This window comes from Ixodes scapularis, unplaced genomic scaffold (genome assembly GCF_016920785.2).
Source record: "Ixodes scapularis isolate PalLabHiFi unplaced genomic scaffold, ASM1692078v2 PGA_scaffold12__126_contigs__length_90152505, whole genome shotgun sequence".
NCBI classification, from domain to species: Eukaryota; Metazoa; Arthropoda; class Arachnida; order Ixodida; family Ixodidae; genus Ixodes; species Ixodes scapularis.
In genome coordinates, this window is record NW_024609838.1 from 61,709,006 (window position 1) to 61,853,184 (window position 144,179).

A 144,179-nucleotide genomic window follows, 5' to 3' on the forward strand; every position below is an offset into this window, starting at 1 on the left:
GCCTTTACTGTGAAGCCAACAGTCTTAAAGGGATACTGAACCAAGGAATTTAGTGTCCATAAGTGGCCCACGTTCTTTTCACGAGCCAGCACCTGCGGGTGTGCGCGAGCACACGTATGTATGGGCTTCGGGAACGAGAATAAAGACAAGTTCTTCATTTACACAGTGGTGTCTGGTGTAAAAGGTAAGCGATTAATTGGTCTAACAAGCACGTAGCTTCCACTTGTGGAGATGAAAAGCCTGTATTTATTCTCCTTTGGCCCAAAGCCCATACATTTCACTGTCCTCTTAAGCGCGAACGGAGGTCTTTGACGTCATTTTCGTTGCGTGTGCTCGCGCACACCGGCAGCTGCTGGCTCGTGGAAAGAACGTGCGCCACTTATTATGGGCACTAAATTCTTTGGTTCAGTATCCCTGTAAGCTCCTGAATGAGAGAAATGAGGAGACTGCGTTAAACAGAAGACGTTATTGGAGTGTGCACAACAGTGTATGCGAGGAGCTAAACGCACCTCCTGGAAATTTCAGACAGCATAACAACCAAGGCTTTATCTGCAATGTTAGAGGTTCGTTCAACACCGTCATCTGTAAACCCATGGACAATGTCGTGTGCAGGGTCGTAAGTTAAATTCTTTTTTTAAAACAATCTCATCGAAAATCAACATGCACACACGCTCAAGTGCAGCCAGACAGCCCGGCAGAAACAACAGCGCGAGAAGCTCGAACCGATCGGCTCCACGAATTCACGCCGAGCATGCGAGCACGCGGGCGGTCATGCGTCCCCTTGATTGATGCAGACTCGACCGAACATGATGCAGCAGAAAGCACAGATGGACGGCACAGACGAACGACGCAGGGCGAGCAGAGGCCATGCAGAATGATGCAGAGGCGACGGCGTGCAGGCAGGCAGGCCATCATAGAGATCATACATACTAACTCTAGAGGAAAAGGTCCGCCATTTTCCCATACATTCTGGCTGCCGCAAGCGGCGGATCATGCAGGCAGACCCTCGGGGTCCCAAACACGGTTACATCATCAGAGCAGTTTCGTGAACTTCAACAATCCACGAACTTACCGGTGGAAAGATATTCGCGTTCCTTTCGAAGCTTTCTTTTTGCATAGCGCGCAGACGTACGGCCTCGCGTTAACGCTAAACTAAACCATATACCCGGCTTCGCCGGTGGGGCGGTGGGGCGCGGGCATAGAGTTATTATAATGTACGCTAGAGGTTCAACTGGCGCTAGTGTGCTGTTGCAAATTGAAGCAGACAGCAAGCAGTCCGAAATTGACTTCCGGTAATGCATTTCTACGGAAAAAAGCGAGTGCATTTCCTCTCTGCGCTCGATTATAAGAGCAAATATCACGAATAAATCGTACCTACTAGGCACATGGGAACATTTCCCAGACACGCAGGTAAAATAATTGGTCAGTTACGGCGTTTTTATTTTAAAATCGTGGCATGAAAAACGGTGCTAAAACCGCTTCGTACATGTATTTATGTGCACTGTCGGACACTGTTAGCGCGAACACGGCGTCGGCGCTTTCCAGTATGGGGGATATACGTGCCAAACGAACGAAGGACATGTGGAAAACGAAGAGCGACGGCAAGAACTACGCAGTAACACTGGATAAGTAACTCTGCTTGCAGACGATCACAACAAATTGAAAGTCACGCAATATAGTCCGATTTATAATAAATAAGTACTGCTTTATGCTTCCTGCTCGTGAATATGTGCGAAAATGCTTGATCTGTGTTCAAATCGATCATCACCCGCACGCTCCAAATATTTGCAAATAGGGGGAAGCCAGAGAACAGGCGCGCGATAAAAACTGCCCAACATAGGAAATAATAAGAAAACGCACCTTTCGTAGCCCACATACTTTATTCTTTACGTTTCGAACGTTTTTTTAACCACTCGTAAAGATGCGCACGACGGGGTCATTTTCATATAGTGAGAGGACAGGCATATATTAGCAATATATAAGCACAAACGGAATGCTGGCGAACCTTGAACACACTCTAGATTTCTTTCGATTGTTATTTTGCTTAGAATTGTCGCTCGTTTCTACATACCTGCCAGTGTTGCGGAATGGGCACCCCCATTCCATTCCAATTCCATTCCGGGGAATTAGAGTTTTCGATAATTCCATTCCTTTCAACTCCTAGGAATGGGGACACTGGGCCCATTCCCACTCCTGGAATGGCCGAGTCGCTCCATTCCATTCCTCCAATTCCTAAACGTTAAAAGTGTCACTTGACAACTGCATTACGTTGCAGGGTTGGGCAGAAATATTCAGAAATGTATTTGGAAATACAAATACTGGGATAGATGAAAATAGTTGCTGAGATACTGATACTCAAGTCTCAAATATATCCATCAAAATGTATCGTGATACGTATCGGAAATACATTTTAAAAAGAGGCAAAAAGTCTTTGGGAATACAAATGCAAGAATACATTTTAGGGAGGGCAGAAATATAAATACTGATAATGCAATACATTTTTTCAAAATTCTTTGAGACGCCAACTGAGATGAGGCTTTAAGTTTGAAGTGGAAGTTTCTTTTTTTTTTGGTCCCGAAATTACTTTTTCGCAGGCTTGGCACTTCGCCTTGAAGGTAGTGGTTCCGGACGAAGAGTCCTAAGTGGGTTTAAACAACGTTCCATCAAGGATTGACCGCGGTCCCTTTCCTGGCATCCTGTCTGACTGACCAGTAATGCGAAAAGACCGACCTCTAAAATAAATTCCATCAAAAATCACCACTTCCCTGTCTAATAAGGGTGCCCCTGTCAGCACTGCATGACGTCACGGTGGGATGAACCAGTATTCTTGAATCTGTAGGTGTTGCCTTGAACATGGAACTTTACCCACGCTGCTGTATGAAAGGACAATACATACTTTCTTTGTAGCTGACCTCGTTGAAGACCATGCAGGCAGTTGCATTTGGAATTTTCGAGAAAAGTGGACCACCTGAAGCATCCTGAAGCGCATGTATTATCTTCTGTTACGGTTGAAAAATCAATACGGTGGCATCCCTGTTGTGACGGTCCTTCCTGCTGACTCTCCGCCTCCAGCGCATGAATGGCAGTCTTCAAGTTTCGCCTAGCATCATTCAAACAGGGACCTCGTGTATTGCGACCTGAGATGGCCGGCACAGGTGCGAGCTCTTCGAGAAGCAGCGCGCTCGAGACGAGTCGAAAGTGTACGAAGTCTGGGTCCGCACAGCGAGGCCACGTCTGGCCTCCTTCCTGGGTATCGGATCACCAGAGCAGCAGGTCACGTTCACGTCGGCTGATGACGTACCAGCCGTGCAATATTACAGGAGCAGACGCATTCGGATATGTGTTGAACTTCACTGGTGAAAGGCGCCACCGCTGCCCCCGCCCCCCTCCCCCCTCCGTTCGTTGCTTTGACGCTTGTTTTTTGTATTGCATTTTTTTCTTTTGCGCATAAGTCTGCTAGGGCCTTACGCGGGTTTGCAGTTTCCCGCTCATTTTATTTCTGAACAACCAACTCCCTGACTGGCTCGGTATAGCAGAACGTAAAAAATAAATAAATAAAATATAAAGAACCTGGCCCCATTCCATTCCCATTCCATTCCGGGCAAAAGGCATCTAATTCCATTCCCATTCCATTCTCCTGAACGTTGCCGCCATTCCATTCCCATTCCATTCCGGGATCGCGAAAATGCGGAATGATTCCGGAATCATTCCAACTCCGGAGTGGCAATTCCGCAACACTGATACCTGCCATGGAATAGAGGTTTGCGCCTGAAATACAGCGAAGTTTAACATCGTTCAGTGGTAAAGAAAAAATGCTGTAACGAAAGCAATTACACTTTCACAGTATCAATAGAGGTACATCCTATCCGGTACAACCGAAATGACAAAAGTTATTAATGTTATTTTTCGGCGAAGAGACAAAATTCATGCGCGTTTTCCCATAGGAATACACAGGGAGGCTGGAAATCTAGACTGCATGCTGTCGGCTTCAATTTGCAACCGGAAGTCCCATAGACACTAGCGCCAGCTGAGCCTCTAGCGTTTATTGTAATAACTCTATGGGCGCGGGTGGGCGCGGTTGAGGAATACGAAACTGCGCAACCACCAGATTTCCGAGATTTCGACAGAAGGGAAGTTAATGCAGCATAATGACTTTATTGCTTTTTATAAGCGTTAGAATAGCTCAGAATTTAGTTTACAACGTTAAATTATCACTGTTTATATCGCTGAGAGTTTTCACTCTTCGCGACCATGGCAACGTTGCTTTTTTTCACTCGTGTTCTGTCGCTCTTTTGCGATCGTTCACTCGGGACCCCGGGTGTCGGCGCACGGGATTTGCCACTCCTCCTCACCCACCTTTACCCCCCTGCAGGCCATGGCAGGCGCCATTCATCACGTGGTTTTTGTGACGTATTTGATTTAAACTATTTAGTCGTTTTAAGTGCTTTAAACATTTTTAAAGCATTACTATTTAAAAAATACTTTTCACAAAAAGAGTTTTAATTAATCTTAACCAAATTGCAGAAAAGCGCCACGTAGCGGAGGGACTCGCAAAACACATCCACACGGCGTCGATTCTTGATCGGTATCCAAGCGCGCGAAGGCACAGAGACACGGCACTTTGGCGTGCCAAGGAAGCTTTGAACACGCCGCCAGACCCTTGCTTTCGACGAGTTGTGCCTTTTTCCTGCGACACTGCACTTTCGTAAAATTTTCCACGTGTTCACAACGGCAAGTCTCAACAATACACAGAGTCTCAAAAAACTTCCTCGGCGAATGACGACGAACGAGTAGAAAACGTGTCTACAGCACGCAGGAAAACCGCAGCAAAAGGCTAGCAAAACGGGAAATCGTATCCCAGCGCGGTTGCGTCCGGTGGCTTCACTTGCGGGAGCAGCAAGCGCGATCCAGCAATTGTCATTGAGATCAGTGGCTCTGGCTGGCACCACTGATCTCTATTGTAGTAGGCTGGATCGCGGACCGCGGCCTCGGCAGCTGGGGCCGAGTGTCGCCACCGGCGGCCATTGATTGACACCAGCCAATGCATGGGGCTCTATGGGAAGAACGAGAAAAAGTGACGTTTTCGCCCGTTTCTAAGCTGTTGTCGGCACTAAAACTTTTTGGATGCTTTTCGACAAGCCCTTCAAATAGCTTGCGTACAAACGTAAAAACTGACAGCCCTCGCAGTTCTTATGAATAAATATTTTATGGTCGAGAGTGACTCCGCTGTATAGCAGCTCAATGAGGCGAGAGTTACCTAGAGTTACCGCGGAGTCGGTGGCGGTTTCGTTGAGTTGGGTTTAGCAGACGACAAGCTCGAAGGCTTTCCTACGCGGAATTCGCTCACTCACGGAAAACCGCTGTCGAGATGGAACTTCTTTGTCATTCATCAACTTCTGGGCTTCCCTAAGGACGGTCTTATTGGCGGCAAGTTCCTTTGTTTACTCCACTACGAGAGCAAGCTTGCCAGCTCAGCCGTAGGTGCTTCGGTACGTTTGATTTTTGTATTCAGCGACCGGACGTTTGACAAATACCGATTCGTCTCCAAACACCCGACATAAGGACCAGAGCGCACCATAAAATACTCGCCTCCAAATACAGCGTACATGCTTCAATATGCTTACTTTTGTGTGTTTCTCCCATAGACTTGCGTGTATTGCCTGGTGTCAAGCAATGGCCGCCGGTGGCGACACCGACGGCGAGTTCGTTTCACACGCACTGGCACCGTTCGAGTTCTCTCCCAGAATGCATCGCACTTGTTGCACGGAAAACTGGACTCAAACGAACTCGCCCAATGCACCGAGTGCAGAAGACTGATGCTGCCGCCATCTACGTTGTAGAAAAGGTACCGACTTCAAACCGAAACTAGCGCCTTTCTGTTCCGAGTGATACGTGGGAATGCGAGAATGCAGTCGCTACCAACGTTTATCTACAAACGTTGGCAACTGCAACCTGTAGTTCATAGTTGCGATGTCTTCAAGCAGCTCGGCTGCCGTAGGGGTAGTTACAGACGGCGTAAATTTCCGCAACCAGCTGTCTGGTTGCGATCTTTCAATCCTTATAACCGTTTACACTAAAGAAAACTGATGATGCTGTCCGAGCAGAAGCTTGATCTGTTTGAGCATGGTATTATGCGTGAACCACTGAAAGGGTACGGCTTAAAACTAGCCTGTTGGAATATCCAGCAAAACTGGGACTTTCGATTTGGATCGTCATTATAGGTGGATTAGATATTAGCCTTGGTGAGGGCGTCGAGAACGAGAGCTTTCTCGAACAAAATACGACGGGGCAAGTTAGCTGCGTAGGTAAATGTTAAACATGATGATGTTGCCCAATCCTCGGGTAAAGTCACCATCTTAGTTTTCTCTGATGTTTATTGGGCAGTCAGAGGTTTCTGCTGGGGGAGTTTTATCGACAAATGTTAAATTCTTCACCCGCACACGGATGATGATCGACATCTCGGGGGCCGCTGTTGCGTTTGTTCTGAGCATTTCCTTACACACTGGTATATTACTATTATAATGCAAATAAATGCAAAGGTGCAAGCGAGCTGGACAGTAATGATGAAAATAAACCCTGGAGAAGGGGAACAAGAGGGACAAAGGACAAACACAAAACTCCAAACACAGCTAGGTGACTGGTGCGCGACCGAAAAAATCCGCCTGGTCCGGGTATCGAACCCGGGACCTCTCCATTACAGCGTTTGTACGGCAACAGAGCGATTTAAAACCTGCAAATAAATCATGGGTTGTCAATTGCTTCCTCCGTGAAATAGCAGACGCTCACAATTCAAGCTCGCGTTTGATTTCGTTTCCCGCGGGACGGGATTTCTATCAGAAAATCTACTTTTTTTTCCGTTCGGTTCTGCGACACATCGCAGCAACGAACCCTCGTCGTCTGCTCCCGCTCCGAATACGCCGGCGGCCCCGCCGGAGCGAGGCATGACGGGATTGCATTTTGGCGCACTCCCGATTTTCGCGGTGCAGCGAGCGCATGCACGCGTGGGGTGTCAGCGCTGAAACGAACTCGGAGAGTGCAACTACTCGTGGAGCGCCGGCCGAAACGAACCCGTTCCACGCTGCGTGTGGACACGCGTGGGCACGAGTGCCGTGAAACGAACTCGCTATAAAATAGAGATAAGTGGCTGGCACCGTTCGAGTTCTCTCTCAGAATGCATCGCACTGACGTTGCACGGAGAACTGGACTCAAACGAACACGCCAAATGCACCGAGCGCAAAAGACTGATGATGCCGCCATCTATGTTGCAGAAAAGGTACACACATAAAACCGAAACTAGCGGCTTTCTCTTCGGAGTGGTGGGTGGGAATGCGAGAGTGCAGTCGCTACCAACGTTTATCTACAAACCTTGGTCGCTGCAACCTGTAGTTTATATTTGCGATGACTTCAAGCAACTCGGCTGTCGTAGAGATAGTTACAGACGGCGTAAATTTCCGCAACCAACTGTCTAGAAAGCACCTGATTGCGATCTCTTATTCGAAAAAAAAAAAAACGGATGATGCTGTCCGAGCAGAAGCTTGATCCGTTTGAGCATGGTATTAAGCGTGAACCACTGAAAGAGTACGGCTTAAAACTAGTCTGTTGGAATATCCAGCAAAAATATTCGTGGGACTTTCGATCTCGATCATCATTACAGGTGGATCGCATATTAGCCTTGGTGAGGGCGCCTCGGGTAAAGTCACTATGTTTAGCTTTCTCTGATGCTTATTGGGCAGTCACAGGCTTCTGCTGGGGGAGTTTTGTCGACAAATGTTCCATTTTTCACCCGCTCACGGATGGTGATAAACGTCTCGGGGGCCGCTGATGCGTTTGCTCTGAGCATTTCTTTACACACTGGTATATTTCAGCGTCTGCACGGCAACAGAGCGACTTAAAACCTCCAAATAAAGCACGATTTGTCAATTGCTTCCTTCATGAAATAGCAGGTGCTCGCAATTCAAGCTCACGTTTGATTCCGTTACCCGCGGGACGCGATTTCTATCAGAAAATCTATTTTTTTCCCTCTCGTTTCCGCGACACATCGTAGCAGACGAACCCTCGTCGTCTGCTCCCGCTCCTCTCCGGAGGGAGGCATGACGGGATTGCATTTTGGCGCACCCCCGGTTTGTCGGTGCAGCGAGTGCATGCATGCGTGTGGTGCCAGCGCTGAAACGAACTCGGAGACTGCAAGCATTCGTGGAGTGCCGCCTGAAACGAACACTCTCCACGCTGCGACCTGCGAGTGGGCACGCATGGGCACGAGTGCCGTAAAACACGTGAAACAAACGTAGTTCCCAGAGTCAACTGCGTGACATTGCGCCGCGATGGGGCGCTTTCAGTTTTGGAAGAATTCCAACCTCGTTGAAGAATTCTCATAGCGAGTTCGTTTCACACGCACTGGCACCGTTCGAGTTCTCTCCCAGAATGCATCGCACTCTCAGAGTGTTGCACGGAAAACTGGACTCATAGCGAGTTCGTTTCACGGCACTCGTGCCCACGCGTGCCCACTCGCAGCGTGGAACGGGTTCGTTTCGGCCGGCACTCCACGAGTGGTTGCACTCTCCGAGTTCGTTTCAGCGCTGACACCCCACGCGTGCATGCACTCGCTGCACCGAGAAAATCGGGTGTGCGCCAAAATGCAATCCCGTCATGCCTCGCTCCGGCGGGGCCGGCGAGGAGCGGGAGCAGACGACGAGGGTTCGTCTGCTACGATGTGTCGCGGAACCGAACGGGAAAAAAAGTATATTTTCTGATAAAAATCGGGTCCCGCGGGCCACGAAATCAAACGCGAGCTTGAATTGTGAGCGTCTGCTATTTCCCGAAGAAGGCAATTGACAACCCGTGATTTATTTATTTGCAGGTTTTAAATCGCTCTGTTGCCGTACAAACGCTGAAATATACCAGTGTGTAAAGAAATGCTCAGAACAAACGCAACAGCGGCCCCCGAGATGTCTATCACCATCCGTGTGCGGGTGAAAAATTTAACATTTGTCGACAAAACTCCCCCAGCAGAAACCTCTGACTGCCAAATAAGCATCAGAGAAAGCTAAAGATGGAGACTTTACCCGAGGATGGGGCAACATCATCATGTTTAACATTTACCTACGTCAGCTAACTTGCACCGTCGTATTTTGTTCGAGAAAGCTCTCGTTCTCGACGACCTCACTAAGGCTAATATCTAATCCACCTATAATGCCGATCCAAATCGAAAGTCCCAGTTTTGCTGGATATTCCAACAGGCTAGTTTTAAGCCATACACTTTCAGTGGTTCACGCATAATACCATGCTCAAACGAATCAAGCTTCTGCTCGGACAGCATCATCAGTTTTCTTCAGTGTAAACGGTTATAAGAATTGAAAGATCGCAACCAGCTGCTTTGTAGCCAGCTGGTTGCGGAAATTTACGCCGTCTGTAATTATCTCTACGGCAGCCTAGCTGCTTGAAATCATCGCAACTATAAACTACACAGGTTGCAGCGACCAACGTTTGTAGATAAACGTTGGTAGCGACTGCATTCTCGCATTCCCCCGCCTCACTCCGAACAGAAAGGCGCTAGTTTCGGTTTGAAGTCGGTACCTTTTCTACAACATAGATGGCGGCAGCATCAGTCTTCTGCACTCGGTGCATTTGGCGAGTTCGTTTGAGTCCAGTTTTCCGTGCAACACTCTGCGAGTGCGCTGCATTCTGGGAGAGAACTCGAACGGTGCCAGTGCGTGTGAAACGAACCCGCTATCAAACGAACTCGCCAAATGCACCGAGTGCAGAAGACTGATGCTGCCGCCATCTATGTTGTAGAAAAGGTACCGACTTCAAACCGAAACTAGCGCCTTTCTGATCGGAGTGATGCGTGGGAATGCGAATGCAGTCGCTACCAACGTTTATCTACAAACGTTGGTCGCTGCAACCTGTAGTTTATAGTTGCGATGACTTCAAGCAGCTCGGCTGCCGTAGAGATAGTTACAGACGGCGTAAATTTCCGCAACCAGCTGTCTACAAAGCAGCTGGTTCCGATCTTTCAATTCTTGTAACCGTTTACACTGAAGAAAACTGATGATGCTGCCCGAGCACAAGCATGATCCGTTTGAGCATGGTATTATGCGTGAACCACTGAAAGGGTGCGGCTTAAAACTAGCCTGTTGGAATATCCAGTAAAACTGGGACTTTCGATTTGGATCGTCATTATAGCTGGATCAGATGATCCACCTATAATGCATCGGTGAGGGCGTCGAGAACGAGAGCATTCTCGAACAAAATACGACGGTGCAAGTTAGCTGACGTAGGTAAATGTTAAACATGATCATGTTGCCCAATCCTCGGGTAAAGTTACCATCTTTAGCTTTCTCTGATGCTTATTGGGCAGTCAGAGGTTTCTGCTGAGAGAGTTTTGTCGACAAATGTTAAATTTTTCACCCGCACACGGATGGTGATAGATATCTCGGGGGCCGCTTTTACGTTTGTTCTGAGCATTCCTTTACACATTGGTATATTTCAGCGTCTGTGCGGCAACAGAGCGATTTAAAACCTGCAAATAAATCACGGGTTGTCAATTGCTTCCTTCGGGAAATAGCAGACGCTCACAATTCAAGCTCGCGTTTGATTTCGTGGCCCGTAAGACGCGATTTCTATCAGAAAATCAACTTTTTTTCCGTTCGGTTCCGCGACACATCGTAGCAGACGAACCCTCGTCGTCTGCTCCCGCTCCTCGCCGGCCCCGTCGGAGCGAGGCATGACGGGATTGCATTTTGGCGCACTCCCGATTTTCTCGGTGCAGCGAGTGCATGCACGCGTGGGTGTCAGCGCTGAAACGAACTCGGAGAGTGCAACCACTCGTGGAGTGCCGGCCGAAACGAACCCGTTCCACGCTGCGAGTGGGCACGCGTGGGCACGAGTGCCGTGAAACGAACTCGCTATCACTTTCAGCATGATCTCTATGCTTTCAGCTGCCAGTTTATCGCTCTAAGCCTATCCGTCGTTGCATAAACCATAACACTGGTTCATTATAAAAAAAAAATCCACTTTAATTAACTTGGTATACTTTTACTGCGTTTACTTGGCGTTTTCTTATCGCCGTGACGCTTGCGACTGCAGACTTTCCGAACTGTGCACTCGAACGCACCCTGATTATCTAAGCAATCGTCATTTCCGGTTAGACGATACAATGGCAGCCGCCATGCCTGGCACGTCGTTAGGTCGCTTCTCGCACAACGTGTATTTTACCTTAGAAATTAGCCTATTACTATTATTCATAACAGCTGTACATTCCGTCGAAGTATCTAGGCCACGGGGCGTACCGTTGGCAAGTAAGTGGAAACCTTCCTACGTCGTAAACGCCGGTTTTTGACCGGCCCCAAACGCTCAGCTGCGAACCGGCCCATTTCCAGGTAGCGCTTACGAGAGATACGGGGAGGGGTCTACCTTTTCAAGGCTTCTTATCTGCACAAGTTCGGCTCACACTGGAGTTAATAGCGCTATTCCTCGGTTTGGCTTGCTTGAACAAGCAACTGTTCGCCCTAAACCAACCCGCAAGAACTAATAACCGATCTTCGTACCTTGTCACTATTCCCTGCACAGGTGCGTTTTTGTGACGACGTACGAAATTCAATAACTCGAACTCTGTGTGCATTTGAAAATTGAGGACTGCGACCGTGATGTTCGGTGACTCGGTGCTTTTTCATTTTTCGGGGCTTCATTTCCTTCGCTGCTTACGCACGTTGAGGCCCCGAGTTTTCGGCAATTGCCCGGCGCCATTCATAGGCAAACAGTTGTTACGCCTGTATTTTGCGAACGAAGGCCGAGCAAAATTACGGCGTGTTGCGACTGGAACGCTAAACTACCCCCGGCTGCTCGCTGTTACTGGCGAACGATATCGTCAAGTAAGCATCTCCAGAAATGGCGGACGGCCGCGTCTGCTACGACCACGCTTGCGCAGTGGCAGCCCCTGAAAAGGCCCATTCGAGATGCTCCAGCTCTAGGGGATAAATATGGGGATAAATATGGTCTTGGCAATTTCAGGGTGTTTAAGTCTGAAACGGTGTCACCGGTGGAGCCAACTGCACACTACTCTGGACTTAAAAGGCTGTTAAACTGGCCTACTAGTCACAGACTGTTTCTACCATTGTCAAGGTGGTCTATGGTCATTCGTGAATATTGATCTCGTTAATTCGTTTAAGTATATTATTGCAGATAGTAAAGTTATACATGTGCAAAAGCAGCCGACAGTATGAGCAAACGGGGCCAATCGGCCAATCAACCAGCAACATCACAGCAATCCCCGTCTTTCTGCGTGTTTGTTGTCGTAGGTTAAACTAATCGACCACAGTGAATGCTCCGTGACCTTGCTCTTTTAGCATGTGTGTCTGCACTTGCACACATTCTAGATGTTGGGAAAAATGGGAATGACAACTGATACTTTATTAATACAGACTTTTTAGGGAGAGGCTGGCTTTCTTCAAATGTGAACTCACCAAAGGTGCAGAATGTTTCTGAATCAGGGTTTTGGAGGGAAAGAGGGTGACTTCTCTCGCTCTTTTCCTCCGAGACCCCGATACAAAAATATTCCGCGATTGCAGCGTGTTCACAGTTTCAAGGAAGCGAGCCTCTTCCCACCGAAACCTTTGTGTTAATGAAACATCGGTTGTTATTAGCATTTATTTCGCCATGTATACTTTCTTGCTGAAAAACTTGAATTTTTTAGGTACATTCATGTATCCTAGCATTGACAACGTTCTGACTTGTGGTTAAACGGAGTATAGCCATTGCTTTTTGTGAGCTATCTTATTTTGGATGCTCGTTGAATGCGTGTGCCCTTTAAAACGTGTGTATTCTGTGATGCTCTGGGCTTTGTAACGACATCCCGGTCTCTCTGTGTCTTATCAGGAGCATCGCTTTACGACCCCGCCAAAAATTTCACCTGCTTTGATGGTAGCGCAAGCTTCGCTTTCCACCAGGTCAACGACGATTACTGCGACTGCAGGGATGGCTCGGACGAACCGGGTACGTCAAAAACACTGTTCGTTGCTCTGTTTTAAAAAGAAAAGTGCCAAATGCGTTAAAAAAAACTTTTTTTAAATGCTTTGTTAGAACATTTGCCTTACAAAATCAACTTTTCCTAAGAACAAACTTTCTTTTTTTATTTTTTAGTTTAATATTTGAACTGCGAGACTTGTCTTGAGTTTGGGAGCGATTCTTAAACATGCTCCTATCTTGAGCCGTCGACCTTTGAAATTGAAGCAAGTTTTTTCATCACTTCGAACGCAAAATGAGTCTCGCAACATTACTGTAAAATACTGTGCCTCTGCCCATTCCACAATCCAGCCCTATTTCGTAACATTCGGAAAATACACAAAAGGACATATCTTGTTTTTGACCTAAGGAGTGGCCATCCCCCAGTTTTACATTATTATCTCTAAATTACGAGTGGGTGCTTGCTCAGAATTTTACAATCATAAAGTGCTAAATCTTTTTTTTTTTTTTTTTAGCGAGTTTGTTTTTGTGATTTGTGCCTTATGCAAACTGTTACAAAATACTTTTTGGGGGGGTCAGTCTCCGTTTAAAAGTATCTAGCGTCCTAAACAAGCCGGTGCACTGCACGACCCAGTTAGTGCAAACACGACATAAACTTTTTTTAGCATTTTACTTCAACAGGTTATTGACAAGTACTGAATTTTACTCTTTATGTTGGTACCATGGGCATCACCATAAGCACGCGAGTAGTTTCTACGATAGTGTCTAAATTTTAAGAGAGAAAATAAAAATAAAATACCCAGGATCACTTGTTCGCGCCAACAGTGTCGTGCAGTGTACTTCTTCTAAATGCAAACAAAAAGACAAGTCAGCAACAATAAATGTGACAGAAGATAAAATATTTTATATCTTTCTTGCAGTGGAAATTTAATAGCACCGCAGTGTAAAAGAGCAAGCCGTTAGATGTAGAACCCGTGTCTTGTCTCAGAACTTCCTTATACATATTAAGGCTGGTTCACGACTGCGTAACGACCACTTGCAATGAGGAAACGCATTGGCACCGTCTGTTGGGTAGCGCTGGCCCACTCTCAGTCCGCAGACATTTCTTTAATTTTCAAGTATTCTTTTCCTACGAGCTTGAAATAATTCTGGCAATGTTATGAGCGATCATTCCTTACAGATGTTATGTACATTTCGTCTCCCGAATACTGCAAAAACCTTCAGTCTAGTTCAGGACAGGAAGCATTAGAGTGCCGTTTGTACGCCGCCACCACCTCGTTTCAATTCCCTGTGGCACGTTGCACTGGCACGCAAGCAGTCGGTAACGCAATCCAATGCATACATCTCAAGTGCATGTACCAGGTGTGGCCAGGCTGACCCGGCCTAAGAGCTGCAAAACGAAACCACAAAAACTTCCAAGAGCCGCATGGAAGAGGAAAGGCAGGAAAGGGGGGGGGGGGTGCAAACTTTTGTCCAGAGCAATGAACAAAATTTAAACTACTTTCAATCTATCCGAGTCAAAAGCAGTCCAACCGTACGTAAGGTAGCAGTAGCACAAGACTACCAAACTGCAACCTACCTTTCAATTTAAAACACGCTCCATTCTCTTCTTGGGGAAGAGCTCGTGTGACCGGGAGGGAGGCAGGGTAGGGGGGGGGGGGGGGTGTATTGAAGGGAGCCGCGAGCCGCACTTTAACGCACGAAAAGCCGCAGCTTGGCCACCCCTGGCATATACGCACGCGGACGTGCAAGAACTGGCGGGTTACACGAGCCGAGAAGGGGCTAGGTAACTGTTGTAGGCTTCTTACAAAAAGATGCGGTTTGTTTCGGTAAGCTAAGTTGCTCTGCCTCGCGGAAATGCGAAAACTGAAATTGCGGTGACGTTTTTGAAGCCCGCCCTTGTGGAATAATTGTGTTCATGGTGAGTTAGCAGTGTTTCCAGCACATTGCTAAGTTAAAGTGCAGCATTGCTTTAGTTGGTGCTTATGGTGCCTGGGGCATGTCTTCGACTGTTGTTTGGCGTCCTATCCCTTCCACACATCGAAGGGGGTCCCAGAGTGCCAACGAATAACGTTGTAGAAGCCGGAGTGTCATGCTTGGGATGTCTCGATCCTGGCAGTTAATGCTAGATGTCCCTGCAAAAAGTATGATTGAATGCATGTGTTGCTGTCCTCAATGTTTCCCCATTCCCCTATTGCTTGAGCTTTCATCGATGGTCAAGCTGGACTACGACCTGCGGCAAACAAGCAATTGCTGCTTCCACTTTTGCTGTTGTGCCGTCTCCAGGATCGGGGGAGGGGTTGGGGTTGGGGATTGAGGCAGAAAGAAAGCTCTCCTCTACAAGTCAGTTTTAAAACACAAGTTCCTTTTTTTTTTTTTTTTTGGTGTTATTGAAATGTTAAACGAGGCCAAATAGAGGCAAAGTCTTCTGCGTACACGACCGGTGTAGAAAAAAAATGTATTGGCAGATGGAGGCGGGAAAGACCTGAAAGTTGTGCAGTACGAGAGGTAACATTTCTTGTTACCTCTCGTAATGTGTTTATTCCTTAATATTATATTTGTTTTATTTTTGCCCGATAAAGTTTATCGGCTTTTTTTGGTGCATATAAAATAACCACCAACGGACACTGGATCAGATGATCCTTGTAGCTCTGATATTTGTGATCACTCAAAAACTAACGATACAAATACATAAAAAAGAAAAAAAAAATCAACACTTTATTTGGCAAATGTGTGCAACCTTAAAACAAACAAGAAAAACACAGTACAAACAAGTCAGATATGAAGCCAATGCCCAAAAAACATGTAGCTTCACCTTCTGTACGTCAGGATTACATGATCTTATTACAGTACACAACATGTATTTTCTCGGGTTCTCCTTGTTGATCCGCACCCTTTCTTTCCTGTTAATATGACCCTGAGCTTCGAGAATGCGCTCTGAACGCTAACACTGGACACTGGCAGGCTGAGGAGATGAAGCGCTGCCTGAGCCAAAATCGGCCTATCAACCAGTTGACCGCCAAAAGAGACGCGGTGCGACGTTTCGAAGCACGATACAACATGCAGAGCTCGCATTAAGTCAGTCTTGCTTACAAAGAGTTTGAAAACACGCTCATACATGGCGAAGTCATGGGGCATTTCAGACTTCATTTTCCGATCGATGATGCGCACATTAAACGAAAACGTCTTGATGGCATCAGTGTATCCCATACATTTTGACACGTTTCGATAGACACTGTTTCACTTTTTCGCCACGGCTCTGCGGTACGACTGGAAGGTCAATTAGGGATCTTTACTGGTTAAAACAGAATTTTAGAAAACGGATTCAACATACTTTTTCTGGTTTTTATCGGTTTAAATCGAAAATGCCGAACCTAAAAACTGACCTTTTTTCGGTTAAAACCAAATTTCTGAAAATGGATTCGGCATTCTTTTATTGGTTTTTATCAGTTTAAACCGAAAACTCCAAACCCTAGTTACAGTACAGGTTATGAAAGTAAGGTTATGTAAGGTTATATACAGGTTATTATTGTATTATGAAGGTAAGGTTATAGTACAGGTTAGGTAAGTAGTGCAGGCAAGACTGTTCATAGTTTCTTGGTTGATATGGTTTATGATGGTGCTGATGGGATCAACTGTGATGATGACTTGCATGCCTCTGCAGGCACTGCAGCGTGCAACAACGGCGTGTTCCACTGCAGCAACCTGGGGCACAGGGGCGAGAACATCCCGGCTTCGAGGGTCAATGACGGGATCTGCGGTGAGTTTTGACGGGCCTCTTCGGCTACGACGAACTTACGGCTGCGACAGTCTCTATTTTGCTTGGCAGTCTTAGGAAAGTTGAGTGCAAGTCCCTCGCTGGAGATAACATAGGTGAAGAGGAGGGGATGAAAATTGACTTTTGCAGGATAGTCTCATTGGCAATAATGCCAAAGCAGGCTTTTCTGGTGAAGTGTTTTTGTTCAAGGATTACCATGTTTTCCGCACTAAAGTCTGCACCAAATGCAAAGCCAATTTTTGATTAAAAAAAAAAAGTTCTTCCTTAGATGGTTTTCACCTTGTGCCCAGTCTGCACTTGAAAACTTATATGCAGCACACCTTGACAAATGACTGCTTTATGAGCTCACATAGAAGGTTGTATCACGCATAAATAATTATTAACATGCCCTTTCATTTGCAAAATTTGTCATGTGTCATAGTGAATGACCTAAAAAAAATCCTTGTCTACACCTTCTTAAAAAACTCTTTTAGGCCGCCGCCGTGTTGCTGTTGATGACTCAGCTAGTGCATTCCCTATCGGCTAGAAATTTTCTGCCACTTCCTTGGGCTGCTGAAACCTGCTCAGTGTGATTCTCCTATGTTTTGCAGTTTTGCGGCCCCTCATGGAAGTTTCCACTTTATTTTCCTTATGCACACTGCATACCCTTCTTTGTATTATCTTTCATTTTGATAAATGAGGCCGGTAAGTGCATGCCATTCAGGCGTTTCTGCTCGACGTTTGCGGGAAACGGATGAAAGCTGCAAGTCAAATGGCCCTCAACGCGTATTTTTGGGAACACTGACAACTCTGCTCCTCACTCCCAGAGATAAGCCTCGTAGAGTTCTTCTCAGTCATCGCCAAAGACGGCTGTTGGGGTGGGAAATGGTCAGTCACATCCAACTCTTCGCCTTGGGGCTGGTGTTGTGAAAAAAAGCTCTCCCCAAAATATGCTACAAAATGAGATCTCTTCGGTTCCATCCGATTGTCGAGGTGCGACCGTCATCGCCACCAAAGTGCTCTGTTATTTGAGATATTTCTCGAATACATTCTTTTCAGATAACGCTGCATCGTGTGGTCAGAGTTTTGTTGTGTACAGTGCTAATCGCAATATTGGTCCGTGGGTTCTCGAACTGTGTTCATAGAGACTCCGGGGCTTCCCCAAGAACACTTGGGAATTCCTGGAGCTTCCGAATTCCTTCGACCGTCCCTGCGCCTAAGTAAAGCGTTCTTTCAGTTTAAGCGCTATTTTAGAGGGTCTGAGCCACCCATTAATGCATCACGGCAAGACAAGCACTGCCGAGTATGTGCCTCACCGTTTACTAAGTCTGTAGCTGCTGCAGATGCAAAATTAGAAAGGGTTCCCTGGCCCATGAAGGATAGACCAAGGGATAGACTCAATTGTTTATCAGGGGATAGGCTTTCGTCGAGATCCGAAAGTTTCAGAACCCCCGCCTAGTCCGACCAGTTTCAAGTTTGGTCAAGGTGGTTACTGATTGGATGTGGCGCCACAGCTTGCGCATAATTAACCAATGAGGCATTTTTGACCTCTTTTTAAAACTGGGGCAAACTTTTGGTGAGGACGTCTCACTAACTGCTAAATGTCAAGAAATGTCTCGCAGCTTGTGGTGTGCTTGGCCTTAGTACTTCTTTATCCACTGGTCGATGTCAGCTTCTGTATGGCATCAGAAAAATTTAAGATTTGTAAAAGAAGGGCAAATTGTCAGTAGCTTCCTACGGAAGATAGCAGCCAATCACAATTTCGACCCGCATCCCATTTTCCTCTGCCACGGTGCTTCGTTCGTAGCAGACGGTCAGCTTTCTCCCCTGTCAGCAGACAACACACTTTTTTAAATTTTTTTTTTCTGTGTGTATGGCGCTTCGCAGCAGACGTGGAATTCTTTGCTCGCATTAGCAGACAAACCGCCTGCGAACAATACCTTCGCTCGCTTTGCGAGAGGCAAATTAGATCTCGCTCTCGCGGTTACCAAAATCAAACACCTGGAGTGCACTTGAGTCGTGCGTGATCCTGATTATATAGACGACTTCACGGGGGCAGAGTATACTCAGTGTTTTGCTGCTGGTTTAGACTAACTGAATTGTGTTTTATGTATCACAAAAAATGTTTTTGTTACATTACACTGATGTTCTGTCTGGTTTGTCCGATGTACAGTCTGTCAAGCGACAGAGGAATAGAATACACAACGCATTCTCAACAGTTATAGAAAGACTGTCGGTGCTTTTTTGTGCAATGTTTCTTCTCTTCCCCGATCTTGTTCACCTTCCCGCAAAGGGCAGAGAAACTCTGTGGAGCAGAAAAAAACAATTTCAACTTCTGGTCTTTTTCCTATTCTCTATAAATTGTGGAAAACATTGTGCAAGTACGGAATGACGGACACTTTTTTGTTACGGGTTTTTGGGCCTTCGTCGCTTGTTAAACACTTTTTCAAAATTTTTCAGCTATTTTTCGGCCGCTGAAGTTAAAATCTTCTGTGGGTAGCCAGCATTCGCAAGTCTGTCCACTTGTTTTAAGACGCTATTCGACATGCGGTTGTGACACGATTTAGAAAGAGCAGAATTAAAGCATGAATTCACAGTTCCTATCTTCACAATCTTGGAATGTGCTGAGCCAAACGAGAGGATCGGCTCGTTACTTCTGGGCTCAAGGGCCCAGCATACATGCCCGGCTAAAAAATACAGGCCTAGGTAAAAAAAAAACTGATTTTACAGATTTGTTTAAAAAAAAAAGCCGTGAAAGACACACTATTGCTGTCTGTGCAGACAAGTTTTGCGGCCAGGGGAACACGATACAAGAGACTAATAGCCACGAGAAGCTGGACAATTAACTAGAACTGAATCAACTAGAAACTTGCCAAGTGTCATCAAAAACTGCTAAGTCGTGGAATTCTAGTATGAATTAGAAAATGTTAAAAGCGTGGTGGAGCACTAAAGTCACCACTCGTGCGAGTGGCGACTTAGTGCTCCACCTTTAGCAAACCACCATGCTCCCCATCCACTCTAAATCCTTCTAAAATTGACCGATTGAATAGTCGTCAATAATGCCGAGCATGCTTGTAAATGGAACCGCACGTTTATCTTCACTAATTAGAAAGTAAATGCACAAGCCTTAGTTCAGTAGCCTACTTACCCCGATGATAAGCCCCCATTATTGTGTCTCTCTGAGTGTAACTCACCTGCAAAGACCGCATTAGTGTAACTTTTACGGCTTCTCTAAAACAGTTTGCAAAGCATAAAGAGAACACCCTGCATAGTGTGTGGCAGGAAACCGGGTAGGTTTTTCCCGCTTTGGGAATATGATGAAGCTGTTGGGGCTCTATCTTCTTTGCAGACTGCTGTGACGGAACCGACGAGTATGGGACGTCAGCCGAGTGCACCGACAACTGCCTGTGAGCCTCAGAGTTTGTTGTGCCCATTTTTCTGTCCGACATTGCAGGCACGGTTCTCGTACCGTAGCTACGAAGATGTGTTGCGAAAAGTGCAATGGGGTGGCAGCCCTCGTTGCAATATGTTTCTTTTTTTTATTAGTTTGTTTAATTACATTTTTTATATAAGGTAGCAAAACATGCCCACACAATGAAACGGACCTTACTTTTGCAACATACTACATTGCTTTCGGCATAAACGTTTCCATGTGAGAGGTGGTAGAACAACTGTGGCCCTCAAAGTTGCATCTTTGTGCATTTTGGAAAAGCGTTGTTCCACCTCCTCTCACGTGCAATTCTTTTTTACAGTAACAATGTAGTATCTTGCAAAAGTAAGGCTTGTTTTATTGTGTGAACATCTTTTGGTACCTCATACAAAAATTTGAATTGACAACTAAAAATAGGCATCACACCCCAGTGGCCGTCCTTATCAGAACACACTCTGCAGAATGACTATGGTTTAGGGAAGAGTTGGAAGGGAATTCTTTTACAGTGGAGCTGTTAAGGGCTGTTTTCTCCAGTATCTTGTCCGCGAACAAGCGGCGTGCCGACATAAAACTCCAGACAGCTACCGTCATCTATGAGCGACGGTGGCAACCAGACAACTGGCTTACCGGTTGTCTGGTTGTTGCCATTGCTCATAAATGGCAGCAACCTTTCCAGCCTTTCCACTTCGGTTTTCACCAGAGTGGAAAGGCTGAATTTTTCTAGGCGTCAACCTAGGAGTCGTTTTTGATCGTCCTAGACGTCGTCAGAGAGGTTGTCCTTGAGGTCTTCCTACAAGTCATCCTTGAGGTCGTCCTAGATGTTGTCCTCAAGGTCGTCCTAGAAGTCGTCCTAGACAATGTCCTTGAGGTCGTCCTAGCAGTCATCCTAGATGTCGTCCTCTAGGCATTACCGTTGAGGTCGTCCTAGACGTCGGTCTCTAGACATCGTCCTGAATGTTGTAAAGATAACAGTTTCACTGGTCCTCCATCTTGACATGAAGTGGAAGGGCTCTACATTTTTTCATTGCTATTCATCTTCATACGCCTCTCTCGGGAACTCTTAAATTTTCTAAGCACTGAATACAGGGAAAACTTGGAACTGTCAGTAAAGTTTTAGGGAACTGGAAAAATGTCATGGAACTTCAGGCAAAACATACCGTATTTCCAACGTATGAGGTTAAATTTTTTTTTAAATTTCTGTCAGTGCATTTGGTAGAACGATGCAACTCGTAGGAATTTTTGTTTCTACAAGCATGAATGTTAACCAATGACATTTGCCACGGGGGTTATCTTTCTCGTTCAATCTCTTGTTGAGAATATTGAACCTCGCTTGCGCATCAATTGCGATCCTAGTAGACAGACACGGGCTCTTCAATGCAGTTTCGCCGCACCAACTGTAAAAATGTATAGGCTCAACTTATACACCAGCTTCTTCTTATAAAAACAGCCGTTTATGGGCAGGTGCAACTTATGGACTGGAAAATACAGTAAGGGAAATTAAAGAAAGTTTTCCAAGCGAGGTGTGGGATTGCAGGGCCCCAACTTTCTTTAACATACTCAGTCTCGTCTTCAGGGGTGGCTAGAACCACCAAATAGACTACGCTTCAAAGCTGCAACACTTCAGTCATTGTGTTGCCTAAAATAATTGTTGCCGGTTATCTGAAACTTTGTTTGACATTGTAGGAAGCCCTTTTCCATTCTCCAGAAATGTTAAATGAGTCCGCAGCAGTGCAAAACAGCATCACCTCAGCTCTTCGACACTACCGAAGCTCGGGAAGTTTAGTTTTGAATTGTAGCTACACTTGTGCCGACTGTGCGTGAGGCAACAAAATGGTAATTACCTGCCAGATAATCGGGGAACAGTGTGTCTGTGCTCAAGGCGTAGGTTATTTAATCTATGACCATTTAGGAGGAGTAGTCTCCTCGTCTTTTTACGCTATTGCGCTCATATAGCAATGCCCGAAGACGAGGGAAATACCGTTTACGTTCGAGGCATAGTTTCAGTCATGGTTACCTGTGGCAGTTTGGCAGCTGATGGAACTTGCTTGTGTTTGCCTGGTGAGTGAGAAGGACCTGGCATCCTTATGACTGCTGTCATTCCTTTAGGCATCTGTGCACATATCTCTGGATGCCTCAAATGCAAATTAAGGTCTGTCTCGGTCTGAGAGCAGTCATGTCGACAACCTGTCAAAGACCAGTATTGTCATTATCATTGCTTCACCACTACGGCTTCTCTGACTGGAGTGTCAAACTCTGGGTCACGTATCGTGGTGCAGGTCATTTCTACATGACAGTAGAAAAAAACCATACATAAAAAAATCTCCCATATGTGTGTGAATGAGCATGCTTGGGGCGGCAGCCTGTGCCACCTTACCAGTAGCCACGTTGGCTCACGGTTCCCTAGCCAGCAGCAGCCAACAGCTTGCTCTACCCATTATTGAAGAGCTTATTTGCGTGCGTGCCTCCATTCTGCGCACTGTGTAGAAAGGTTGCAATATTTGTTAGGCATGCTGAAAATCACTTTTTTGGGCATACAGAATAAATTTTTGGTGATAACATTCTTAGAAACGAGGAGCAGTGCCGTGGGATGCAAGCTTGCCAGATCCATAATTTGTGGTTTCGGTTCTTGTGTAGTACAAGTTTATACAAGGCGCCCAGATGTGTGTTGCTCAGTTGCAATAAAGTTTATCTTTTGCATCCCAAAGGGTTGTCCCCCCCTTACCTGTTTTTTTTTTTGCTGTTCATCTCTTAATTTCAGATGGGTGTTCGTTAAGGATTGTACGGTAGTCCTTTTTTACCATGTCGTTAACAAACTGAAGAATTCTATTTGTCAGTCAGTCTTAGTTTGCTTTTCTCAATTAAGCATAACTGCTTCCAAATGTGCATGCTTCTGGAATTGTAGACGGGTTTGTACTTGGGCTGGTTGGCAATTCATTGTATAGGATAAAAGCGCTGAAAAGACGGACAAGTTAAAGGACGACGAACACCACGGAGCACTACTTGCAACTGAAGTTTAATAATAAAAAAACATATAACCTTGATCTCAAAAATACATGTAACCTACAGGCAAAGTGATGTAAAATGATGAAACACTTTGCCCAGTCACATGTCTCTGATATCCCGTTGTATGCATTTTTTCTATTAATAAACTTCAGTTGGCAAGTACCACTCTGTACTTGTCTGTCGTCTTTTTAGTGGTTTATCCAATACAATGCTTTAAAAAATGACTTTCTAATTTTGAAAAAAAGTTTTTATAGCTTAGGTTGCAGGAATGCCCATTTATCTTTGATCATGGTGTTAGAGAACCCAGACTAAATCAGCAGGAGCCATCTTCAGCATGATTGATGCTAAGGATTCTGAAAATGGTGTTTATATTGGTGAGATGATTATAGTGTAGTAAAATAGATGGCAGCAAGTTCTTTGGTTTTTAGCTTGCTGAAATCATTGGGATAGCCTCTTCTGCTGCAAACACCGGTGTCTTCTTTCGATAATGGTCGCGTGCTGGAGGTTTCTGCATTACAAGGAAATTTAGACACAAGGAACACCTTCTGTAAAGCGCCGTTCACACATTTACCACCCAATACGACCGAAAGAGACCAGACCGGTTTTTAAGCCTCTTACAACGTCTTAGTACCAGCTCCGCAGCAGCGCATCCGGTCCTAAAACGTCGCAAGAGGCTTAAAAATCGGTTTCGTCTCTCGGTCGTACTTGGTTACAGGTGTGTGAACAAAGCCTCCAGATGCTCATTTTAAAATATTGCATTATCTATAAATGGGCCATTATTTACATGCAGTAAAATTGGTGGAAGATGTTATCCTCTGTAGAGAGGTATTTGCCTTACTAGAAACTGTTGGGGTAAGGGGGTGATTCTGTATGGTTATCACCGATTGTCTAGTTGTCGGATCAACCACCAGAGAGTGTTGGAGTAAGGGGGTGATACTGTACATCATTACTGATTGTCAAATTTATCCAGATCAACCACCCCTTATATAATACGCTTGTTTTGTGAGCTGTGTTTTTCAAGTGGGCCATTATTTACGTGCAGGAACCTGGTTGAAGATTTCTGACTCATTGAAAAGGAGTTTGCAATAAAAGAAATGGGGAATGTAGAAATGCGTTTAGCGCCACGACACCAATTAGTTCTTTTCTCTCCAAACAGGGAGCTAGGGAAGTATGCCCGTGAAGAGGAAGAGCGTCGTCGTGAGCTGAGGGCCCAGGGACTGCAGATGCAGCAACAGATGAGCAGGGAAGGACGTCAGCACAAGGAGCAATGCAAGGTGGGTGGTTGCTGGTGCAAGGGGGATTCATGCAAGTTGTCTATTAGGTAAAACTAGGGAAAGGACGGAGAGCTGTCTATTGCAGAAACTAGGGAAAGAGGGGATCCTCATATGCCCCTTGGGTAACTAGGGAAAAATGGGGATCCATACAAGTTTTTCATTTGGGAAACAAGGGAAGGGTGGGGATCCATAAGAGTCGTCAGCTGGGGAAACTAGGGAAAGAATGGGGATCCAAGCCCACTACATGAATCATCCTGTAAGGAAATTGGCAACTCATTTGATTTACCTGCTCCAGCCTGCACTGATGCAGAAAAGTGTAGTACGGTGCAGAAGAATGCAGGGCAATGTTTGTTTTGTGAGATAGGCTGCTTTCATAGATCGAATACGGCAGTGTACTCTGAGTGCAGCTGGTGCACGAGGGGCAGGTAAACAAACACTGCAAGTGAAATCTTCTTCAAGGCAAGCTAATGGCTTCAAGGCAAGGTAATGGCCTACAGATCCCCAGTTATCGAGGTTGAATCCTGACCGGACCGAGGTGCTTGCAATCTGACGGACAAAGAATCCCAGGGCTCGTTTGACAGTCAGCTGGTTAACTTTAACCGTGGCAGAAAGTTAACCACATTTTCCAGTGAGGGGGAATTCTAGGTTACGTGACCGGCAGAGTAGCGACGGCAGGGAAACACAGTGGGTGCACCTCTCAGCAAACGTCGCTCGCTTTGAAAGTACAGTAAAACCTCGTTATAACAAAGTTGAAGGAGCGGTCGTAATTATTTCGTTATAACCATTAGTTTGTTATAGCCAATGTCCATTTCTTCCCACTATTAGCAAGCAAGGGGAATTATGATTGCTTTGTTATATCCATTAGTTTGTTATATCCCATTTTGTTATAACGAGGTTTTACTGTACTTCCGTAAAATACAGACTATGTGCCTCCCCTCGTGTAAGTGCTGCATCCCATTTTATGAAAATTTATTATTTTTGTGGCCGCCATCTTGAATATTAATCCCGAGTCGAGTAAACGCCCCCTCCCTATTTTAATTGCATAATCTAAAAATTTGAAAATAGCGCCTGCTTTTTTTTTTTTTTTTTGTCATAGTTGTTGCACTGTTGGGCACGTTTGTCAGCAATGAATGGTGCAAAAGGGCTAGCGCTTTTGCATGAGCAATGATCTCGCCCCATTTCTTAGATCATTTTTCGATTCTGGCCAGTCCTAAGCTTAAAGGGACGCGGTAATTGTCAACATGGCAACGTCTCCGGAATCCTAGTGGATTGTTTTGACTTGATCAGCTCGACATTGATGGCATTCAGAAGACCACATACCAATTTCCACTGGAGCCGAAGTACTCGATTTTCATTTTTGTGAAGAAGGTTTCATGTACAGTTCTTACATTCTGGCCAACCGTACTGCCATTGTGCTGGCCGCCTTTCAGTGCTCACTTCTTCCTCATCATTTCTAGCACTAAAGTTTGTTCTCTTTCGCACGAGAAAGGAAATTTCAACGACGTTTGTCTTTACTTCAGACAGCTGAAAAATTGCATAATTTGCCAGACACAGGTGGATTTGGTTTTACTTGAAGAGGCACTTAAGTCGATTCTAAGATCGTCCTTTTGTGGTGGCAACTCAATCCAGATTTTCTTCTGAGGGAAGTGGTCGACGAAGCGCGCTTGTCGGCGAGTTGCAAGCGATTGCTGTGTAGCAAATGTATACCTGTCGGACTCTCTTCAAAACGAGTTATAATAAAATCATTCAGAATCTGCCTGTATTTTAGGGCTTTCATTGGTCCACACAAAGTGGTCTGCGTAAAAAAAGAATCCATGTGTTTTACTCTTGCCCTGGGGTGAATGGGCGATATTTTTTAATATAGGACTTGGTATATGCGGTAACTAAGACCTCTTAAACAGTATAAGATCAAAAACGACTTTTTTGAAAAATGGCCTCAGTGCCCCTTTCAGGGGGGACACTACCCAAAAAGTGAATGTTTGAACCACTTGTCTGGTTTAAATGACATTTACAGGGCAGGTTTCTGTTGACGTTGAAAACATTTGTTCCGAATTTTGTTAACCTGGGTGAAATACAAAAAAAATTCCAAATGTTCAAAGATGAAAGTGGGCGTGTCTGCGTAGGAAAACTATTGTTTTGAAATTACTTATAAATTTGTCATTTTCACGTGTTATGTTGCTTTAGGACAGTTCAGAGCAGATAGCTATGGAGCTATATTTCTACATTATACCAACTTCCATGACAAAAAAGCCACATAAACACAAATAATGTTTTTTAGATTTCCATCCTTTGTCCAAGCTTTCAGTTCTTGAGCATGAAAAATGACAAAAATAAAAATACAAGCTCATAGCTATCTTCCCCTTATAATTTCAGCCTCGGAAAAACTCGTAAAAATGAATCCAAGTTACGTCATCTTTTATTTAATTTCAATTAATCAATTTTCTGGCTGTCAAGGAAAAAGAGCTAGTAACATAACATGGAAGGAGTTTTGCCAGATTTTTCCTTATGTGAAAAGCTACCGTATTTACTCGAATGTAACGCGACCATGATTGTAACGCAAAAAGTGGCTTTTCCAAGCGCAAAAAAAAAAAAGAAAAAGAAAAGAACATGAATGTAACGTGAGTTAAGTGAGGGGAAAAAAGTACCTTAAAAAGTACTACAACATGGTCAGCGGAAGCCTCTTCGGCCGGGTTCACAGTTGAAGAGCACTTCACGCTGGAGCCTCCACCCACGGATAGTCTATTCTGTCACATCTACCCGTCGAGCTGCGGAAGAGTTTCCGATTTCCTCAGCCATCATAATTGCACTTCTTTTAAAGCGGGCGTCGTACTGAGCTCGTTGCGTCGCCATTTGCTCGAGAGTCCAGTCGCGGAAGCACGTAGCACCAGCTCACAAAACACAGGCACATGGGTATGGTAACCCTAACGGAAAGAGAAAGCGTTGTGAAGGTAACCCGTAACCCTAACATGGGCGCAACGAGTCGCAAACAAGAATAGGATTGGATTGGCTGTTTCCAGCATGTATATGTTGCCAGCACAAGATTGAAAGATCGCGAGATTTGTCGTAGCCATTTTAAAGAGCCTGTGCTGCGACACCGCCAAGGCAAATTTTGAGGCGTTTCGATCATAACACAAACTTCCAAACTAGGTAAGGGAAATTTGAAAAAAAAAAACTTGCGTTACATTCGAGTAAATACGGTACTAATAATCCCTTCTGCAGAGTGTAAAAAAAAAAGTTTTTTTTTTTTATACCGAATGCTACTTTTCCGTCCAAATGTAGTCCTAGCGGTCTGCATCAGATGCCAAAGTTTCAGAACTGTTATCTCAGTCAAAAGTTGTCGCCGGTTTTCTGTAATTTTGAAGGGAAAAATGGAGCCCGTTTTCGGTAACTGGTGCCATTATCATCATCATTGTTGTTACCATTTTGCTTTGTTCATTCACCATTGCAGTCATGGACTTGCGCCTCTCATCTCAATCTCGTCTCGGTGAATCATGTTTTTGAGCTCGCTGGCGTGGACATCATTGGCCCATCTGCTCTTCCACCACCGCAATGTGTTGTTAAGAAGCTTGAAACTGAACATTCGAGAGAGATCTCTCTGGTTGGGAAACGCAATATTTAAAATATGGCAACCAACCAATTCCTAAACATGTAGGAGCCCTACGTTTCGAACCAAATTCCCTGAGAGAAGAAAAAAGAAGACCGAAAAACGCCGCTCCTCAATGGCCACAGTCGCCCCTGACGAAGGACCAAGTCGGTTCGAAACGTAGGGCTCCTACATGTTTAGGAATTGGTTGGTTGCCATATTTTCATTACTGTTGTTAAGAAGTGCAGAAAGTACTTGACCATAACACTAGAAAAGAAAGCAGCGATTCTCAAGTTAATAGAAAGTTTCCGAACGGAAATGGAGGCGTAACCTGAAGCAAAGCACTATTTACGGGTTTTTTAAGCTAGCTTAACGTAATAATTCGGATTGCTCTATTATTCGGACGTTCATTCGGCCCCTGTGAAGTTTGAAAAATCGGTCGACGACTGTATTTTAGTATTTTATTAACAACAAGGATAATAATTTGCATTTTTAGTATTTGTTGCTTTATGTTTCTGTTGTCATATACCTTTACCCCACTCCCCCTATGATGTCCTCGTGGCCCTGAGGGCATCTGAAATAAATAGAAATACTTATACAACTTAACTTTTGGGACTCAAATAATATTGCAACAAATGGATCGTGCAAGTATATTACCGTAGGGCAGTGGCCAGCAACCTTTTGGCGCAGTGGGCCGAGTCGCCGCGAAGCCAAGGCGGAATGGGCCGGACGGCAAGCAGCGGGGGGGGGTAAAATAGAAAAATGAAAGCCGTTTACAATTCCCTGTAACGCCAGATTATAGCGCAGCTCTTGAGGAGAAGGAGGGAAGGGTACTGAGGGATAGGTGACTCCTTGAGGTCACGTGACCTCGGGGGGGGGGGGGGGGGGGGGGGGCTGGGGGCTCATGTGACCTTGGGAGGGGGGGGGGGGGGGGTCATTTGACCTGGTGGGGTCGCGTGACCATTTATGGCGACGCCGACGCCGCTCAAGCCGGAAACGGGCCCCTAAGAGCTGCGCTCTAAAAAAAGCACTTGCACAAACTCAAATTGACGTACATAAATCGAAAATGAACAGTTTCTTTATTTAACGACGCACGGCCTGAGAATACATTTCCACGAAAACCTAGGACTCGTCTTAGTGAGACTTCAATGTTGAACTGCGCTCGCCAAACTACAGACGTCCACATTCAAGCTACTAACTGCGAGTTGCAAAACATTGTGGAGGTTCTCGTCAGTCATTCGTGAGCGCAAGTTGGATTTTATGCACTTCATACATGAAAAAAGTCTGCTTGCTGTCATAAGTGCTCCCGAACACTGTAATCATGGCGGCTGCGAGTTTTTTAAGATTCATGAACGTAGAATCTGCAAGGCCAGCGTATAATGTAGCAAGGTCGTTTGCTGCAAATGTGCTCCTCAAATTTTTATCTGTTTGCTGATCGGTCAGCTCTATCTGATAACACTCTCGAACCTGGCTAAGATCTGCATTCAATGGATTTCAAAATAAACAAATGTCGCTCAAATGCTTCGTAAAGCCCGCAAACCTAACTTCAAACTCACTTTTCAGTTTGCGCAAGATTTCGCAGAGTCTTTCCGTGGGAAGTGGCATTGTTGTCTTGCCTGCAAAAACCTTGCAGCAAAGAAAATTATAAAAATTAGACTGTCTAGCTTGGTTTCGGAAGAGACTGAGCTTCATCTCGAAAGCTTTTACGTCTGCGAGCATCCCGGACACGAGTTTCCCCTTTCCTTGTAATTTTACATTCATGTCATTCAGGTGCTAAGAAACGTCAGCCAGGAGTGCCAACTCCCACACCCAATCATGATCAGCAAGTTCTTTGAGAGGTTTCCCTTTCCCACGAAGAAACAATGCGATCCTCACGAAGATTAAAAAAAAAACGTTTGCGAAACTCTTCCTCTGCTGAGCCATCGAACTGCTGTGTGGTACAGGACATCCCCATACTCGGCCTCTGTTTCCGACAAGAACTGCTGAAATTGACGGTAGTTCAGGTAATGACTGCGAATAAAATTGATGGTAGGTACGACTACCTTCATCACGGACTCCTAGCACATCACTTTGTGACACAGTGATTGATGGTGGATAATACAATGAAGATGAATAGGAGCAATGACGCCCAGGCGTGTCGTTTCTGAGTTGATGTGTCCGACGACACCCGCTTCACAGCCAATCATATTTCTTGCGCCATCAGTCGTTACGCTTTTCAGGTTTTCCCATTTTAGCTGCAGCATATCCAGACACTCGCATAGCTTGTTAAAAATATCTTTTCCTGTTGTTATGCCCTTCAGGCTTTTTAGAGCAGCTAGCTCCTCCGTCACTTCAAACCTGGTGTTGATTACTTGCACAAAGATAAACAACTTAGCAGTATCAGAGACGTCATTGCTTTTGTCAAGCGCCAAAGAGAAGCACTGGAAAGCTTGGGCTCTATCTTTCAAAGTACTCAACGACTGTTCACCCATGTCTTCGATTCTCCTTGTGATAGTGCAAGCCGACGGAATAAGCTCCTTGAATGCATTCTTCTTATCTGGGCAAAGATTGTCAACCACTGTCAACAAACACCTTTTAACAAACTCCCGTCTGTAAAAGGTCACCCACTCTCTGCGATCAACTTGGAGATTGAGTAGCTGGCCTGAACCAGAGCCATCTTCTCCTGGACGTTCTTCTTGAAGATGTCTTGCTGCATGCCCAGGCACTTCTTTAAACTTTCGATCCTTGCGGCTCTGACATCAGAGAGTCGTACTTGTCGCGATGATGAGACTGGTAGTGTCGACGCAAGTTGTATTCTTTAAATACTGAGAGCGCTTCTTTACAGTCAAAGCGTAACGCTTCATCCTTATGTTGAACAAATAAATAATCATTTGTCCACTGATCATTGAATGTCCGGCATTCCAAATCTATTTTTTGCTTCTTGCCGCGTTTAGACAGTGACATGTTGCAAACAAACAGTCTGAAAAAAGTAAAAAAGATACACCCGTTTAAAGGCGAATTCTAGAAAACAAATTTATGTGAGTAACACATAATGTTGAAGCTTACCTTTCGAGTTGTCGATAGGGCCCTTGAGACGATCAAACTGCCCGAACAGACGCAAAGGAGTGACTGTTCTATTGAGTCCAAGCAAAGTGCGCACCATTTTGGCGTCTGTGGCTTTGTTCTGATTGGTCGTGTAGCAAGTATCCAATCAGAACGAGTTTCGCAAGTGACGGTCACAAAGAGCATTCTAATGCCAGCAGTTTCACTTCTGGACCAGTCAAGTTTGTATTGTATCCCACCTTTGTGCTAGGATATCCGTGAAGATATCTGCACAAGTGTAAGGACATTGAACTGGCCAACGGGTTGTGCTCTTTGTCCTTGTTGAACCTCAGTGAAGGTCAAAAGAGGCGTACAAAGAGAGAAAAAAAGTGTGGGGGAGGGGGAGGGGAAAAGACAGGCAACAGGCAGCAAATTAGTCAACTTTATCTTTGTTTTTCTTTTTTAGCCTATTGCGTTTGGGGGGGGGGGGCTGCATGATGCTGCTTCGCAGGCTGGATCCTGCCCGCGGGTCACTGGTTGCTGACCACTGCCGTAGGGTAATGAGTACAGAGCAAACCACTCCCAGTTGCGAAATGTTGTGCCCGTAAAATATTGCCCAAACCTGCAATACACAAATTTTGCACTGTTTCTTCCTTGAAAGGGGTCAATAGTATTTCTAAATAATAAAAAGAAAAAGTTGTTTGCAGTAAATAGGAAACTGAGCATTACCGTATCTTCCAGATTATATAGTCTGCGAACGATAAATGTTTAAAAGTTGAAATTCTATGTGGTGCAGACTACCTGCAAATGCAAAAAACTAAAAAAAAAAAATTCTTTTTTTTCTAGTTTGTTCACCGTGATAAGACGTAAAGTATTTTATGGATAACTGGGCATAATAATGTTGATTTATGTATGATACAAGCTGCTTTGTGAGCTAATACAGCAGACATTTGTCAAGGTGTGCTGTCTTTGATACTTTTTATGTTCGGATTAGATACTAAGTGCGGAATGTGCATGGTGTGAGGTCTGTCTAGTCAAAAACTTATTTTTGACCCCAAATTTGTTTTTGCGGACTATACACCGGGTGCAGACTGTAGTGCATAAAATTAGGTAATTACTTTTGTTAAACAAAAGTTTGAATGAGTAATTTGACGTGCGATGTGTGAGCGACCCTCGACTGCATTGCCTCGTCGTGTGCAGACGAAACTGGAGCAGCTGCGGCTGGACCTGGAGGAGGTGCGCAAGTCTCGGGAGGCCCTGGAAGCGGTCAAGAAGGAGGCCGAGGACAGGGAGAACCAGGCGCTCCAGAAGTACAGGGACATCGATGCCGGTGGGTGCCACCAGTGGGCAACGGGTGGGGCGCCAGCTTTCAGAAATGCTAGATTTAAGATAGATAGCAACCAAAGCCGTGGTGAACATTTGCAATCTAATGGTGGACGTCTTCTGCGGAAGATGCGTGCCGAAGTGAAAAACGGGCAAAAAGGCAGAGATGCTTACAGACGAAAACTGCTTTCGTCACCTCCTCATGGCTCGTACTGCAAGCGCAGCCCATAAACCAGGTGATCCCGAACAAGCAGTCGGAAACCTTCCGAAATATAGGCCCTCTACCAGCTTTGCCTTCCCCATTTCAAAGGGGCGATCGAACAATATTTACTGCTTTAAAGGGGCGATGCAACAATTGTACAGCGAAGCTGTTATACGCTAGGGTCTGGAAAAAAATGTGTCTTCACATGTCAACAGAAAACTCCCCATTGGTCGGGGCAAGTATGAATAAAGAAAAACAAAAAGGATAGAAGCCGTCCTAGAAGTCGTCCTAGACGTCGTCCTCGAGGTCATCCTAGAAGTCGTCCTAGATGTTCTCCTTGAGGTCATCCTCTAGGCGTCGTCCTTGGGGTCGTCCTAGACTTTGTCCTTGAGGTCGTCCTAGACGTTTCTAGGCATCGTTCTAGACATTGTAAAGATAACCGCTTCGCTGGTCCTCCATCTTCACGTGAAGTGAAAGGGCTCTACAATATTTTAATGTGAAAGCATTAACTGGGTCTCATAGAGTGGAGCCGGTGGTGTCTGTAACCGCAAACAATGCGAGGAGCCGGCGGCGTTTGTAACCGCAAGAAACGTGAAAGTCCCAGCTAAACGGCTCCTACGTAGCCATTGGCTATCTAGGAGCCGTTTTGCATAGTTTCAAGGAGCACAACCCCACAGATGAGCCTTCTTCCTGGCGCCGGAATTTTTGTACTCTGTGCAAATACCGCTTAGAACAAATTTATGATGTTAATGACCGGTGAAACACGTGTTAATTTTTCACCACACGCGTTGAAAGTCGCCGAAAAAAGAAAAAAAAAAGAAAAACGAGCAGTGTTCTTTTTAAATTTAAAATTTTTGTGAAAAAATTCATTTTTCAATTTTGAGGTTTTCATTTTTAGGAACTAATTATACACCCTTACACTAAATTTGATAACCGTATTTCGAATAGTTACCTTGATATAAAATATTTTCAACACATTGTGATGCAGTAACAAAGTAAAGGAAAAAATCGTGAGGGTGCAGGCAAGCTGGTGAATATTAACCATGTTAAATTAACCTGAGACTGAGGTAGACAAGAAACATCAAAACGTAGAAGGGACAGAAAATAGACAGGACAATGTCTCAAACTAAGCTAACTGGTTTATTTAGTCCACTTTCTTATACAGTCTCATTCTCAAGGTCATTTTCACCAACACAAAACACCAAAAGGACGAAAGCGCTTGAACTGTATAGATTTCGCCCTTTTGGTGTTTTGTTTTGGTGGAAATGACCTTGAGATTGAGACTGCATAAGAAAGTGGACTAAATAAACCAGTTAGCTGAGTTTGAGACATCGTCCTGTCTATTTTCTGTCCCTTCTACGTTTTGATGTTTCTTCTCTACCTCAGTCTCAGGTTATTTTAACATGGTTAAAGTAAAGGAGTTCAATGTTTGAATGCATTTTTTTCAGTTCCACTTTTTGCTGCAAATTTCATACAAAGGAATCTTGTTTGGAGGTAAAAATATTCTGATACCACAATCAAGATGTTTCTGAACTGAAATTTACTGGAGAATCGGGATATCTACTTTATTTTGTTTTAGTCCTCATTGAGAAAAGGCTATGTTTTCAAGCATTGACATAGGACAGATACGCGTCTCATATTTTGAGGTAATGACACTTTCTGAAGTATTTACATTAGAGTTATAAAAACTAGATAGCCCGAAGTCCCCCATCCCCCACATTACATTCAAGCAGTCAAAATGGTTCTTAATAGGTTCATTTGCTTATCATAGATTCCTTAAAAGAGAGTGACACATCTTCTTATGCAGGTATGTAAAGTTGTCCTAGAGAGCTGAAAGTTTGCACAGTGAATACCCCCATAGTCTGCATGATAAGATATTTTAACTTTTTGACATGTATAGTTTGGAAAATATGGTACAGACAATGATGTTCGTACTGTCGAGGCACAGAACGCGTAACAAGTTTATCTGCAACATCGCTGCGACTCGACGCACAATACTGTATTTATTCAAAAATAGCTCAACCTCTTTGCGAACAGACCGGTCTTTCTAAATTTCCGCAGAACCTGCGAAGACCAGTGATTACGACTCGCGAAAGAAGCCGGCGAATGGCGAAGCAGAGAACATTCACAACTCCGAAAAGAAATGCGATCCACACAGATCTCATGTCTGCACTGTGACGTTATTGGTGCCCTGTCATTCGCCGGGCCTCTTCCGTAAGTCTAAATCAAAAATTCGTCTTGAGCGTTGCAGAGAAACACACGCGCAGGTGTTGTCCATAAAGTGGTTGACCTATTTTTTTAACAAGTACGGTACATTCTTTGTTGCCACAGCCTCTGCGACAATACTGCGGTGATGGGGTGAATTTTCTTACTAGCTTTTGCGGAGAAACTTTTTTGCCGTGGTCACGTGCCACAGCTGCAGGCTACTTGCTTTCGTTCTCGTCTCTGCCTGTGCTTTCAACTGATGGATCAATCCGCGTGCAGAGAAGAAGAGGGAGCAGGAGGAGCTGGAGATGCGGAGGCACCAGGAGGAGGAGAAGGCCAATGCGGAGGAGGCCTTCAACGCCCTCGACCTCGACATGGACGGAGTGTGAGTCCCAGCACGTGCGTTTCCTAGAAGAAAGGCTTTTGAGGGCAGACGCTGGTCTTGACGAGTGAAAAATCACTGAAAAGGTTATCTTTCAAGTATTTTTTCTTAAACCATATAGGTAGGGTTTTGTGTTTTTGAATATATACTATAATATCCGAAAAACACTCGCCGGTGAAAATTTTCTTAAGGGGAGACTTAAAATGGTAAAAAAACGCGAAATTTCATGTTTTTCAAAATTCACATATTTGGATTAATTGTAGTCTAAGGTACCTGCCTGCAAAGTTTCAATGTCGAATTCAATGTCTAAGCATGAAAAAAATGATATTTACGATGTCCCCGCAGAGCCCTAACACAGCGAGTTCAATGAAAACAAGTGGAACTTCGCGCCCCGCGCGTTTCGCGATCGCTCGTCAGATCGCGACCATCTTGGTCTTGTTGGAAAGCCGCTTATTTTCCCCACACCCCATGCCATTCGTTATCGCGACAACATCGGGAAACGTCCGCATTCCGCAGGTTTCGAAGGCCCCAATTGCGATCGCTCATTGGCCGGCTAGCAAGGTGCCCGTACGTCAGAGCACGCGCGGTGCTTAGCGCCCCTGCTATTGGCCTAAACGCGCCCCTCCGCTCTTTTTCTCCTTTCCTCCTTTCCGTTCCCGCGCTGGCGAGAGGTGCGTCGTCTGCTCCTGGGCCCGTCTCCGCCCGTCTAGGCCTGTCTGCTTTGTTTCTTCCGTTATCGAGCGCACGTTTTAGTTCCCGTTTGCGCGCTTGCGTTGAACATTGTTGGTTCGCTTTCCTACGAAGTCGCGCGTGTTTTGTTTTGTTTCGCTTCGAGTTCTCGAGACCGCCGGACGACGCTCGGTTGAAATCGAGCACGCGGCAAGCGTTCGGAAGGAAGAGGAAGCGACCGTGGAACAAGAAGCCGAAGCTGTCTGCTGCAAGTGCGCCACCGTGATCGGCACCGCCGGATGCCTTGGATCCTCCGGAAACATCAGCCGGAGACATCGCGACTCCATGCAGCAGCGGCAGTTTGTCGAGCTTTGCGAGCGCGGTTCGTGTCGACACCGCATACTACTTCACGGCCGAGCAGGCGCAACGAGTCGCACGATTGGACGAATGCAAGCGTGCGCTGTCGGAAAAGTCGGCGACCCAGCGCAAATTCGACCTTCTCGGCATCACCACAGGAGGCCAGACGCGCGACGCTGGGACACAGTTCATTGTAGTGGACATGAAAGCTCTCAACGACCTCTTCGCGCAGGCGAAGTGCGGAAGCTGCGATGCGGGAACCCTGACACTTAGTAAGGCCACGGACAAAGAGTATGGCTTGGCAGTCAAGCTTCTGCTCGTCTGTGCCACATGCGAGTTCGAGAAGAAGCAGTTTTCTTCACCAAGAGTTGCCCGAACGGCGAAGATCACTCCTTTCGAAGTGAACATGAGGGCAATGAAGGGAATTCAGTCAATTGGGAAAGTAGTCACTGCCCTCGCAGACTTCTGTGCGTCCATGAACTTGTCACACCGCGGCCTGCATCACAAGACCTTCCAGGGACACCTGAAGACCCATGTGCAAGCCTGCGAAAAGTCAGCAAGCGCAAGTGAAGCTGCCAGCTTAGAAGTTGTCAAGAGACTGTATGCAGACTTCTTGAACCCTGTCGGCAACATCGACGTGATCTTTGACGGATCTTGGATGACGAGAGGACGCAGCTCCCACATTGGTGTGGGCTGCATTGTCGAGCTGTATTCCGGCCTAGTTCTTGACCATGTGGTGTACTCCAACTTTTGCCTTGGGTGTGCCCTGGGACCGGAGCCGGAGGAAGAGGGGTACGGCGACTGGTATGCAGCCCACGAGTGCCAGAGGAACATAGATTGCAATTCAGGTCGGATGGAAGTGGAGGCTGCATTGACCATGTTTCAAAGATCCCTGGCCAAGCACGGACTGAGGTACACCACAGTTCTCTCGGATGGAGATAGCCGAACCTTTCATGCGTTGACCGAGGCAAAAGTCTACGGCTTCGTCAAGGTCGAGAAAAAGGACTGCATCAATCATGTGCACAAGCGGATGGGGGCTGCGTTGCGTAACCTCCTTGAGAAAAAGAAGGCCCAGGGTGAAACACTCGGCAGAAAGGGCAGACTGACGCAGGACCGAATCAAGAAGATTCAAAACTACTACAGCTATGCCCTTAGGAGCAACAGTAACGATGTGCCAGGGATGAAGAGGGCAGTGGAAGCCACCCTCTTGCACATGACGTCTACAGACAGTGCCCCAGACCACAGCAAGTGCCCCGACGGAGCTGAGTCGTGGTGCAAATTCAACAGAGCCCTGGCAAATGGCGAGTGTCCACCTGCGCACAAGAACCCTCTTCCAGATTGTGTGCGGTCCGCCCTCGAGCCAGTGTTTGCAAGGCTCAGTGATGAAAACCTGCTGGCACGGTGCAGCGAAGGCAAGACGCAAAATGCCAGCGAGAGCCTGCATTCAGTCATCTGGACGCAAACCTCGAAGAACGCCAATGCCTCCCTGGACAGCGTCAAGAGGGCTGCTGCCGAAGCTGTTGCCGTCTACAATCAGGGCAGGCGGGCAATGAGCGAGTCCGTTGCTGCGAGCCTGGGCTATGCTGCCGGTGACTGCCTCGTACGCCGCAGCATGGAGAAGGACAATCTGCGTTTGCGTAAGGCCAACGCTGCCCACCAGAGCAGCAGCAATGCAAAACAGAGGTTCTCCAGGCAACACCGGACTGGAACAGCTGGGGACTACAGTCCTGGACAGCTGTGAGGGGGCTCCCCTTTCAAGTGCTACATGAACAAAGGCCCTTTTCAGGGCCAAACAAAATCTGCTTTTGGAACGTGCAACCCTTAGTGCCTCCTCCCGTTGTCCCTTATAGAGTCTACTCATTCTTTTATACCTTTATTTTACATTGCAGACATTATTTCTCAGTTTTATATTATTTTTTAAAGGTTCTTGTGAACGGATCGCAGAATTTTTCATCTCAATTTGTTCAGATAGAACTATGCTTCATATAGCTGAACATTATTGCATGGGATCCCTTACTCAATTTTATGCAATGAGTGTCAAAACTTCAACTGCAATTTTCTCAGCTTCGCATTTTTCGTCTACATGCCTAGCCTTACGGTTGTTTTCATGAGATTATTCTTCAAGGATTTCTATAAACTTTATACCGTTGGATTCAGAAAGAAGTGAACTGCAGGGTGATGCTATTTTTGTATGACAGTATGGGCCCGAAATTTTATTATTAGTGATAATGTGACCTCGTTAGGCTTTGTAAATAGTGTACTTGACCTAATTAGACTAGTTTTATACAATGATCTATCTTTACAAAAATATAAATAGCATCATCTTGCATGGCAGGTCTTTAGCTACAAATCCATATCACTTATGCAAAAAAATTTGTATTAGAAAGTTCCTTAATGAGTCGTAAGAAATGACCTAATTAGGCTTCATTATTTTCTTCGTAACTCAAAAAGTAATTGAGATATTGCAGAACTAATTGAATATTTGAAAAGAGGAAGCCAAAACATATATACACACTGATTTTCATTTTAATCCATTAATAAACAAAAAAGTCGATTTTAGAACCAGTGTCTTGCCTTAATTCACATTTATCCGATGAATTCAAAATATTAGTTTCGTGATGGTGAAAGGCAACAAAATAACATGGTATTCTACAGATAAGCTTGGTTAAAGCACAGGGTCAGTGGTCCCAAGGAGAAGCCTCTTCGGTTTCCTTTCGAATGTTGGACTATTGACAGGTGGGGGATCACTAGTTATTTCGTCAAAAATAACTGGTGATCCCCCCCTGAAAACTAAAAAACCACTGCTAGTTTTTTAGTTTTCTATAACAGTGCGAGGGGGCAGCTAAAGGTTACATCCGACCACATGTCCCCACGCAGCTGCAGGGTGGTGCAGTGGAATGGGACGGAAAAAAAATCAGTCTTCTGGTGTCAACGTAAAGAATTTGAGTGGTTTCAAAGTATCAACGTTTATTGAAGCAACGCTTATTTTCAAGTTCTGTTGTGGGACAGTTAGTATTATTAATGGCAAGGCAGCTGGAAAAATAATATTCAATACAGGTGAGCTCTTACGAGTTTAGGGCAGGCTTTTGTACGCGTGAGATTTGTTGTAGCGCGGGGTTGTTAAGGAACTCGTGTCACAGAAAAGCCTGCGTCGGTTGCGCGACAAGAAAATCACGGACGCGCAAATCCCGATTGGTCGATGGGGTCATGACATCACAACCACGTGACCTCGCGCAGGAATTTCAAACAACCCGCAACGCTCATGGGAAATGGGATGTTGCGCGTGGAATGGAAGTGATTAAAAAACATGGCGTGCAATGTGAATTAAAGGTCACCACCTGTCTCGAATGATTTCACTTTATAAAGTAATTCATTTGCCTTAAAAGAAAAATTCGAAGAATTTTAGGCGGGATTTGAACCCAGGACTTTTCAGTTGCAAGCCGGACACGCTGCTGAATAAGCCACCGTGTCTGCCGCATTTCCTGCTCACTGGCACGAAGAGCATGAGAAACAAATGAGGAGACTATGCGAAAGGTTCCCAATAACACTACAGTCGAACCTCGATATAACGAACTTCAATGTAACGAAATCCTCGATTTAACGAAGTATTTTATTTTTCATAATTTCTTGCCCATAGACCCCATGTATTTTTAGTCTCTATATAACGAAGTCTATTTTGCTCCTATTTCAATATAACGAAGCGCCATTGCCATAGAAGTCAATAAATAAATAGACTCTAAAGAACAACTTCGCAAAAAAATTGTGGTTAAAAAGAAAAAATTATGCGCAAACGCGAGCGCTTGATAGGTTACTTCACGGGGACAGGCCTTTCAACGTTCCTAGGCTGCCCGAGGATGCGGCGCCGGTAGCGCCGGCGAGGCATGCGGCAAAGCGCATTCCGCGGGGCTGGCCAGAGAATGCCGAGCAAAAAGTTAACACGGCATAACAGCATCACCACTGATCATCATAGTCCACTGTACCGCGGGTAGCGCGGGAGCCAACTTCAGCGGTGGAGCGACGTGAAGGCGCAACCGCACGGGCAGTGCCATCTAGGAGAAGACCGAGAAGACCGATTATCGTCTTGCGAGCGTGATGTAAAGCAAAGTGCGGGCAAGAGTGTTGTGTAGGTTGGAAACATTGGCACCGCCTAAACAGCTTTATTTTTCAACCGGGTGGTTCACTCACGTGCTTGCTGCCATGGGGAAACGTAAAGTTCTTTCTTTGGATGAGAAAGCAAACGTTTTGGACGCCATCTCCAAAGGTGAACGGAAGAAGGATGTCGCGGCTCGCTTTGGTATGCCGCAGAGTTCCCTTTCAACAATTCTAAAAGCAAAGGATTCTATTCTCGGCTCTCTGAAGAGTGGTACAAGCGGCCAACGAAAGCGACTGAAAGCTGCAACTTATGAACATGTGGATAAGGCAGTCTTCACTTGGTTCATGGACACTCGTGCGCAAAATATCCCACTGAGCGGGGCTGTCCTGCAGCAAAAGGCCAAGGACTTTGGATGTCTTCTGGATGAAGACAAATTCAAGGCGAGCAGTGGATGGCTGCACAGGTTCAAGGCCCGGCACGCAATTGTCGAAAAAATGACAAGTGGGGAATCGACGTCGGCCGATGCGCCCGAAGCTGCTGCTTGGGTCGAAAAGGAACTGCCGGGAATCATGATGCGCTACAAGCCAGCTGACATCTACAATGCAGATGAGACTGGGTTTTTTTTATAAGATGCTCCCAAATAGGACACTGGCCCTTAAAGGAGATCGATGCCACGGAGGGAAACAAAGCAAGGTGCGGGTCACGATTCTCCTTTGCGCGAATATGGACGCGAGTGACAAGCGGATGCTGTTCATAATTGGAAAAAGCAAAAGGCCGAGATGCTTCAAAGGTGCTCGGGACCTCGAGATCGAATACACGTCCAACATAAAGGCGTGGATGACCCGTGACGTCTTCCGCGGATGGCTCGGTGACTTCGACAAGGTGATGAAGAATGACAGCCGCAGTGTGTGTCTACTGTTCCGCGCACCACATACCAGACCTGGAGCTATCAAACGTGGAGCTGCAGTTCTTCCCACCGAATTGTACGTCCCTGATTCAGCCGCTCAACCAGGGCATTATCAACAGTTTGAAGTGTGCATATCGTAGGCGGCTGATCGATAAGCTCCTTCTCAACCTTCGCTTGAAACGCTCAACGAACGTGGACATTTTCCAAGCACTGGAGATGCTCTCCGCGTCTTGGAAAGCCACGACGGACGGAACCATTCAGAACTGTTTCCGGAAAGCTGGGTTTGAAACTCCTCCAGCGTCAACAGCCAGTGCTCTCGGGGAAGGAAGCGGAAGTGCTCCCACAGTATCGTCCTTTCCAAGTGAAGATGAGACGGAGTCAAACCAAGAGGCACTTCTGGGAGCATGGCAGTCCCTCCGTGGCGACGGTGTTGTCCCCGACGATGTCTCTCTGGACGACTACCTCTACGGGGACTCGTGCGTCGTTGCAACGGAAGAGGTCTCTGACGCTTCCATCGTGCAGGATGTGGTCGGGAACTCGACGGAGGACGACGACGATTCTGAGGCCGATGCTGAAGAAACTGCCGAGATCCCGAGCACTCGGGAAGTGCTCGATGCAATGGACGTACTGAGGAGGTACACGGCGTCGCATGGGCAGCAAGACGCCGTGCAAGCGCTCTGGGCGCTCGAACGCCGTATGACGCCGCTGCTACTGTCCAACAAGACGCAAGCAAAACTCGCGGACTACTTTGCCCCAAAATAAATGTAATTTTCGGTGAGTTTTCATACCCGTAAAATGTTTCGGAATTTTTTTTTGCATGCTAAAGCCAAATTTCGATTTAGCGAAATTTCAATGTAACGAAGTAAATTGCGAATTTTACCGACTTCGTTACATCGAGGTTCAACTGTATTACATTCCGCCCTTAAAGGTGAAGCTTTTTATATTAAGTTGAAAAGTTAGAAAAATTGGACAAACAGCACAATTAAGCTCTGAATTTCTGAGAATTGGGAATATATCATAAATAAACTCCTATAGACTTGTAATTTTCGGCCGAAAAAATACTGCGAATATGACAAGAAATCAACTCCGCAAACACAAAGCCTAAATATAGATCGCAGAATATATCTTTCCTGATTATTGCACTTGGAAAGTGCATGCTGATTAAGTAATGAATGAATTAATTTTGATATTCCTTTGGCCATTGTTCGAACTGTTTGGTGAAATTTCGACTCCCTCATCGCTACCCACACAGGAAAGTTTCCCCTGCAATGTACTTGCTTTTGAGTACTAACCGGGTGTAGTTCAGTGCTTGGGTGTTTGTGCGATGTCATCAAAGGGGTGTGCACACGGGGGAGAAACGCCTCCCTTTGCTCGTGTGGATTCCCATCACGTGGCAACATCAAGCCTCTGCGCGGGGCTGCGCTGACATACACATCACGGGAGGATGGGGAGCTTTTGCTTGAGCTGCACAAACTGTCCCCATCTTGGCACAAGAGCTCTTCGCAGTCGGTAATATTTTGTTTGCATGTCCAGCAACTTCAGAGATTTTGCTCGGCGGGGTACCGGCGGTGGCATCGAGATTGCCTAACTTGTTGTGGCTTGCGCCGTTGCGCACATCGACCGAAGTACCCGAGGAGGTCTTCGATGTTCATCAATGCTGTCCACAAGACGCTCGTCGTACGACTGGTTTTGGATACCAGATTCCGTGTGTTGCATCAACTGATTCAAGAAGCATCTTTTTTTTAGCAGGAAGCAGCTTGTCATCTTCTACATCTAAGAGCGCTGCTGCCATAATCGCACATCGTCGTTTTATGCACGCCTCCATTTTTTTGCTTGGCGGCGCGCGCCAAGCCCCGTTGTCGAGAGTGGGACACTGCTTAACGTGTCTGATAACATATGCATTTCAAGTTCAAATTCAAATTCTTGATTGATACCTGAATCAGAGAAAGGAGTCGGAGAATAAAAGCAACTGACGCACTTCTTGACTACCCTCTGCTTCTTGTAGCAGCCCAGGGAAAAACAAACACAGTCTAAGCTCATTCTAACAGACCTGGTTACAACAGACATTTTGATATAACATACCGATCTGTGCAGTTCGATTGGTTTTCCTCTATGTACCACTGACTCAACTTCACATCTGCACACAACATACTCCTTTTACAACAGACCAAAACCTTGGTTAAAATCAAGGTCTGTTGTAATGAGCTTAGACTGCATAAACATAGACACTAGCATTTGACATACATATTCATTATAGCGTGGGAAAGATGACAGAATTTAAATTGCTAAAAAGAAAAATGTAAACAAAAGGAAGAGAAAACAGAAACGAAAATGTACTATATGAAAAATAACAACACGCGTAAAACGCATACAATCGTGTTATACTAAACTTTTTTTTTATTTTACATGGGAGTTAGACAGAAAGTAAACATATTTGTTTGGCGGACATACTGAAGATATCTATATCAAGTTCATAAAAACGATTCAGAAGATGGGGGAGGGTTCATTTTAACATCCGATTCCCGTAGTTGGTTCTTGGATGTGGCGCTATCCATATCTCAGCATTATGAGTTGGATAATTTGCTTGTCTAAGTTCAAGTTGGGAAATTGATGGGTACATATTTTCATTCTGTCTAAAATACCTTTTGTAGGCAAGTGCAAGTTTATAACTACGGCTTTCCCGACTGCTCTCGTGTGCGTGTCGGGTATGGACCAACAGAGTCGGGAAACCTAACTAAAATATTTTACTCTTCAAGGAACCAGAGCTTGAGCATGGGCAGTCAGCCGGAACTTGCAGTGCGGTCTCTTCCCCGTCAGGCCGGTCGTTCTTCTATATCTCGCGCAGGGCTGCCTCGAGCCCGGTCCCTCGTCGTCCTTCTCTTTTTTTTGAAGAATGCAGACACTTCAGAGAAAGGTGTCTTGGTAGGCTCTGGTGGTCCTACAGGGACGCACCGCCATATAACTATAGTGATTTGGATATTGTACTATATTATGTTTATGAAGTAATGGCTTGGTATGACTATCATATGCTGCATGACATAAACCTTGAATTGCTTTTTCTTTTAAGATTATGTGTTAGTTTAAGATTTGAGGCAGTCGTGTTACCCCATACTAAAAAGCAATAGTTGTAGTATGTGTAAAGAATGGACCTGTATATAAGTACCATAACAGAGATGGGAATCATGTTTCGGTATTTAGTATATATAACCCCCACAACTTTCGATAGCTTATTACTTATCTGTTGCACAGTTTCGTCCCAACACAGGTATTCATTAAATATTATTCCTAGTACTTTTACATTTTCTACTATATCTATTTCATTTCCACCAAGTGAAAGGATAGTCGTGTAGGTACATTTTGTATTACGTTACTTGAATAGAAAGGCTTTAGTTTTATTCACTTTTATTTTTAAGGAATTTGATATCGTCCAAGCATTTAGTTTATCAAGATGTTGAATGGCCCTGTGTATAATTTGGTCAGCGTCGTTTCCTGAGAAAGAGAGAGGTGTCTGCATATATATTGTAACTAACGGTATCATCAATATTTACTATATCATTGATATATAAATCAAAAAGTGGCCCCTGTATGCTGCCTTGAGGCGCACCTCTGTTAATTTCCTGAGATATTGTCTATTTTTATTGATTTCTACACACTGTTAGCGGTTTTCTAAGGAACCTTTAATCATCTCTAGAGCGACACCGCGAACACCTAATATGCATGACTTCTCAATCAATGTTTCCTGATTGAGGCGATCGAATGCTTTCGAAAAATCTATAAACACTCCGAGTGTAACCAGTTTATTTTCAATATTATTTAAATTTCTGCTTTAACAGTGCCAGTTCAGTCGGCTCCTCAATGTTTTTGTGAAGCTGAAGTCAGGGAGCGAGTCTTGTTGGTTCTGCTGATCATCGACGTCACACACATCAGTCACCGAAGACGTCCCCTGTGTGAATACCCCTTAAGTGTGGGGAGCACTGTTCATTGAAGGGCAATGGTTCATTACCGGTACCCTTCAGTACTGGTATACGGCGCCTGGAATGCCTCTTTGACTGGTGCGCCTAGCGTCCTTACCTCTCATGCATCAAAAGCAGTCTTAAAGTGGCAACGAACGAGGTCACAGAAGCCAGCGTGTTGGGCTGTCAGACGTGGCAACACTGGCAGTGTTTCCAGTGCAAGTGTTGTCGTTGCCGCGGCATCCAAACTACCGGCTGCCAAAGCTTCCGTAGACTGTTGAACCGGAGAGTGACTTGCAGTAGAACAGGCGTCTGTTGCATCCACGTCTAAGGTTGCCGAATCCTGGGAAAGTAGTGCCATTGCCTTCCCTGCTTCTAGCTCAACCAAACAGAGGCAAACATATGGACGACCGAAACCTCGCTGGGCGATTGGTTGAATGATGCGTGTTGCCTTGCAATCATCATTTTGGTCCCCTGAAACCTTTGAAGCTTCGAGGGTCGTTTTGAACCGCCCGTGCCAAGATTGTGATGGCGCGTCGTTTTGCTGTGGAAGTATTCCTCGCAAATATGAGCGCCATTGGCACTATATGTGTAATCCACTCTCGCTTATCTCTGCAGATATATTGCAATAATATTGTGCTTCGTGCACTATTCACTACGGGAAAATTATTTGCCAGGCACCGATGCCACATGAAGCGGTAGTGCTCTTGTTTTACCTGTGTGTGGAGAACAAAATCTCGGTATACTAAAATATGCAAAGCAACCTGTTGCCGGGAGTTGGGATCAGCTGAGCAAGACTGGAGACGTCAAAAAGGAGTGGCTCGGACCAAAATGGCGATTGTACGGGGACCTTAGCGTTACTTTCTCAGGATCCAGTTGCTTTATTCACCCTCGCTACTGTGCCATGACCAGGATTGCAGCCCGCAACAGCGGGACTCTTTAATTACATCGTCTCGTAGAAATCGCAGGACCTCGTTTGATGACATGGTAGACATTTCATTCAGAGACGCGTTTGAGGCATCGTAGTACCTGGGGGGGAATCGGATTCCCGGTTGATATACTCTGTGTCTTGCGTCGGCTTACTTTCAGGCTTACTGCCAAGGAGCTCCAAGAGAACCCCATCTTTGACCAGAACCGGGACAATACCGTTTCACTCGAGGAGGCCAAGGTATTTATTTATTTATGGTACTTTTCCGGTGCCCTTAAATGTGTGTGCCGGCCGGTCTAACCCCTTAGCTGCCACTTGTTTTTACCAAAACTGCTTAAAAACTGCAAGCATTATTGAGCCTATATTGTTTCAAAGCATTTGTTTCTGATCAGAACTAGTGCTGGCAAGTCATATTTTAACTCCTTTTGCGACCTTGCAGTATAAACATTTTTATTGATATACAAAGCGTTTTTTTTCGACTTCAAAGGTTTGTTTTAAAAAAGCCACGAATGCCGCATTAGCTCGGTGAGTTGCACGGTCAGGGGAACATAATATAAGGGGCTAACATCGTGGTAAGTCGGATTATTAACGCAAATTGGTTAATGAACCTTATAAGCGAAACTAAACATGGTTCCATTTCAAAATTTGCCGTTGGTTGTCGTAAACTGCTAAAGGCTCCGTTTACTTAAAACCAAAAAGATTTTACTCGGAACGCTTGCATCACTCAAAGACCGTAGCCCCTATTAAAGCTCAAATAAATAGCTATAAACAATCTTTTTTGTGCATACAATTGATTTGTGGAACAGCCTTCCTGGTCATGTTGTCGATATTGATTCACTCTGTTCTTTCGAAAAAGCCGTAGATAATATTTTTCAGTGCTAAGATTGCTTTTATTGCTCTTATGAAATTATTTTTACTGTCTTTATTTTTTATTACTGCTGTTACATTTACTGCTATACTGTTATTGTTATTACTAGTATTACATTTGGTTACTGTATTGTTTCTCTTCTTTCGAATATGTCGTAGATATTATTTTTCGGTTCTAAGATTGCTTTTTGTTTAGAACTGTTGTGTTTATAATGTGCATGTGTGACACTGTATCACCCCACTCCTGCCTTGGCCCTATGTTGGGCTGCCAGTATTGATAAATAAAAAAAAATAAAAGGCTGGGTTAGACACTTGCGATGAGCGTGTTAGCTACGACCGCATCTGTTGTGACCGAAACAATTTCTGCATCGCGCGTACACACTCCTGCAACCACTGCAACAAGTGCTGCGGGTCATCAGCACGGTGGCCACTTCTGCGTCGCCGTCGGCTGTTTCCATGGTGCCTCTAAAAAGAAGGGGATGTGCCGCCACTCACTGGCGCAACAAAGAGTTGGACAGACAGTCTTCTATAGCCTCGAGCTTTATTAATTTTTATTTTTCCAGGATAGGCACACTGAGCTGTGTGAATGAAAAAAGAAGAGGATGCATTAAAACTTGTGTTTGGGCGAGTTGGCTCATACTGATTTAAAAGGTTAAAAAGCGCAACACAACAAGGACAATAAAGACAGGAAGACGACAGGACGGGCGCTAGCTCAAAACTGATTTTATTAGAAACAACGCTGTCACTTTTATACACAAGAACGTATGCCAAACCCACACTGCAACCAATCGCCACTCTCACAAGCAGCTATCTAGAAACATTACTTCTTTCTGAAGCAAAAAGAGAGAAGGCGTGCTAACGCATTTGTCATTTTTCTTTTTGATATAAAACGCCTCTATAATCTCTTTCTCGGTCTTATCTTTTGATTTCTTTAAAAACTTTGTTTCAGCCAAAAGAGCCTTACAGTCAGCACATCGCCTGCAGTGGTCTGCCAGGTGTCCCCCGCGTTGTTCTGCACAGAAAGATTATGCTCGCGTGCCCTATCGTTAAAACAGCGCCCGGTTTGTCCAATATAAACTTTTCCACATCTTAAGAATCTCATAGACAACATTGGTCACACATTCAGTGTACTGTACAGCGTGCTTTTTGAACAGAGTGCTTTTTTCTGCCGTGTAAGCATCAAACATATTTTTGAGAGCTTGCAAGGGGCTGAAATAACATTTACATCGTATCTACTAGCTATCTTTTTAATGTTGTGAGACACTTTATGCCAATAAGGAATCACATGTACACGTCTTTTAACTTTAATTTGTCTGGCCGCCTCCTTGTAAGTTAGTTTTTTTTATTTTTTGAAGTAAGCTCTCACAGCAGCTCGAAATTAGGTCAGATGGACATCAGTCTTGCTCAGCAAGTAAAAAGGCTAAAAAACGTAGGGTACCTACCTAACCTAATTTCGAGCTGCTGTGAGAGCTTACTTCAAAAAATAAAAAGAACTAACTTACAAGGGGGCGGCCAGACAAATAAAGTTAAAAGACGTGTACATGTGATTCCTTATTGGCATAAAGTGTCTCACAACATTAAAAAGATAGCTAGTAGATACGATGTAAATGTTATTTCAGCCCCTTGCAAGCTCTCAAAAATATGTTTGATGCTTACACGGCAGAAAAAAGCACTCTGTTCAAAAAAGCACGCTGTACAGTACACTGAATGTGTGACCAATGTTGTCTATGAGATTCCATTAAGATGTGGAAAAGTTTATATTGGACAAACCGGGCGCTGTTTTAACGATAGGGCACGCAAGCATAATCTTTCTGTGCAGAACAACGCGGGGGGCACCTGGCAGACCACTGCAGGCGATGTGCTGACTGTAAGCCTCTTTTGGCTGAAACAAAGTTTTTAAAGAAATCAAAAGATAAGACCGAGAGAGAGATTATAGAGGCGTTTTATATCAAAAAGAAAGATGACAAATGCGTTAGCACGCCTTCTCTCTTTTTGCTTCAGAAAGAAGTAATGTTTCTAGATAGCTGCTTGTGAGAGTGGCGATTGGTTGCAGTGTGGGTTTGGCATACGTTCTTGTATATAAAAGTGACAGCGTTGTTTCTAATAAAATCAGTTGTGAGTTAGCGCCCGTCCTGTCGTCTTCGTGTCTTTATTGCCCTTGTTGTGTTGCGCTTTTTAACCTTTTAAATCAAAAGGATGCAGTACGCCGTCTTGGACGATTACGACTTTAACGCATGATTTTACCGATAGTGCAAATCTCATCATACGGTTTTTCTACGATTACAGAAGACAATGTAATTTTAGCGGCGATATAGCAACGTAGAGTTGATTTCATGATCACATAGACGTTGCGAGCGTTAGGAATGTTAACGCTAATCACTTTTCTTGGGTGGTGATACTGTATGCACCCATAATGTCTTGAACTTGAGCCCGCACATAGAGCACGCAAAATAACAAATCCGGGCGGCAGTCGAGGACACAAACAATAAAGAAAGGACCCTCGAAGTCGAGGTAAACAGACTTGATGACGCAAACGTTTCTGCCGTCTCGAGGGTGCCACCACGACATCGCTGCGCGAGTAGACTGATCTTCCCTTTTATGACGTGCTGGTTTATCTTCGTGATGCACAATGAGAATTCACTGTCACGGATAGCACTCTATGCGAAACGACGTGCTTCCACCATGCTGACCACGTCAATTACCACAGATGCCACATTTATGAGCAGATGGCAGGAACCATAACCAGCGTGCAATGCGTGCCAGTTGGGGTCTCCTCTACCTACGATTGGTTGGCCATTGTGGTCACTCTGTTCATTTCTAAATGTAGTGAAAAAGTTTGGCATGACTCAACTCCTTGTGTTGTGAACAAACATGAACGAAACGGTCATTTGGCGCTTCGTTGCCGTGGCAGCTCGTCCTTCCAACAGGTTGCACTCGTTCGTTGACGTGTTCGCTCTTAAGGCAAGTCTGTGAACGAGCCTTAAATCGGTAAATTTTAGAAAGATGTTGAGCATGTCGGAACTGCAGCGGTACACCAGAGTGACCGCTCATGCAACAGGCTCATGGCTGGCAGTTCATTAGCAAACGTTTGTTGACTCATCGCGACTTTTAGCTCCCTATATTATCTCCCCTTGGTCATGTACCTCACCTGCACAGATTGCAGCAATGTACTTTTCACTTTCCCTTCAAATAAATCTATTTGAATTAAAATGAACCACCCTCTATATTAGGTGTTTCGCCGATTATTTACTCAAACGAAACATCGGAAATTTTAGTATCAAGCTACAAGTCATACTGTACATGATCAGATTTGTTCAGGGTTTCGCACCTGCTTCCCAGCATCATTTGCACAGCATCTGTTGCACTTTCGTCGCTGGAGCACTCTCATTTAACAGTAGCCATTCATCGTCTTTTGACTCAGAATCAAGGGGAGAAATATTGTTCTGGTTATTTGCTCCACATGTGACCGAATGTGAGAATGCAGCCATATTTTTAAAATGCAGCGTTGCGTTAGAAGTTTTTTTGAGCAAGTTGGTGCAAAACGGTGAAGCCCACTTTACTATGTGCCCCTCCTGCATATTTGTTCCTGGACCTAGAAAGCACCCATTCTCCGACTTTACGGGATTTTCTCTAAATTTTGGGTAGTCACTTGCTTGATATCTTACAACAGTTACCAGTTCGCAATTGTATGTACCTATACACCATTCTCCCCTAAAGCTGGCATTGCGGTCGAAGCTACGTGCTCGTTGGGTCAATCAAACGTCTGCCTTTCACCACGTGATCACACCTATACCCGGGTGCGGGAAGCAGGGACAGGTGGCGAAAGGGAGGCAGCTGATTGGTTGGGCGAGTGCGTAGCTTCCACCTGATTGTCAGCTTGGGGGTGAATGAAGTATAAGTGCTTTGCAACCCTCCTGCTCACAGCCGGAACTTTGAATTGGGGGGAGGGTACTTTATTGAGTTTCGTTTCTCCTCTCAGTTTTTCCTGCACATGAAAGATGAGATGAAGTTGGATGAATTTGTGCTGACCGGCTGGATGATCATGAAGCCCATCTACGCAATGAGTCAGGTGAGGTTCCTGTTCGATGTTGGTGGCCCGACTTGCCGTATCAGTCTTTACCATTGAAAGCGTCTGCTGCAGAATCTCATTTAATTACGTAAATTAAGAGAGCCTTTCTGGTTTTAAGATCATGGTTTTTTTTTTTTTTAAATGTGTCCGCAGAGTTTGGGATACAAAGGTTTTAACTTCTGCTCCCATTAAAACACTTCGTAGCAACAAAACACTTCCTTCGCACTGTGTACAAAATAGCAGCACCAGACACAGCCTCGGACCACAAAAAATCGTGGCATGCTACTCTTTCGTGCTAATTGCAAATGGAGCAGCCACTGTTTCTTGCACCGCAGTCGCAACTAAACTTGCGTAACATGTTTGAACCTGCATAGCAGTAACTGGAAAGACAGCAATCTTGGACAAAAGTGCCTTTAAGACGGCCAGTGGAAGTTGTGATTGCAGTGCGGATAACATTTTAATCACCCTTATACTTAGTCCATTTGTCCTTGCTATCCCCCGAATTCAGCAGAATTGCAATTGCTGAGTAGTTGTACATGCCCTTGTATGGACCCGCTGGCTTTATTGGGGCATTGCCACGAAGCAAAAATGAATGAATAATATACCCCATGATGGAACGGTTTGCTCAATCAGGTAACTCCGATCCCCGACGCGCCAGAAGCGACGACGCCCATGCCGCCGGCCGACAAGGAGGAGGAGAAGGAGGCGGAGCCTGGGAAAGAGACGGAGCAACGGTCGACGGTAAGAAGAGACGCTCTAGTTCGACGTTGCATCAAATCGGTGTGCATGTTGACCCTTTCTTGTTCCACCTGGCAGCTTGCCAGTATCAAAGGTTTACAACTTGCCATCTTTGTCAAGTATCAATACGAAACTGGAACGTGCCTCTGTCTTGTGTATTTTGCGTCCTGTTCTGCAGCACAATACATGAATCTAAAAATGGAGAAAAATACATTTTAAATGTAACTTTCTTTTTATTTCTGCCCAGTTTTCTAGATTTATTTTTGTGTTCAATCCTAATCTCAAGTTAATTCGCATTGCCATAAAGCAAGTTTTGGTACGTGTTCTCTGGTTTGCCTTGGTTGGGACGTCCGTGTCAAAAAATAAATTTTATGCTCAAAAAAATTTTTTGTAGGGCAATATTGACGGCACCAGCCGTGATTTAGTCGGTAGTCAAGCATTTGGGGCTCGTGGAGGAGAGGTGGATCGGCTTCGCCTTCACGTTGAGGTGGAAAGAGCGAAAGACCATCTCGTTGAGCGAATGACCATTCCATGACGTCATGGACTGTGCACACAGAATTTCAAAAAAATCTCTCGCCGTCAATATTGCTCTAGAAATTTTATTTTTTTCGCGTAAAATTATTTTTTGACATGCGTGTCCCAAGCAGACTGTTTAAGAAAAAAGTTTTTTTTTTTTTTTTCAGGGGCTCTTTAATTCAAGATATTGTGCATCTTTTCATTTCGGCAATGCACAAACGGAATTGGGAATGGGCTGTCAAATCCACGGACCAATCGCGCATGCAAAAGACTATTTTGTCGATTAATCAATTGAGCGAATGATGATTTCACTGACCAATCACACGCACACACATGACGAATCACCAACCAGTCACACGCAAATAACGCTTTCCTCGACCAATCGCACATGCAAACAACAAATACATTGTCCAATCATACGTTAAAACGACGAATCCTCTGGCCAATCGCAGTATGAATGTCGAATTCATCTATCAATTCCACATCCAAACATTGAATTTGTCAACCACTCATTCTTGCAATTGACAAGTCTTTTGACCAATTGCACGTGCAAACGAAAAATCCGTCGACCAATCCCTCGCAGGAGGAAGAAGAGGCCGAGGAGGATGTGTCTACGGAGCAGGACGAGGACGAAGAGGACCTTGAGCCTCCCGAATTCCCTCCCAAGGACAAGGAAGCCCCCGAGCCTGCAGAGCCGTCCAAGTATGACCCGGAAACGCAGGAGCTCATCGACGGTGAGGCCGCGTCTTGCCCTACTCACCGCGCTTGTCGACACCTCCGTCGGCGTCTTGCCTCGCAGCCACAGGGTGTATTCCCAAGACTGATTTTTATGGCAACAGCCATTAGCGAAAACCTTCCCAGGAAGTTGCGTTGTCGTCCTTCGCAAAAACTCTTTGCATTTACAGTGATGATTGCTGTAGCCGACACTCCGTTGTGCCGGCACTTGACACGACTATTCGAGCAGGCGAACTTGCACACCATATTGCTAGACCTCAGAAAGTTTTTCAGTTATGGTGTGCCAAGGAGTGGAATCGAGCACGGAACAGAAATGGCGCAAAAATTCTCAGAATCTTGATTGGGAGGAGACGCAGAAACGACAATGGCGGCACAATAGCGAATTGCACGAGCGCCGAGCTACCAGTGCACTGACACATGTTGCGCAATGGAATACTAAATCTAGTCAGATGTTTTCTTCGATGTGAGATGAAACGTTGAGTTTTGAGGTCACGTGCGCCGTGTCCTGGATGTTCGCCAATATAACGAGCCTGTAGGGAGTTGCGGAGAGTCTGCAACCGGCCCACAGAATATTTATTGTCCCATACAGGGTAAGTGGTTCCCCCCTCCTTTCTGGGGAAGGATTAGATACTGTCAGCAGTTTTAGACTGTAAGATGAATTTCTTTTCCATTTTTTTTTTCCCTGCGTTCTTTTGCTTTGCAAGCCCGCGAAAATAACTAACGAGTTCGCAGAAAGATGGACTTTGCCGACTCAACTAAACGCAACTCCTTCGTGCAAATGTTCGTTCGGATTTTCTGCACCGCCGTGTCCTCCTCAAAGCCTTTCCACCTTGCCGCTCTACGACGCGCTCTCGGTTTTCTCTGCAGATAAAGATCTGTCACACAAATACACCAACAGTCGCGACAGGGTGAGAACTGCGGGGAGGTCTTTCAGTTGTCCCACTTCCAGCGCGAGCTTCCTGTCGTCGATGATGCTTCGTCCCATGCACCTCGAGCGCGCCTGTGCTGCCGAAGCACGGCAGAAGGCAATGAGAACTTGCTGGAGGCCGGGGATTTGAAAGAAACTCTTCGCCAGTCTTACCTTGTCAGTGATGTGGGACCTATATTGGGGTAGTCATATACCAGTAAAGGGGGGGGGGGGGGGGGGTGATAATCACCATCAGTGGATTGTCTTTTGTAACCATATGTAGGCCGTCGATTTTCCAGTGTTTATTTATAAGGGAAGTTGGTAGACAATCTTTGGTGTTCATTTATTAAAAAAAAAGTGAAAGCCGTTTACAACTCCCTGTAACACCGAATTAGAGCGCAGCTCTTGAGGAGGAGGAGGAAAGGGTGCTGGGGGGGGGGGGGGTGAAGTGACCTGGGGGGGGGGGTCACGTGACAATGTCATCAGTGACGTCACTGATGACGTCATCAGTGACGACGACGATGCCGGTGACGTCATCGGGGAGGTCACGTGACCTCGGCGGGGGGGGTCACGTGACCCTGGGGGGTGGTTACGTGACCTCGGGGGTGTCACGTGACCTTGGGGGTCACATGATTCTGGGGGAGGGGTCGCGTGACCTTGGGGGGTCGCGTGACCTTGGGGTGACCTTGGTTACGCCAACGCCAACGCCGCTCAAGCCGGGAACGGGCCCCTAAGAGCTGCGCTCCAAAAAAGAATTGGGTGTATTTCCAAAAATTAGTTTACCCGCAAAAGAATGTTTTGAATGAGAATACCGCAGGTCAAAAAAGCCCCCCTCCAACTACGTGCGAGTCGCTTATTTTTTTATTTTTTTTTTAATTGGATACTTGTGGGTGCTGAAAATTTGGCATCTGGCCCCAACCGCTAGTGCTACGTTAGGCAGAGACCGAGAGTTTAGCAGTGCAAGGATTATTTTTGCGGTGAGAAAAAGTTCTTTCTCACCCCAAAGACCCTGCATTTTAGGTTCAGAACACCGGTTGGTTCTTCCGATTTGAGGAGGGCTTGTGCCTTTTCAATTGCAGCTGCCAAGAAAGCCCGCGACGAGCACAAAGAAGCCGAGGACAAGTTCAGAGACATTGAATCCGAAATCAGGTACGTGGGGGACATTTCAGATTGCTGCTTGTCGGAACAATACCACCAGGAAGATAAGGTCTGCGCACAACGTTGTCTTTAGTGGATCCCCGACCTCTTCCGAGCGGCAAACATGCCGAAGCTCGACGAGAGTCGCCGCAAAGCGGCAGACTCGTCCTCCTTGGCATCACGTTCATTGTGAGATGCTGCAAGACATGCTGGCGGCGATGCCGTCTCATGCTAGGTGGCGTGGGCCTCGTTTTTTAGTGGTGTTAGTCAGAGGCAAACTTGGAATAAGCAAAGTGGTATGCGCCATCTGAAAGACGTCATGCCACAATCGAAGACTGGAAGTCGTACAGTCAAATGCCTTTATAACGAATTCCATGGGACCGGAGAGATCTTTCGTTGTAGCAGTTAAGCGCGAAAAGCCGATAGCGTAATACCAAATTGACATACCTGGGTGACGTTCGAGGCATTTTGGTAAACAGTGCAGCGCCAAAATTACTATGAGCGACGTCAGAAACGAGGTTCTTTACGTTGACTGTTGACTCGCCAAAAGGTGTGGGGCGAAAGCTTGCACTACACAATCCAGGCATCTAAAGCTCAATGACCACTTTTTTTTTCTCTAAATTAAAATTGTATTGGCATGCATTAGTGTATTCACCACTGTGCGACTCAGTTTAAAGACACCAGGCTAGTGGTCGTACCGCCAGAACCACCACTGGTCAAGTTTGTCTTCTTTAAGCGGATACCAGGCGTTCCTTGTCGCAGACTACAGTCGAAGCCGGATATATCGAATTCAAAGGGGATAGAAAGATAGTTTGATATATCAATAATTTGGTATACAAAAATACGTTAAATTAAGCTCGAGTTGAAATTTCCTGGCGTCTCTGCTAATACCGAAGGTCACGACAAACAGGAGCTTACCATATAGAGCATCGAAGAGCTGTTAAATACAGTAGAGCATAGTTGGCAGAGACCACAAACACCGCCGCACTTACACGCGCAACTGGCTGGGACCTTCACACCACAGCATAAGCGACAAAAATGAAAGAAAAACGGAAAAGCGAGGCACATAAAAAAATATCTCTTGATTCATAGAAAAAAGTTAGGCAAGGAACAAAAAGTAAGCTCACAAAATTCGGCCAGCAAAAAAAAAAAAAAAAAGAAAAAAAAAAACGGGCAAAGTGATAACAGGAAAAGAAAAAGGTAAACAAAGATAATTGACGGGACATCTAGTAGACGGGCGAGCTGGTTTAAGTTGCACATCGTTAAGAGCGGAGACGACGGAAAGAATGGGGACAGGACACGCGACTCAAACTGAGCTAACAACTTTTCTTGAAACCATCGCTCATATACGTCCCCTCCCGCACCCACGTCCGGACAACTGCGCACGTCCCATGGCTGACCGTTGTACAATTCTTTGTGGGCAGTTTTTCCTTGTCTGGTGCATACATGCGTTCTTGGGCGGCATGCTATCAACGCAGGTTGAGGCTTCATTGGTGCGTGGCGTGGATGACACCATGGACACAGACCTTTAAATGGGACACTCTACAAACGTCTGTGCAGTGTTCCGGAAAATCTTTATTTACCTGTTAGCTTTGTCTTAAACATAACACCACCTTACTAACCGCGGCCACAACGTTCCAGGAGAAGGTGTTGTTTCGCGGTGACTTTGCTTCGGTGGAGACTGTCTTTAATTTTTGATTTTACCGTCACATTCCAGGATGTGGGGCATTCGCTGACGTCGCAGTCCCTGAATGGGATTGCGAGGTGCTTGTGTTATCTTTCCTACTTTGTTTCTTTTGTCCGAACAAACCTTTTTGTAAGCAAAACAAATTTTCATTCTGTTAACCTCACCGTTTTCCTTTCACACGGATGTACCAAGACCTCGAGGTTGCGGAAATCGGGGAAAAAGCGTAAACAAAGAGAAGTGTCTTTCCTTCATTTTACTTTGTCACAGACGTCCTTCAACTGTAAGGTCCATGGCCACGTTATTCGAGTAGGATGAATGTTTGCGTATCTCAAAGTCTGCTTTGGGGTATTTGTAGGGGTGGGCGATGACTCGGTGTTTTTTTGGAAATCGATACTTGCCCAAAAAGTGGGGTGGGCAATGGCTGGAGGATGGGCGACGACAAGGGATATTACTATATATTGTCTTGTTTGTGCAGATCTTTTCAGATGTGCTGATGTACATGCAAAATAAGAAAACAAGCGTGCACAATGCCCGAATCGAGCACTGAAACAAAAGAAACTCGCCTTGGAGCGGAGTGGCGTTTACTCAACCAACGGCATGAGCAAAACGAGAGCAAACAAGGATGCATAAGCACACGCAGCGGAGGCGGCACCGCAATCGCCGTTGCCGTGCCGCACGTTCTTAGTTTCGGGTTTAAATAATTTCTTAGTGTGCAACCTTGTCTACATTGCACTACGTGACTATGTTGCTGTGTATGGGCTTTCTACGTAGCAGCATAGTCATGTAGCACTATCTAGACACAAGGTTGCACACTAACTAATCATTTGTACCTGAGTACGTGCGGCAGCGGTGTGAACCGTAGCCGCTGCCGCACTATTTCTGCTGTTTGCGCACATCACGTGGAAGCAACAATTGATGTAAAATCGATTACCGTATTTGCACGAATATAACGCGACCGTGAATATAGCGTGAGGGCAGTGCTGATGCCCTCAAAAAAAAAAAAAGAAAAAAAATCTTGCTAATTTAACGCGAACTGAGGCCGCGTATATTCACCGCACTGAGGAGCATAGCAGAAGTGAGAAGGCAATAGAAATCTAAAAAAATATCAGTTTATTTTCACTGCACTCGTCCTCACTGCTCAGGTCCTTCCGTTTGCAATCCACTGGGCGACCTCGCAGATATGCAGCACCACGGAGCCACTCGTTTGGTAGTTCCCTTTTCTTCGGGTTGAGCTCCTTGGCAGACCACAAGCAATGCAAGGCAGGAAGCAGAAGCACCTGCGCACAAACACCTGACCACTCTGGATCAGAAACTAAAAGATATGCAGGCTAGAGAAGAGACTGTTGGAGTTGATACACAGTCACACCCATTCTTGTTCTGGTTTCTCCGCATAAATGCCTTTGTGTTGCATGATTGCACAAACACTGTTGGTGGTCTTGGTTTGGCTTGTGTTGACTTGACCTGGCTTGACTTTCCCTGAATTGGCCAGTGCCTGCATTCCCACGTGGCGCGCTGCATTTCTGCGGTGTGCTTTTCGGCGTGCGTCGTACAAACACAAAAGCGATAAAAATGCTTTTTAGGTTTTCTATACCCCCTTCACGTGGCCCAATAGCTAATAAATTCCCTCCCCCACCCCCACTTCTTTTCCCACCCGATCTTGCATTGAGCCGGAGGGATGGCTTTCTCCAGACACGCGTCCTTTGTGGCTAAGCTCAATCCCAAATGTAACGTGAGGTGCACTTTGGAGCTCGTAATTTCCAAAAAAAAAAAAACAAAAAAAAACTTGCGTTATATTCGTGCAAATACGGTACTTTTCACCTAAAAAATTCATAGTACTGGTCAGTTTTGCTTTGTGTGGCTGCACAATTGCTATGTTATACTTAAACAGGAATTAGTTGTAGTAGTCAGGGAAACACATTGAACACATAGGAGATTGGCCTGGACTTCATTTTACTTGGTTAAACGTGCGTTTATATGGTAGAGGCATTTGTTTAAAGGTGTTTGACTGTTGTGGTGCTCTAACACTTCCCTCTTTTTGGGAGCGATCAGATTGCATGCACGACAGCATTTCAGAGAAAATCATGCAATGCCCCCAAAGATGTGCAGGGATGAAGCATTTTATACGTTCACAATTTCTTTGCCACATAACACACTACACATCATTCTGATAGCAAGTGCTGCTCATTAAAAACCCCATCAAAAGCTATAGCAACTTCATTGCATTTAACACAATGTCTAAGGCAGGCGCGTTTATATTTATTGATGCCCATTAAAGCAACATGCCTTCCAAATGGTGCACCGCAACACGGACAGAAAAGAAACATACACACAAACATTTCAACATGCACACAAAAGTACCAATGTTAAAAAAAAAAACAAAAAAAAAACAGAGGCCCAGACATGTTGATCGAAGGTGACGAAATGCTGTTAAACAAAACTTCCATTTGGTTGACAGGCAAAGGCTGGGAGCACTCGCCGACGTAAAACAGTTCCTTTGGTCCCAAAGAGTGAAAATCTAACAGAAGCTTGCGGTGGATAATAACACTGAGTATGTTTTGTCAGCCGAATCCCACGAGAAAATTGTTGCAAAGAACTGCCGTGAAGTATCGCGACATTGCAATGTCACGGGACAGTGTGACACACGTCTTCTGTGGCATGCGCCCAGCTCATTCATAGTGCATTGTGCACTCCCCGGTCTTTGTCACCGTTGTCAAGCCAGTGTACATTTTTTTTTTTTTTGAAAGGGGAGCTCTGATGTAGGTTTGAGTTAGCCTGACTAAACACATTTTGGGAACACCCAGGATGGTGTTTATTATCTCTAAATTCAAAATGGCTGATGACAAAACGAAGGGGATGCTAAAACAGACATACAAATGCTCCCACATTCTCCAGTGTGGTGACGTCACGTGTTGTATAACTTGCATGTTGAGCAGGCAGTCTAAAAACAATTTGCACCTTTATCTTCTAAGTTCTATAATGCATCAAATGCGGTAGTTAAGGTGAGATAATGTAAAATTGTTTAGCACACATTAAGCCGTCGCATCGGGGAGTGAAGAACTGTTATGCTTACCAATTTCCCATCTACCTTGGGCGAAGAAACTGGGTGCAAAGGGCACGTGACGTCAACTTCCCCGCTAAATTTTGTGGAGGAACTGAAGGAGTTTAGGTCGTGTGACATCAATTTCACCACCGAATTCAGCAGGCAAACTGAATTGGCGTATAGTTTGCATGATGGGTAACATGATTCATTTTCCCACTAAATTTGTGGGGAAAAGAAACTGGTGCATAGGTCCCAACATCAAGTCGCGCCACATCGAAATTTTCCGCTAACGGAGAAAGTTAATTGGAGTGTAGGTGGATGCAACATTAATTTTCCCACTGAATTTAGCGGGGAAACTGGATTCGTACATAGGTCTTGTGACATCAATTTATCCCCTCACTTTAGCGAGGAAACTTGATTGGTGTGTATGCAACGAAACGTCAAGTCACGTAACATCAATTGACATCGTGTAACCTAAACAAAAATTCAGTTTCCCCTCTAAATTTGGTGGGAAATGCACAGACAAACAAACTGATAAAATTTTGGGTTGGGGGTAGCGTGCATTTTATGCTTAAAGATGCAGTATTTTGCCCATATTTTTGTTTTGTCTCGCTGGTGTGAGCTAAACCAGCATTAAATTCACACCATTAAACTTCCCATAACCCTCTAATGCCCCCATGTTGCCGCATAGGACAACATCTGACGTCACGTTTTCAGTGTTGCCCATAGACACAGCTCCACCGACCAGATTTTAAACTTCAATGACTTTGCGGAAAAATATTATTGCGACTGTCAATTTGGGTCAGCAGTTCAGACGTGTCTATTAATGTGTCGAAATATTGCTGGAGCTCCCCCCTGTTTGTTTGGTAGTCCGGGGGTGACAAGGAAGAGGGCGGGCATCGTTAACGGCGGTCCAACGGGGTCGTGCAGGAAGCTGGAGACGACGCTGGAGACGGACTATGGCCCCGAGGAGGAGTTTGCGGCCCTGAGGGAGCAGTGCTTCGAGTTCTCCGACCGGGAGTACACCTACAAGCTGTGCCCCTTCGACCAGGCGGCGCAGATCCCCAAGAACGGAGGCTCCGAGACCAACCTGGGGTGAGGGGGACGGTGTTCCAATCAGGGCTAGTTGGTTTTGCCTGCTCTCAGAAAATTGCATTGCGAAGGATTACAAAAAAATTTGCAGCAACTTTTGTCTTCAAGGTCCTGTACTGCATGAAATATGGCGATCGTTTTAATTTGTTTACGAGGCGCTAGACAGTTTTGAGGAGTGAAGAGCCCATATATTTCATAAATTTTGCAGCTAAATTAAGGTCACTTGACGTCAATTTCCCCAATAAATTTAGCGGAAGAAATTGTATTGGTGTCTAAGCCACGTAACATCAATTTTCTCGCTAAATTAAAAAAAAAAAACTTTGCTGGCATTGGGTCCCGTGACATGATCTTTACCTGCTAGATTTTGTGGGAAATGAACGGAGGACGGGTGGTCAAGGTTTTTGGGTTGGGAGCGGTTCCGTTAAAAAGCGTTTATTTTTATTTTTAGTTTATTTAGGAACACTGCAGCTCTCCACTTAGAGGCATAGCAGGAGTGATGTACAATATTAACATATACAGAAAAAAGGATGTGCACGAGAGTGCTCTAAGTAAATATATAGGAAAGAGGAGTGTACACGCAAAAGTGTTCTAATAAAAAATGTCTAATGGCATCAGTAAATTTGTCAGTTGAAGAAACTGTTACTACTTGCAACAAACACAAATAATATTTGTGTTCGTTGCAAAATCCTTCTAATCTTAGCGTCATTATTTGTAACCATTAGCTGTACAGTTTGACCTAAGCTTGAGGGAGACACTGCAGGTTTTAGAAAGCTTCCCCTTCTTTGAATGTGTGGCTTCTGAGCATTGCGGACGAGATCGATGCGTGTTTCTATTTTGGGCAATGCGGAACCTCACAAACCTAATCTTGTAACCTCTATTTAGGCTGAACTCCCCTAAAGTGCCTGGATAGGGCAGATATGCCTCAAAACAAACTTTTCTGCCACCCCCTAAAAAAAGAAAAAAGAAGTTTTTGCGGAGTATTTGTGTCTTGAGACTCATTTGGAAGGCAGGAGCGAATCCGGGTCGGCATCTCGAAATAGAAGCATGTTTCGGAATTGTTCCCAACTCAAAATGTGCGTTGCGACCTAAATATTGTGCTTAAGAGTTTTTTTTAATACACAATCCGTTTTATGTGGTGCTTCCTACGAGAAAACTGTCACGAACGAGAGTCGTAGCGAGCTTCACGAATGAATGACATGCTGGGAGCATTACTAATGTTCGCGAACTCCCTATTTTCTCTTTTGTGGACGGAGCGGTGAGAGGGAGCACAGAGCACCCTCTGCCCGCTCCCCCCGCAAAAAGTGATTTTTTTTTCTTCCAAGCAATTGACGCAACCGTCCAGACAAAAAATAAAAAAAAAAAAAGCCAGCATGCTCTGTAAGCTGGTTTTCCCCCAATGCGGCCGCTCGCGTTGGGGGAAAGCCAGCTTGCAGAGCAAAACGGCACTTTTGGCAGTTCAATATACACCAACTCAACTCTCCTACGTCACGCCGCGGTGGTGGCGCGCCGGACGCACTTCCGGTCTGGGGCGGTGGGCAGAAGTCGCCGTGCCAGACATGAATTCCAGTGTTCCTTTGGAAGAAAAGAGACAAAAAACCTGCCTTCTCGTCAAAATGCTGCGATGGGGGCTTTACAAAGAGAGTCTGGAAAGGTTTGAAGATCAGTTTTCATGTGTTTTTGCACCCTCCGTTCGTCCGAGAACGTCGATAGCAGCCGTGAAAAGGGCAAACCTGACGCTGTCGAACTACGATTGCGTGTGCGGGCCACAATTTGTAGTCGCCAGATGTATTTGCTTTGTTCCAACATGACCGAGAGAAAACCCCCAAGTTGTCCGGACCACCCACGGATTCAGTGCGTCTTCAAATTCACACGGCCGCCTGATCGTTCGAACTTTCGTCTGCTCCTTCAAAGTTGTCTGCTTTTTGTCGTCTGCTCGTTCAAACAAAAGCGGCCCGTAGACCAAACTTTGACCCGGTGATTGCAATAAGAAGTAATTGCAGGCCTCAAAAGACCTAAGTAGGCTCGGTGTAAGCAGTAGATACAAGATGTTGATCATTGGTACCGGTGGCCATCACCGACTTGTTACGCTTTGTCTGTTCCCGCTTCCGATTTTCAGTATCGACGTCGATCATCGCCGCTACCTTCTACACTTTTGCAGCACGAGGGTCGTCGCGACCGAAAATAGCTAGAAGAGTCTCATCATGGTTTTGTACGTTCATTCTGCGGCGGTCATGCAAATACATCGCCGCACGTCAAATTATTTATGCAAAGTTTAGCAGCGTAACGAGCCTTGATGATTTCGCTCAGGCGATTAAAGTGGTAAGACATTGCGATGAGGACGTAGAATCGACAACTCCAACGCGAAAAAGAGTATGCAGACTCACACAGACGCCGACAACGTGACATTCGAATGGTTTGTTGACGCGGGACGCGGTGCTTCTTGCCCGTACTCCATTGCGCGTGCGTTCCAACTGTCGTCTGCTCTTTCAAACTTGGCTGCTTTTTGTCGTCAGTTCGTTCAAACGACAGCGGCTCGTAAACCAAACATTGACCCGGTAATTGCGATAAGAACTAAGTGCATGCCTCAAAACACTTTTGAAGGTTGGTTGGGGTAAGTCGGCTAAGTGTAAACAGAGACAAGAAGTTGTTGATCATTGTTACCAGTGGCCATCACCGACTTGTAATGCCCGATTCTACTTGAGGTTTTCAGTATCGATGTCCACCATCTCAGCTACGGTCCACGCTTTTGCAGTCCGAGCGACGTCGCGACTGAAAATAGCGAGCAGAATCTCGACGTGGGAGTCAGGCTTTAGCGCCCATTCTGCGGCGTCCACGTGAAATGAATCGCCGCAAGTCACATTATTCACGCAAAGTTTTGCCTCGATAGTTTTGCTGAAGCCGCTCAAGTAGTCAGACATTGTTAGGAGGACGTAGAATCAACAATTCCAACGCGAAAAAGAGCACGGGGATTCCCACCGACGCCGACAACAACGCAATTCAATGGTTTGTTTATGGGCGACGGCGGGCTTCTTGCCCACCATCCACGGCGCATGCGCGGCGCCGGTGACGTCCGCTAGGGGCGCTCCGGTTTGTTTGTAAACATGAGTTGGTGTATAGGCGGGTTTGACTGTACAGTGAAATGTGTAGAGGTTTCCTTGTTAGTGACTTGCTGAATCTAGGCGAATCTACCGCCTAGTTGTAAAAGGAAGCATCCCTGCCTGTGTGGGGATCAATCTTTTTACAACTTTAGCAGGCAAGAATTTTGAATGTGTTTCGATGTACCAAAAGCAGTACACAAAAAAGGCGTCATTAATGGACGAGCAACTTTTTAAAACGTAAGTATTTCCTTTCATTTTCTGCACTTACGCACAGACGCTGGGGCAGCTGGTCTGGACCGGAGGGCAACAAGTATGCCAGCATGAAGCTGGACGGCGGCATGGCCTGCTGGAACGGACCCTCGCGTTCTGTTGTGGTGAGTGCCGTTTTCTGCCCGAACTCTTCGGCGCCATGATCGTGCGTGCGGAAAGCAAATGTTGCGTTTCAGCAGGAAGCTTTCTTTCTGGCTTCCAAGTGTCACGAATAATATGGTTAGATCTCACTAGACCTTTTTCTGACGCCCCTCAGTGCACTTGTGTTTGTCTTATGAGTAACGTAAACTGCACCAATGCACGAGGCAGTGCATCACTTGCTCGTGGCACGTGTCTCCCACGTTCGCGCAACAGTGACTGTCAGTTCTTACAGGAAACTCTGATTGTGGATTTTATCCAGGGGCTTTACCTTTTTTGAATAATGAGCACCGTCTGAGGGGTTGTCTGTGAACTACGAATAAGGGGCCACCCAACATGCCTCCACCCACTACTCTCCACCCCATTGACTCCCCCTTGGGTCGGCCTGGGTTCGGAGAGTATGGGGAATGACGCGCTGTGGCCGGTCACGTGTCATTTTTCCGGTTAAATTTAGCGGTTAAACTGAATTTATATGTAGGTCACATGACCTCAATTTTTCTGCTAAATTTAGCGGGGAAACTGAATTGTCGTTGAGGTCATGTGACACGAAGTATGCGACATAATTTTTTGTGCTAAACTTAGCGGGGAAACTGAATTGTTGTTCAAGTCTTGCGACATCTCGGGCCTTGGCTTCACGAAATGCAGCTTCATGAAATACGGCTTTACGAAATCTGGAGCCACTGGCCAAAGAATGTTTTACTTTAAAAGACAAGATGTGCACAAACACAGGGGCCGACAACATTGGTCGTGCGGGAGGTTGCCCCTCCGAGACTGGCGACAGCACAAAGCGATGCTGAGGGAGAGGGTGTACACGTGAGCAGAGGCATACTAGAAAAAGGCCCATTAGGAAAATGTCACTGAAATATTCCCATAGACTTGCACTTCAATAATTAAAATGGCGTAATAGGTGGGAAAAAGAAAGAGGATAATGTCCAGTCTCGTTCTCATTTGTGCTTTTTGACGCTACCATTCCCTTTTTCAAGAAATTGATTCAGAGTCTCCTACGAATCAATAGGGAGATTTATTAGATCGTTCTTCTCCTCCGTTACGATATCCGTAATGAAAATGCTGCAACTGCGCATGCGTGCCGCCTGTTTTATCTGCTCAGTTCAAGGTCTTGTGGCAGATCACGAAGCGCTATGCAGGTGGCTTAGCGGGCTGCGGAAATGGTCTACTAAAACTCCCTATTGTTGGAGCCTGTGCTGGTTGCTTTGCGCCATAACTCTTTTAGTCGATGACAGGATAAGAACTGCACAGGACAAGAACTAAACAGCATAAGACTGGTATCCCGTCTCCAGCATGCGCTCATTGCCTTTGCTCGTGCTTCGGCTGCATGTGCACACTTTAGGCTATGGAACATGGGAAGCTTGCCCTGGAAGTGGGACAACTGAAGCTCCTCGCTACCACCCCCGTCCTGTCAGTGACTATAGCAGGAATTTCTTTAAAAAAGGACCCTCAAAAGAAAACTTAGACACAAGTTACTTTTGGAAAACTATGCCGAATCAACTTTGCGAAGTCGTGACATTCCACTCTTTCTGCAGCATAGAAAAATGTTGGAGAGTTTTGAAAAATGTATGAATAATTTTCGGTACAGTAAACTCCGTTAACTCGAAATCATAAAAACCGGGGAAAATTTGGAGATAAGCGGAGTACTGAAATATCCTAAGTACCGGCCGAGGATTTAAAAAAAAATCTAGAGTTGCTGTCAAAACAAGATGGGAGGCGGCTGAACGGTGTGGCGACCACAGGATCAGGAGAGCCTCTAGAACGCCACAAGCCAGCACAATCATAAAGAAAAAGATTGGAAGAAAGCTAAAGAAAAGTCGCCGGAGATGGGGGGAAAGCCAAAAGCAAGAAAACATGCATCCTTAAGGGGGGACATGGGCCTAAGCAGTGATGCAATTGCTGCGCCAGTTGTGTCAAACTGCGCCAAGGGGTTAACCCTGCTACATCCTGCTACATTTTGCCAAAATAGGGGTAATCTGCGCCAAGCCTGCGCCAAAGGACCAATTTCGGTCGCCTTTCAAAACTGAAACTAAACTGAGTACCGCAATTGAGCAATTGAGCCCGACACTAGTACCCTGCATTAATCGTCCATCGAGTCTTGCATGGTTTTCTCTCCGTCTCGCGTTCTCGTCTCGTAAATCTCGTCTCGCGCCTTTTTTTTTTTTTTTTTAGACACGGGTGTATGCAGACGCTCCGACGCTAGCGTGCCAGGTACCAACCATGCTGTCATGCTGTGAAACAAAACCACATTTCTGCGCGCCGGGAGTCACTTTGTGAGCTGAAGCACTCTCTCCTAAAAGTAACGGCCGCGGGAAAAATATTTGGTCCCTGCCTTTCAGTCACCATGGTTGCGCGACAGTGGGTGTTGCCGTCCCCACGTCGTGCTGCTGATATGGCGCTTTCTAAAATTAAACTAAGTACCGCTGCATCTTCATCAACATTCTTGTTCTTGTTTACTACAAAAATCCCTCTTTAACTCAAAAACTGCTGTATCGAAGTATTGATTACCTAGGTTTCTCTGGGTGGGCTTTCTTTCGAGGGGGACCCTGGTACGTGAAAATCTGCCGCGAAAGAAGGTTGATGAAAAGAAGTTAGCTAAAAGCAAAGAAGGCAATGTCTGCACGCTGAACCTGCACTGCGTGCTTGTTTGTCTCGAGTTCAGTCATTGCACAAAGCGCTCCAAAAACTTTTTGACTCTGGCTCGCAATGTCTTGCATCGATAGCTTGGGGACTTTTTAGAGCGCAGCTCTTAGGGGCCCGTTTCCGGCTTGAGCAGCGTCGGCGTCACCAAGGTCACCCCAAGGTCACGTGACCCCCAGGACACGTGACCCCTCTCAAGGTCACGAGACCCCCTAGGTCACGTCACCCCTCCCAAGGTCACGTGACCCCCAGGTCATGTGACTCTCCCAGGTCATGTGACCCCCAAGGTCTCGTGATCCTCCCAAGGTCACGTGACCCCCAAGGTCTTGTGACCCCCCGAGATCACGTGGCCCCCCAGGTCACGTGACCCCCAGGTCTCGTGATCCCCAAGGTCTCGTAATCCTCCCAAGGTCACGTGATCCTCCCAAGGTCTCGTGACCCCCCGAGGTCACGTGACCCCCCGAGATCACGTGGCCCCCCAGGTCACGTGGCCCCCCAGGTCACGTGGCCCCCCAGGTCACGTGGCCCCCCAGGTCACATGGCCCCCTCCCCGAGGTCACGTGACCCCTCTCCCCCCTCCCCTTGAGGTCAGGTGACCCCCCGGAGCATATTAAAGAATGAGGGGAGGAGGAGGAGAAGGAGGAGTCTACCCTCCCCTCAGTACCCTTCCCTCCTCCTCCTCAAGAGCTGCGCTCCAATTCGGCGTTACAGGGAGTATTTGTATATTTAACTTGCACCTTGTTTGCCGGCCTGGCAAGCACATGCCACTGGACTGTTTATTGTCGTATGCTCGACAGTTACATCTTGCACACAATTTTGGGGATCAGTTGGCGATGGAGCGGAGTGACATGGTTTCGGTTTCGATCGAACAGCCGTTGTCTCAGCTCGCACGACGAAGCATGCGCAACTGCAAGCCTGCCGAAGTAGGCCTCATGTGCACGCGAACATGATTGCACGACAGATGCACCAGCCGCCACGCTTGCAATCCATTGTTTTACGTTTGCTTACTTTTGACGAAAATCTGGCTTGTTGGCAACCAGTCAAACGGTGGCAAGCGGTTTTTCGAAATTGCTCGGCAATGCCTAGAGCACTGTACTCTTGTGGGATGTCTCAGCAGTAAAAACACAAGCAGCGAGTTCCGTCACAACACGCCACATCAGAACACAACGCATCACAAAGTGCCCTTTGTATGTACAGCACTAAAAACAAATGTTTTTATTTTTCTAAGAATATCTGGTCCAAAAGCCACTTTTGCTGTTCCGAAACATTTTCTTGGCTGCTCCAAAAGCCACTTTTGCTGCTCCAAAACACCGTATTGGTTGCTCCTAAGGCCATACTTGCTGCTCTAAAACACTGTTTTGGCTGCTCCGAAAGGTGCTTTAAAATGGCTTAGGCCAGTCACATCACTGCCTAAGTTTCAAAATGTTCTTAAGAAATTCATTTTTCAATTTCGAGGTTTTCGGTTTTAGAAACTAATTATACACCCTTACACTAAATTTCATAACTATGTGCCAAATAGTTACGTTCATATAAAATATTTTCAACATATTGCGAGGCAGTAACAAGGTACAGGAGTTCTATGTGTGAATACATTTTTCTCAGTTTCACTTTTTGCTGCAAATTTCACACGAAGGAATCTTTTGTTCGAAGGTAAAATTATTCTGTTACCACAATCATGATGTTGCTGAACTGAAATTTACTGGGGATTTGGGCTATCTACATTATTTTGTTTTACATTATAGTCCTCATTGAGAAAAAATATTCTTAAAAATTGACATAGGACAGATATGCATCGTATACTTTGAGGTAATCACTCTTCCTTAAATATTTAAATTTGAGTTATAAAAACTAGATAGCCCGAAGTTCCACATCCCCCACTTTGTATTCAAGCAGTCAAAATGGTGCTTAATAGCTTCATTTGCATATCATAGATTTCTTAACGAAGAGTGACACAAAATCTCCTCTCCAAATTTCATTCCGACCACTTGAGTAGTTTAGAAATTCAACCTCTAGTCACTGTGCCCCCTTAAATCGTCGCTCGGCAGATCGCGTTCTGTGCACCCACCCAGAACGCGTTTGTGGCGCTTCCATCTTTTATTTTTCTTCCATGATCCTCTCTCCCCTTGTTAACATTATTTCTGGGTCACAGTCGCTTCGTCGGCTATGGAGATTTCTCCTTTGGCCTCAGTGTCCTTTCAGGAATATTTATTATTATTTTTTATTTTTTTTATTTTTGCAGGCAAAGTTTTGAGATATACGATGCTCGTCAGGGAAACTTTTCGAGATAAGCGATGTCAGAATACATGGTGCCTATGGGGATCCATTTCGCAACGCACAAAATTTCCGACTTAAAGGGCAACTCCGCTCAATTCCGAAAAATTTAGGCTTCCATGTGATTCACATTCACAAAGTAATACTCAACAACTCTACGTCTTCGGATTCGCGAAATGTGGAATAATATTTGTGTAATCCTAATTTAAACATCAGCAGATACCGAAACCGAAACTTCGGTTGCGTCAGGCAACATTGGTCTCGGGTCGTCACAGTCATGGGCACCTCACGTCGAACCACGTGGTCTTGTGACGTTTGGGAGGGAGCGAGAAACAGGACACGCAACGCGGGCAGGTCCTTTTTTTTTTTTTTTTTGGACGCGGGCAGGTTGCTTTGCATGGCGTGGACGGTGATGGCCCGGGGGAGAGGGGGAAGGGGAGAAGACGAAAGAGGAGAAGGGAGCGGAGAAACAGACCGATAAGCGCGCAGGGCAGCGGTGATCACGTGAACGCCCGGTCAGCCAACACCGGGAGGAGAAACTCATGACGTCATCGTTAAATTTCGCTCCGAAAAGTAAAAACAAGCAAAACGTGAGAATGAAGTATGCATGCCTCTGACGTAGTGGTTCAGCGTTGGCCGCTCCAACTCCGTGGCATTGACTGCGCTGATGATTGCGCCTCGCGCCGCACGCTAGAGTTGGCAGATTTCGGCGACTTGGCTCGCTTGAAGGTTCGCTGGCCAGTTTATTAAATATATAGACGGAATTAGATCGTAATATTTGACATGGGGTCTTCCTATATGATACTGAAGAGGGTACATAGTTTTCTAAATATCAAAAATGAAGCGGAGTTGCCCTTTAACCAATCTTTTGAGATATTCATGTTAGAGTTAATAAAGGTTTACTGTAGTTTAAATTTAAAAAAAAAAGAGTGCCGACTGTTCGAGAGAAAACCGTTTTATGGGAAGTTAAAAGTGACTCCCAAGTTTGGCAGTATCTTGGTGATCTTTAAAGCCTGACTTCAACTCATGAAGGGCCTTTGTTTTTTTGGCCAGGTGTTCTTGAAGTGTCTTTTTTTTTTTTTTTTGTATGGTACGAGCTGAGCTATCTATGGATGCATAATTGTGAGCCATACTCAGTACTGTTTACAAGGTCTGTACGCTTCTGTGCCGCCTATTACACCATTGTGGAGACAGGGAGGGGTTCCTAGAGCTTGATAAGTTTCAGAATCTTTCACTTGACGTTATTACCCCGAAACTCGGGAAACCTAAAAGCTGGTTCACACGTTTGCATTTGACTTTGCTCGAGCTGCTTGCGACGAAAGTATACACAGACTCCATCTATGTATCGGGTAGCCTGGAAGCTGCTTATGACTAGACCGAAGGTTTTGCAGCATTTGGAAGTTCAAGTAGTACACATGACATTTGTGACAAATAATTGCCTACAACATTATCAGAATTATTTTAAAGTCACAGTATAAATATTGTGTAAAAAAATTTTAAAAATAGTCTTGCCGATTAAGCAGGCTATTTAACGAATGACGCCAGTGCGCCTGTCTGTTCAGCGGTTACAGGGGAACGTGCCACACATCAGCGTAGCCAGACAGCAGAATTGCTCCGTTTTGCCTGTACTCTTCTCTTTTGCAAAATTAAAATTCAGTGGAGTGCTCTGCCCTAGCCTCTTGTCAACTGTTGTATCCCTGAATACCTATTGCTCAATAACCCAGGCGTCAGTCAATGAGGATGCTGGGAATATGGGTCTATGTGGCACACGCTCACCTTCCCCGTATATAAGATGCGAAGTAAATAACCAAAATAAGGCGTTGACGAGTGCGCGTGCAAGGTGACATTTGTTTTAGGCTCTTGCCTTACAACTGTTGCGGATGCCAGCACTTGCAGCATGCTGGCCCACATTCCCAGCATTCTCGTTCATGCTTGGGTAATTTAGTGTTAGGTCGATTGTTTGAAATCCGGTTAAATGAACCCCTTAGTTAAAGGAGCTGTGCAACGATTTTAATGTTGAAAGAATTGGTATTTTCTGCTTTTGATATTGTTCACTGTGTCACAAATGGCCAGTCTTGGGTAAGTTACTTTTAAAAAGTAATTTGTTACAGTTAGTTTCAGAAAAAAGTAGCCAAGTTACAGTTACCGAAACAAAAATGTAACTCGTTACAGTTACAGCTACTTCTAAAAAGTAACGACATTACTTTTCAGTTACTTTTCTATGACATAAAAATTAGGAAAAACTAGAAAACGCTTTTCACCAAGTTTCTTTGCATAAAAAAAGTGTGCTTTTTACTTAATATTGTAACTTAGCAGCAGTTGCTTTTCAAAATTAGTGTCTGAAAGTTTCCCTCGTTTGATAATGAACACGTCCTTGCCCTTGCTGAACAGGCGCTCGTCTGACAAGCTGGATGGGATTGCTGTGTTGTCTCGCCAAAATAGGTTTTTGATTGTCGGGTAGGCGTTAAGGCAACAGAGTGCCGTTTTCTGTGTTCAAGTTGTTAGTAACCACCTCCACCACAGCAAAATACACTTTGTACGCCGGCCATGGTAGTTCTTTTTTGTTCTTATCAACATTCATATCCTTGGTAGCACTAGCATATTGCTGGCTCGTTGACAATTGCGCTGGGTTCATAGAGTCCCTGGGTATATTTAAGTTTGTACCCGGCAAGCCAGAAACAACCCCCGTGCAAAGAGCAGTAAATTTTGTCTCAACTGCTGACACTACACCGGAGTAGTGGCGCAAATCAAAATACGAAACATGCGCAGTGCGGAGTGGTGGCGCTAATCAAGATACAAAACATTCGCTGTGCCCTCCGCGTGTATTGCTGTTTCACGCTTGATTCACAAGAATAAAAGGCGTTTTTACAGAAAAAAAGGAAAACCGCAAAAGAGATAGTTCTTCAAGATACTAAGATGCAAGTGTTTAGTCACAAAGTACAAGTGCGTGCTAAAGATAACTGCTCTTTTTTTAACCAAATCTACCCGTGGCTATATTCAGGTCGTGAATGCCGACAAAAAACGCATTCACAAGTTTGTGCAAAAAATAACGTGACACTCGAAATGTCGGAACAGACAATTTGAAAAGCGCAAAGAATGGGTAAATTGTACCTCATTCAGTGATATATTATTCGTAAAAAAACTGGAAAGTAACGACGAAAGTAACGTCGTTACTTTCAAGGTCACCTTAGAAAAAGTAATAGAACTACCGTTACAAGTTACATTTTTAAAAAGTAACTCGTTACAGTTACAAGTTACCAAAAAAGTAACGAAGTTCCAGTAACGCGTTACTACCCAAGACTGCAAATGGCAGAAAACACACCTCCTTTCATCGAAATTTTGCGATTCCGCCGCGTAATAGCGAGGCAAAACTTTGAATATTTCCCGACCTGCAGCCACGAGCGGCGGCCATGAGAAACAAAGCGGCGTGACGTCACTTGGGTAGTTGTAAAAGAGATAGCAAGTTGTGCGAATACCTGCTCGATTAAAGGTAACTTTTCTATAAATCTTGTCGTTCCATTATATATATAAATGCGTCAAAACCCTAGTATCATCGACAAAACTTTTATTATACGGAGTTTTAGTGGCACCATCTATCCTAGGTCCACAAAACCGCGAATAGCCGCCAGAAGCCGGAGGGGGAGGGGGACAGCGCCGGACGGGCAAAAACGGGATGGCCGGACTCAAATGAGACTTTCCTCCTTTCACCGCATATTTCGCGGGGCGCCCGCCAGCACGTGGTCACGCGGTCGCGAGCGGATGAGTTCTCACTGCTCGCTGATGACTCTAAAGAGAGAAGTTTTCCGGAACCCCGCGCCTTCTCAAGTGACGTCACTGCGCACGTGACCCGGAAGATGATGTACGAGTTGAGAGGCGGTAAAAACCTGGATCTTTTTCATTTTTTTAAATAAAAACTAGGGTATCCAGGCAAAATCTGTTTTCTGTAGTTCACTACAGAAGTGTCAGGCATCAACTTCCACAATTATTTAAGCAAAGCCCTGAAATTGTTGCACAGCTCCTTTAAATTGTTTAAGTAGGTGAGTCAGTATTTGTGACACATATTGTTTTTGTTAAGTTTGAATGCACAGTGAATATTTGTGAACATCTTTTTTCCCTTCTGCTTTGACGAAAAGGGCCCTAGTATTCCAATTAAAAAAAGAAAAATCGAAAACGCAAATATACAATCTCTTCCTTCAGGTGGACATTCACTGCGGCCTGGAGAACCAACTGACGTCCGCGTCCGAGCCCAATCGCTGCGAGTACCACTTTGACTTCAGCACGCCTGCAGCCTGCTCGGACAAGGTCGTGGCAGGAGAAGAGGGCGCCAAGCCTCACCACGTGCACGAGGAACTTTAAGCTCATTGCCACTCGACCATTCACTTTTTTTTTTTGTCCCCTCTTCATCTACACTAAAGAACTTTTCTTGGCAAGTTGGGTGTCGGCAAACTTCTACATTTTCGCGGTGGGAGAAAGAACCATTCAGTGAGGTGTGTTGGAAGCATGTAAATTGCGTTGAATGGACGGACGTGTGCACACGTGGCATTTGATTTGTGTGGTATGAGACTGAGAAAGTGCCCGTACAGGGGGCGCTGGTAGCTCTGCAAAAGAGTGTCATGGTAATTCCTTTTTTTTTTTTTTAAGTTTTTTTTTTAGGGTTCAAGCTTGCAGATTGAACGAGTTCTCTCAGGTTTCCCAAATATTTAACGACAAATGTTTCGTTGAGTTTTTGTGCGTCACTCTTAAGCTCGGCTGTATGCCAGTGTCCAAATGAAGTTTTCTCAGTAAAATGGAGCTGTTCAGTGCACCTGTCTTGGAGTTTCTGTACAATCTTCACAAAATGAACAGTGGTTCTCAAATGGAGATGCACAGACCCTTTCTCCTTAGGGTTCCCTAAGCCCTCAACTATTAGTCAAGCTAAACTACTGTAATATCCAGTCATCGCAACCCCCACCGCCTGAAATTCTCGGGGGAAAAAAAAAAAGGAGGGTGGGCCGTGACTCGGGGACTCGGCTCAAAAAATTTCCCAAAAGATAAAAAAATGCTAACTTTTTTTGTCCGCATCTATTGTGGCTAGACAGGAAATACACTGAATTCAGATCTCGAGTTGCTATCATACTTCCAAGATTCATAAAACAATGTTTTACTGTCGAGGAAAGCGGGAGGGGGGGGGGGGCTAAAAAATTTTAAAGGGACCTCGCTCTTTATGCTTTTTGTAAAATCAAAATTTTGCCAGTCTTTCTATCTTCTTTTTTTTTACTACTTTGGGCCCTGACTTGATGTGATAAGAATTAAAATGACACTGCCCCGCCAACGTTCTGCCATTTTTAATAGAGCAAGAGAATAAGTACAATGTCGTTCCCGTTGTTCCATTAACTCGGGAATTAACAGAGCTCAACAGGTTTCTAAAAAAAATAATCGGTTAATTGGGCAGTTCTTGCTTTCCTCACGATTTTTATTACAACACTGAGCAGATACTTGTCTTTTAATGGTGATATTTTTTTGAAGGCAAGAATCCCGAGCTCGTAGCTCTATATTTGGTGGTTGCACTGGCTGATCGAGAGCTTGCGCAGCCGAGATCTATCCTTCAACGAATAGCCCGCACTTGCAGCCTATTAGTGCAACAGTTCTACATTACGAAAATGCTGGGAAACAAACAATAAAGCGAAACAAGGGGCAGATGAACACAGATAAGTATAAACCATGTGAATATGTTAACCCATTCGGGGGGGGGGGGGGGGGCTACCGCGTACTGCTGGGTTGTTCGTACCGCATGTTTTCCCCCTAAAACGGCCACACTAGGCGCGACTGGTTTGCTTGTATTTAATAAGCTTTTACAGTAAAACTCAGTGCGGAAAACAAGAAAACATGTTTATTTACACGCTTAAAGGGACACTGACAGGGTATTTATGCTCGCCGAGGTTTTTAGTTGTACGTGACATATGAGAGCTCAACTACCCAGAACAGAATTTGCGGCTCGAAATTCGGTTTCTTTCCGCCCGCAAAACCGCCGATCAAGAACTGGCCGGTTTGGGTCTCGCTCACTCTCTTTTTCGAGGTCACGGGCCGTTTTCTAAGGTATCGATGCGACCACCATATTTATTCAAAGTCGTGGGTCACTGAAGGCACACACTCAATATTAAAAATAGAAAAAAATATGAAACCCATTTTTTGTGGTTTCTAAAAAGCTGTAAATACGTTGATTGAAAAAAAAAAGTTCCACAAACAACCGGAAACATTCTGTGCGTTCGTCGTTTCGCGTATCGTGGGACTCGCGGGGACGGCGATGGCAGCGGACGACGGGCGTGGGGCCTCTATTTCAGAACTGTCGTTCGCGGTACCGGCGCATTCTGTCTACCTTTAAAAGAGAAATTTGGAACTGATCAAAAGAATTGGTATTCATCCCGTACGACACGCCCGGCCACCAAGCCGATTTGCACGAAGACGTCGCCGAGCCGTCTCTCCCTTCTCGTGGCTGAAGACATCGCTCGCGCAAACGTCAAGCACGACGTGTCTACTTCGAGTTGAATATGCACGCGTACGATTTCTTTACTAGGTGCGAATGTCCCCAAAGCGTGGTGCTTCCCGACTTCGACTCGGGAGTGCTTTTGCTAGAGAAAAATCGACAGCAAACTTTCCAACTTACAGTTTACCGGCTTAATTATTACAAAGGACCGAGATCCACCAGTAAAGAGATCCCCCAGTAGCGCAGTGGGAAAGACGTCCGGTTCACACGCGGTAGGACCAAATTCGATCCCCCGTGAAACTTTTTTTTTTCAAGCATTTCCCGATGTTTACGTATCTTTTTTCTTTTTTTACAATCATCACTGAAGAAACAAACCAATGTTGCGGACGATACTTCGCTGAATTAAATGGTATGTGATTTCCTTTTTGACACCTGCGAACTCAATGTAATCACTTTCCACAAAATGCAAGGAGCATATAAATCAGGTAGCGTCCGCTTTCCGAGGTGCCCGTATATGTTCTACAGGAATTGCAGCCAGCCAATGGTCCCGATCCCGTTGATCTTTCGGAAACTCTGTCGCACAATGCCACTTTTTTTCGGACGCAGGACATGTGAGCCAGCTCTTCACGCAACATCTTGGGTGTCTTGTAAACCCTGAGATGGGGAACGATAAAAAAAACGGACCTCTTTTCGGAGCCGATCATGGAAATTCACCACGGGCACTCGCTACTCATCTCCGACTCCTCAATGTACAAAACAACTCATCTTGGAGTACAGAACAACGAGCGTAACAAACATAACTGCAAAAGAATCGCCCGGCGAGCAGTTCCCGCACGCTGCATCGCGCGCCGCATGTCGTGTCGTCTGCTACAAAGAGGAGAAAAAACAACAAAAAAAAAAAAACGCACGGTCGGGTGTAGCCACGTGACTTCCGCCACTAACTCTCTTCTCTCCACTTCTCCGACCTCCGTTGGGTTTCGGTTTCGAGCAGTTGCGTCTTTCGGCTTTATTAAAAAAATACGCTACTCTGTTGCAAAATATTAATTGGGTAGTCCTCCGACACCATAATAAAGCCCCTGGCAAAAAATGAAAAAAAATTTTTGGGGGGTGTCAGTGTCCCTTTAAGTGGTTTGTTCAAGTCTTTAAATCAATAGGCCCTCAAAAATTTTTCCTCGTATGAAAGATCTCTAAGCACTCCATGCACAGTTGCTTAGGTGTCGCACGATCGGTGCACCCTTCTCGTGATTCGGACTCGGAACTGCTGTTGGAATCGCTCCCGTTGTCTACAGAAGGCTCCGAAAACTCCCTATCCCCACCAGATGTCTTGTCATCATAGCTGTCAGAGAGGATATCTCCGATTTCACTGTTGGAAAGGCCACACCATACCCTGGATGCTGCCATCTTCTCCAAGCAGGCAGCGATCAAGTGGGAAAGACAACACACAAAAGAACAAGCTCAAACAGACAGCGAACAGAACAACCCTTGCCATCTGTTGGCAATGTATCTAACTACACTACCCCAAGTCTACATAGCGCCATCTATGAATGACTCTTTAAAACAGAAATTCATGCAGACCGGCAAATCGCCGGTTTTGGCAATATGGCCCCTGACGAGATGCCCGGCGGCATGCCCGGCGGTTCGCCGGCTTTGGTAGCGAATGGATTAAAGGGCAGAGCTACTTTTCGAGGGGAAATGAGTCGACGAGATGAGATCACCGGGGCGCATGCCATTTTTAGCGCTCGACACGTGGGAACCGGGACTTGTAGCTGGTTACCTGCGGGCCGCAGACCACATGTCTGAGACCCCTGATTTACTGAGTATTCCCAGAATGTTTCATTAGTTTACACTGCATAGTTCATTTTTTAGAAATAAATCTCGGTCCACCGATGCCAAAGAAAAGGTCGAGGTTGGAGCACTTTGAGCGCATTTCTCTCCTTTCCACTTTTTGGCATTAATTTCACTTTAGGAAAACTATCGTTTGTTAATGGGATAAAAAGACTCTTTCATTGTTTTTCCCGACAGGATTTTTGTGGGCAATGCAACTGTGGAATTGTTCTTTGACTTTGTCGATGTCTTTGTTCAAATTTTTCATCGCAATGTTAGCATGAAATAAATTACTTTTTGGAAATTCTGTTTTCACAGTTGCACTTTTCAGGTAATGTGCTTTAGATGTAGAAAAAAAGGGGGTATTACATTAGTTTCCTAACGATAGTTTTCCTAAACAGTCAGTGTGTTCCTAATAAAAACGACTATAACTCACTTTTTTTTTTTTTACTTCTGGGGGCATTAGGGTCAAGGAGTTGCCGGGGCATTGTTACCATGCTGACCAAGGTTGCTTCCGATTCTCCAAACTATTTTTCTATGCGTGCTCTTCTTTCTTCTGAGAAGTGTTACATAGTCGGGGACTCGAACAAGGTGGCGTGCCAGGAGTGGAGTTGGAGCATCTTGTGCCGCAGGTCCTTAGGCAGGGGTTTCTTGAGTCATTGTTTGGTGGCATTCAAAACCCGCTGCTAACCGTCTCTCTTCCCTTAGCGTACACAGTACACCCAGCCGGCGGTGTACTGTTGAAACACGAGCCTGGCGGTGGTTGACTTGAAATAGTAGGATAACTTGCGTAGTGAAGTTCAACAGATATTTTAATGCGTCTGCGGCTGCGCCCGTTATATTGCACGGCTCAAGGGTACGTCATCAGCCGACGTGAGAGCGACCCGCCCCTGCTCTGGTGATCCGGAACCCAGACGTGGCCTCGCTGTGCCGACCCAGACTTCGTACACCTGCGGCTCGTCTCGAGCGCGCTGTTTCTCGGAGAGCTTGTACCTGTGCCGGCAATATCAGCAGGGTTCGTACAGAATATTTGACTGAAAATTCAAGGAGTTTTCAAGGATTTCAAGGGTGAAAAATGGCAAAATTCAAGGAGTGTTAGCAAAATTTTATTTGCTTACAAGACTTATGGAAGCAGCGCAGTTTTCGCATGGATTTCTTTTTCCACAGAAGCTATCTCCAGCTCCTTTTCTGTTTGCTGTTTGCCTTGACTAAGTAGGTAAGGTCGTTTTTCGCTTCAGCTTCTTCCGAAAAACGGTCCGCAGATTCCAGCAGGCACTTGAGAGTTTTTTGAAGCTTTGACTTCCTTCCGTGCATCTTATCAAGCTCTTGCTCGAGCTCTTCTCTCTTTGAAGCTGCGTGTCGTGACAGTGCTTGTTTCTTTTGTTCGTCTAGGTATGCAGCGTACCTATGCCGGGCTTGGCGCACTGACGCCTTCAACTCTTTTGAAATCGGAACGTTCAGCAGGCCACCATGGCTTTTCACAGCCTCGCAGATAACTCGTTGAGAAATATACGACAGCTCTGCCAAATTCTCGACCGCAACCTGCTTGTTGATGCTGAAGCCTCTTTCCACTGAGGCCTGCCCATGGCTCAGGAGGAGGAGTAGTTTCACCACAGCCCATAACTGCGAGAATAAAGCATCGTGCTTCAGCAGCCGCACGAAAAAACTGTCAAGACGTTCATGATCTTTTTCAGTTTTGTAGTTCATGCCGTTTTTCTAGACAAAACTGAACGTACTGTGTGCACACAATGTCATGTTTGTGCTCAGAGAGAAGCTTGTTGTCGATTAGGCAGTTAAGCACAATTTTTAGCTTCCCAAGGCACGTGTCTGTCTTGGACATCTCTGTGGGGTCGAACCATGACAACCCACGAATGACGGGGTACCTCAGGGGACGTCTCTACATGACTTTCAGGATCATGTTCACAAGGAACTTCTGGCACTCGTACCTAAACTCAAGAATACACTTGGCGCTCGCTTTGCTGCATTTCAAAATCTTCTCAGCTGCACGTCCAACATCCACCTTTTCAAGTTCTGTGTAAACGGCAGCATCTTCAACATCAATTCGCAGCAGCTTCGTGATGCTGGTGGCTTCTGTCATTACAGAGCACCTTACGAACCTTGACAGAAGGCTCCTCAGAACACTTTCAAGTTCTTTTGCCAGCAAAAACGTCTTGGGAGAATCACTCTGAAAAACAGTCAGGAAAGGCTGCACAACCATGGCAACATTCAGGGAAAAGTTCAATTTTGCAAGTGCAAGCTGGTCATTTAGAAAAGCACTGACGTTTTCATATGCTCTGCATTTTGGCACGGGCAGCCTGCGGCCACTCACTGCTTCAGTGTATTGCTTCAAGTGCTCCCATGTGGCCAGGGCTCTTTCCAGTACGGGCACATTCTCGATTCAACGGTGAGATACAAAAGGAAGTGGAAACACGCTGCTCCCTGTCTCTCGAATAAAATCTTCTCGCCTGGCCGGTGCATCATGAGAGTGAGAATAAGCTGGACAAATATGTATCAACTGGCCATCCCGTTGCATGCATTCCAGCTTTGTAGGCATTATGCACTGTGTGAAGGCCACACGATCCAATATCCAAACACTGAACTTGAGAGTCATTTTTCATGTGCTGCTGGAACTTGTGGAAAAGGCTTCAGTTGACAATGGGGCCATCCATGGAAAGCTGAACAATTTTGCTCATCGGAAAGGACGCCAGCGCTTTCGTCAAATTCTTCATGAGGTCGTCCGCTGTGCTGTGGCCCATGAATGCCGATGTCACATACCTTGTTGTCACCTCAGAATTGTTCCACAGTCTCACGTGAACATCAAGCTGTTTCTTTTGCAGGTATTCGTTTAACGTTTCATCAAAAAGGACAACAAAATGTTCAGATTTCTCCATCATGTCCAAGACTTGAGAAGCGAAAAATGGGCGCAGACCATGCCACGCGACGTACGTGCATTTTTTTTTCCGAACAAGTGAAGCTTCTCGCGATATCGCTATCCGGAAACATCTTTCGGAACAACTCGGAAACTGATCCGCTGGAGCTGTATGAGTAGTGTGAAGACACAACTTTCATCGTCTACAAAATTTCGGCTTCAATCACGGAGTCATGCCTTCTGCAGTCTTCGTCAAGGGTCGCAGCTCGAGAGGATGTTTCCGTGTTTTCCCGCTGAGAAGTCGTTTCTGTGACGTTTGCCGGTTGCAAAAAACTCGTGACGGAAGAGCAGCCCTCGCCTGCCGCAACTTTGGATCGGTGCTTGGCACTTTTCTGATGCCTCTTCAACGCCGACTCCCCCATTGTTGCAATGTCGACCGACTTCTGACATACTGCGCACTTCGCTCGATAAGGGTCGCTTGTCTCCGGCCTCACCCAGTCACGATATTCGCTGTGCTCCAGCCACGCAGACTGAAACTTGCACTTTCCGCCTGGCATCCTGTCAAAGTACTGTCAAAGTAAAGTTGCAGGCATTGCACACAGCACAAATGCGAACTTTCGCCGAGAAATGACGCGCGAGGCCGACGCACGGACCGAGTATACAGAGTACCGACCGACCGACCGTTACTATAACTTGCGTTGGATTGAATTGGATTTCTGGCTCGCATTTGTTGCCAGACGAAGCAGGCGCTGCCGGTTTCGAAACCGAAACTTGTTGCTACTGCTGTCCTGTCAAGACTACATGTTTTCGCGAACATTCCTCAGTAAACGCGTTTTCGAAATCAGTGCGACTTACGGAAATACGTCGTTCATTTGCTATATTGAAGCAAAGTCCACTAAATTTTCAAGGATTACAAGGAGCTCACTTATATCTAAGGAGTTTCAAGGGCCCTTGAATTAATGTTATCAAATTCAAGGACATTCAAGGATTTCAAGGGTCTGTGCGAACCCTGTATCAGATCGTAATCCACAAAGTCTCTATTTGGAGTATGCAATACGAAACTTTGACTGCAATCCACGCGTCGGTGGCGGAGGGTCAACAGGAAAGACCTTCACAACAGGGATGCCCCCGTATCGTTTTTTCAACTGTAACAGAAGATAAGACATGTGTTCCAGGATGCTTCAGGTGGTCCACTATTTTCAAAAATTTCAAATGATGCTGCCTGCACTATCTTGAAAAGGTAACCTACAACGAAAGTATGTATTGTCCTTTCATACAGCAGCGTGGTTAAGTTTATGTTCAAGACCACACCTACATATAAAGGATACCAATTCTTCCACCGTGACGTCATGTGATAAATGTTGACAGGGGCATCCTTATTGGACAGGGGAGTGGTGACGCTTTGATGGGATTTAGGATGACATAGAATTTATTTAGAGGTCGAGGTCTTTTCGCATCCCTCGTCAGACAGAGAGGATGTCAGGTAAGGGGCCGGGGTCAGTTCTTGATGGAACATATTTTTGAGCCCATTGAAGACTCCTCATCGTCCGAAATCACTACCTTCAAGGCAAAGTGCCAAGCCTATGGGAAAGTAATTTCAAGATCAAAAACTTCCACTTCAAGCTTCATCTCATTTGGCATCTCAAACAAATTTGAAAAATGTATTGCAGTATCAGTATTTCTGTATTTGTATTCCTGCCCTCCCTAAAATGTATTCCTGTATTTGTATTTCAAAATACATTTTGCCTCTACTTAAAATGTATTTCCGATACGTATCGCGATACACTTTTACAGATATATTTCAGTATCAGTATTTTAGCTATTATTTTAATGTATCCCAGTATTTGTATTTCCAAATACATTTTTGAGTATTTCTGCCCAACCCTGCCTCTTGGGTAGTGTCCCCCCCTTAAAAAAAACTGCAATGAACGAGGAAGCGGTTGGCGAAGGGAAGAAAGCTGAAGAGGGAAGGGGAGCAAAACAGCGAGCCTGTTGCCGGCGCCTTGTCCATCACCTTCGAGTTGGGTGTGGCCACGCAGCCGGTGCGGCTTGCGTGAGGCAAGTGCATGCGTGGACGCGACACAGAGTGGTGGCTGACTACGTGTCTGGGCGGCACAAATGGCATGCCGCCCGAGCCAAACTGAACGTGAAAAATTGGAAGAAAACATTTGTGCTCGGTATCCGAGCAAATCTTTATTTACTCGTCCTCATCGAAACCATCAAAAGAGACATCGCTGTCAAAAGGAATGCTGAGGGCTTCGTCCTACATCCTCTCTCAGTGTTCCGGCTCCAGCGCTGTAGCTGCAGCTTCATTTGCGGACGCCCTTTGCTCTCTCAGCTCGCAGTCTTCAGAATCGTCGAGTGCAGTGGAGAGACCGCACCTCTTGAAAGACCGATGGACGATCTCTTCAGACGCCGCGGCCCATGCCTCCGTCACATAGCTGATGAAGTCCTGTCGGAATGTCTTCTTGAGGGTCCCCTTCGGCGTGGTTGCTCCTGCTTTCGTGAGTTTAGCGCATATGCCTCGGAAGTGGTCTTTGAAAGGTTTAATCCGCGACACATCGGCAGAACACACGTGCATCTGCCGGGTATCAACACGACATCGGTGTCCACTTCGCTTGGGGCCTTCCGAGCTGCTTCAGTCTTGTCACTGTCACTCAATGAACTCAAGCATTTTCTTTATTTTGAGGCGCTTGAGTTACACTTGTCACAACATCCATTCCCCCCCTGCCCTTATAGCGTGATATCAAACGCTTTCTTGCTAGCTTTAGCAAACAATCGTTGTGAGACACCAAGCTCTTGCGACGTTTGCGGCACTGACATCAGGTTACATGATCACATACGTGTTCCATTGTGGCACCAACCACTCGATCGACACATGCCCATTTTATCAGGTTTTCGTCAACTCTTTGTGATGCTCTAGACTGAGAAATCAGCCCATAAAAGCATTCATCTTTAAAAAATTCAATATTTATAGCTCAAAACACACTTTAAGAAGCCATGGTTGGAGCGTACTGGCCAGCCATGTTTCCACTTTTTCTCTTGCCTTTTTTCAGTAGGCGGAGGGTCAAAAGGAAAGGAGGGGAGGCGTGCCTCTCCTCTGCGACTCCTCTTTTGATGTCGCTGCTATGTTGGCTCTCGAATAGCTGTTGCTTCTGTGCCACCTCGGTGGCTTCGAGGCAAAGCACCAGTTTACGGATCCCCTGGTGGCAGGTGTTCGATTTGTGGCCGAGGTGCCCGCAACCCAACGGAGGCTCGTTGTAAAAAAGGCGCTTGTAACCGGGATTTCGGTTGCGCATGAAAAGATCCCCGGGCGATCGAAACTAATCCTCAGTCCCCCGTCGGAGTGTGGCGGGTGCCCTTCGATGTAATTGCTCCAAAATAGAAATATGTCTTGTGGCGTAAATATTGCTCCACTTGTAACTTCTTTCTTGGGAGAAACTGCATTTCGTAACATACGTGTCCTGCCAAGGCAGTTCACAAATTTCCTGGGAGGAGTGCAGTGTCAATACTCCGCTCAGAGTCAATCTAGCCGCGTCAAAGGTGCATTGTCGAGAGTGCTCATTGCCGTTGCTCGTTTGCTGTCGCAACAAATTGCGCCCAGTGAATGCTCCATGATTTTTTCAGCACGCGATTAGTTTTGGCAGTGATAGACTCGCGACACCGAGTGCTGTGACAATGCACCTTTACTGCTAATTTGATTAACCCCGTCAAATTGTAGCATTGGCTGCGGTTGGACTTAAGGTGGAACGGAGTATATGCCGTTCACTGGCTCTCACTTTGTTCTGTACTTTGTACCATCATTTTCTCCGATCCCCAGAACTCTGAGGAAGTCGTCCGACCCTTTGTGCAACATTCTTGAACTAAAGTGGCGAAGCGGGCGAGTTGGTTCATGACTTTTAAAATTAAAAGCGCTAACAAAGACAAAAAAAAGGAAGGCGAACAGGACGAGCACTTACAGAGGGATACTTCAACGAAATATACCCATCGTGTTCACAAATAGGCTGAATATGATCCACAATATTTGTAAATGACAATCACAGGTTTGTATTTTGAGTCTGATGGCTGTATTTTTTGCTATAAACAACCCACTCTGGCAAACGTTCAGAGAGCAGCCAGTGGAGAGCACATCACAGCCGCCACAATCGTGACGCAGTTTGTCTCGGAGTGTCGGGACCTTACATCCAGACCAGGGTGTAAGATAGACAGGTGGGGAAACGAGAGCCAAATGAGCGACCGGATTGTGTCCCCCTTGGTTTTCTCTTTTTTTGTGGCGCCATCTATGTGGAGCACTGCGAACTCTCACTCCAGGTAGGCGACCGGCTAAACTGACGGAGATAGTTTCTCGTAGATTTTCAATGGAGGACTGTCGTGCTCTCGGTTTATTTTGCACACTCCCCCACAAGGTTCCATGCAAATCCAATTCCGATTTTTTTCCTCTCGTCGCAGCGCCATTTGTCGCAAATCGGGGGTACCCGCAAGCAGACGAGTACACAATCCGGTCACGGCGCTGCGGTAGGCTTCTATGGGCCGTTTCCCCACCTGTCTATCTTGCACCCTGATGCAGACGCAGTGGACGCCTGCAAGCTATCCCAGCCAATCCCGCTCTGTGGACGTAGCCCGTGATACGCTTTCCGCTGTCTTTGTATGAATTTTGAGTGACGAGTTAATCTTCTGGAATGCACAAAAGAGATTCTCGGGGAGAGGGGAGTTCTATTTCAGCCCTTCTCTCGTCGTAGCCAGAGGCAAGACAGTTAAAGACAGTTACCGTCCCTACCTGTCAAGGTTCCTAGACGGGCATTACAAACGGGGCGTAAGCGACATCCACCAAGTGGTCTTTGCGAATCGTTTAATTCGTCTTAAAATTACTTTTCATGTCTTTTTCAACAACAGATTGGTTTGTCTGGTGTGATAATGCTCTATTGAACACGAATAGACCAAGGAATAACCGCCAAAGTTTTGATTTAGTATCCCTTTAATTCTTGGTTTGCCGAGCTGCTGGATGGATAGATGGATGAATGAATGTATGATGTCTGTTGCCATCAAATTGGGTGGTGGCCTGTGCCACCCAGTGCTTACGTTTTGTAGCGCTGCTCTGCCATTGCGGCGCCGCGTCACCACCGGCGGCTGTGTCGGTGGGCAGAAAACCGAGGAAGAATTTTCAATATTTTTTTTTATTAACTAATGATTTAATTCTGCAGATGTTTTGAAAAAGTCATTCACAACACAGCGTTAACTAACAAACCGTGTCACTGTTTCCAATTTTTCTTTATTCTGAACATCCGAGTTCCTTGTTCTGGTGGACTTGTCAAAGCACAGCCTTGAGCTCATCTTGATCTTCAGTGTGTACGGCAGCAGTTTCTAAGCATGTGTTTGGAAGCAGAAACTTGGACATCATGTGGCACAATGCGAGGAGTGTCAAATTCAGCATCAGGGAACTGATTTTCTCAACCTAAAATCTAGAAGCCGTCACCAGCGATAGCCCACTCCAAAATGTCAAAGAAGTCGTCTTGACGAGCCGTCTATCCCGCTCACATGCACGACTCGCACACCCTTCTAGCATGTTTCTCTCCAAGGTGCAGGGACGTGGCTCCACTGCACAGACGGCTCGGAATTTTTGGAATTGAGGAAGCAGTTGGGGATGACACATTGTGGCACTGATGTCCGTTTGTGCTGCAGCCAGCACACTAGACCGGCTGAGCCTGTCTAGTGTGCTCGCTTCACTGAGCGACACAAATTATTCTTGCTGATACGAGGAAGCTAGGGTGTTATGAGTGCAGGTCACCTCTTTATCCTGAAAACAAAAACGGTCTTTAGCCTAATATTTATGCCAGGAAGCACATTTTAAGTTTTGGATTTAATTTCTTGGTATAGCTTGTGGTGGCTTTTTGTGGTAATCTCGCTCTACTAATAATCGCTGCCCGATTGGTATGTGCTTCGCTCGTCTTTCAAGGAGTCACACTCTGCAAAGAGAAGACAGCGAAAGGGTTTAGTCAGCGGTCCGAACCCGCAGTCGGAGTCCATGTCCAGGCCTGTAGATCGTCCTTCCCATGCCAGCGCTGCGTAGGCTAGCTGTCCAGGGCTATGACAGCCCGAGTCTTGCTGCGGAACCACTCCAGGGTCGTCATGGCCCAGGCCAATAGGGCCAGGGCTCGCCATTCCCACCGGTCCTGCTCGAAACCTCGCTGGTGGACTGCTCCGGGGATCGCCATGGGCGAGGTTAACCAGAACGGCTCTATCGTTCCTGCCCTGCCCCAGCCACGCGCAGCATGCTTTGTCTGGCGCCAGCTCACGGCTCTGCGGCCGACCGCCTGTCACGTGCCCTTCGCTCCGTCGTCTTCCACCCCTGTCTCCCACAAAATGTTAATTTTGGATTATACTTCAGCCCCTATCGCACTTACTATCAAGTTCACAACTGCTTTCCCCTGTCTATCGCTAGAACTGACATCAACGTTTCAAAGCTATTTTGAAAATAAAGGTATACAGGTGGTGCTAGGCACTTCCCTTTTAGGGAAGCGTCTTCCCTAAACAAGGTGTGACCTCCACGCCTTTCTACAGATGTCGAGCGAAGTAAGCGAACTCAGGCGGACAGTTAAGACCCTCACCGCTACTGTAGCAGGGCTCGCTGCCCTTCTCCCTCCCGCTCGCCACGGAGGAAGTCGTGGTTCCACTGAAGGACACCAAAAGGGAAGACTTCTCGTAGCCGGACTTCGACATGCTGGAGCCACTAACCTGGCTGGTGAAACCAACGGAGGGACGACCACGGCTGGTGGACCTCAAGGTTCTGGAGTTCATCCCGGAGCACTGGACTCCCAAGGGTCACCTGGAGCGATGCAGGGCGGCACTCGGCCTTCCTGCAAATTTTCAATGAGTAAAAAAATTGTTTTGTAAAAACGATGTTTCAGAGCCAGCTTCATTGTGCATTCACCCCACAGACATTATAATTTGATTTATAGCACAAAGCCTGGCAGATTTAGAACAAAAGCTGTAGAGGTCAACATCGCCATTTTCAAAAGAATGCAGTTTTAGGAACTTTTTGGCTACTCTGTTTACAAAGAAGAGAGGGTGGCCGAGTGGAAGTTTAGACTGTCGGCACCAGGCTGGCCATAACGATACTGAAGCCGTCAAAGGGAACAAAGAGGGATGTATGTGATGCGGCAGTTGTGGGTGACGCCAGCATACCTGAGGATGTTGCCAAAATTCTTGAGAAATTACCCAAGAATGCATGTGAAACAAGCCTCACGCATTTGGAAATGTTCCCAGTTGAAAATTCCCATTAGATTCCAATTGAAATTTCCAATTGGTACCAGCTAGGTTTTGGGACAACCGATTGGTCACTGCAATGGGAACCAATTCGAACCCATTAAAATTCCAACTGGAAATTTTTTTCCAATTGGTGAGACCCATTCGCTAGTGTGCTTCCAATTGGAATCCACTAAAACCAATTGGTTCCAATTAAAACCAGTTAGAATTCCAATTGGATCTAATGGGAATTTTTGGCACTGGTCAGAAATGTGGGAGATGGAGTGGAACAGGCTGAGAGGGAATAATGTATTTTAGATCCTCCCTCGGAGATGGGGTGCCCCAAAAGGGCCTAACATAGAAAAGGTTCTGTCCTTCTGCTTGGAAGAGCGCAAGTTGTTGGCACTCTCCAAACACCTGTGAAAGCAGGTGTTTGGAGAGTGGCGTCTCCACGGACCCCGAACCATGCGGGTTCGCCCGCCCACGTCTGACTGTGCGTGGCTTTCCCGTGTCTGGGGAAAAGGGCATCCTGGTGGTTGAGCCGAGCCCGGGGTAGGTTTGGACCCTTCGGGGCCCCCCGGGCGAGGCAATACACCACTTCGGCCCCAGTTCTCATAGACGGGAGTCCTGGTAAGGCCCGGCCAGGATGATTCAGTCTAGCTGCCACTCCTTCGACTATCCCCTCCCTTCTTTCACCTTTGTCTCCTCCTCCTTTTCACTCTTCTCATTTCCCTTCTTTCATTTTCAACTCCTTTGGCGGCAAGGGCTAACCTTGGGTGGTGACAGATACTCTCATCCAGATCCACACTTGGTTATAGTTTCTGGGTAGCGCTAATAGAGTAATGCTTCCAGCAAAGCCATATTTGTTATGGGGTGTTACCTATTCTTTCGTTGGGCTCCATGGTGGGCGGCGCGCCACAGATTCCGAAAACCCTTTGCCTTTTTATGGCGCCCCTCTCTTCTCAACCCCGAGCAGAGCGACCCCCGAAAAGGGTTCGCCCCGCTCCCCTTACTTTTGAAAAAGCTAATGAACCTGAAAAATATCTTCGATTTCTTGTAGTACACTCCGCAAGTGACACTGTGCATTTGTCAAAAGTTTCTCCCTTCGTGATTGCAAAGCATCTAGAACAAGTGTTTGGAAAATGTTACAAGGCAAAGAAGCTTGCTGGAGACCTCCTTGTTGAGGTAGAAAACAAGCCACAGAGCACAGCACTCTTGAAGATGACAAGCCTGGGAGACTACCCGGTTACTGTCACCCCCCCCCGTACCCTGAATACTGTTCGCGGTGTCATCTCAGAAGATGACCTTCTCGAATGCAGTGAAGACGAGATACTCGAAAGTCTTCGCAAGAGGGCTGTCGTTGCTGTTCGACGAATCACCTTAAAACGTGACGGACAAGAAAAACCAACCCGCCATCTGATACTCACATTTGAGCTCCATGCCCTTCCATCCACCGTGAAGGCAGGGTACTTGAACTGTAGAGTCCGCCCTTTCATCCCAAATCCTCAGCGGTGTTTCCGCTGCCAACGTTTCGGACATGGTTCCCGAAACTGCCGCGGCCGAGAAACGTGTGGAAAGTGCGGTGGTACTGACCATGTAGCAGACATCTGCGAAAATGAAGTCAAATGTGTGAACTGTAGCGGAGCTCACCCTGCTTTTTCTCGCTCCTGTCCAAAATGGAAAGAGGAAAAAGATGTCCTCACCTTTAAAGTAAAACATAACCTTAGCTACCAAGCAGCCAAAGAACAGCTTGCCTTTCAGGCAAGGGGTTCTTATGCCCAGGCAGTGTTGAGGGGACCCCCACTGTCTACAGCATCTGTGGAGACGCAGACTTCTTCGGAAGACCTGTCCTCTCCACATGGGTCCCCTTCCGAACCTCTGAAGGTGACGCACACTCAGTCACCTGCATGTTCTAAGGGTGCTGTACCCTCCAAGGAGGGTACCACTCCCTCCAAGGTACCAGAGGTGCCATCAGCGGCCCTAGCTGGCCCTTCTGGCAGGGGTTGAGGGCTCTCTCCTCGTGCTTCCTGCAGCCACCTGAAGCCCAGGCGGACAGAACAACCTCCTCCTCCGCCCAACGCTCTCGCTGGATGAAAAAATGGACGAGAGCCTACCGCTCTCTGAAGACGACCAGTCTCTCCCTGAAACAGAGTCTCTTCCTCTGGTCTCCTCTGAGGTTGTAGGACGACCAAAGGACACTTCTAAGAAAAAAACAATCCCACGTGTTGAGGCACCAAAAGCCCCGTAAATTTATAGCTTTCTCTGGTATATATATAAATATATGTATATATATTGATTTGACTTCCTTTTAAAATATCGATGTCCGTTTTCTTCAGTGGAACCGTAGAGGCCTCCTTCCTAACTATGACGATGTGAGCCAGCTACTAGACGATCACGGCCCCATTGCATTTTGCTTGCAGGAAACACATCTAAAAGCGAGCCACACTAATATATTAAAGTACTTCCAGGTGTTCCGCAAGGACCGGTTACAAGCCGTTCATTCATCTGGAGGCGTTGCCGTTGTAGTGCAACGCTCAACCCCATGTAGCGAAGTGACTCTGCAGACTTCCATGGAGGCTGTGGCAGCCCGCATTTTGTTAGATCGTTTAATTACAGTTATCAGCTAAAGATTGAAGAGCTTGAAGACCTTGTTAGCCAGCTCCCACCACCTTTTCTGCTTTTGGGAGATTTTAATGCACACAATCCTTTGTGGGGGAGTGGCAGACGAGATCCCAGAGGGGCTCTCATTGAACGCTTTCTTCTTTCCTCGGGATTGTGTCTAGTTAACACAAATGAAGCCACATATTTTAGTTCAACAACTCAGACTTTCACTTCCATTGACCTATCTATTTGTCACCCATCATTATTCCCATTGTTTTCATGGAAGGTCATCCCGAATCCTCACGGAAGTGACCACTTTCCCATCATTTTAGAGTTTAACCATCTTCCCATGACAGTCCCTACGCGCTCTCCTCGATGGAAATTTGAAAACGCCGACTGGTCAACTTTCAAAGAATCGTCACTTTCGGCATGCACATCACTTGACGATCTCGATATCGATAGAGCCACTGAACATATCACTCACCACATTTTACAGGCTGCCATTCTTTCCATCCCCATGACGTCCTCGCATCTACTTAGGAGACCTAAGCCCTGGTGGAACAAAGATTGCCGTTTGGCCAAAAAAGAACAAAATCGAGCTTGGGGTATTTTTAGGCGCTACCCTACAGCACACAATCTTATTGAATTTAAAAGAAAAAGGGCCCAGGCGAGGTGGATTCGAAGACAAGCAAAGAAAAAAAGTTTTAGAGGGTACACTTCCTCAATTAACAGCACTATACCTGCGAAGGAAGTCTGGGATCGCAGACATAAAATTGACGGCTCATACCGGGCATTCACTGTCCCACTCCTGAGTCGAAATGGAATGTGTCCTGCAAGTCTTGAGGAACAGGCCAACATCCTTGGCGAGCATTTCGAGTATGTCTCCATTTCCCAACATTATACTCAGACGTTTCAGCGACACAAGACAAATGCAGAAAAAAAAGCTGTTAACACATCAGGTGGCACGCACGAACCCTATAATACTCTATTTACATTATATGAGCTTCAAATGGCACTTCTTTGTCCCAAACAAACTGCCCCTGGACCAGATGGTATTCATTATAAAATGCTCGAACATCTTCATCCATCTACTATGGAGCTAATTTTGTACCTTTTTAATAGAGTTTGGCTCGAGGGCCGCTTTCCATCCCCTTGGAAGATTGCTATCGTTGTACCAGTGCTGAAGCCCGGAAAAGATCCCTCTTGTGCATCTAGCTTCAGACCAATAGCTCTAACTAGCTGTCTTTCCAAGACACTAGAAAGGATGATTAACAAGAGACTGATGTTTTTCCTAGAACGAAACAACTGCCTTGATAAGTTCCAGTGTGGCTTTCGTTCAGCACGGTCCACTGTCGATCATCTCGTCCGCTTTGAGAGCATCGTACGTGAGGCGTTTGTCAACAGGCAACAGTGTCTCTCCATCTTCTTTGATTTGGAGAAGGCATACGACATGGTTTGGCGTTACGGCATACTGCAGGATTTGTTCGATCTTGGTTTCCGTGGCCGAATGTTGAGTGCTATACAGAGTTACCTGCAGCAGCGTACTTTCAGCGTGAGGCTGGGAAAAACTCTCTCTAAAGAATTTTTACAGGAAAATGGAGTCCCTCAGGGGGATGTGCTGATTGTCACTCTTTTTATCGTCAAACTTAATTCCATTGGCCGTGCAATTCCTCCTTCGGTACAGTATTCTTTATATGTTGATGATCTCCAGATCTCCGTTTCATCCTGTAATTCCTCAATTTGTGAACGTCGCGTCCAACTTGCGGTCAATAATTTGGTCAGATGGGCCGATACGAATGGTTTTAAATTTTCTCCCGAAAAAAACAGCTTGTGTCAACTTTTCTCGTCGACGTGGTGCTCTTCAGGAACCATCTTTGAACATGTATGGTTCTCCTATTGTTGTAAAAAATGAGCACAAGTTTTTGGGCCTTGTGTTTGATTCCAAGTTGACTTTCGTTCCACACATTAAGAGCTTAAAACTCAAGTGCCTTAAATCTCTAAACATCCTTAAGGTCTTGTCACATGCATCATGGTGCTCTGACCGACTGTGTCTGCTGCGTATCTATCACTCAGTCATTCGCTCCCAGCTTGATTATGGTTGTATTGTCTATAACTCTGCTCGGGCATCAGTTCTAAAGATGTTAGATCCTATTCATCATCAAGGACTGCGACTGGCTACTGGTGCATTTCGTACCTCCCCAGTGCTTAGCCTTTACGCGGAAGCAAACAAACTGTACCTTGAGTATAGGAGGTTTTTCCTGGGTTTTATGTACTCTGTCAGGGTTCGCTCGGTCGCGGAGCACCCCGTTCGAGATAATATTGAGACGATCAAGTTCCGACGCACATTTGAAAACAAACCTTCCACAGTTCCCCCTTTTTCTATGAGGAATAATACTGCAGCACAATCCGTTGGGATGGATGCAAAGCCTCAGTTAGTCCAATACCCTCCAGATATAGCTCCATGGAACAACTGCCAGATACATTGCGACCTTACACTGACCAAGTATAACAAAAAGAATGTTCCACAGGAAGTCATAAGGCAGGACTTCTTTGAGCTTCAGACCAAATATCACGAGTATGCCAGTTTTTATACAGACGGGACAAAAAAAGACTCCGTAGTAGGCTGTGCTATGGTGGGACCATCGGTAAATCAGGTGAGGAGAATAAATTCAAAAGCCTCTATACTAACAGCAGAGCTTTATGGTTTGTTGTTAGCTGTTGACTACATAATCAGAAAACGCCTTTCTCACGCTGTAATCTACACCGACTCTTTAAGCTCTCTGAAGGCTGTCGCATCAATGAACCGTGTAAAAAACCCACTGGTTTCCAAGTTAAAGTACAAGATAATCCTGGCTGCAACGAAAAATTTTGACATAGTCTTATGCTGGGTTCCTAGCCATGTTGGCATTCCTGGAAATGAAGCATCTGATAGTGCAGCCAGCTCTGCTAATGATAGAGAAATTGACACACCAAATACCCTACAAAGATTACCACAATTCTCTGAAACGTTGCATCAAAGCAAAGTGGCAGCTGCAGTGGAACGGCGAAACCGGCAACAAACTACATGCAATCAAACCTCTTCTAGGCGAGTGGGAGAGCGCCCGATATCGGGAGCGCTTTTATGAAGTCGTACTGTGTAGGTTACGAATCGGTCATACTCGTCTCACACATGGACACCTCTTGAGCGGGGAGGACGCCCCTGAATGTGTGCACTGTAACCTACCTCTAAGTATTATGCACATACTCATTGAATGCCCTATGTATGACCAATGCCGATATAAACGCTACTCACTGCTTTATAAAGAACACATTCCACTACACCTTGCCCTACTACTAGGTGACGAACCGCTCATTCCATACAGTTGTTTTTAATTTCCTCACAGATATCGGCCTTCTACACCGACTGTGATTTTACTTTCTATCCTAAATTCATTGTCATATTGTTTACACTTATACACATTCATGTTCATGGTTTTATCATATATTTCGCTACTATAGCTCTTTCCTCTTCTTAAACCCGAATTGCAATAGTCTAAGCTTGGCGCAATATAGCCTTAGTTGCTGATGCGCCATAAACCCCCAATCAATCAATCAATCTTTACCCTTTCTGGTATGCTATTTAGTATCGTGAAATTCATAATAGTTATTGTGAAATCGGCAAATGAAAATGATGCCAAAACCAACATTCAAATATACCCGCCCCTTTCAGTGCCGTGACGTCAGTGGAAGGTAAGCTCTCCAGTCGGGCGACCAGTCTAGAATATGCCAATCATTTGTTCCATGCTGGAGCGCGGGGACTGGAGCGAGCTTCCAAAGCATTCATTTGACACCATGAAACTGCTTCGAATCAGTTGGGAACAAATTCTACAATCCAAAGAGCGAACCCCTGCACTTCCACTAACGTCACTTTTTCGTTGTTGCCAGTAGAGACTTTTAGTTTGAAAAACACGGTGAGGACCAAAATTGTAAATTTAATAACTTCGTGAAAAAAAAATTATTTTGACCTAATATTTGGGATACTATTTTGGCGATGTTGTTTGGCGAGTTTAGCAAAATTTCAAGCAAATCGGGGACCATGAGGGAATCGGCAGAGTACCCCTTTAAAGGGGCAGGGAAACAAAATTTCAGCGCTCATTTTCTAACTTTAATGTGTTGCATGTCGCGCCCTAACCTCAAAAACACCAGTCTTCCGTTGAAAAGCACAAGAAAACTAATTTTAAAGCTAAATAAACGACTTTCAATGTGCACCTGGTGGATGCATGCAGAGCCTATTTGGGAGGTAGTCTAGCAACGTTGCGGAATCTGCTACGTAGTCGTGACGTAGCAGATTCCTTCGGAGCAGTGCCGCTCTTTGGCATTTCAACGTTTTCATTCTTAGCTTTCCTCCTGAACTCACAAATCGCGTATTGTACCAAACGGTCCAAGAAGACGGAAAGGGAGGACTCCTCTCTTTCTCGGACCCTCGTTCGTGCAACCGGAAACAACCATTCTCCCCCTAGAAGATTAGCCCGTCCCTCAAAACTCGAACAAAAGTCGCTTTCCCCACCTCGTTCAGTCCTAAGCTGACAGTGTTGTGGAAGCTATGTGCTCCATGGACCAGCCACACGCTCGTCACCCCACGGGTACTTCGAACGGCTCGGCTGTAACGCTGATGATGATGACTTGGGGTTTTATGGCGCAAGAGCAACTTAGGCCATATTGCGCCAAACGAAGGTTTTCCCAAAGGGCTTAGAGGTGTGATCTAAAAGTACTGCAAGTTACAGCTGGTGTAAAAGGCCAGTGTTATGAAGGAAATTTAAAACTCGATCGAATGGTACCAATGGTTCATCGCCAAGCAGGAAATATGGATGAAAGGGGAGGTGATCGCGAAAATGTTCAGGAAAACATTTTCGGCGCTCTGGGTTTAAAGCTTTGCAATGCCACAGGATGTGCAAAACAGTCATATCTTTGCCACACTTGTCGCAAAGTTTAACATCTTCACCACAGAGCAGGTGCAAATGAGTCAAACGGGTATGACCAATTCTTAAACGGCAAAGGAGAACCTCAACCCGACGGACTTTATGGAAGGAACTCTCCCATACCCCCAGTTGGGGCTTGATATAACATGAAGCTTGTTCTCTTTTTCCAAATCCCAATCCAACTGCCATGACTTCATAATCGATTTCTGGATGATCGGTTTCAGGTCTTGGTGTGGCAGGCCAAGTGACAGTTTTGGGTACTCTTTTGCAGAGGCAGCAAGCAAGTCTGCTTTTTCATTGCCGGAAATACCCACGTGGCTTGGGACCCAGCAGAATTTAATCTGATGTCCTAGTTGAAGTGCTCGATTAAGCCGTACCCGAAGACATTGCACGAGAAGGTTCTTGCTGTCTGCTAAGGACGAAACGGCTAGAAGAACGCCTTGAGAGTCGACAAACAGAATTGCTTTCATGATATTGTTCTCTAATAAGTACTCCACAGCCATTAAAATACCGTACAATTCGGCAGTAAAAATATTTGCAACAGTGTGGAGTTGTCGAACTTTGCTGAAGGTAATGGAATAAACTGCACACCCCACAAAAGTTGATGTTTTCGATCCATCAGTGTAAAAATGCGAGTAGTCCTTGTATTTCTGTTCTAAATCGGCAAACTCCTGCTGAAGAACGAGTGGAGAAACAGCTCCCTTTCTGTACTTAGACAGTGACCAGTCACAAGAAATTGGCAGAAGGTCCCAAGGTGCAACTCTCTCATTGCCCCTCAACACAGCAGCCTCACTAAAGGGGAGATGGAGCGATGTTACCATGCTCTGCACTCTGAAACTCAGGGGCCGAACAATGCTCGGCTTGTTTTCAAAGAGTCGGAAGGACGTAGAAGGTTGAAGTGCATCAAAAGTGGGATGTTCAGGATAGCTGTATATCTTGTAAGCATAACAAAGACTCAAATACTGCCTTCGTCTTTCCAAAGACATTTGATGTGTATCAGCATACAAGCTAAGCACAGGTGATGTTCGAAATGCTCCCGTGGCGAGCCTGAGCCCCAGATGATGGACGGGGTCCAACATTTTTAGGGCAGACGGACGTGCTCACCCATAAACAATCGCGCCATAGTCCAGACGGGACCGCACCAAGAAGTTATAAAGTCGTAAGAGACACCGTCTGTCAGACCCCCAGGATGTGTGTGAAAGCACTTTGAGAATGTTAGACGACCGCAAGCATTTCTGCCTCAGCTCCTTGACGTGAGCCACAAAGGTAAGTTTCTTGTCGAAAATAACCCCTAAAAATTTGTGCTCGTATTTTACAGGTATTGCAGTGCTATTGAGCTGCAAACAAGGATCAAGCAACATACCACGACCTAGTGAAAATGGCACACACACTGTTTTTTCAGATGAAAACTTAAAACCATTTTCATCGGCCCAATTGCTCATTTTGTTTATTGAGAGTTGAAGCTGGCGCTCACAACTTGAGAGATTGCAGGACGAAAAGGAAATCTGCACATCATCTACATATAATGAATATGAAACGGATGGAGGTATCACTGCAGCAAGGCTGTTTATCTTCACCACAAACAAAGTGACGCTCAATACAGCCCCTTGAGGGACGCCATTTTCCTGGGGAAAAACATCCGAAAGTGTGGAACCAAACCTAACCTGAAAAGTTCGGTTAGTCAAAAACTCCCTTATGCAGCGCAACATGCGGCCATGGACACCATGTGAGTATAACTCCTTTAAAATCCCGTAACGCCAAGTAGTATTATGCTTTCTCTAGGTCAAAAAATACCGAAACGCAGTGCTGTCGATGAACAAATGCTTCACGTATGAAAGTTTCCAGGCGAACAAAATGATCCAATGTTGATCGCCCCATTCTAAACCCACACTGATTGGGATCTAAAATTCCCTCAGTCTCTAAAAAGTGTACTAATCGTCTATTTATTAGTTTTTCATAAGTTTTCCCAAGGCAACTGGTCATTGCAATGGGACGATAACTTGCTGGTAGAGCAGTCTTTACCGGGTTTTAGGACAGGAATTAAATGTGCCCGCTTCCAGCACTGAGGAAAGGCAGAAGCCATCCACAAATGATTAAAAAAGGTTAACAAATGGCCTAGAGATTCAGGAGACAAGTGCCGCAACATTTCATAGTGGATTTTGTCAGGACCAGGTGCCGACTGCTTTTTTGACCCAAGAGCCACCTCGAGTTCGCACATTGTGAAAGGCTGGTTGTATACAAGAGTGTCTGATCCTGACATAGCAATTGGCTGCTTTTCTGCTACAGCTTTGAACTTTTTAAATTTTGCCGAATAATTAGATGAGCTAGACACTTCACAAAAATGTTTCGCGAGAACATTTGCCTGGCCTTTCAAGGTTGGCGAAGCTGAGGGAAGAAGAGGCGTCTTAAAAGAGAGGTAGTTACCCCGAAATTTTCCTCATTCGATCCCACACCTCCTTAGTAGTGACAAAACTGTTCACCTTGGAAACATATTTCATCCATGAGCTTTTCTTAGCTCGTGAATTCCTTGTCCAACGAGCCTTTGCTTTACATTTTTTAAACTCTATCTTGTTCCAGACCGTTGGGTAGCGGCAGAAAGTGCCCCAGGCCCTGTTCTGACGTTTAAGTGTAACAGAACAGTCTTTGGTCCACCAAGGCTTGCAGCGCTTAGGAAGATTTTCAGATGTTTGTGGAATGGAGGCAGAAGCAGCATTTATGATACGGTCAGTAACGTACAAGGTGGCATTTTCCGGAGTCATAGCTAAAAGTTCAGCTGGGTCAAGCACTGCTTTTAATGCAAAAAGAGCCCAGTCAGCTTTGTCTAATTTCCACCTGGGGATACGTGTTGAAAGTGAAGGAGGTGCTACAGTACTTTCTAAAAAAAACAGGAAAATGGTCGCTCCCAAAAGGGTTATCTAAAACCTTCCAAGAAAAACAGGGAAGTAAAGTTGGCGATGAAAGAGACAAATCGATGGAAGTGAAAGTATTATGAGCTGCACTAAAAAATGTAGGATCATGTCCATTTAAAAGGCAAAGGCCGGATGACAATAAAAATCTTTCAATGACACCACCACGGGAGTCTTGGCGAGCACTACCCTACATGGGGTGGTGGGCGTTAAAATCCCCCAAGATTAAAAAAGGTTGCGGAAGTTGCGCCACAAGTCCATGCTGGTCATGTAAATGCAGTGGAATATTTGGTGGCAAGTAAAGTGAAACAAGCGTAATAAGGCGGTCAAGAAGAATACAAACTGCTACTGCTTCTAGAGAGGTTGTAAGAGGAACAGAAGCACAGGCAATACCACTCTGCACAACCACAGCTACTCCGCCAGAGGAGTTGCTATGGGATGCACAGTCCTTTCTAAAAACCTGATGACGACGTAGAACATTTGTTTGTGTGTCCTTGAGATGAGTCTCCTGTAGGCATATAGCGACAGGTCGAAGCTCATCAAGAAAAAAATTTATGTCATCAATATTAGGGAAAAGACCACGGCAATTCCACTGCATAATGCTATAGTTCTTTGCCATTTAGAGACGAAAAAAATATATAAAAGTGACCTAAAAGGGAGATCTGTTAAGTTCTAAAATCTATTTTTACACGTGGGGTAGTCTGCTTTTTAGGAGGATCTTTCTGTTTACAAGTGGGGTCACTGGGGACAAAAAGAGACGACTCCGATCCTGAGAGGGGAGTATCCTCCTCGGACCTGGGCCCACTTACGTCCATGGGCTCGTCTGTTGCCGCCGGCAGTTGACCCCTGGAGGTCGACTGCTTCGGCGGCTCCCCGGGCTTCCTCTGTGGAGCAGAGGTGCGAGGGGATAGGCCTCGGCCCTTAGGGGCCAAAGGGCCAGGTGGAGCAGGGGAGGTCAGCCCCTGCCCTGAGGTGGATGCAGAAGAGGCAGCATCCACATTACGGTTCGAAAGCGGTGTCACTGGCACCGCTCCCGAAGACGCCGGAGACCTCGACGGGAGGCGCAGATCGTCCGTAGACGTCTGTGTTCCAGTCGAAACCATTGGCCGTACCAGTCCCCTATGTACGGCCTGGGCATAAGAGCCTTTGGAGACAAAGGCAAAACGCTTTTTTGCATCAATGTAGGAAATGTTTTCTTTAACCTTTAAGGTGAGAATTTCTTTTTCTTGCTTCCATAACGGGCAAGATCGGGAGTATGCTGGATGTTTTCCATTACAGTTAGTGCACTGAGCTTCATTCTCACACACATCAGCGACGTGCTCCTTACTGGAGCATTTGGCGCAGGTCTCGCTACCTCGACAGCTCCGCGACCCATGGCCGAACCTCTGACACTTAAAGCAGTGCTGAGGGTTCGGCACATAAGGCCGGACATGGCACTGAAGGTAGCCTGCCTTTACATTAGTGGGTAGAGTCGTAGTGTCGAAAGTGAGAATAACATGCTTTGTTTTGCGTTCTATGCCGTCGCGACGGATGGTGATGCGTCGTGCTGCAACCACTTCCTGTCCTGAGAGACCCTCAACTAGCTCTGTATCTGTCAAGTCGAGCAAGTCATCTTCAGAGATGACCCCTTGGACAGTGTTCAACTTTCGATGGGGGGTCACACTGACCTTGTAGTCTGAGACCGCGTTCAGGGCTATAAGTGAGTCACTTTGTTTTTTTTTATTTACCTCCACAAGGAGGTCGCCTGATGCCATCTTTTTGGCGCTAAAGTTTGCACCGATAACACCTTCAAGCACTTTGGAAACTAAAAAAGGAGAAAGTTTAGCCAGTGGCTTTTCGTCCTCAGAGTGCAGAACAAGAAACTTAGGAAATTTGAAAAGATCAGGGGTCTTAGTGGATATGTCAATGACTTCGGTGCGGGTCCTTTTCAGGGCCCGATCAGTTGGTTTAGTTTTGGAACCCATATAGATGGGAAGGAATTTCAGTGCCCGGGTGCACCACCCACCACAGAGCCCAACGAGGGGGTAGGTAATGTGCCATAGCAAGAAAGGCTTGGCTGACACAATTACTCTACCAGTGCTACCCGGGCACTATAACCGAGGGTGGATGCAGGGACATGCAGGACCTGTTTCCACTCAAGGTTAGCCCTTGCCGCCTAAGAAGGTGAAAAAGGAAGGAAGAGAGTGCAAAAGAAAAGTGAAAGAAGGAAGAAGGTAGAAAAGGCGACTTACTGAATCATCCTGGTCGGGCCAAGCCAGGACACCCGTCTACGAGAAGCAGGGGTCGAAGCGGTGTATTGCCTCACCCGGGGGGCCCCGAAGGGTTTAAACATACCCCGGGCTCAGCTCAACCACCAGAATCCCCTTTTCCCCGGACACGGGTATGCCACGCACAGCCAGACGTGGGTGGGCGAACCCACATGGCTCGGGGTTCGTAGTGACGCCACTCACCAAGCACCTACTAAAGTAGGTGCCCCCTGCGTGCGGGTATGGTGGCCCACGTGGCTGGGGTCCGTGGTGACGCTACTCACCAAGCACCTAGCACCTAAGGTGCAGGCGCCCCCTGCGGGGCTCGGGGTCCGTGGAGACGCCACTTTCCAAACACCTGCTTTCACAGGTGCCCCCTGCGGGGTCGGCTGTAACGCGCTGACGCTATTAACACCACCACAACGCTGACAACGCCACCAAGGGCAAAGCTCATAACCATGTCTGCTTTGCTACTCCACGAACGCGGGAAATCTTTTCTTTCTGTTTTTGTTTGCACCGGATATCCCATGACGCATCGCACTCTCCGTTCGCTTCTCTTCGAGCGTTTGCTCGAGTGCACCGTTTGGAACGAAAAATATAGCCAATCATTCAAAATACAAACGTGCGATTATCATTTACGGTTATTATCCGTCATGCTTGACTCATTTCCGCACGAAATCTGAATATTTCAATTTATGTTTCCGTACCCCTTTAAGGGGGGACACTGGCTAGAGGTCGAACTTCTTAAAGGGACACTGACACCCCCCCAAAATTTTTTTAAATTTTTTGCCAGGCGCTTCATTATGGTGTCGGACAACTACCCAATTAATATTTTGCAACAGAGTAGCGTATTTTTTTAATCAAGCCAAAAGACGCAACTGCTCGAAACCGAAACCGAAACCCGACGGAGGTCGGAGAGGTGGAGAGAAGAGAGTGAGTGGCGGAAGTCACGTGGCTACACGCGACCGTGTGTTTTTTTGTGTTTTTTTTTTTCTCCTTCCCGTAGCAGACGACATGCGGTGTACCGGAACTGTTCACCGAGCGATTCTTTTGCAGTTATGTATGTTCCGTTCGTTGTTCTGTACTCCAAGATGAGTTGTTTTGTACATTGAGGAGTTGGAGATGAGTAGTGAGTGCCCATGGTGAATTTTGATCGGCTCTGAAAAGAATACACCCAAGATGTTGCGTGAAGAGCTGGCTCACATGCCCTGCGTCCGAAACAGAAGTGGCATTGTGCGACAGAGTTTCCGAAAGATCAAACGGATCGGGACCAATGGCTGGCTGCAATTCCTGTAGACCATTTACGGGCACCTCGGAAAGCGGACGCTACCTGATTTATATGCTCCTTGCACTTTGTGGAAAGTGATTACATTGAGTTCGCAGGTGTCAAAAAGGAAATCTCGTACCATTTAATTCAGCGACGTGTCGTCCACAACATTTGTTTCTTCAGTGATAATTGTTTAAAAAGAAAAAGAAATGTAGACATCAAAAAATATTTAAAAAAAAAAGAAAAAAAAGAAAAAGGTTTCACGGGGGATCGAACCCGGTCCTACCGTATGTGAAGCGGACGTCTTTCCCACTGAGCTACTGGGGCATACCGAAACTGGGGAATCTCTTTCCTTAGTAATAATTCAACCGATAAACTGTAAGTTGGAAAGTTTGCTGCCGATTTTCCTCTAGCAAAAGCACTCCCGGGTCGAAGTCGGGATGCACCGCGCATTGGCGACATTCTCACGTAGTAAAGAAATCGTACGCGTGCATACCCAACTCGAAGTAGACACGTCGTGCTTGACGTTTGCGCGAGCGATGTCTTCAGCCACGAGAAGGGAGCGACGGCTCGGCGACGTCTTCGTGCAAATCGGCTTGGTGATCGGGCGTGTCGTACGGGATGAATACCAATTCTTTTGATCAGTCCCAAATTTCTCTTTTAAAGGCAGACAAAATTCGCCGGTACCGCGAACGACAGTTCTGAAATAGAGGTCCCACGCCCGTCGTCCGCTGCCATCGCCGTCCATGCGAGTCCCACGATACGCGAAACGACGCACGCACAGATTGCTTCCGGTTGTCTGTGGAACTTTTTTTTCAATCAACGTATTTGCAACTTTTTAGAAGCCACAAAAAATGGGTTTCATATTTTTTTCTATTTTTAATATTGAGTGTGTGCCTTCAGTGACCTACGACTTTGATTAAATTTGGTGGTCGCATCGATACCTTAGAAAACGGCCCGTGACCGCGGAAAAGAGAGTGAGCGAGACTCGAACCGGCCAGTTCTTGATCGGCGGTTTTCGGGCGGAAAGAAACCGAATTTCGAGCCGCAAATTCTGTTCTGGGTAGTTAAGCTCTCATATGTCACGTACAACAAAAAACCTCGGCGAGCATAAATACCCTGTCAGTGTCCCTTTAACTACTCAAGTGATTGGAATGAAATTTACAGGGGAGATTTAACCTCAGATGTAGGTGTACTGTGCAAACTTTCAACTCTCCAGGACAACTTTACATACCTGCATAAAAAGATGTGTCACTCTTTGTTAAGAAATCTATGATATGCAAATGAAGCTATTAAGCACAATTTTGACTGCTAGAATATAAAGTGGGGGATGTGGCACTTCGAGCTATCTAGATTTTATAACTCTAATGCATATATTTCAGGAAGAGTTATTACCTCAAAATATGAGATGCAAATCTGTCTTATGTCAATTTTTGAAAACTTAGTTTTTGATCACTGAGGACTTCAACTTAAAACAAAATAAAGTAGATAGCCCGATTCCCCAGTAAATTTCAGTTCAGAAACATCTTGATTGTGGTATCGGAACACCTTCACCTTCAAACAAAAGATTCCTTCGTATGAAATTTGCAGCAAAAAGTGGAACTGAGAAAAATGCATTCAAACATTGAACTCCTTTACTTTGTTACTGCCTCACGTGTTGAAAATATTTTATATCAACGTAAATATTGGGCCTATGGTTATCAAATTTAATGTAAGGGTGTGCAATTAGTTTCTAAAACTGAAAACGTCAAAATTGGAAAATTAATTTTTCAAAAAATTTTTAAATTTAGGCTTATGTCTCCCCTTAACGGAATCTGGCTCACACAAAAGATGCCTATGGGTAAGACGGGCGTGACCGATTCAGTCGGCACAGAACCACCTTGTAAAAATGCTCGCGATGTCGTGCACTCTTCCATTGCTGAAGTAGTGGTTTTGTTACAAGCAACTTATTGTTTATTCCTCGCTTCCATTCTTCTTGCCACTTGTGTTTAAAGGAATCTCTGGAAGGAATTTTCCACAGGTCGACTAGTCTATCCTTAGCAGTACTTGCTGCTCTATCAGCACCCTGATTTCCGGCAATTCCGACATGTGATTGAACCCAGCATACTATTATTTTCTTCCATTTTGTTGCTAAAATTAGCTTGTTCTTTATTTCTATTAGGAGTGGATTGCAATCATCTCCCACTCTAACAAGTACTCGTAAAGCACTTAGTCAGTATAAACAATTGACTTGTGTAGCTTCTGTTTTAGGATGTTGTCTGTGGCCAGGAGTAAGTCATAAAGCTTTGCTGTAAGACTACAAGCATTGTCATTAATTTTCAGGACAAGCTGCACCCCAGGCCTAAAAAATTCTTGCCTCAATACTTCACCAGGAGTGTCCTGGTGAGACGAAACGTTCAATGACTTTTCCCTGACTGTCAAACTGCTGACCCCCGAGGTGGGTTGTGCGTTTTAAAATCACCAAGTATAAAAAAGGGTTCTGGCAATTGATCAACCAACTGTTCAAGATATGCTGTTGACAAAGGAAACGAAGGTGTGTAAAATGAGCAAACAGTAACCAGCCGATCAAGCTAAATACATACTGCGACAGCCTCTAGAAAAGTGGCTAGAGTTACTTCACAGACTGCAACATCACTCTTCACAACAATAGCCACTCCTGAGGAGCAAGAGAAGGTTAAATGATCCTTTCTAGAAAGCTGAAATGATTTAGAAAAAATTGGTATTCAATGGTTTTAAGTTTTTTGAAGGCAGAAAGCTAGTGGCTCATGTTCCTGCAGGAGAAAATTTACACCATCCAAATTGTGAAAAAGCCCTCTGCAATTCTATTGCATAAGGCCCCTGGCCATAAAAACGAAAAACAAGAGGACTGTGAATTCTGGGCCAGTGATCCTGGTTATTGCCTTTTTTGAATCACTTCTCTTCGGTGAGTTTTGAGGCCCCTCCTTCAAAAAAGCACCTTCTGCCTGCGAGGGGGTAACCTCCATCTCCTCTGCTAATGCCTCCGAGCATTTCATACGGCTCGTTGCATGTCCACCTTTCTTTAGTGGATTCTGCGACCCACCATGAGAAAAGGTACCTTCCGTCTGCAACGGAGTGGCCTTAATTTCCTCTGATGGTGCACCAGAACCAGAGCCGAGATGGAACACTCGGGGAGTTAGAGTTTCAACCTGGGACCTGGGGACTTCAGTGGTTGTGCAAGCTCTGAAAAGGACACTTGCCTTCCCACAGTTGCCGTAGGAGGCTCTGTGGGAACACACACCTTGAGAGTAAGGATCTCCTTGTTGAAGTGATCACAGGATCTAGAATACGCTGAATGAAGTCCTTTACAGTTTACACATCTAGGATCCTCGTGGCAGTCATCCGCAGTGTGGTCGCCATTCCCACATCTATCGCATGTCTCACGACCACGACAGGAACTTAAGCTGTGCCCAAACTGTTGACAACAGAAGCAACAGGTGGGGTTTGCCATGCAAGGTCGTTCCCTACAGTTCAATATTCTGCTTTAACGGAAGGAGGTAGGCTGTTCAACTCGAAAGTGAAAATAATATGTCTTGAGGGGATCTCCTTTCCATCTCTATGGATGGTGATGCATTTGGAAGCGATAACGGACTGGCTACGAATACCTTCAAGGATCTCTTCATCGGAGCTGTTCATGAAGTCGTGCTCTAAGATAACACCATGGACAGTGTTTCGTGTCCGGTGGGCAGAGACGGTTACTTTCGCCTCTCCGATATGGTTGAGGCAGAGCAAAGCCACTGTTTGGTTCTTTTCGAAAACCTCTACCAAGAAGTCACTAGTGAACATCTTTTTGGCATTAAACCTTTCCCCTAAGAAACCATTCAGAACTTTCGCAACAAGAAAAGGGGACATCTTCAAAAGGGGTTTTGACTTGTTTTTGGCATGAATTACAAAAACCTTGGTGACATAGTTATTCTTGTTCCATACCTCCAAAAGAGGAATATTTTCTTTGTTACAATTCCTTTTGGAGGGCCGATCAAGTCGTTTCAGTTTGGGACCCATAACAATAAGGAGGAGTTTCGGAAACTGTGGTGCACCGCCCACTACCGAGCCCAATAAGGGAATGGGTAACGCTTCATGACAAGAAAGGCTTGGCTGAAGACATTCTTTTAGTGCTGCCCAGTCTCTATAACCAAAAGTGGTTCTGGACAAGGGGTTTATCGCCACCCCAGGTTAGCCCTTGCCGCCTAAGAAGTTGAAAAAGGAAGGAAAAAAATGTAGGAGAAAAGACAGGAAAAAGCTAGAGGTGGAAGGAAAGGTGAAAGAAGGAAGAAGAGGGTAGAAGAGGCGACTGACTATCATCCTGGTCAGGCCAAGCCACAGGAATTGTGGACACTTGTCTACGAGCCAGGACACTTGTCTACGAGAAGCATGGGCCGAAGCGGAGTACTGCCTTGCCCGGGGGGCCCTGAAAGGTCCAAACATATCCCGGGCTCAGCTCAACCACCAGGATCCCCTTTTTCCCAGACATGGGTTAAGCGTGCACGCACAGCCAGGTGGTGGTGGGCAAACCCAGATGGCTCGGGGTTCGCGGTGGCACCACTCACCAAGCTCCCACTAAAGCAGGTGCCCCCTGCATGCGGGTATGGCGGCCCATGCGGCTAGGGTCCGTAGTAACGCTACTCACCAAGCACCTAAGGTGCAGGCATCCCTTACGGGGCTCGAGGTCAGTGGAGACGCCACTCTCCAAACACCTGCTTTCACAGGTGCTCCCTGCGGGGGCACGCGGACAACAGAAAAACACCCTATGAGGAATGGAAGCGGTTCACTAGATCACACGCAAAAAGCCGGTGGGATATTCTATCGATATGCGTGCACTTGCACTGTCATCCATCTCCAGCAACTGTTGGGGAGCATCTGTTCACCTTCCTGACATGCTTGCTACCAAATGCCGGGGAAGTTGCATACACTTTGGGGACCGCGGACACACTCTCGTGGTCCTATTGGGATCTTCAAAGGACACAATGTTTTGAACCTTTGCAGTGATGTTTCCAAGCATCATGGCTGTGCAATTGGTTCTCTCTGGCTTCTTATACTGTTCACTGTGGAAGACCAGTCCAGAGATCCGGACTCTGTCGTGCGCCGCAACAGTGCCAAGGGTTTGATTTCCGTTGTGACTGTGTATACCAGGCCCAAAAGTGGTTCATGCACTACGCGCGGCTTTCCCAGTAAGGCTACTGGCTCCTCATTAGTTGCAGTGCACTGCAAGAACTTTTGCACATGGTGACCAGCAGCTGTCTTGGATACATTTACCTAGTGCCCCATCATTACTCACGTCATCACTTGATGAGGCACACCATTTGCTGAGGTAACAAAGTTCTTTAGTCTACCTATACTCGCCTCAAAGCAAAAGCACGCCTGTGCCCACAAAGGCCCTTACTGCACTCCTTAAGAGGTGAAGCAGCTGGGTGCACATTCAACGGCATTTCTTCTTCCAAGTGCAAAACTTTAACGCCAACAACAAATCGGACCAGATAGCCTGTGCTCTCAGCTACATCGGAAGGTGTAATCTTGTCCTGGAGCAGCAGGAAGACACCCCTCACAAGCAAAGCGAAGTGGTCCAATAATCGCTCTGGCAAAATGCCCTTTAGACACACAAGGCTCCAGATACAGAAGCTGTGGCTCCCACTCAACAGCCTTCCAGTATTTCCTCAACTGAATGAACCGGTCTTGGCAGAAGAGGAAGGCATTGTGGTGGCTTGATCTTTAATGGCCACTCATGAATCTCTCTGAGGAGTTGTAGTGACCCAATGTAATAGCTTTCACCAACAATTGAAAGCCACAACTCCATCAGCTGCCGTGAAACACCAAGCAGCACACAGTGCATATAATCCGGTGTGAAGCGCTCCAGACTATATCGAACCCCGGCAAGTTGATGAGTGCCGAGGGTCCCTTCACACCGTGAATGTGTTGACCTGTCTGGAGTGCCTCTGCCATGTCACCTTCAGTGTCCTCCTTTGTCCTGTCAGGCACAGTAGCTTCTCCAGCGAGGTACTTGACGTACTTGACTGTCACTGTTTCATATTTAAAATGAAACATATTTATCTAAATGTTCGCACACTTAAACATCATTACACCGAACAGCCGAGCACAAAATTGTCCATGCATTGAAAAGTTTGTGCACCAGAGTCCACACTAAAATATTACACCAAACTGTCCTACACGAAAAAATTCAAGACCCACATGTGTAGCTTGCAGTCGACACATGACACAACAAAATAAAAATGGATTTTTTTTAAAGAGCTTAAGTTAAGTAAAGAGAAACAGATGAATGCAAATCTTCGTATTTCTAGAGCTTGTTGGTAAAGTATACTAGAAAATAAAAGAATAAAATGTAAAGAGGGTGAAGCACAGACGTCTGTGCTTCGTCCTTTCTATATTTTATTGTTTCTGTTATCTAGAGAATATTTGCTTTCCAGCTTAGCCTGGGAAGCAAAAGACCTGTGTGAATGCTTGTTCAGCGGTATTTCTCGCATAAAATAAATGATTTGAGTTGTATACACCTATTTTTGGCAACGTCCAGTTTTCTCTCATCCGGGCACCTTGATGCCCAAATGATTTCCGACTATCGGAAAAGACGAGTTGTTGAGTGCGGAGATACAGCCTTTCATTACGTTGTTTTTTTATGTTCCTGCAGTCGAAAATTTGTGTCTGAGATGCCTCATTGTTGTGCTTATGAATGCACTATGCGAAGCGGTGTGAATCTGCTGTCGGAAGTTAAATTTTACCGATTCCCGAACGATGCCAATTACCGCCGCGCTTGGACTAACGCAATAAGATGCCGAAATTTCGAGCCCACATACGCTACGAGGATATGCAGCAAGCATTTCATCACTGGTAAAAACAAAACTCCGCAGCTTGCGCGGAAGACTTCCGAGTTTTATACAAGATTTCCTGCGTGTCAGGAAGTTCCAGGTGCAGATTAGGAGGCACCCTGGGCCCATAAACATTGATCAGGAGAGGAGTGCCACAAGGAGCAGTTATATCGCCGACCCTTTTCAACATGGTAGTCGCGAGACTCTCAGCACGGCTTTAAGTCATCGAAGGTCTGGGATTCACCATCTATGCAGACAATGTGACGCCCTGGACCCAAGGAGGAGCGCTGGACGAACAAGAATGTGCGATGCAGCGGGGCTACGGAAGTGTGGATGGAAGATGTCGCTCGAGAAAACTCAATATACAATAGTGGCCCGCCCCAGAGACCACAGAAAGGGTATCGCAGACCTAGTACACCTAGAAATCAATAAGAAATCAGCAAGTAACCATACCTCAGCGTACTCGGAGTCGCCTTCGAGGAGACTGCAAGAAGCACACAATGGACTTCTGAGATGGAAAAGGCCTGGACTCAAGGGCTAAAGCTCATAAAAAACAACAATAAATAAGTTCCAGGAAGCGGACGAGAAGGTTTTACGTATCCTCACTGAAGCCTTACTCATGTCCTGAGCACTCTACAGCCACAAGTGGCTGAACTTTAACCAGACGCAGTCGAAGAAACTTAAAATACTTAACAACCGATCTAGGCAAATAGTTACGGGCCTACCCAGATACACTCCACTGGACCAGATAGAGAGAGAAGCACAAATGAACCCCATCAAAGACAGAGCTGAAACGCAAGCCATTGCTCAATTTCAAAGACTAGAAAGCACCAGATATGGACATAGGCCTAGGATATGAAATAAAGAACAAGCCCCCGCTGGAAGAGGCACTAGCTCCATGGTGGGATGAGACGATGACGGACCATCGGCCTCTTTTAGAGGCTCTTCACCAAGGTAAGAGATCCAGAGCCTTGAAAATGCATGTCACGTGGTGCAAAGCACATGCGCTGAATGAAGAAATACAATACACCGACGCTGCAAAGAATGGAGGAAAGGTGGCATTGGCCTGGTACGACACAAGGACAGGCAGGACGCGAACCAAAACACTACTATCGGGCACGACAGTGGAGGAGGCTGAGCTAAAGGTTATCTTGGCGGCGGCCATTGACTTTGCAGAAAGCCACACAACGGGATGTCAAGCCAGGATTTTTAGATTCATGGGCAGTGATTTGTGCAACACGGAATAGCAGACCTAAAGGCCGAACAGTCAAAAAGATGAAGAAAGTGGTGACGGAGCTTCGAGCATCGGGCACCGACCTGCACATTGTGTGGGTTCCTGGGCACAGCGCAATTCACGAGAGAGGGCACACAGGGTCGCAGCGGAGGAAGCATCTCACAGCTCTGCGACTGGCCCGACCTCTCAGTCAGAAAGAGACGACACAGTGGACCCCGAGGAACAGGCAGAACCTGCCTAGCAGGCAAGAAGGGCCTACCTCCCAAGGCCTGCTGCCGGCGACGGAAGATTACATACCGACAGGGTATGCATGAAGGATGGGAAGCAGTCAGGATCCGTACTACATATAAGGACCAAAATCGCACTTACACCCAGCAAACTAGTACTCCTTGGATTTAAAGAAGACGGAAATCCGATGTGCATGAGCTGCACGGAGGGTATCACAGCAACGCTCCAACACCTGCTCTGGGACTGTAAGGCCTAGAGCATCACAGAACGGAAGTGTTGGGGACTCACAGAAGGGAAGCGCTGAGGACCATCCAAGGCGAAGCCAACAACACTGAACAAGTGGACTCGTCCAAGAGGCACCCCGCAGCACAGAAAAGCTATCCTTGACTCTAAATAATTAAAAGCGCCGAAAAAGACAAGGACAAAGAAGTGGAACAACACAAGGCGCTTGTGTCGTTCCACTTCTTTGTCCTGTCTTTTTCGGTGCTTTTAATTATTTAAAGAACCATGAACCAACTGGTTTAACTTTCCACTTTGCTGCTATCCTTGACTCCCTGATAAAGTATATCAGAAAGTCAGGAACACATCACTTCATTTAGATCTTACCATGATCATAAACACACCTCCCCCCTCCCTCTAACTTTTTATAACCCTATCCCTCCCGCTTCAGGAGCATAGCTCCAAAGCAGCCACGTGAACCCATTGCAAAATAAAGATATGCTTTCAGTCAGTCAGTCTTCTGTTTTTATTGGTCTAGCTTTAACTTTTGTAAGCCTACTAAAATTGATCAGTGCCGTGGTGATGATAGAAGCGTAACTTGTGTTCTTTTCATGAGCTCTGTCGGCGTCCTCCACTCACCCGGACTGAGTCCCAAACGTGGCAATGCCCAGGGGCGTAGGCTGTACTACGCCTGCAAATCGGAAGGCACTGGAGCGGTACGAGCGTGTTTCCGCGGACGCGCAAGGTACCAGCTGCTGAGCCCAGTCCACCAATACCTTCACCCGCAGTGGAAGAACCTGAAGTGGGCTCAAATGAAGCGGGCGAGGAACGAGAGAAAGTATCCCCGTGGTACCGATATCACAATGAGTGACATTGACGCCCTTGTGGAGGAAAACCAGAAGCTAAAAGATGAGTTTAAGCACTTGCAGATGTTTGCAACTTAAGAACGGTGGTTGACATCTACCACGACGAGGACGACGTGAAGTTCTTTACTGGGCTGCCAAATTGCGCCCTCTTCGTGGCATTGCTCCAGTACTAACTGGGGCAATATCAGCCAAAGCATTCAAGAATACTACCACATGCTCAGCAGCTGCTAAAGGTTCTGATGAAACTGAGGTTGGGGCTGCTGAAAAAGGACCTCGGTAGAAGATTCAGAATCTCCTGCTCCTCTGTAACGCAGATCTGCAGCAGCTGGATCGACATTTTGAGCACGGAGCTTTAATTTTGCATTTCCTGGCCGCACATGGACGACATCTGCAGGCGGCTCTCACGATTGTGCGAAGTACCACTGTTTAACAACCTGCATTGCACGATTGACTGTTCAGAAGTATTCATCGAACGAGCCTTAAGCTACAAAGCTCGCTCTCAGACGTTTCCTCAGTATAAACATCATTAATACTTTGAAGTTTTTGATTGGCATCTGCCCTAGCGGAGGCATTTTATACATTTCTCAGTGTTGGGGGAGCCGGGTGAGTGACCTCGAGCTCACAAAGCGAAGTGGTTTTCTTGATCTTGTACAAGAAGGGGACTTGATTATGACTGTCCGGGGCTTCCACATTGAGGAGCCCCTGGCCCTTCGTGGCGCATCGCTCCTCATCCCCACATCCACTCGTGGCAAGCCACAGCTCAGTCAAAAAAACGTTGAAATATCCCTAAGGATCTCCCAGGTACGCATTCAAGTTGAGAGGACCATTGGCCAGCTGAAAACTTTCAGAATTTTGAAGAGCATCGTGCCAATCTCGCAGTTAAAGAGAACAGGGGAGCAGAACCTTGCCAATATCGACAAGATCCTAATCATAGCTGCAGTAAGAGTGAGTATGAAAGGAAAGATTTTTAGCCCCCAGACTACTTCTAGGGAACAGTAAGTAAGCAAAATATTTAGAGTCCCTCTCTCGTTCACAGGTGGCTAGCTTCTAGTGGTGGGCCGAATCGGGCAAAGTTCAAATTTGGCTATGTTCGGCGCATACCAAACTTCTGAAAAAAATTAGGAGAATATTCAGCAAGCCTCTGCTCATGCGCATACTCGCAAACCAGGAAGCTTCTGGCCAGCAAGTCTGGCCACATTGTGCTTAGCCAAAGTTGTGAACCGAATTTGTATAAAAGTTTGGCAAAAATTCATGTTTGCCGAATCTCGAGGTTCGGCCCATCACTACTAGCTTCATAACGAGAACATCCTGCGTATTATGTATTTCCTTTAATAAGAAAAAATTGTGCTTTTACACGAGAAAACTGTGCTATGCTTTTTTCACCCATTGCTCCAATTGCGAACAAAGCTGCTTGGACATCATTATCCATTAGGAGGTGTTTCCATTTTGCAAGTATTGGGCGGCAGACATAGATTTTGTGTGAGCAACTTTTGTTCCAGCTGGGGCAAAAGGTGAACCAAGTATAGTAGGAATAGACCGAAATTGCCAAGAGTGAGGAAATGTCGTCTGAATTTTTTGATGTCTAACTTTTCTGTGGCTGAACGGGGTCAAGAATGACTGCCTCAAAGTCACATAATGTCCACCAACTATTGTACTTACGTGTTGGCAACACCAACTACAATGTGAGAAGTGAGTTATGTATAACTTACCCACATTTTTTTATTTTGCACGTAACACATTTTTGGCAGTATTGTATTATACAGTCTATTAAATAATGAAACCACAACGTCAAACGCACACTTTGGCTTTTGTCTCCTTATGTAAATAAGCACAGCCTCCTGAAGCGCATAATAAACAAATTTTACTTCATATGCAAAAATCTGTACAGCAGTACAACACTTCAGAAAATATGACTTTTTCAAATACCCATAGGTGGTCGCTCTCTTAATGCCAGCTTAGGCAGGCTTGCAATTTAGACAGAACCACTTGCCATGTGGTTTTCTAGTGATGCCCATGCACATGAAGTGAAACCAAGTTAGTGGACATTTCTGGTTGTCACAAGTGATAGTGTGCCCATGCTCAGGTTCCTGGCAGATGCAGTATTTCTCTGTACCGTTCCTTCGTCCCAGATCTAGACATCGCATGGCCAACTCTGACAGAACGTGGTAGAAAAAATCTTGCAGTTCAAGGAGCAATATTTTCCAAAACTCTTTGTCTCTGTCTATCCTTTCAATCACCATAAATTTTGAGGAGTAAACGACAAAGAAGCTGTGCTGCACCTCTGAAATGGCTATCTGACCTTGCACTTGAAAGTAAAACACATGTGCCCTCTTCAGTCGGCAGTCAAGCCCAAAGCAAAAGCCCTCATTTTGGACCTCTTTCAACTTTACAAGCTCTTTTAGCTTCCCGTATCTGTATTTGTAAGGACATTTAAACTCCAGGACTGCGGTTGCACAGCAGCCGCATTTTACGAAGCCATCCGGACTAGCACCTAGGAATGGCAAGGTCGGGTTCACAAGGCCCGCAGGCCTTACTTTGAGATTACTGTGCTTGGGGCACTCAACCGACTGTAACAGGCTTTTAGCTTTAGGTTCGTTAGCAATCCCCCATGCGATCACATCAGGTACGCTTGCTTCTTTTTGAGTACTGTAGCCCATCATGTCTTGTATTAGCGACGTCGGTCTGGATGTGCTCCGGAGGGCTGATACCCTGTGAAAATTGGAGGCAGTCAAACGGCCTTCTCTCTGCTTGAACCCTACCTCCGAGCTACGCTGTTTTCTTGTTGACATCTCGAGAAAGTCTACATCGGCTTTACTCACATACAGCGAGTCTCCAATTGAAATCAGGATACTCCCCAGACAGGGCCTTAACCAGGGGGGGGGTTAGAGGGTTCTGACCCCCCCCCCCCCCCCCGAAAAATATTTTCTTGCTTCAACATTTTCGGTGATCCAATTCGACCGAAAATATATACTGTGAGGGCCCCTTTCGGCTGACTGCCTCTCCAGTGAGCGTACCCTTCCCTTCTTCCTTTTTTTCGTTTTTCTCGCAGTCCACAGGTGGCGCTAGGTGTCCGTTGTTGTCGCTGTTGTGGAGCTGAAGGTTCTCTTGGTTCTCTCCGCTAACTTCTTGACTGCCTCATTGCCGATGGCCATGCTACTGTAGCTATAGCGAAGGTACAAACTTCATCGTTACAATATTGTTGATACTTGTGGTAGTGACATGAGACGACACGCTACAACATCCAAGCAAACGAAACTTGCATCTTACTTCAAGAAGGCCCACGTGGATAATGTTGGTGACAGGGAAGAACTACCGGCGGCAATGGACGACACTGTCCCTTCATCCCGCAGCCGGAAAGCCACGTGCGTCGAAACATCACCAGCGACTCATCGAAGCAAGGAGGTCCATGTGAATCATAGAAAAACAAATCACGACAGTTCCCAAAAAAAACGAGTACGACTCTCACGCGCGACAGTCAAGTGGTGGGTGTGCAACTCCAAGTAACTTTTACTCTACAGTCAATGCCGTATGAAACGAAGAATTGACTGCGAGTCAATACCCAAGCGAGGTGAGCGGTGCAGCACCTACATATTCTGGTTCACCTGACCTCGATGCTTCGACTGTAAATGCTTTTAACATAGGTCTTTTTGTCTCCAAGACTAATGATGCACTCGATCTAGAGACGAAAGAGAGGCTGCTGCTCAATCCATGGACCCCTCCCGCTAACTATGACTACCCAGCCACACAGAAAAGAAACCTTAAGTTCCAAACTCACTGGGTAGATCATTATCCATGGCTTGTGTACTCAGAGAAGCTGCAAGGAGCGCTATGCAAAAACTGCGTTGTCTTCGCAGATGAGTGTGCAGGGAAAGGGAGCACCAGCGCTTGGGCTGCTTTGTAACTAAGGCATTTAGCAATTACAAGAAGGCCATGGATGCCTTCAAAAGCCACGCAGCGAGCAGCTACCACGGGAGGTCAGTAATGCTTTCCGAGAGTTTTCTCGCTGTCCGGTCTGGCTCACAGCACGACATCATAACACAACTTGACTAAGGCCTGAAAAAGCAGGCAGAAGAAAACCGAAAAAACTTGATACCGATCATCGAAACGATTCTTTTTTGTGGCATGCAGACAGAAAGTTCCGCTTCGCGGTACAGGCGACTGTGGTCCGATAAATCTGCCTTAAGTTCTGCCAGTAATAAACGATGGAAACTTTTGCGCACTGCTCAGGATGAGGGCCAGGTGCGGAGATGACGCCCTGAGAACTCATATTGAAACGTCTCCGGCCAATGCCTTATATACGAACCCGAAAAATCAAAATGAGTTAATTACCATCTCCGGTAAAATCATTTAAAAGAAGATCGTTGACCTCGTCAACACAGCTTCATGCTTTTCGGTTCTTGCCGACGAAGCTACGGACATACCTCGTACTGCCCACCTTTCCCTCCCCGCAGGGGGCACCTGTGAAAGCAGGTGTTTGGAGAGTGGCGTCTCCACGGACCCCGAGCTCCGCAGGGGGCGCCTGCATCTTAGGTGCTAGGTGCTTGATGAGTAGCGTCACCACGGACCCCAGCCACTTTGGCGACACCACAGACCCTGAGAAAAAAGTGGCTAAGACCCACCCACGTCTGGCTGTGCGTGGCGAGCCCGTGTCCAGGGAAAAGGGCATCCTGGTGGTTGAGCTGAGCCCGGGGTAGGTTTGAACCCTTCGGGGCCCCCCGGGTGAGGCAACACACCACTTTGGCCCCTGCTTCCTGTAGACGGGTGTCCTGGCTTGGCCCGACCAGGACGATTCAGTCAGTCGCCACATCTTCTACTATGCCCTCTCATCTTTCTCTTTTCTCTGCTCTTCTTTCTTTCATATTCACCATCTTTGGCGGCAAGGGCTAACCTTGGGTGGCGATAGACGCCTTGTCTGGACCCACACTAGGTTATAGTGTCGTGGTAGCACTGATAGCGTAATGTCGTCAGCAAAACCTTTATTGCTATGGCACATTACCTATCCCCATGTTGGGCTCCGTGGTGGGTGGTGCGCTACAGACACCGAACACCTCCCCATTTCTCATGGGTTCCAAGCAAAACCAAAAACCTGATCGGGCCCTGAAAAGGGTCCGGACCGAAGTACACGTTATGAAAGCATTTACACCTGTGGAGAAGTTTCCTCGATTTCTCGTTATGCATTCCGAAACGGAAAAACCGTTATCCAAGTTATCCCCTTTCCTGGTTTCAAAGACACTTGAATCTGTGATAGGAAAGAATTTTAAAGCAAAAAAAATGCCTTCTGGAGATCTCCTCGTTGAAGTTGTGACCTCTCAACAATGCTCAGACCTGCTGGCACTCAACTTGGTTTCCGACTACAGGGTTACTGTTTCACCCCACCGCACTTTAAACACTATTAAAGGCGTAATATCAGAAGATGACCTTCTAGAATCCCCCGAGGAGGAAATTGTCGATGGGCTTCGTGACCAAGGAGTCATAGCTGCAAAGCGAATTTCTTTTCGCCGGGACGGTCGGGAGATTAGGACAAAGCATGTCATTCTGACTTTTGAGCCGAGAGCGCTCCCAAAATCGATCAAAGCGGGGTATCTAAACTGTAAAGTATGGCCGTATGTGCCAAACCCTCAGCGTTGCTTCCACTGCCACAGGTATGGCCATAGTGCCCTGAGCTGCCGTGGAAAGACAACGTGCGCCAAGTGTGGCAAAAATGATCACCCTACAGAGAATTGCTCGAATCCACTTTCCTGCATCAACTGCAAAGAACCTCACCCTGCTTATTCCCGATCTTGCAAAAAATGGAAAGAAGAAAAAGAAATTATAACACTCAAAGTGAAAGAGAACATTTCGTTCCCCGAAGCCAGGAAGTGATTCTCCTTCCTGCAGAAGGGGCCTTACTCTTTGGTGGCACGTGCAGGGGGTGTGCCCTCAAAGTCTTCAGTAGGAACCCAGGTCGGTCCTAATGACCTGAGGATTCCACCACCTCCCCCTGCCTCACAAAGATTCGGTCCACGGCTCCGTTTGTCGTTGGAACCGAAGATACCACAGGGGCCTCCAGATGGTGCAGAGGCGAGAAATGCCTCTGTGCTAATGGAGGGGAGACAAGAGGAGAGGCGGCAACAGCAGCCTCGGGGAGAAGGCATTGGTGCCTCCTCCATTCCGAAGGACGGGCCGTCGAACGATGTGCCTACCTTGGTTACTCGGACCCCTCCCAGGAAGAAGGAGGGTATGTTTTGTTTTAAGGCGCTAGGAGAGGCCTCGACATCTAAGGAGGTGCCCGTACCAGCTGCTCCCTCAGCCGTTCAGCCTGAGGAGGAGCGGATCGAACTTGGTGAACCTCCTCCCCCTCGTTCAGTCCCACCTGATGACACCAGGCTTAAAAAGTCTTCCCAGAAAAAGCTCAATCCGCGAGTAACCACACCCAAACCGCCCCAGGGCACCTAGAGCAGGTTTCCTTTTTTGTTTTGTTGTTACTTTAAATCATTTTTAACATGAACACATATAGTTTTATACAGTGGAACTGTAGAAGTCTCCTGCAAAATATTGATTACATTCATTTCTTTCTAGATGAGCTACAGCCCATTGCTGTGTGCTTGCAGGAGACATATCTTAACACCCATAGAAATGTTTTTAATCATCACCGCGTTTTTAGAAAGGATCGGGATTCAGACCACTCTTCTGGTGGTGTTGCCATTGTTGTACGGAGTGGCATAGCATGTGTGGAAGTTCCTCTGAGTACGTCACTAGAAGCAGTTGCGGTACGTGTTCTTGTCGATCGTCTCATTACGGTTGTGTCCTTGTATTTACCACCTCATCGTCAACTGCATCTTCATGAACTTCAAGGATTGGTTCAGCAACTCCCAACGCCTTTTTTAATTTGTGGTGATTTTAATGCTCACAGTCCCATGTGGGGCAGTAAGCGCCTTGACTCTCGTGGCGCTGTTGTAGAAAGATTTTTACTCTCGTCAAACATATGTCTTTTAAATAAGAAAGAACCAACATTTTATAGTTCCACTCATAATTGCTTCACATCCATTGACATCTCCATTTCATCACCATCAATACTTCCCTGTTTTTCTTGGAAGGTTTTAAACAACCCTTATGGGAGTGATCATTTCCCGGTTGTAATCGAAAGCCTCGTTCCTCTGCCGACTATTTTAAAACGAACCCCTAGGTGGAAACTGGACAAAGCCGATTGGGCGCTCTTTAAACTTGATGCAGTGCTTGACCCGTCAGTTCTAGCGAGTTTGTCACCCGAAGAAGCGACAATGTATGTTATCGAGCAAATCATAAGTGCTGCCCAAGATGCCATTCCTCGCACCTCTGAAAATTTACCCAAGAGGTGTAGGCCTTGGCGGAATGAAGACTGTGCCACTACAAGGAAAAAGCAGCATAGGGCATGGGATATCTTTTGGAGATACCCTACTTCTTCAAATAGGATAGAATTTAAAAGACTAAAAGCAAAGGCCCGATGAACTAGAAGAAAAGCTAAGCGCAAGACCTGGACCAAGTACATTTCTTCCATAAATAGTTTTGTCTCGGAGAAGGAAGTTTGGGATAGGTACAAAAAAATCAAAGGGGACTACCGTTGCTTTGTTATTCCTCTATTTAGCTCCCCTGCTAATTCGTCGAAAGATGTTGCTAATGTGCTTGGAGAGCACTTTGAGAATGTTTCCAGCTCCCGAAATTACCGCATGAAATTTAAACGTTTTAAAGCAAGTGCTGAGTGTCGCCGTATACCCATGTCCGGTTGTAGCTCTGAGCCATACAACACTCCTTTCACAATGCAAGAACTAGAGGTAGCTCTGGGCTCCAAAAAGAGATCGGCTCCAGGCCCTGATGGAATCCACTATGAAATGCTCCGTCAGTTGTCTCGTGAATCGCTGAACACACTACTAGGTTTTTTCAACTATCTGTGGGAAGCAGCTTACTTTCCTCAAATCTGGAAACAGGCGCATGTAATTCCTTTGCTGAAAGCGGGGAAGGACCCTTCGGACCCACGTAGTTACCGTCCAATCGCATTAACGAGTTGCCTTGGCAAAACCTTCGAACGCCTCATTAATAGGCGGTTAATATATATTTTGGAACATAACCACTTCTTTGCTAATAACCAATGTGGCTTTCGAGAAGGGTGGTCTACTTTGGACCACATAGTCCGTCTGGATTGATTATTAGGTGTTTAATGGCGCAAAAGCAACATAGGCCATGCTGCGCCAAAGGAATAGTTAAAAGACTCTATAGTAAAAGGAAGGAATTTCTATGCAGAGGATCTATAACTGGTGCAGGTAGCCAGTTTTTTTAAGAAAATCTAAAATATGACCAAAAGGAACTAAAGGTTGATCTCCCAGTAAAAAGGCTGGATGAAATGGAAGGTATCCAGAAAGTGCAGGGAAACTTGTTCGACGTTCTTGATCAAAGAATTTGCAGTGCCATAGAATATGCAGCATTGTTAGCAATTCACCGCAATGCCCACAGACTGGGGTGTCCTCACCACAAAGAAGGTGTCGATGGGTGACACGTGAATGTCCAATTCTCAAACGACACATTAAAACTTCATGGTGACGGTCTCTATGGTGCAAACTCTCCCATACCTCCAAACGTGGTTTGATGACATGTAGCTTATTGTTTACTTCTTTGTCCCAGTCTTGCTGCCAGGCATTATGAATTGCTTTTTTAAGAACTGGTTTAAAATCTTCTTGAGGCAGCTGAACGGGTGTTTCCAGAGCATCCTTAACAGACGCTGCCAGCCTATCCGCCTTCTCATTACCTGAAATTCCCACATGGCTTGGTACCCAGCACAGCTTGATATTGTATCCCATTTGGGAAGCCAGGTTTAACTCTACCCGTACTTGTTGCACGAGCCGATTCTTAGAATCATTGAGAGAACAGAGAGAGAGGATAGCACTCTGGGAGTCCACAAAAAAGATAGCTTTCCTGATGTTGTTGCCTAATATATATTCAATGACCATGAGCACACCATAAAGTTCTGCAGTAAAAATGCTGGCAACAGAGTGAAGCCGTCGAGCTTTTACAAAGTGTTCTGAATATACAGCCGAACCGACAAAGTGTGGAGTTTTTGCACCATCAGTGAAGAATTGTGCATGGTCCTTATACTTAGCTTGCAAGGTCATAAACTCTTGCTGAAGGACTAGTGGTGCAACAGTTCGCTTATTGTATTTCGCTAGTGACCAGTCACAGGTATAGTGCAACCCAAGGAGCAACGCTTCGAACTTTCGTCATCAAGCTACGCTCAGGAAGTGCAAGCTGCAGGGATGCAGACATGCATTGAATACGGAGGCTTAAAGGCCGTACTATACTTGGCTTATTCTCAAAAAGACGAAAAAAAGGAGATACCTGCAAACAACGGAAGGATAGGTGTTCAGGGTCAGATTTGACTTTATAACTATAGCATAGGCTGAGGAACTGTCTTCGCTTTTCTAGTGGCATTTGGTACGTCTCTGCATACATACTCGGGACAGGCGACGTTCGGAAGGCCCCCGTGGCAAGTCGAAGTCCAAGGTGATGCACAGGATCTAGCATTTTTAAAGATGACGGTCGTGCCGAGCCATATACAACCGCACCATAGTCGAGGCAGGAACGAACCAGCGAGTTGTAGAGTCGCAGGAGGCATCTCCTGTCAGAACCCCAGGACATGTGTGCAAGCACCTTGAGAACATTGGCAGATTTAAGACACTTTCGTTTCAGTTCTTTTAGATGGGTCTGAAAAGTGAGCTTCTTATCAAAAATAACACCCAAGAATTTGTGTTCATGCCTAACGGTTACATCAATGCCATTCATCTGCAAGCTGGGATCTAGCGACAACCCTCGACGTAATGAAAAAGGCACACACACTGTTTTTTCTGGTGCAAACCGGAAGCCATTTTCATCGGCCCACTTACCCATCTTATTTATTGCTACCTGCAATTGGCGCTCACAAATTGACAAGTTGCAGGAGGAGAAAGCGATCTGGACATCGTCTACGTACAACGAATAAAAAACTGATGGTGGTATAACTGCAGCGAGGCTGTTGATCTTAATTGCGAACAAGGTAACACTCAAGACACCTCCTTGTGGGACGCCGTTTTCCTGTGTAAAAACATCTGAGAGCGTGGATCCCAGGCGGACTTGAAAGAAACGGTCTGTCAAGAGGTCCTTTAAGCAACGCAGCATGCGACCACGAACACCACACCTATACAGGTCCTGAAGTATTCCGTACCGCCATGCCGTATCGTAAGCTTTCTGTAAATCAAAAAAGACAGAAACGCAATGCTGCCGGTTCACAAAAGCCTCACGCACGAAAGTCTCCAACCGGACAAGGTGATCTAAGGTTGAGCGACCTCTTCTAAAACCACACTGGTTTTTATCGAAAATTTTTTTTTGTTCTAGAATGTATACTAGCCTTCTATTAATAAGCCGTTCATAAGTTTTTCCTAGACAACTAGTCAGTGCTATAGGCCGATAACTTGCTGGTAGGGAAGGGTCTTTGCCAGGCTTCAAGATGGGAATGATCTGTGCTTGCTTCCAGCACTGTGGAAAACAAGAAGCTTCCCATAAATAATTAAAGAAAGACAATAAATTCACCAAGGATTCAGCCGACAAGTGCCTCAGCAGTTCATAATGAATCATATCTGGACCAGGTGCCGACTGCTTCCTTACTGCAAGGGCAAATTCAAGCTCACACATTGTGAACGGCCGGTTGTAACCAGTATCACTTCCAGAGAAATCAATATGCTGTTTTTCTGCCAAGCACCTGAACTTTTTAAATTTGGTAGAGTAATTTGAAGAACTGGAGACTTCTCGAAAATGATCAGCAAGAATGTCAGCCTGATCTTTTAGTGATGGGGATGATGAAGGGAAAAGGGAATGCTGAAGGAGTGGTAAGTACCTCGAATTTTCTTAACACGATCCCATACCTCTTTTGCAGGAACAAAACTGTTTAGAGAGGATACATATTTCACCCATGAGGTCTTCTTGGCTTGTTTTCGTGTCCAACGAGCTTTTGCTTTACACTGTTTGAATTTGATCTTGTTCTGAACAGTCGGGTACCGCCGAAACTTTCCCCAAGCCTTATCCTGAGCTTTTATGGTGGTTGTACAATCCTTGTTCCACCAAGGCTTGCATTTCTTGGGAATATTTCCAGAAGTTCGGGGAACTGACAGATAAGCAGCATTTATAATTTTTTCGGTAAGATAAAAAGTCGCTTCCTCAGGAGACATAGCTAAAAAAACAGCGGGATCAACCACTGCCTCCAGAGAAAATAAAGCCCAGTCGGCTTTATCTAACTTCCACTTGGGAGCACAAGCTCAAAGAGAAGGAAGGGATACTGAACTTTTTAAAATTACAGGGAAATGGTCACTACCGAAAGGATTTTCTAAAACCTTCCAAGAAAAGCAGGGAAGTAAAGTAGGTGATGATATGGAAAGATCAATGGAAGTAAAAGTATTATGAGGTGCACTAAAAAAAGTTGGTTGTCTCTTGTTTAAAAGGCAAAGGCCAGATGACAGTAAAAATCGTTCTATGACACCGCCACGAGAGTCTTGACGAGCACAGCCCCTCATGGGGTGGTGTGCATTAAAATCTCCTAAGATTAAAAAAGGCTGTGGTAGTTGGCCCACAAGCCCTTGCAGGTCATGTAAATGCACTGGAAAGTTTGGTGGAAGGTAAAGCGAAACAATAGTAATTAGGCGGTCAAGCAGAACACGAACTGCTACTGCCTCTAAGGGGGTTGCGAGAGGGACAGGCACACAGGTAATACCACTCTGCACAACCACAGCTACTCCACCAGAAGAGGTGTTACAAGAAACACGGTCTTTTCTAAAGACCTGATGTCGCCGTAGTACCTGAGTATGTGTTTCATTAAGATGAGTCTCCTGTAAACAGATGGCAACAGGCTGGAGCTCATCGAGAAAAAAGTTGACATCATCAATATTACGAAAAAGACCGCGGCAGTTCCACTGCATTATACCTATATTTTTAACCATTTAAAACAAAACAGGTATAACATACAATTATATCAAAAAGCTATATTCCTTACGGTTTAAAATCTATTTTTACACGCGGCGCACTTTGTTTTTTAGGGGGGTTATTCTGCCTCCGGTTAGAGTCACCGGAGGCAGAGGGGGTGGACTCTGATCTTGAGAGGAGAGCCTCCTCATCAGATCTCGACCCACCCTCGTCCATGGGCTCGTCTGCAGTTGCTAGCAGCTGGCCCTTGGAGGTCGACTGCTTTGGCACCTCCCCAGGCTTCCTCTGAGGAGCAGAGGTGTGGGGAGGTAGGCCCCGACCCCGAGAGGTCAAAGCAGCCGGTTGAGCAGGAGACGACATCTCCTGTTCTGGGGCGGATGCTGGCAAAGCAGCATTCACCTTGCGGTTCGGAGGCGGTGCCACTGGCGCCGCTCTCGGGGGTTTAGAGGGGGACCGTGACGGGAGATGCAGGTCGTCCGGAGACGTCTGCGTTCCCATCGAAACTACTGGCCGCGCTGGTCCCCTGCGCACGGCCTCGGCATAAGAGCCCTTCGATACAAAAGCAAAACGCTTCTTTGCCTCAGTGTAGGTAATGTTTTCGGTAACTTTTAATGTAAGAACTTCTTTCTCGTCTTTCCACACAGGGCAAGATCGAGAGTATGCCGGGTGGTTGCCACTACAGTTCGCACAATGAGGCTCATTATCGCACACATCTGCAACGTGTTCCTTGCTGGAGCACTTTGCACAGGTGTCCCTTCCCCGACAGTTCCGTGACCCATGGCCGAACCTCTGGCACTTAAAGCACCGTTGAGGGTTCGGCACATAAGGTCGGACCCGGCATTGAAGGTAACCTGCCTTTACAGTCTGCGGCAGAGTGGTTGAATCGAAAGTCAAAATTATATGTTTTGTCTTCCGTTCCACACCATCACGGCGGATAGTGATTCATCGTGCAGCTATCACTCCTTGACTAGAGAGACCCTAAATTGTCTCCGGCTCAGGTGAGTTAATCAAGTCATCTTCAGAAATGACCCCTTGAACACTGTTCAGTTTGCGGTGAGGACTGACGCTTACTTTGTAGTCAGAGACAAGGTTCAGTTTAAGGAGGGCATCACTTTGCTGCTTTGTGTTGACCTCGACAAGGAGATCATCAGATCCCATCTTCTTTGCATTGTAATTGGCGCCAATAACACCCTCAAGAACTTTGGAGACTAGAAAGGGAGAAAGTTTGCCAAGTGGCTTGTCACCTTCCGAGTGCATAACAAGGAACTTCGGGAATTTTTCCAGTACAAAAGATTGTTTCGTGTTCGGTGCTTCGGTGCGGCCCCTTTTGGGGGGCCGATCAAAAGGTTTAAGTTTGGAACCCATATGAAGGGGGAGGGTTTTCGGAAACTGTGGTGCACCGCCCACCACCGAGCCCAACAAGGGAATAGGTAACGCTCCATAACAAGAATGGCTTGGCTGAAGACGTTACGCTATTAGTGCTGCCCAGTCTCTATAACCAAGAGTGGTTTTGGACAAGGTGTCTGTCGCCACCCAAGGTTAGCCCTTGCCGCCAAAGGAGTTGAAAAGGAAAGAAGAGAAATGAGAACAGTGAAAAGGAGGAGAAGACAACGGTGAAAGTAGCGAGGGGATAGTAGAAGTGGCGACTAGACTGAATCATCCTGGCCGGGCCTTACCAGGACTCCCGTCTACGAGAAGCAGGGGCCGAAGTGGTCTATTGCCTCACCCGGGGGGCCCCGAAGGGTCCAAACCTACCCCGGGCTCGGCTCAACCACCAGGATGCCCTTTTCCCCGGACACGGGAAAGCCACGCACAGCCATACGTGGGCGGGCGAACCCGCATGGCTCGGGGTCCGTGCGGGTTCGCACCTGCTCCAAACACCATCCCAAACACATCGCTCCAAACACCTGCTTTCACAGGTGCCCCCTGCGGGGAGTCCGTCTGGAAACAACCATACGTGAAGCTTTCGTAAATAGGCAACATTGTGTCTCTGTTTTCTTCGACCTAGAGAAAGCATATGATACGACATGGCGGTATGGTATCCTTCATGATTTGTATGCCTCTGGTGTGCGCGGTCGCATGTTGTGGTGTATAAGCAGTTTTCTCACAGGTCGCTCCTTTCAAGTTCGACTTGGCACCACACTATCCGACCAGTATATCCAGGAAAATGGTGTTCCGCAAGGTGTACTGAGTGTCTCCTTGTTTGCCGTAAAGATAAACTCGTTGTCAAAGGTAATTCCACCTTCCGTTTCATACTCCCTCTATGTGGATGATATTCACATCTCGGCCTCTTCTTGTAATTTGTCTAGCTGTGAGCGGCAACTGCAGCTTACCATCAACAGAATTAGTAAGTGGGCTGACGAAAATGGGTTTAAGTTTTCAGCTGATAAGACTATCTGCGTGCCATTTTCTCTGCGTCGGGGGCTGTTTCTAGATCCAGAACTGACGCTAAACAGGGTTCCTATTAGTGTAAAAACAAAGCATAAATTTTTGGGCATAACATTTGATAAAAAGTTAAACTTCGTTTCCCACCTGAAGGACCTGAAGAAGAAGTGCCTTAAATCAGCTAATATTCTTAAAGTCTTAGCGCACAAGTCATGGGGATCCGACAGAATATGTCTGCTACGCCTGTACAATTCCCTTATCCGGTCACGTCTGGACTATGGTGCTATAGTTTACGACTCAGCGAGGCCCTCTGCACTGAAAATGTTGGATCCTGTGCATCATCTCGGTTTAAGGCTCGCTACAGGTGCCTTCCGCACATCGCCCATTCCTAGCTTGTACGCTGAATCTAATCAGATGTCACTTAGGCACAGACGACGTTATCTTGCTGTGACTTATGCTTCCAGAATTTTGTCCTATCCAAATCACCCAACTTATGGTGCCTTGCAACATTCTCGGTTTGCTCGTCTTTTCGAACATAGGCCCAGGGTTGTACCGCCCTTAAGTCTTCGCTTTGAGGACATTTGTACATCTCTTGACCTCACCCTTGACGAGACTGACCTTTTGCAGAAAGGTGAAAATGAAGCTCCGTGGAGTACGTTGCCCGTCTTTTGTGATTGGAATTTTACTAGATTTAATAAACATAACGTCCCCCCAGTGGTGATTCAGCAAGAATTTCTTGAGGTGCAGAAGAAGTATGGTAACTACTCCCAATTTTATACCGATGGTGCCAAATCATTGCATTTTGTTGGATCAGCAGTTTACTCTGAAGGATTCAGTAAAGTTCAGCGTCTCAAGGAATGTGCAAGTATTTACACGGCAGAGCTCTATGCAGTGTTGACGGCCTTGGAATATATCCTCATCAGCAAGACGATGAAATCTATTTTATTCGTGGACTCTCAAAGTGTGCTCACCACACTTTGCTCAATAAAGGGAAGTAAAAATAGACTGGCGCAACTTGTCCGATCTAAGGTACAATGTGGTCTGCGGCTTGGCCGAGACATAAAATTCTGCTGGGTGCCTAGCCATGCGGGGATCCTAGGTAATGAAAGAGCAGACGAATTGGCCACGAGCTCTAAGCACCTACTGCCAACCACCTCACAGATTCCATTTCAAGACATGAAGCCCTTGGTAAAATCATCAGTTTTCTAGCTATGGCAATCGGAGTGGAGTCTGGAATGCGAAAACAAACTTCACAGGATTAAACCAGCTCTTGGTATGTGGGAGAGTGCATCCCACAAAACCCGCCGCCTTGAAGTTCTTTTGCGTCGTCTTAGAATTGGACATTCCTTCCTCACCCACAAACATCTGCTCAGGGGGGAAGCACCCCTGTGTGATGAATGTGGGGAGCGTTTAACAATTTTACACATTTTGTGGCTGTGCCCAGGGCTTGAGCAAGAACGACGTACACATTTCCCCGAGTTTTTTTCACACCAGATTCCTTTTCACCCAGCGCTGCTAATTGGGGAGACTCCTATAGTACCATTTGATCGTGTCATAAATTACTTAAGAAAAACCGTCTTCCTATTGGAGTTGTAATTTTAACTCTATGACTTTTAACCTTGTCATATGAACCTCTTTTCGATAATTCTTATAAAAAAGTCCTGAGTATGTCCCAACTAAACAAGCTTGGCGCAGTATGGCCACAGTAGCTTTGCGCCATAAAGCCCGTAATCAACAACAACCACCTTTCCCTATGTGTCAGGTACGTTGAACACCATGCTTCGGAACTGCCTGTACTTAAAGAAGATTTTGTGTATTTTGTTCCCGTCTACGACCTCACTGGCAAAGCCTTGGCGAACAGAATTCTTAGCAGTCTTAGGGGCCATGGGTTTGACCTGAACCTGCTTTGCGGGGAGCGGTACGATGGCGCAGCATCCGTGAGTGGCCACCTAAACAGTGTTCAAGCCTTTGTTTGCCAAATCGTTCCCAGAGCATTGTATGTGCACTGTAGCGCCCATTCATTAAACCTTGCTCTGCTTCATTCATGCAAGCTTCCAAGTATTCACCACTGTTTGGGAACTGTGTCCGCTGTCTGTTCGTTTGTGAGGGCTTCCCCACAAAGAACGAACCATCTACAAGGCGAAGTAGAAAACCTGAGGCAAGAAAGAAAATCGGTGCTTTCTTGTTGCCAAACGAGGTGGGGCCACGATGCACTTCAGCGTTTTCTTGAACTTGAACTCCTCGAGAGATCGGACAATGGGAGTGTATCCCATTGTCCGATTTCTCGAGGACTTCGAAGAACATGGCATGTCATCTGATACATCGTCGAAGGCTTCTCAGCTGCTCAGTGCCATCACAAAGCCCGAGTTTGTCGTTTTGCTTCAGGTTTCTGGTGACCTCTTTGCTCTAACTCTGCCTTTTTGCAAGTTTTTACAAAAAATTGACTGTGACTTGTCTAAAGTGTGTGACCACGTAACGACTGTTATAAACGTCTTTTCCACAAAACAATTGAGCGCGGAAACTGAATTTAAGAAGATTTTTGAGAAGTCGTGCTTTTTGTTGGAAGGTGCAAATGTTGTGATGGCTCTACCACGGATCACTGCAAGGCAGATGCAAAGAAGCAACGCGCTATCAGCTGCTGCCGAAGAGCACTACCGGAAAAATGTGTATCTGCCTTTGCTGGCATATTTTGAAAACCAGTTGAGATAGCGTTTCGATGCTCACGGGAAGGTTGTGGCCGGGCTTAACATGTTGCTTCCGAGGTACTGCGCTTCAGCTAGTCTTTCCGCTATTGACGATGCAGTCAAGTTCTATCTGGGTGAGATTCCCTCAGCCGACAACATCAACGCAGAGTTGACGCTGTGGATGAGCAAGCGCTGCCAAATCGAAGAGAAGGATCGGCCAGCTTGCGCTTTGCAAGCGCTAGGCATGTGTAACCAGAACTTCTTCCCGAATATTCACAGCTTGCTCTGCATCCTGGCGACACTTCCCGTATCCACCTCAACCCCAGAACGGATTTTCTCAACATTGAGAAGACTTAAAAGCTACCTACGGAACCACATGAAGCAAGACAGATTGACCGGACTGGCGCTGCTCAGCGTCCACCGAGAAATTCAAGTGGACCCAGAAGAGGTCCTCGCGGACTTTTGCAAGTTGCCGCGGAGGAAGAACTTCGTTGTTTAAACAGCTCACAATACGAAAAGAATCGTCGGGAACCTTGCGTGTTTGAAGTGTATCTGTGCAAGCAGAGTGTGTCAACGGCAATATAAAGAGCTAATCGTCGTGCTGCTTGGTTCTGTTTGTTTCCGATTATTCTCACCTTGCTTGTATGCGAACGACACTTCCAGTGCTGCCGTGTCAGGAGCCACTGGTAGGCAGGGGTCCGGATCTCGTAAGGGACGTACCGAACCCCGCAAAGCACTCAAGATATGCGCAGATTTCGTGTTTGTGCCCTCAACCTAAGTATGAATAGAATGGATACGAATTGCAACTGGGGTTTAAAACTTCACGAGAGCGATTGCTCTGAACGTGAAAAATTATTTCGCTGGCAGTCGGTGGCAGGTCGGAGGTCCTCTAGGCACGGTGGTAGCGGCATGGCGAAGGCAACTAGCGACTTCTCATATAACGCAGGGTCGTCCAGGTGAATTGGCAAAAGTTATACACCAACTTTTATTCCTTTCCATTACCAGGAATTAAATTCCTGACAGTTTTTTTTCTTTAGGTTACAAGCGATTTGAAAGTATCCTTTTATTACCTTTTTAGCAAAGCGGAGGACCAGCCCCGGTACAGTGCGTGGTACATGGTTGGTGCACTTGCAGCCAGCCGATTTTAATATCCACCTCTGCGCACGCGCAGTGGCGCCGGTCGGCTACCGGGTACCAAACCGGGACCGGTTCTCCGGTTTGCTATAACTCTCCATTATATGCCACCGATGCACATGATTCATAGGCGAAAATAAGACAATAGACATTTTCAAAATGGCCACCGTTGTCCCCGAAAACCCCCCCAAAATTTTTTTCCGGGTACGGCCCTGTCTCCAGATCTTCCTCTGAGTAATTGATATATTCTTCTTTGTAAATATCTGTGAGAGGTAGTGGCAGGCATTCGAGACTACCCTCGTCTTCCGAAGCAGTATCAGTGTCTTCTGGGTCTTAAAAACATTGAGGGCAGCATCTTGAAGAGCTTTGCATCCGGGTAACTCTCCTAAAATGAAATAAAAAAGCAATGAAATTTACTCAATACTGTATGCTTGCATGAGCTAAGGAAATAAAGAGGGAGGGGATATTTCAAGGGCCAATAATGTTTGTTTCACCAAGTGACATTTCAATGACAGATGATATTGTTTCCGTGAAGGATAGTTTGATCGAAATCCCTTCTAACAGTGCCTTATTGATAGCTACTTCCTATGTTTCATTTACATTCTGAACACATAATACCACTGGTGCCACCATAATCAAAAAGGCAATGCAGGAATGATGAGGCATATCATTTCCTAGCGAGCACTCTGGCTAATGGATGACATATAACCATAAGTGTCGATAAACTGTTCAACATACCGACAAATTTGAGTCTTGGCATTGCATACCGTAAAATCCCGAGAGATGCCCCACCCCCGAAAGATAGCCCACCCCAATTTTTGGACCGATTTGCTATATTTTTTTAAACACCGAAAGATAGCCCACTACTAGTAATAATAGTGTTGTGTATAGCGTAAAAACCCAAATATAATATGAGTTTTGTTTTTTTTTTTTAAATTTTGTTATGGAAGATTTGCGGCTGGTATTATTCACGGGTCCTAACAATTTCCAGCTTCGATGAGGCACGATCTAATGCTGTTTGACATAGTTTCGGTTTCGAGGCAATAAGGCGCTCAAAACAGCTATCATTATCATCATTAAAATCACAATGTTTGAGGCGCCACCATCCATCACAGTGAGGCTCGGCAGTAGCGTCGGCGCGAAGACGATAATCGACCGCCTTCAAAAGAAAAGTCCTTTTGGTTGCAGAAGGCATCGGCAACAGTGCAGCCAGACGACAATTCGCCGTAAATGAGGGCAGCATCCGCATATGGAGATGACAAAAGCAAGCTCTGTTTGCGTGCAATGGAACGAGAAGAAACTTTAGGAGCCCGAAGAATGGCGTGTTCGCCGACTTCGACACTTCGCTCTAACTTTGTAAAAGAGCAACATGAACGGCACTTCGCCGTAAACACCGAGCTGCTGCATGAGAACTTTGGCGAGCCGACATTGGGTTACTCGCTTTATGCGCCGTGCCAAGATTTCATTGCGTTGTCGCTCGCTCGTTGCTCGTTCTTTCAAGTGCGGGATTTAAAATGCGCTCGACAGCACTGAAGACTACTTACTGCCTTTGGGAGGAGGCGTCGGACAAGGAGTCTGACGGACGTGATGACAGTGATTAAGGTTCAGTTATGATGCAAATTAGGAATATTTTCGTAGTCCTGATTTTGTTTCGTATTATACACGGATAATTTTTTTTTCGCAGTCGTCAAATTAACTTGTGGAGTTCGAAAAATTCTTGTCGCATGACCTCAGTCGCGGGTTTTTACGGTACTCTTCTACTGGTCCGTCGTTCGTTTGCGCTGTATTCTCGTTCCAACAAGCTTCGAAGGGACACAACCCAAAAATAGCAATTTTTTAAAACTTTTCTTGATTATACACCGAAAGTTAGCCCACTCCATATTTTCACCCGATTTGCTCTTGATGTTAGGTGAGCTATCTCTCGGGATTTTACGGTACACAAAATAAGACGTACACTAGGAGCCTAAACCCCCTGCCCACTGACCTGAAGCGGTGATCCCAGTTATGACCCTGACATGTACAAATGATGGGCAGATCTCCCATTGCAAATGACAGCTTACCTTCACTGACTGGAGAAACTGAGAGAAGTTGCCCTTGGCTTGTGGTGCTGATGATGATGGCGTGTTTTGTCTATCTGATAATTCTGGTACTTTGCCAGGGTGGTCCTTCCTTGGTTTTGAGAAGTTGATATCTGCAATCTTGGATGCTTGCACCTGCATGAGTATGCAAAGTTCTTGGCACATTAGAAACTTGTTTACGTGCCAAATATAGTGTATGGCATCTTTGCCAGGTTTTTATAAGTGGGAAAAAATATTGTATACCTTAGCACAACACATGAGTTAATTTGAGGTGCTTACCTTCCCTGAGCTTGATGTTGCACTCCACGAGCAGAGTACGGATCTGCTTGGCATGGCTGTGCCACCCATTCGGACAGCTGCTTCAACGTGAAACAGCATGGCTGCATACCTCGCCCAGCCTAGTAGACAAAACAATTTTAGCAAACCTGTCCTCCAACAAAGCTTCAACTGGGCTTAGTTAGATAATGAGTCATAGTATTTTTCAATTAATGTGAGAGTAGTAGTAGATTGGGGTTTCCTTTACATGTTTCCTTTACACATAGGTGTAAAGGAAACATGCTCTTTGTAAAGTTGGCAAAAGTAGTGGAGGCGTTTTTCTTCATACGCAGGACGTTCTAGAAGGATATGTGAGACACTCAGCGGTTCCTGCAATGTTCACATTCAGGAGGGTCCTCCCCACGTAAGAGGTGTCCGTGCTTGAGCCGCGTGTGTCCTACGCGTAGTCGACAAAGGACTACCTCATAAAACCTGTCTCTGTGCCTAGCACTCTGCCATTCACCAAGAAAAGGCTTAATCATGTGCAGTTTGTTTGACACCTGTAGGCTCCATTCTGCTTGCCACTGAGCTTTAACATGGTATTTGATTAGGGCACAGTAATCTCTGTATGGGATGCTACTAATGTCTACAGCACGGGAGCCAGAAGTGCCCGCAGCACGATCTACCTCTTCGTTCCCTGGGATTCCGACATGGCTCAGTACCCAGCAGAATAGAACATTAGATCCTTTCCTGGTTGCTGCTACTATTTTAATTTGTAATAAAACAACGAGGGCATTCTTTGGGGCTTCAAGCGATGTCAGAGCCCGTAAAGCACTCAGTGAATCTGTATATATAACTGACCGAGAGTTACATGTTTGGATATGCATGATCTACCGCAAGCAGGCCATGCAGTTCAGCAGTGAAAACAGTAGCGGACGAATTAAGCCTACGAACACTTCTTACTGAAGGGCCAATCATGGGACAGCCAACAAATGATTCAGTTTTTGTGCCGTCTGTGTAGTAGTGGGAATGAGAATCGTGTTCCTTGTGGAGTTCGAAAAATTCTTGTCGCATGACCTCAGTTGGGGTATCCTTCTTATTGAACTTTGTTAATGAAAAATCACAACGTATGCAGTTGCAATCCCATGGTGCCACCGACCTTGCAACTGTAGCAACTGGGAGCTTACTGTCTATCCCAATTGACTCTGCCAATGATGATGATTATGATGATGATTGGGGTTTAATGGCGCAAGAGCGACTACGGCCATATTGCGCCAAGAAAGTTAATTTAAGGAGCCTTGCATTTACATCTAACTTTACTTATCTATATCAAGTGCAAAAGGCCAATTGCATGTAGGAAACTTAAAACGCGAGCAAATGGTACCAAAGGTCTATCACCAAGCAAAAAATAAGGATGAAATGGAAGGTGGTTTCTGAAAAGTTCTGGAAAATATCTTCGACGTTGATGATCCAAAAATCTACAATTCCACAGGATGTGAAAGACAGTTAACATTTTCCCACACTTTTCACAGAGCTTTACATCTTCACCGCAGAGCAAGTGCAGGTGAGTCAATCGAGAATGACCAATTCTCAAGCGGCATAAAAGAACTTCCGAACGGCGGTCCTTATGGGAGGAACTCTCCCACACTTCTAAGTTGGGCTTAATAATGTGAAGTTTGTTATCTATCTGTGTGTCCCAATCCTGTTGCCATAACTTAATAATTGACTTGTTTAAGGCTGGCTTGAGGTCTTGGTGCGGCAGGCCAAAAGACGTTTCCGTGTAATTTTTTGCAGAAAGAGCAAGATGGTCTGCATTCTCGTTACCGGGAATGCCCACATGACTGGGCACCCAGCAGAAGTTTATAAATTGTCCTAGATGGAAAGCTTTGTTTATCTGAAAACGAACCTGTTGCACAAGAGCGTTCTTGCTGTCTGCTGAAGATGAAATAGCTAAGAGAACACTTTGGGAATCAACAAACAGAACTGCTTTGTTAATGTTATTTTCTAGAATATATTCAATAGCCATCAGGATACCATACAGTTCAGCAGTAAAGATAGTTGCTAGAGGGTTGAGTTGCCTCACTTCACTGAAAGCGAGAGAATAAACTGCACAGCCTACGCAATTCAATGTTTTCGAGCCATCAGTGTAAAAGTGGAGATAGTCACTATATTTCTTCTCTAGCTCTGCGAACTCCCGCAAGAGAACAAGACGAGGAGCAACCTTTTTGCTGTACTTCGAAAGTGACCAATCACAAGAGATTGGCACCAAATCTCAAGGAGCAACCCTATAGGCCTGTCTCAACAAAGGAGGCTCATCAAAACAAAGGTGCAGCGACCTTGCCATGCTCTCAGCCCGAAGGCTCAAGGGCCGAACAATACTGGGCTTATTCTCAAAAAGGCGCAATGATGCAGAGGTCTGCAGAGCAGAGAATGCAGGGTGGTGTGGATCACTATGAACTTTGTAGGCATAGCAGAGACTAAGATATTGTCTGCGTCGCTCAAGGGACATCTGATGTGTTTCAGCATACAGACTCGGCACGGGCGACGTGCGAAAAGCACCTGTGGCTAGACGCAGGCCAAGGTGATGGATTGGGTCTAACATCTTCAAAGCAGATGGTCGTGCCGACGCATATACCGGTGCACCATAATCCAACCGGGACCGCACTAGAGAGTTATAAATTCGCAGCAGACATCGTCTGTCAGACCCCCAAGTTGTGTGCGACAGCACTTTAAGAATATTGGAAGATCATAGGCATTTTCGTTTTAGTTCTTTCAAATGGGGTACGAATGTGAGCTTCTTGTCGAATATCACGCCTAGAAACTTGTTTTTGTTTCTGGAGCTATTGGCATGAAATTTACAGAGTCTGTTGGTATAAGGGCATTGATAATAACTGTAAGATTTGAATTAATTATCATTGTTCACTTTTGAGTTACATGAGTTTTTATGTTCCTTTGTTCTGCCAAGCCCGAGATATAAATGGACTATAGTATGAACATTAAATTCGCTAGACAGGTGTCTGAATATACACCCAAGGGAGTGACAGAGCCCTTTCGGTGAATTTCATTCAAGAACAGCTTTTAATACAAATTCAAATTTTCATGTCACCAAAGTCATTAACAGATATAAAAACAATTTATGGATTAAAAAAAAATTAGCATCTTATTGCAAAAAGTGGGCTTGTCACACCCTTCTACTACTATCCGTCATCAAAATAAAAGAAACAGCGCACAAATCGAACAACTGCTTTGCGAGATATGCTTGGCAAAAGTAATGTAAGATTCAATAAACACCTTCTCGAGAAACGAAGTCCCAAAGTTAGATGCAGCACAACAGTGTCAAAAAGAACCCGCAGCATAGTCTGTGGTGCTGTGTTCAGCTCTCCTCTTCTGGCGTGCATCTTGCTTTGCGTGGTGGCGCTTCGTGGCCTTGCTCAAGCGCAGAGAGTCCTTTTCCGAGGCCCGCCGGAGAGCCAGGTGTGCAGGCTGGAGGTTCATGGCACTGTTTATCTCCTGATGTGCCCTAGCACAGCCAGCATTGAACCTGATGACTGCCTCGTGCAGGGCAGCCTCTACAGACACCAGTGAAGCATGCTGCTCCTTCGGCATCAAAGACCACAGTACCGAATGAAAGCTTTCCGCAGCATTTTGAGTCTTGGCTCCCAAGCAGCGCGTGAGGAGCGCCGTTTGTGACAAGCGCTCGTACACAGGCAGCATGGCCTCGGCAACATAGTTGGGGAGACAGTACTTGTGTTTTGCCAGTGGCTCTCCTTTTGCCTCAGCTGCCCTGTGCCTGCACCAAGAGTCTGCTCCACTTGGACACAGGTCGTGCTTCGGATTTTCATCGGTTGAGGTGACATGGTAAAAGGTCGCCAACACGGCCCGCTTCATGGCGCCCACGTCGTTGCTGTGATTCCTTATGGCCCATCCGTAGTAGCCAGTGAGCTTTTCAATTAGTCCTTTCGTGAGGCGGCCCTTTCCTCCTAGTGGCTTGTCACTCTTCTGCGAGAGATTTCGCAAAGCAGTCCCCATTCGTTTCTGCACATGGTTGAGGCATTCTTCTTTCTTTATGGGGACAAACCCATAGGTTCTCTCTTCGGTTAGGGCACCAAAAGTCCTGCTGTCCCCATCTGAAATCAGCGTAGTGTACCGCAAATCATGTTTTTCCAAAGAACGCCCGAAAAGTGCAAGTGCAGCATCAACTTCCATCCTTCCAGAGTTCGCATCAGTGTTCTTTTGGCAGTTGTGGTTTTGTAACCACTCGGCGTACTTCTCGTCTCCAGGCTTGGGTCCAGTCTGGCAGCCGAGACACAGATTGCAGAGCACTTCAGCATCTAGAATCAGGCCGGTGTCGAATTCTATGACGCTCCCAACGCCGACATGGGAACTGAAGCCCCTCTTGTGCCAGGTGCCATCATAGACGACGGCAATATCCCTGGTGAAACTTGGGTCCATGTCCTTGCATATACTTTTCACAGCAGCAGCGGACTCTGTGAATATCTTCTCTGCAGAAACTGCAGCCGACTTGCTGACAACGTTTTTGAGGTGTTCCTGATAAGTCTTGTGATGGAGTCCTCGGTGGGACACGTTCATCGTTGACCAGAAATCATTCAACGCAGTCTGGCCCTTGCCGATGCTCCTGATTGCAGATATTGCTCTCAGGTTCACGTCAAACGCTTTAGAGTCGGCCTTGCGTGGTGAAGACCAGGCGTGGGAAACAACTTCACAGACGGGGCACACAAGTTCAAGCTTCACAGCAAGACCCAGAGCTGTCGATTCTTGAATCTTCATTCCCGTGGCTGAGCAGCCTTGGCAGACCGTGTAGCCAAGAAGTTCATTGATAGCATCTAGCCGCACGATGGTGAATTTCGATGACGAATTCGTCGGAGTAGGAGGATCTTGCTTCAGAATATCAAACTTACGTTGCGTGGCAGACACGGAAGCAAGTTCGGCACGAACGGCATCGCGATGTTGCGCTGCCGCTTCAGCTTCCGCCCGAGAAACGTACTCCGTCTGCAGGTGCACCGTCGTGTTTCCCGTCGAAGTTCCAGGCACACAGGAGCTGATAGATTCTTCAGCTGCAGTCGGTGAACACGTCGACACGACTATGTCGCTGCCTGTGGCGGGAGCCGCATCGGCGCTCGATTTCGCTGCTCTCACTTCCTTCATCGAGCGTTTACACGCTCCGTACGCAAACCTCGTCTTGCTTTTGTACTTACTCCTCCACATCGCTAGCCTGATTGAAGAAGAGGCGCGATCGAGAAAACAAAACCGACGTAACAATGGAGGAGTGAAAAGCGAAGCTGACAAAGCACGAGGGCAAGCAAGCAGATCACTGCCGAAGGAGCAGACGACGCAAGCCCGCGAGCGGCAGGAGCGGGAGGAAGGGAAAGGCAAACAGCGTGCGGGGAGAGGAGAGCTCACCGCGCGGCCAATAGTAGCCGCGTTCTCCTCCGCGCGCTCGGGGAGCGCGCGCTCTGTCCAATCACGTTCTCGCAATTGCAACGTAGGAGGACGGCGATAGCGCCCTAACCAAGCGGCCGTAGCCGTTTTGGGAGCCGGCAAAAAAAGGAGAAAGAATTCACGTTCAAAACAAGACCAAGATGGCGGACGTCGGCCAAGCGCATCGGGAATGGCGAGCGCGCGAAGAAGAGTTGAGTTTTGACGTTTGATCGTCACTTGGAAGCTACCCACGCGTCGTAGATATTTGTTTTTAAATACTTTCTCGTTGTATTCGGTACTGATAATTACAGGGAAGGTAGTTTATGAGATATACAACCCAAAAATATAGTTTTCTAAAAATCGACTTTTTCGCGATTTTTCGGTTTTCAAGGCCCGCGTCCTCCCTTAACAGTAATGGTAACGTTATTCAGATGCAAGGTAGGATCCGGTGACAACCCTCGACGCAGCGAAAAAAGAACACATACGGTTTTGTCGGGGGAGAAGCGAAACCCGTTTTCGGCTGCCCACTTGCTCATCCTGTTGATTGTCAGTTGCAGTTGACGTTCACAACTATGCAGATTGCAAGAAGAAACTGAAATTTGCACATCATCCACATACAAAGAATAAGATACTGTCGGTGGTATCACCTGAGCCAGGCTATTGATTTTAACTGCAAAAAGTGTGACACTAAGCACCCCTCCCTGAGGGACACCACTTTCTTGAGAAAACACATCTGATAAGGTGGAGCCCAGACGGACTTGGAAAGTACGTCCCATTAAGAAGTTTTGTATACATCGCAACATGCGACCCCGAACACCGTAAGCATAGAGATCCCGCAGGATCCCATAGCGCCACGTTGTATCGTACGCCTTTTGCAGATCAAAAAACACAGAGAGACAGACCTGGCGGTGTACAAACGCCTCACGAATAGATTTTTCAAGGCGGACTAAGTGGTCCAGGGTGGAACGTCCAGCTCTAAAACCACACTGATTAATGTCAAGCACATTCTCACTCTCCAAGAAATGAATGAGACGTCGGTTAATCATTCTTTCGTAGGTTTTTCCCAAGCAACTTGTGAGAGCAATGGGTCGGTAGCTAGTTGGTTGAGAAGCATCTTTGCCAGGCTTCAGAAGAGCGATTACATGAGCTCTTTTCCAAACCTCGGGAAATGCAGAGCGATGCCACAATGAGTTATAAAAGGTCAACAAACTGCCTAGAGAATCAGGTGACAGGTGCCTTAACATCTCATAATGAACATTATCTGGTCCAGGAGCAGACTGTTTCTTTACACTAAGAGCCACTTTGAGCTCAGAGAGTGTAAAAGGCCTGTTGTACGGAGTGTCACGAGCACCAGACAAAATGATTGGTTGTTTCTCTGCTGTCGAACTGAACTTTTTAAAGGCTTCACTGCAGTTGCGTAAACTAGAAACATCCTGAAAATGTTTCCCAAGAACATTCGCTTGATCTTTCAGAGATGTTGAAGATGATGCAGGGAAGAGAGGAGTTCTGAAAGGTAAGTAGTCGCCCCTAACCTTTCTAAGCCGATCCCACGCTTCTTTTGTAGATACAAAACTACTCAAGGACGTCAAATACTTTCTCCAGGAGCTTCCCTTCGCCTGGCGTCTTGTCCAGCGAGCTTTAGCTCTCGTTTTCTTAAACTCAAGTAAGTTGCTAGAAGTTGGATATCTACGAAAGATGCACCAAGCTTTGTTCTGGGACTTTCGTGTTGTTTTACAGTCATCATTCCACCATGGCTTGCATCTCTTAGGAAGACGACCAGACGTTTGAGGGATACTCCGTGTGGCAGCATGTATTATAACCTCTGTGACATACAGCGTTGCTTCATCTGGATTCATGTTTGAGATTATAGAAGAATCAATCAGTGCCTCTAATTGAAAAATGGACCAATCTGCCTTATCTAGTTTCCATCGGGGCATTCGTGTTAACAGAGTCGGAAAACAATCGGGAAGTGATCGCTCCCAAAGGGATTATTAAAAACCTTCCATGAAAAGCATGGAAGTAATGAAGGTGAAGTAATAGAAAGGTCAATAGATGTAAATGAGTTGTGAGCAGAACTAAAAAAAGTAGGCTCTCTCCCGTTAAAAATACACAAGTTAGATGATAATAAAAACCGCTCAATTACTCGGCCTCGAGAATCGAGGCGAGTACTGCCCCACATGGGGTGATGGGCATTAAAATCTCCTAAAATTAAGAAGGGTTGAGGAAGCTGTCCTACAAGACCCTGAAGTTTGTGAAGTTGCAATGGAACGTTTGGTGGCAAATAAATGGACACAATTGTAATGAGGCGGTCTAAAAGAAGGCGTACCGCTACAGCTTCGAGTGGTGTGCAGAGAGGGACCTCAGAGCAGGCAACCCCGCTCTGCACGACCACTGCTACGCCACCAGAACTGGAACTCAGACGATCTTTGCGGAACACTTGATAACGTCGTAAAATCTGTGTATGATGTGTTTGAAGATGAGTTTCTTGTAAAGAGAGGGCAATAGGCCGAAGATAATCCATAAAATAGTTAACGTCATCAATATTGGGTAAAAGACCACGACAGTTCCACTGCATAAAATGCAAATTCTTCATTTATCTAAAAAGGTGAAGTGTAAAATTAAAAAGAGAGAGGCAATGAAGAAATTGAGAGTATGAAATTAATGGTTATTTGGGAGGGACCACTGGTTTTTTCCCTTTAGACTTCAAAGTCTGCCACTCCATGTCACCCTCGTCGGATGCAGGAGTGGGTGACTCAGCGGTATCATCCATAGCCTCTATTTCTGGAGGCGAGCCTTTACCTGAAGGTTTTGGCTGGCTCGTGCGGGGTGGCTTGCCCCGGCCACGACCAGCCGAAGAGGCACCGGAGGTGCTGGGCAGAGTGTCTTTCAACTCTGCCTCCTCCGGCCCCTTGGGTACTGGGGGAGCGGCACGAGGGTTGTGCCGCTCTTTCGAAGAGGAGGTCCTCTCTGAGGAGGTCGGGCGGGAGTTTCGCCCCCTCTCCCCGGGAGAAGACCGCGAAGTCCGGACAGGTGCGGCATTTGCCGGCCTGTCTAGAACCAGCGAACCAGCATGTGCACTCCCTCCATGAAGAGGGGGGCACTGCTGCCCCGGCTGGGGGGTTGGGGCCCTGAGGGCTGCCTCCAGAACCTCAGGTGAGACCTGGGTAGCCCTAGACTCCGAGCGTGGCACAAGATCCCTCCGTGCCACGTCGGCGTACGATCCCTTCGACATGAAGGAATACCTTTTCTTCGCTTCGCTATAGCTGATATTTTCTTTGGCTTTAATGGCAATGATTTCCTTCTCTTGCTTCCATATGGGACAGCCACGATAGTAGGTAGGGTGTGGTCCATCGCAATTAACGCAGTGGGCCACATTCTCGCAATTGTCAGAGATGTGATCCTGACTGCCACACTTTGCACAAGTCGCCTTCCCTCGACAGCTGCGTGTTCCGTGACCAAAACGCTGGCAACGGAAACACCGCTGGGGGTTGGGGACAAAAGGGCGGATGTGGCAGTTCAGGTATCCAGCCTTGATTGTTTGTGGCAGTGTGTGTCGTTCAAATGTAAGGATGACGTGTTTTGAAGGGATTTCTTCACCATCTTTTTTGAACATAATCCGTTTTACGGCGACAACGCCAGCACCTTGGAGTCCCTCGAGGAGTTCTTCCTCACTAGTGTGAAGGAAGTCATCTTCAGAGAGGACTCCACGGATGGTGTTCAGTGTGCGGTGAGGGCTCACCGACACTTTCACATCAAGTATGGTGTTCAGCTTGAGAAGCGCTTCACTTTGCTTTTTATTATTTATCTCAACAAGGAGGTCTCCTGAGTGGAGTTTTTTAGCCTTGTAGGAAAACCCTACAAGGTGTTCAAGTACTTTGGCAACGACAAATGGTGAAAGCTTTGAAACAGGTTTCTGTTCATCGAGAGAATGAACAACGAAAAACTTCGTGAAGTTTTCTACCTCTGGTTCTTTTTCAATAGTCTTGTGTTCAGGGCAGCGCCTTTTAACGGCTTGCCCCGAACGGGGTTTGGAAGAGAGGGGCGCCATAAGAGGGCAAGGAGTGTTCGGAATCTGTGGCGCGCCGCCCACCACGGAGCCCAACGAGGGAATAGGTAACACCCCATAACAAATATGGCTTTGCTGGAAGCATTACTCTATTAGCGCTACCCAGAAACTATAACCAAGTGTGGATCTGGACAAGAGTATCTGTCACCACCCAAGGTTAGCCCTTGCCGCCAAAGGAGTTGAAAAAGGAAAGAAGGGAAATGAGAAGAGTGAAAAGAAGAAGAAGACAAGGGTGAAAGAAAGGAGGGGATAGTAGAAGTGGCGACTAGGCTGAATCATCCTGGTCGGGCCAAGCCAGGACTCCCGTCTACGGGAAGCGGGGGCCGAAGTGGTGTATTGCCTCGCCCGGGGGGCCCCGAAGGGTCCAAACCTACCCCGGGCTCGGCTCAACCACCAGGATGCCCTTTTCCCCGGACACGGGAAAGCCACGCACAGCCAGACGTGGGCGGGCAAACCCGCATGGCTTGGTGTCCGTGGAGACGCCACTCTCCAAACACCTGCTTTCACAGGTGCCCCCTGCGGGGTTGACTCTGCCAAATTCCGGTTTCTAATTGCGAATGGAGGGATAATGCTGGGCTTGTTTTTGAATGTCTTCTGGTATTTAGTGCTCTCCACAGCCTCCTTTGAAGTGTCTAAGCACATTTGAGTGACTTTCCTTAAGGTGCGTCTCCTGCAAACAAAAGGCAGCAGGACGGTGTTCATTTAATAAAAAGGTGATGTCGTCATAATTGGAAAAAAGTCCACGACAGTTCCATTGTAAAAAAACAGACATGATTAATGTTAGGCAGTTAGCTTTTCACCAGAAAGTCACAAGCTTCGTGTAATGGTAGCTAGAGCAAAACTAAGCCAGTCATAGGAGGTGAATTTAGTAAAATGTGAAAAGGACATGAAGGATAATTTAATGAGTCTGCAAGAAGGCAGCTCCGACCGAACCTTTGGGGAAAAGCAATTAAAAATAAAGCCCCAGGTGAGGGAGTCGCCAGTAGTCCTCTGGTTGGTCTATATGGAACTGACCTCTCCGACCTCCAAGGGCGTCGAGACTTCGGGCCGAGGCCACTGGCGAGGGAGTCGCCGTTACTCCTCTGTCTCGGCTGAACCCTAGGAGTAGGTGGAGCAATGGAAATGAGCAAGATATCTTGGTGTCGTGAGGTTGGTGCAGTGACTGAGGATGTAGGATGATGTTCCTGTTGAAAGAGAATACCAGCCTTGTACAGTATAATTGTCACTTTGGTGGAACAATTGGTTTTTTGCTCTTGTGCTTGCCCTTGGGGACCTGCCACTCCATGTCGTCTGGGTCAGACGCAGGAGTGAATGGTTCTGCCTCCTGGGCGGAGGCTGTTCTAGCCGGTTTCGAAAGGTTCTGGACACGAGGTGGCAAACCCCGGCCCCTACCTCCACCAGCCGGAGGAGCAGAGGTACTGGGCAGGCAGTCGCCCAAGCCCACCTGCTCCTGCCCCTTGGGTGCTGGAGGAGTGGCACAAGAATCGTGCCGCTCCTTGGATGAGGACGCTCCCTCCGAAGAATTCAGTCGGGAGCGTGGTCCCTTCTCCTTGGAAGGAGACCGCGAAGCACTGATAGGTGCGGACACAGCCGACCCATCTTGGGTAGGAGGAGAAACAGCCTGTGAGCCCTCTACATGAGAGGGGACAAGTTGCTGCCCCGTGGAAGTGGTACAACTCTCGCTGGAGGCGGGTGTAGGCCTACCAGACGAGAGTGAACGCCCAGGAAGCTGAAGCTTCAGCTGGGGTGTTGGGGACTGCAGTGTGCTTCCTGGCATCCGGGAAGGACGTCTGGGTTGCCACCGCAACCTTCAGTGGTGCAGGTCCCCGCTGCACCACCAGTGCAAAGCCGCCCTTGCGCAAAAACGCGAAGCGCCTCTGGGTATGAAAGGTTTTCTTTCACTTTAAGTGTAAGAATTTCTTTTTCATCTTTCCATGTCTTACACGATCTGGAGTAAGCAGGGTGGGGCTCTTTGCAGTTTACACAGAGTGTGTCGTTGGAACAAGAGTCTGCTGCATGGTCGGTTTTGCCACACTTAGCACATGCCGCTTTGCCGCGGCAGTTCTGTGAACCGTGTCCAAATCGTTGGCAGTTAAAGCACCTTTTGGGGTTCTGAACGTAAGGACGAACTCTGCAGTAGAGGTATCCCGCTTTCACAGACTCAGGAAGTGTGGTGGACTCAAAGGTAAGCACGATGTGCCTAGTCTTCAGCTCTTGCCCGTCACGACGCAAGGAGATGCGCCTTGCACCTACAACCCCCTGCTCAGAAAGGCCCTCCACTACTTCACTCTCAGACGCGTCCAGAAGGTCGTCCTCCGAGATGACTGCTTGGATGGTGTCCAATGTCTTGTGGGGTGTCACTGTAACTTTGTAGTCCGACACACAGTTGAGTGCAAGGAGCGCAGAACTCTGGTGGCTGGTCTCAATTTCTACAAGCAAATCGCCAGATGCCAGCTTCTTAGCCTTAAAGCTCTTTCCAATCACACCCTCTAGGACCTTTGCAACAAGAAATGGTGACATTTTCGAGAGTTGTTTGTCGCTTTCGGAATGGAGCACCACGAATTTTGGGAATCTAGGTGGTGTAGTGTGTGTCTCGTGCGAGGTAGAAACTTCGGTGCGACCCCTTTTCGGGGGCCGATCAAGAAAAGATTTTTTGTGCAGACCCATACGAGATGGGAGGAAAATTCAGTGCCCGGGTGCACCGCCCACCACGGAGCCCAACAAGGGGGTAGGTAATGTGCCATAGCAAGATGGGCTTGGCTGACACAATTACTCTACCAGTGCTGCCCGGGCACTATACCCTAGTGTGGTTGCAGGGACAGGTCCTGTTTCCACTCAAGGTTGGCCCTTGCCGCCTAAGAAGGTGAAAAAGGAAGGAAGAGAGTGTAGAAGAAAGGAGAAGGAGGTGGGAGGAAAAGTGAGAGGGAAGAAGAGGGTAGAAGAGGCGACTGGCTGAATCATCCTGGTCGAGCCAAGCCAGGACACCCGTCTACGAGAAGCAGGGGCCGAAGCGGTGTATTGCCTCGCCCGGGGGGCCCCGAAGGGTCCAAACAGACCCCGGGCTCAGCTCAACCACCAGGGTCCCCTTTTCCCCGGACACGGGTTAAGCCACGCACAGCCAGGCGTGGGTGGGTAAACTCACATAGCTCGGGGTTCGCGGTGGCGCCAC

The 144,179-nt window shown here is 46.2% G+C and overlaps 4 protein-coding genes and 2 pseudogenes across 4 annotated transcripts; 3 read left to right on the top strand and 3 right to left on the bottom strand.

Annotated features, from left to right (window-relative positions):
• Positions 1–11,151: 11,151 nt before the first annotated feature.
• LOC8043022 (glucosidase 2 subunit beta) lies at positions 11,152–74,066 on the top strand. Its single transcript, XM_029980157.2, has 15 exons — positions 11,152–11,297; positions 12,874–12,990; positions 16,625–16,720; positions 20,067–20,124; positions 24,307–24,424; positions 32,229–32,358; positions 35,038–35,143; positions 46,209–46,287; positions 50,894–50,983; positions 51,617–51,724; positions 52,821–52,971; positions 54,959–55,028; positions 60,674–60,838; positions 64,208–64,307; positions 73,456–74,066. Exons 1-15 carry the CDS (start codon positions 11,156–11,158, stop codon positions 73,612–73,614), a joined length of 1,689 nt encoding a protein of 562 aa, XP_029836017.2. The 5' UTR covers positions 11,152–11,155; the 3' UTR covers positions 73,615–74,066.
• Positions 74,067–106,420: 32,354 nt separating this feature from the next.
• LOC120848133 lies at positions 106,421–107,691 on the bottom strand (annotated as a pseudogene).
• Positions 107,692–112,627: 4,936 nt separating this feature from the next.
• On the top strand, positions 112,628–115,265 carry LOC8034973 (annotated as a pseudogene).
• Positions 115,266–128,102: 12,837 nt separating this feature from the next.
• On the top strand, positions 128,103–128,537 carry LOC120848132 (52 kDa repressor of the inhibitor of the protein kinase-like). The gene has a single exon (XM_040220079.1). The coding sequence runs from the start codon at positions 128,103–128,105 to the stop codon at positions 128,535–128,537; it is 435 nt and encodes a 144-aa protein (XP_040076013.1).
• Positions 128,538–129,299: 762 nt separating this feature from the next.
• On the bottom strand, positions 129,300–132,480 carry LOC115320085. Its single transcript, XM_040220089.1, has 3 exons — positions 131,530–132,480; positions 131,233–131,385; positions 129,300–129,557 (listed from the first exon to the last, which is right to left on the bottom strand). Exons 1-3 carry the CDS (start codon positions 131,626–131,628, stop codon positions 129,489–129,491), a joined length of 321 nt encoding a protein of 106 aa, XP_040076023.1. The 5' UTR covers positions 131,629–132,480; the 3' UTR covers positions 129,300–129,488.
• A 2,236-nt stretch (positions 132,481–134,716) lies between these two features.
• LOC121835383 lies at positions 134,717–137,044 on the bottom strand. The gene has a single exon (XM_042289554.1). The coding sequence runs from the start codon at positions 136,729–136,731 to the stop codon at positions 134,842–134,844; it is 1,890 nt and encodes a 629-aa protein (XP_042145488.1). The 5' UTR covers positions 136,732–137,044; the 3' UTR covers positions 134,717–134,841.
• Positions 137,045–144,179: the final 7,135 nt, after the last annotated feature.

Excerpts from the sequence above, each read along its gene's own strand:
- LOC8043022 (XM_029980157.2), top strand. The coding sequence starts at position 11,156 with ATGGCAGCCGCCATGCCTGGCACGTCGTTAGGTCGCTTCTCGCACAAC. Across the intron at positions 11,298-12,873 it reads ACGGGGCGTACCGTTGGCAA|GAGCATCGCTTTACGACCCC; the intron begins GTAAGTGGAAAC and ends GTGTCTTATCAG. Across the intron at positions 35,144-46,208 it reads GACCTCGACATGGACGGAGT|GCTTACTGCCAAGGAGCTCC; the intron begins GTGAGTCCCAGC and ends GCTTACTTTCAG.
- LOC120848132 (XM_040220079.1), top strand. The coding sequence starts at position 128,103 with ATGTTGCTTCCGAGGTACTGCGCTTCAGCTAGTCTTTCCGCTATTGAC.
- LOC115320085 (XM_040220089.1), bottom strand. The coding sequence starts at position 131,628 with ATGCTGTTTCACGTTGAAGCAGCTGTCCGAATGGGTGGCACAGCCATG. Across the intron at positions 131,386-131,529 it reads CAACATCAAGCTCAGGGAAG|GTGCAAGCATCCAAGATTGC; the intron begins GTAAGCACCTCA and ends ATACTCATGCAG. Across the intron at positions 129,558-131,232 it reads AGTTTCTCCAGTCAGTGAAG|GAGAGTTACCCGGATGCAAA; the intron begins GTAAGCTGTCAT and ends ATTTCATTTTAG.
- LOC121835383 (XM_042289554.1), bottom strand. The coding sequence starts at position 136,731 with ATGTGGAGGAGTAAGTACAAAAGCAAGACGAGGTTTGCGTACGGAGCG.